This window comes from Amblyraja radiata, chromosome 23 (assembly GCF_010909765.2).
Source record: "Amblyraja radiata isolate CabotCenter1 chromosome 23, sAmbRad1.1.pri, whole genome shotgun sequence".
Taxonomy (NCBI): domain Eukaryota; kingdom Metazoa; phylum Chordata; class Chondrichthyes; order Rajiformes; family Rajidae; genus Amblyraja; species Amblyraja radiata.
The window spans coordinates 11,935,238-12,079,416 of NC_045978.1; the positions used below are offsets into that span (position 1 = coordinate 11,935,238).

The window sequence follows — 144,179 nt, forward strand, 5'->3', positions numbered from 1 at the left end:
AAATCCAAGAGAGTAACGCCACAGAGAGCCTTACAGAGTGCAGGAATGTTAAGGGTGGAATTAAAAAGGACTCAAAAAGTAGGCAAAAAATATTGGCAAGTAATATTAAAGAAAAGTATTTAACATCGACAATAGATAATTAAGAGGAGTGTCAGTTCGAGACAAAAAGGTTAAAGTGTGTGTGGAAATGCAAAATGTGGATAAAGTTCCTCATGAATATGTAGGTAGTGTTTTATTATCACATGCACAAAATAGAACAATGAAATTCTTACTTGCAGCAGTACAACAGATAATCATAGTGATCTGTAAACATCATAATAAACAATAAAAATGTTTAATATTGTATGTAAAAAACAGTCAATAATACCATAGATTAAAACAATACAAACAATGTATTACAATGTATAAAACAATACAAGTCTATGTATTTGGAGCTTAGTTGCCTGTAGTGTTTAATAGCTTGATGGATGTTGGGCAGAAACTGCCCCTGAACCTGGACATTATAGTTTTCAGGCTCCTCTACCTTCTTCCCCATGGTAGGAGTGAATCTCCTCAATCTTATACGGAAGTAGAGGTGTTGATGGGCTTACTGTACTGTATGGCTGCACCAATGTGCTGTGACTGGGGCGGATCTTCAGAGATATGCAATCAGTAAGCACAGGCAGCAAAACATTGTCCAAGGCCCCACATGGCTGCATTCCCAGCCCCTCTCTATAATCTCTGTAGACTCACACCTGCGCATCAAAATTCTGGTCTGCTGCATGGCATCTGTCCATTTAGGATTTTATTCTGAATTTGCAACCATCAAAAATTAACATTCTCAGCCTAATCTGACACCAAATCTCCAACTCCCAAGTCCACGTGACCCTGCCCCGAGTATTTTGTACACTTGAGCCTAATTCCCAATTCCTTGATACTTGTGTATCCATTCCTGGCTTGATCCCCTATCTAAATAACCCCACCTACAACTAATACCTCTCTGGCACTACGATCCCATCCACCCCACAAATCTTGTCTCAATTCCCTCAGTCATCTTTCCATCACCTCCATTCTTCCGAGCAGCAAAAAGATGATTGTGTGTACAAGATCAGCAAAGCCTCTGCTGTTGTTCACAACATCTTGGTCCTTCTGCACTTTTGAATATCACTGCCTGTGTCCTTGCACAAAACTAGCAAAGGATCCCAAGCTATGCTGCTTTAACTTCCCTCTTCAGACATGTTTAGTTTAGTTTAGAGATAGAGCGCGGAAACAAACTCTTCGGTCCACCGAGTCCACACCTACCAGCGATCCCCGCACACCAGAACTATCTCTCACACACTAGGGACAATTTATATTTAAGCCAATTAACCTTCAATCTTGGACGTCTTTGGAGTGCGGGAGGAAACCGAAGGTCTTGGAGAAAATTCACGCGGGTTACAGGGAGAACGTACAAACTCCGCATAGACAAGTACATGTAGTCAGGATCAAAACTGGGTCTCTGGTGCTGTAAGGCAGAAACTCCATTGCTATGCCAGCGTGCCACCCCTGAGCATGTACAATTAATTTGTAGACCCTAAAGTCTGATCAGAACTGTTGCTTTCTATGTTGACTTGCTATGAAACGGTTTAATGATACATATTTTGGTCACAACTTACCAAGAAATGTAACAGGAAAACTCAGAAGAAACCAGTTTACCAAAGAGTTGTGACCATGGGAAATTCCCTCCCACAGGTCTTGATTGCAACATGTACTGTGCATGCATTTAAACTTTGGGTGGGTGGACGAGCAAATGGGGAAAACGGAAAAGAGTTTACACTGATTGAGCTGAGAGTACAGAGAGGAAGCCATGGTGAAGCATGGACTAGTTGGGTCAAATGGCCTGAATCTATATAAATCAATGCCACAATCTATCTTTAATATAAATAGCAAGACTTCCAAAAAATACAAATGTTAAGCTCACATCAAAGGATAATATCAGGATTACATATCTCAGTCTTGCTAGAGTGTTGTTAGATTCAATACAATATTGTCTGACCTTGAAAAAAATGCGGCTTTTAGAAGCAACAAGCATTTGTGTGCACTAGGAAATTGTAAAAACAAGCCGCAAAAGGGCTACAATATTCCTGGAAAAACCTAACCAATTAACTACAAAAAGTCTTTACATACAGAATACTGAATTATTGAAAAGGACCTTCTTATGTAAACCATCTAATCTGCACCATTCTATTCATTTGTTTGTTTAATGTCAGGGCAATGATACATGTTAAATTCTAGGAATTTCTTCCTAGATTCCAAATAACTCTGAAAAGGTTGAGCCTATAGGCACACATTTCATAAGTTAGTTGTTTAAAGTCACTTGTTTTTCAAAGATTCAAAAATGAAAATAATACAGCTAACTCAGGGCAAACTTGAAGACCCAGCACTGTTTAGAATTCTTGTTAGTGATTTTAGCTAAAGAGTTGGCATTGAGCCCAGTAAGAGATCTCCTCATTTTGTACTTGGCAACAATTCACTCAAGTGTCCAATTTTAATGTTTTCACCTTCAGGCTCCCGAGCTGATGAGTTCTCAGTCTTGACTGTGTCACTGAGTTCATTAACAAGATTGGGCAAGGCAGTTTGTTGACATGTGAAACAAGCAAACATTCTTTCCTTCAGCCCCATTTATTCCCTTTTCACACATCAGCATTTGCACTTCATGCAAATAGAAACATATAAACATAGAAAATATGTGCAGGAGTAGGCCATTCGGCCCTTCGAGCCTGCACCGTCATTCAATATGATCATGGCTGATCATCCAACTCAGTATCCTGTACCTGCCTTCTCTCCATACCCCCTGATCCCTTTAGCCACAAGGGCCACATCTAACTCCCTCTTAAATATAGCCAATGAACTGGCCTCAACTACATTCTGTGGCAGAGAATTCCACAGATTCACCACTCTCTGTGTAAAAAATATTTTTCTCATCTCAGTCCTAAAAGATTTCCCCTTTATCCTTAAACTGTAACCCCTTCTTCTGGACTTCCCCAACATCGGGAACAATCTTCCTGCATCTAGCCTGTACAAACCCTTATGAATTTTGTAAGTTTCTATAAGATCCCCCCTCAATCTTCTAAATTCTAGTGTCTGTTAACTTTCTGCTCTGATAGCTGTTTATGGAGATTTCAGAAGGGACCAACGTCGATTATGCACAAGAGTCATTTATTTTACTCTCAGTTAAATTGTTTTTTTCTAGTCAGAAATTCTCAATGCTTGGCTTCAGACCAGGACAGGAGTATGTTTTGCAAGATACTTCCGACTGTAATTATTCTCTGGAATTTAGAAAGATGAGAGGGGATCTTATAGAAACATATAAAATTCTTAAGCGATTGGACAGGCTGGATGCAGGAAAAATGTTCCCGATGTTGGGGGAGTCCAGAACCAGGGGTCACAGTTTAAGAATAACCAGTAGAACATTTAGGACTGAGATGAGGAAAAACGTTTTCAGCCAGAGAGTTGTGAATCTGTGGAATTCTCTGCCACAGAAGGCAATGGAGGCCAATTAACTGGATGTATTCAAGAGAGAGTTAATTTAGGCTCTTAGGGCTAATGGAATCAAGGGATATGGGGAGAAAGTAGGAATAGGGTACTGATTCTGGATGATTAGCCATGATCATATTGAATGGTGGTGCTGGCTCGAAGGGCCGAATGGCCTACTCCTGCACCTATTTTCTATGTTTCTAAGATTGGACTATCTAGTTGTAGTGGCAGCTTGCCAGCGATTATTTTGCTTGTAGACTCAGTGTCACAAGCTTTCATTACTTCCAAGAGAATAGTGTCGACTGGGAACAAATCCATGATGGATAGATGGGGATGGTCATTGTAATACTGTTTGATCCAAGGGACCAGTTAGGACAAGGGTTGATGGTGGGTGGTGATGAGATAACTGGTTAAATGAATTGTATTTAGTATGTTCCTTAACCATCTTTCAGATTGCATTTCATTCCTAGATGTTCAATTAAGTAGTGGCCCATGTTTGGTCATGGCTCACATCATCAGTTGCTAAAATATCTCTCTGCCTCTATTTTTCCAAAATATTTACTTTCTGAAAAGGTCACTACACCAGCTTTCTGAATGAATGAATGATTGAATGAATGAATAAGTTTATTGGCCAAGTATTCACATACAAGGAATTTGCCTTGGTGCTCTGCCCGCAAGTAACAACATGACATACAGTGACAGTTAGGAATGAAACATAAAACATTAAACATTAAAAATAAAACATTATTGATTAAACATATAAATTAAATAAAATACCGGAGCAAAAGGAGGCTACAGATTTTTGGTTATTGAGTAGAGCTACTACTCGTGGAAAAAAAGCTGTTTTTGTGTCTGACTGTGGCAGCTTTGACAGTCCAGAGTCGCCTTCCATAGGGAAGTGATTCAAAGAGTTTGTGGCCAGAGTGAGAGGGGTCAGAGATGATCTTACCTGCTCGCTCTTCCTGGCCCTGGCAGTGTACAGTTCGTCAATGGAGGGAAGGTTGCAGCCAATAACCTTCTCATCTGATCGGACGATTCGCTGCAGCCTCCGGATGTTGTGCTTGGTGGCTAAGCCAAACCAGACCATGATGGAGAAGGTGAGGACAGACTCTATGATGGCCGTATAGAATTGGACCATCATTGCCTGTGGCAGATTGTGCTTCCTTAGCTGCCGCAGGAAGTACATCCTATGTTGTGCATTTTTGACTGTGGAGTCGATGGTAGCCCCCCACTTAAGGTCCTTGGAGATGATGGTTCCCAGGAACTTAAAAGACTCCACAGATGTGACTGTGGTGTTGTTGATGGTGAGCTCTTCTAAAGTCTACTATCAATTCCACTGTCTTAAGAGCATTGAGCTCCAGGTTGTTGCGATGGCACCAAGACGCCAGCTGTGTCACTTCCTGTCTGTAGGCAGATTCCTCCCCATCCTGGATCAGTCCAATCAGGGTGGGGTTGTGCGCAAACTTGAGAAGCTTGACAGAGGTGTCAGTGGAGGTGCAGTCATTGGTGTAGAGAGAGTAGAGGCGAGGGGAGAGTTCACAGCCATGCGGTGCTCCTATGCTGAGTGTTTGCGGGTCCGAGATGTGCTTTCCCAACCTAACATGCTGCTTCCTTTCTGTCAGGAAGCTGGTGATCCTCCAGGGGGGTTCAGGCACAGTCAACTCGGAAAGTTTGGAGTGTAGTAGCTCTGGCACAATGTTGTTGAATGCAGAGCTAAAATCAACAAACAAAATCCTCGCATAGGTCCCCTGGTGCTGGAGGATGAAGTGCTGGCCCAGGTTGACTGCATCATCCACAGATCTATTGGCCCAATATGCAAACTGCAGAGGATCCTTCAGGGGGTTCGTGATATTCTTCAGCTTGGCCAGCACAAGCCTTTCAAGGGTCTTCATGACTACAGAGGTCAGTGTGACAGGCCTGTAGTCATTAAGACCAGTAATCCTTGCCTTTTTGGGTAAAGGGACAATAGTGGAGGCTTTGAAGCAGGCAGGGACAGTACAGGTTGGCAGGGACTGGTTGAAAATGTCTGTGTAGACCGGTGCCAGTTGTTCGTCCCAGCACTTGAGAGTAGAGGGGGAAACATTGTCCGGTACTGGAGATTTCCAGCTTTTCTGTCTTCTGAACAGCCTCTCCACCTCCTGTATTTTTATTGTTGATGATGGAGAAGTGATGTTGTGCAGCACGGAGGGGGTGGGTAATTGTGTGTAAAGTGACGATTGGAGAGGGGTGGATGGGAAAGGGTCCAGTCTTTTCAGAGTGGAGTCTTTCTTTAAGTAGGTGTGAAGTGGTGATTAGGGAGGAGTGGGTGTAGAAGGGTACAGTCTTTGCTGACTGGGGTCTGGCTGTATTTGTTGGGGAGGGGGGAGGGGGTACCAGGGTTACGTTTCTGCTTGTCAAACCTGCAGTAGAACTCATTCAGGTCGTTGGTCAGCTGACGATTGTCCAAAGAGTGGGGGGCTTCTATCTTGCGTGGGGCTTATGATTCTAACTTGAATCATAAGACTATAAGACAGAGGAGTGGAATTAGAGCATCCGGTTCATCAAGTCTACTCCATAATCATTCCTGATCTATTTAATCCATCTCAACCCCATTATCCTGCCTTGCCCCTGTAACCTTTGACACCCTTACCAATCAAGAATCTATCAATCTCTGCTTTAAAAATACACAGACTCAGCCAACTGTGGTAATGAATCCCACAGATTCACCACCCTTCATAAGCATGAGCTCATTTAACATTCTGTGACATTTCCAGTGGGGCAAATCCTGGCGAAGAAAAGGAAATTCCGTTGAAGTACGGTCTGAATGAGAGGAGTTTCAAGTGATGTGATGTATGCTAATAAGCAATTCGCTACTAATGTGCTAACTTATGTGGTTCAATGAGTCTCCCATTTTAAGTTGATGGTGTCATTTTTTTAATGTCAAAATACACTTTGTTCAGAATTTAAAAAAATATACAAAACAAGAACTGTGCAAATATTCTTCCGACATTCTCATCGACTATACATAGATTAATTAGCATTGTATTTGGTCGTATTCACAGAAATATCATTATACCCCTCACCCTTGCCATTCATGTAACCCCCTGGGGTGCTTTCCCTTTCATCGTTTGAGGGACGCCTCCGTCACCCCTGCCCTCCTATGTCCAGCAGCGTAAGGATCCTAAACTGTGGTCCTCCCCCGCAGGGCCTTGGCATTGGCCGCACCAAGCGTCGGTGCGTCCCTCAGTTTAGTTTTAGTTCTCGTTTTGAGATACAACGCGGATACAGGCCCTTCGGCTCACCGAGTCCGCGCCGACCAGCAATCCCCGCAAATGAACACAATTCCAACACACCAGGGACAAGTTGCATTTATACCAAGCCAATTCACCTGCAAACCTGTACGTCTTTGCAGCGTGGGAGGAAACCAAAGATCTCGGAGATAACCCACGCGGGTCACGGGGAGAACGTACAAACTCCGTACAGACAGCACCCGTAGTCGGGATCGATCCCGGTTCTCTGGCGCTGTAAGCGCTTTAAGGCAACAACTCTGCTGCTGCGCCACCGTGCCGCTCCTTTGGTGTAATTTACCACGAAGGATCATGGTGAAAGCCTTTAATTCTTTCTTCAATTACTTAAAAACTGTTCCCCAACATAACCACCCTCTTACATGCAGATCTATCATTGCATTCACATTCTGCCTACCACATTACCCCTTTTTGTGTCTCCCCTGTCCTTGTTTATAAATCTGTTTTTTGTTTGTCCCATTCTACCTTGTCCCAGCCTACGTCCCACTGTCCTCATGGGGTTTGTATCAAGATAACAGTTTACACAGCAGCCAAGCGCAGTAGGTAAACGAGTTAACCTTGCTTCAGCCAAACATTTGGTTAGGTGTATAGCCCACGAGCTCTCTGCTACTGATAATTCAGGATAATAATCAACCACATCTAATATTCCAAGCCAATTCAAGAGGTGAAATACTTTAACTAGATGTTTTCCCAGGTACTTAACTGATGAGTTCACAAACAGCAAGCAAATAACTGCAAAGTCATCCTATTTACTTTGAGATAAATATCTCTAATATGCTAGATGCAATCGTACCCTACTGAAGGTTAATGGGTGCATTTGTTAATTTAGTTAAACCCAGTTCAGGAAACAGTTCAACTCAGAAATCCTCTTTTCACTGTATGTTTTGGCTATTAGCTTTCATGGAAAAAACTATAAAATCAACAAGAGTAACTAAATGTACTGAGCGCTCATGATTATTGTTTTATAAAGTGATCGATCTCTTCTTACTCTATATGTGACTAAAGTAAGTGGTACATGCTAAAGTAAGGTACATTTTACGAGCTAGAGTGAGGGAGGGTGAACCATTGGGTTTTTCCTACCTAGAATCATATTTCGCTTGGGTAGTTTACATCCCAGCGTTATGAACATTGACTTCATAATTTTAGATAGCCTTTGCTGTCTCCCTCCTGCCCTCCCCTTCGCAGTTCTCCCACAAGCCCTATTGTCTCCGCCTACTTCCTTTCTTCCCCCCATCCGACATCACTCTGAAGTCTCATCAGTCGCGACCTGAAACGTCGCCTATTCCTATTCTCCATAGATGCTGCTTCCACCAGCTGAGTTTCTCCAGCATTTTCTGTCTAACTTCGATTGCATCTGCAGTTCTTTTTTAAACAGCAGAACAAAACATTTTTTTACGAAGAAAAAAGCAGTCTAACTAAAAATATATTTTCCGCATTTGCACTGTGGACATACTCAATTCTCACAGATTGAATTTTGGAAGATACTACAGCAATTTTTAAAGTTTTCAGCTGTTTTCGAAATCGAGTTACAACATCTATATAGCAGTTAAAATCACATTCATTGAATTGCATGTAACAATAGTACAGAGAAGGAATTAAAATGAGCTACTAATCCTTTGCATCAATGGAAATTCAGAGAAAGATAGTTTGCACTGTCAGTTTACTCTCTCACATCAACCATAAAGTTAAAACCTGCGTGTTTCGGCACTTGTGCCTATTTGGCAGTGATGAGATCATTATACAGTATCATTGCTCCATCGTACCCAGCCTCTAATATTCATATGAAGATAGACACAAAATGCTGGAGTAACTCAGCAGTATCTCCAGATAGAAGGAATGGGCGACGTTTTGGATCGAGACCCTGCTTCAGACTTAGTCAGGATACTTCTTCTGTCGTATGTCTTTTAGACCTGCAGCTCCGTTGAGGCGAGCCAGGCCAACGTGTCATCGGCAAGGTCAATCAGACCTCGTTCACTATTCGGTGGCCGGTGTTTGGGCCAACTGGTGACTACTGTCTGTGTTGGGTCCCCACACTCGCAGGAGGCGCTGTCCACGAGGCCCCACCTCTTTAGCGCTACTCCATAGCGTCCGATGCCTGTCCTCAAGAGGTTGAGGGTTGTCCACTGCTTTCGGGGAAGGTTCTGGCCAGGGACGTCCATGGGGTCATCGATGTAATGGTGTAGCCTAGATGGTGCCACTGACTTCCACTGGTCTCTCCATCTCGTCTTGACCCAGGCGGCCTTAGAAGCGTCACCCGGTGTTGTGCAGAGCAGCTCTTGGGCTTGCGTGGCAAAGGGTTGCCGTGACTTGAGGCGCACTCGTCGTGGTGTCTCTGTGACGGTCTGATGGAGGAGGTGGGATTCATTGGTCTGCGCCTTTCGAGAGAGGGCCAGCGTGGCTGCTTCTCGTCTGATGTTGGCTGGGGCGATGCCAGCGAGAACAGGGTAGACACAGAGATACAGAGATAAGGAAGTGTCATGTGTGAAAACAAGACAAAGCAGATCAAGGAAAATGTAAAATAGATCATTGTTAGATAGGAGAAGGTAACAACTAAGCAAACAGAGATAAAATGTAAACGAGAAATGTCAGACTGATCAGAGAACTGGGGGAAGTGGGGTGGGATGGAGAGAGGGCGAAGGCAAAGGTTGCTTGAAGTTGGAGATGTCAATATTCATATTGCTGGTGTGTAAGCTGCCCAAGCGTAATATGAGGTGTTGTTCCACCAATTTGCACTGGGCCTCACTCGGACAATGGAGGAGGCCCAGGACAGAAAGGTTAGTTTGGGAATGGGCGGGGTAGTTAAAGTGTTTAGCAACCGGGAGATCAGGTAGGTTTAGGCAGACTGAGTGGAGGTGTTCAGCAAAACAATCGGCGAGCCTGCGCTTGGTCTCACTTAATCTCAATATTCATACCATTAATGGAATTAGAGGCATGTTACAATGTACTGATGCTCCTAAGTGGCACTCTTAGCACTTAACAAGAGAAAATGATTAGGAAAATTGAAGCAAAAAGTAACAAAAATAACCGTTCAAATAATCTTCAAAACCACATGATTAATATTATTATATTATATTATAATAACATAAAATATATCTATACATCATTTCAAAACATTACCAAATTATCATTTTAATTGACACTGGGTAAGCAAGGAATGTGACAGCACATGACTGTGTATTGAGTTGAATTGATTGAATTGAATACTTTATTGTCACTGTAGTTTAAGTCACAGTGAAATTCTTTGCTTGCACAGTCAAGGTATGCAAATAGTCACCACATAAAGGGTGCTGACAAAGTTATGAAGTATCCCGTGCCAAAACCTCCTTTGTTCTCCCCCCCACAGCAGATCCCCCACGCTCCAGGTCCTTTGTTAACCCCCCTCCCCCCACGGTGGACCCCCGCACCGGGTCCTCCTTTGTTCCCGGTGGCACAACCGCTGACTCTGTTCAACGCGGGCCCCTGCCTCCCGTGCGCGTTTGGTCGCGTCTACTCTGTTGCAGCCTCCTCCGTTCTGTACTTTCCGACAGAGCCGATCGTGCTCTGGGCGAGTCCGACCGTCTGCCGCACCTTCAGGGCCTTCCGGGTGACATCGAGATCGCGGCGCCTCGATGAAGACCAATGGCCGCATTCTCAGTCCACAGCCGCCGACCAGCGGGAAGCCTTCATTTCAATTTAATTCAATTCAATTCAATTCATAATTATGTAGGTATGTTGCAAAGCCTACCTGAAGCGTCGTTGAAAATCTGCCGCTGCCCGTGTGCGCGATTTTGGCGCCGTTTAGAGGGGGCGGGTTTAAAACGCGATTTTCTCTAGGCTGTTCAAATCGAAGATGTTCAGCCTAGTTAATTATTAACGAAAAATCGCTGGAAGACCCCGTCGCAAAAGCTATTATTAGTTTTAAAGGCCTTGTAAAATAGTTATAGTAGTTTAAAAATCAATCTCCAAACCCGCGACCGCCAGCGACCGCAGGGTCTCATAAAGCAAATAGCAGAAGGTATGCTGTATATTTTTACATTAAAAAGGGCTTCTAAAGATCCCTTTATACAAAGTTTAATATTGCGAGTAGCTCAATTTTGGCCCATTATATCCCGCAGTATTTTTCTGGGCATTTGAGGCACAAATCTACTGCAATGTGAACGTTCTAAACCAGCGCGTTCCACAGGGACCCACTGGAAAGCTGATTTAAATGGGCATTTATTTACAGCAATTGAACACTAAATTCCTTCCATTTGGTCTATAAATTAATGTAAATGAGATTTAAAAATCATGTTTTATTGTGAATTATTTGTGAATATTATTTGGACATTTAGGCTATTTAAAAATGTTAATCATTTATTAAGAAATGGATAGATGTTTAGATCTAGTAATTGAAGTCTGAAATTAGCTACAATTAGGTAACTAACTAATTATATGCTTTAATTTCAGGTTATCCAAGTAAGATTATTTTATATTTGTTTCAGAATGCTTCAATCTATGATAACTGAAAATTTCATTCAGTTCTCTTAATTTTTAAGAAAGTTATGGGCTTTTGACTGTTCACGATCACAGCTTTTTTGTTATGTCCATAGAAAATCAATAGGGAACAAGATGCTCATTTCCGAGTATGAAAATGGCCATAACATTTTAAAAACTTGAGATATGAAAGTGAATTAGGTGTCAAATTAAACTTATTTTTATGCTTTATCTGATAGGATAAATTACAGACTTGATTTTTAAAATCTCAAAATTTTGTAACATTGCTAAATTATGGTATTAAGGAACGTTATGATACTGCAGTTCCTTCCTACAGCAATTCTCTTGCTTGTTTGTGCCTTCATCCACCATCCACTTCCTTCTGCCTCCATCTCTCACTGCTCCTTGGTCCACTAATAATCTCTCACGTCTGTCTCACCGCTCCTCTTTACACGATTCACGACTCCCCTCTCCACTCTCAGGGTATCGACCTGCAATGCCAACCCTTCCGTTCCACCCACAGATGCCGCTGGACCCACTGAGTTCCTCCAGGACATTGTTTGTTGCTAATGATCCACTAATTTGTTCTCTCTCTAGTCCAGCCTGCAAAATGTTCCTTGCTAACTGATTCATTCTGTTCAAGAAGGAACTGCAGATGCTGGAAAATCGAAGGTACACAAAAATGCTGGAGAAACTCAGCGGGTGCAGCAGCATCTATGGAGCGAAGGAAATAGGTGGCGTTTCGGGCCGAACCCCTTCTTCAGACTGATAGGGGGTGGGGGAGGAGAAGGAAGGAAAAAGGGAGGAGGAGGAGCCCGAGGGCGGGGGGATGGGAGGAGACAGCTCGAGGGTTAAGGAAGGGGAGGAGACAGCAAGGGCAGTAGAACTCATTCAGGTCGTTGGTCAGCTGACAATTGTCCAAAGAGTGGGGGGCTTCTATCTTGCGTGGGGCTTATGATTCTAACTTGAATCATAAGACTATAAGACATAGGAGCGGAATTAAAGCATCCGGTTCATCAAGTCTACTCCATAATCATTCCTGATCTATTTAATCCATCTCAACCCCATTATCCTGCCTTGCCCCTGTAACCTTTGACACCCTTACCAATCAAGAATCTATCAATCTCTGCTTTAAAAATACACAGACTCAGCCAACTGTGGTAATGAATCCCACAGATTCACCACCCTTCATAAGCATGAGCTCATTTAACATTCTGTGACATTTCCAGTGGGGCAAATCCTGGCGAAGAAAAGGAAATTCCGTTGAAGTACGGTCTGGATGAGAGGAGTTTCAAGTGATGTGATGTATGCTAATAAGCAATTCGCTACTAATGTGCTAACTTATGTGGTTCAATGAGTCTCCCATTTTAAGTTGATGTCCCTTTCTGTCTCCTCCCCTTCCTTAACCCTCGAGATGTCTCCTCCCATCCCCCTGCCCTCGGGCTCCTCCTCCTCCCTTTTTCCTTCCTTCTCCCCCCCCCCCCCCACCCCCTATCAGTCTGAAGAAGGGTTTCGGCCCGAAACGTCACCTATTTCCTTCGCTCCATAGATGCTGCTGCACCCGCTGAGTTTCTCCAGCATTTTTGTGTACCAACTGATTCATTCTGTTTGGATCTTAAATTGGGTGATATTGCAAGGCATGGCATGGCAACGTCCAATGTCATTCTTTGTTAGACAGAAGGAACTGCAGATGCTGGTTCACGAAAGAAAAAAACACAAAGTGATGGAGTAACTCAGTGGGGTCAAGCAGCATCTCTGGAGAACATGGCTCGATGATGTTTAGAGTCACAAAACCTCTTCAGAATGATTGTGGTGGGGGGAGAAAGCTGGAAGAGACGAGGGGAACTTAATGACATTTTGATTTACCTTGTCTCTTTTAATCTTTTTAACCTCATGTGGCCCTCTGCCATGAGCCTTGGCCCTTCACCTTGGTTTCTCAATAAAAGATAGCCAAAACAAAGGTTCTGCAGTTCTTTGGCAATCACTTCACTTTGTATTTTTTCTGTAGGCATTCTAATCCAAAAAAAAACTGGCTAACTAGTACCACCATGTGGTCACATTGTTGTGAGTGTGGTGTTTGTAATACTTCAGCAAAGATTTATTCCTGTCGGTGGACATTCTGCCGGGAGTCAACTTTCCACAAATTATTACCGCAATCCAGCAAAGAACTATTTGATGTAATTGCAGAATTTTCACTTTGTGCCTCCTTGAAGGATACAGCAGGAAGTTAAGTTGCAAAATCATGAGGAGAATAGATGAGTGAATGCACAGAGTTTTTTTGCCTAGTGTAGGGGAATCAAAATCAAATTATAAACAAGAGGGCATGTGTTAAGGTGAGAAGGACAAAATTTAATGCAAACCTGAGGGGCAACTTTTTTACTCATACAGTGGTGGGTGAATGGAACGAGCGAAGAGCAGAGGTAGTTAAGCCAGATACTATAACAGCAACTAAAAGAGCGGCACAGTAGCGCAGCAGTAGAATTGCTGCCTTACAGTATCAGAGACCCGGGTTCGATCCTGACTGTTTGTATGGAGTTTGTGCGTTCTTCCTGTCACCTTGTGGGTTTTATTCGAGCGCTCCGGTTTCCTCCCACAGTCTAATGATGTACAGGATTACAGGTTAATTGGATTTGGTAAAATTGTAAATTGCCTCTAGTGTGTAGGATCATGCTAGTGTATGGGGTGATCGCTCATCGGCATAGACTCAATGGGCCGAAGGGCCTGTTTCCGTGCTGTCTCTCTAAAACTAAAACCAAAAAATACTAAAAAAGCTTTTGTGGTTTTAGAGATCCAGGAAAGGTACAGGGATAGAAAGGTTTAGAGGGATATGGGCCAAACATTGGGAAATGCAACTGGCCTAGATGGGGCACATTGATCGATGAGTTGGGCCGAAGGGCCTGTTTCCATCCTGTATAACTCTATGACTTTAAGCGTCAGTAAGGTACAATTCTGGAACAGGTTAAACACCATGAAATATAAACATGGTCAAAACAGAATAAGTGAACAAATATCTCTAAAGTTATCGTCATCCAACTGTCCACAATCACGGTGTAAATCATTTCAGAGGATTTAAAAAAAAAGCATTTAGTTCTTCCAGACAATGTACATGGTGTGCTTAAAGAAAGCTGGCATACTTTACAATTCAATTCCTTTTCCTTCACCAGGATATGGTTTTCTGGGAATAATAAAATAGAAAATGCTGGAAATACTCAACAAGTGAGGCAGTGTTGAGGAGAAGAGACAGGCTGTATGTTATAGGTCAATGAGCTTACTGATACACCCTTGCCTTTTAAAACCTGTACATCACTAACTTTTATTTGTTCTGATGAACGGTTATTTATCTGAAATTTAGTTTATTTTAGTTTCGAGAAACAGGCCCTTCGGCCCATCGAATCCGCAGCGACCAGCGATCCCCAAACATTAACACTATCCTACACACACTGGGGACAATTTTCATTTATACCAAGCCAATTAACCTACAAACCTGTACGTCTTTGGAGTGTGGGAGGAAATCAAAGATCACAGAGAAATCTCACTCGGTCAAGGGGAGAGCGTAAAAACTCCGTACAGACAGCACCCAAAGTTTGGATCAAACCCGGGTCTCTGGCACGGCAAGCGCTGTAAGGCAGCAACTCTACAGCTGCGCCTCTGTGCCGCCCTAAATGTTAATTCTGTTTCTTTCTCAACAGTTGCTGAATTCTTGCAACGTTTTCTGCTTTGATTTTGTATTCATCAATATTCCACTTGCCTTCACGGTGTGGTTTCCTTTGACATTAAATGCCCAATGGTAGCCATAATGGACTTAATCCAAATGGACATAATGAATGAATCTTAACAGCAGAAGTTGGTTGCAATGTTTATTGTCCAAAGGCAAGTACGAAGGCTTCTTTGTCCATGTCCCAGATCTCTGCCCTCTGGACTTTAGAATTTAGAGATACAGTTTGGAAACAGGCCCTTCGGCCCGGCGAGTCCTATGGTTCAATCCTGACCATAGGTGCTGTCTGCACGGACTTTGTATATTCTCCCTGTGACTACGTGGGTTTTCTCTTGGTGCTCCAGTTTCCTCCAACATTCCAAAAACGTACAGATTTGGAGGTATGAACAGGAAAGGACTGCAGATGCTGGTTTAAATCGAAGGTAGACACAAAATGCTGGAGTAACTCAACGGGTCAGACAGCATCTCTGGAGAGAAGGAATGGGTCTCTCTCCTTCTTTCCAGAGATGCTGCCTGACCCGCTGAGTTACTCCAGCATTTTGTGTCTACCTCAGATTTGTAGGTTAATTGGCTTCGGTAAAATTGTAAATTGTCCGCAGTGTGTAGGATATTGCTGTTGTATGATAATCACTGGTCGACACGGACTTGGTAGGCTGAAGGGCCTGTTTCCGCACCGTAGTCGTGGCTCATTGTGCTGTTGTTCAGCCATGTGTGGTTAAGAAGGTGGGATGTTGAGAGTCAGTACAATTCAGTCCTGCTCTCAAATCAGTATCATACTTTGAGTGGCTTTGTGAACTGTTAACTCTGCATACCTTCACTGGCATGAACAGGAGAAGAACTAAAGCTCTTAAGAATATCATTGAATGGGAATGGTTGAAGGTAATATTCATGAGGATGTTACTGGGTCTGCAGGGTTTGACTGTTACGGAAAGACCTGATGGACTTGGTCATTTTTCTTTGGAGCATTAGAGGTTGAGGAGTGACTTGATAGAAATATATCAAAGCATGAGGGGCATCAATAATGTGAACAGCCTCTTCTCCAGTCTTTAGGAATCAAAAACCAGAGGGCATAGATTTAAGGTGAGAGGGGAGAGATTTATAAGGGACCTGAGGGACAACCTTTTCATTCAGTGGGTGATACGCACATAGAACGAGCTGCCAGAGGAAGTGGTGGAGACGAGTACAATTATGACATTTAAAGGACTCTTGGACAGGTACATGGATAGGAAAGGCTTGGAGCGATATGGACTAGGCTTGAGCTAGTTGGGGGAGACTAGTTCAGTTAAGCAACTTAGTGGCATGGATGAGTTGGGCTACAGGGCATCCTTCCATGCTGTATAGCTCTATGACCCACTGACTGGAGAGTTGATTTGACTCTGACACATACTGGCTGCCATGTTGAAATTGATTTGGTACAGATAAGAAAATAGAAAGAACAGGGGCTTTAGCGTTAAAATTTGTAGCCAAGTGTTCTGAATTTACAGTATTATTGACAAAAAGGTAAGTAAATATGATCAGCTTAGTTCAACGATGCATTTAAATAGTACAATTTGACCTGGCCATCATGCTGCCATATAAAAATAATAAACAAAGTACTAAGTATACAATTCTGTTTTTGCCAATGGGGAGCCAAAGTAATGTCAAAGATATAAAAGAATAAGAAAGTTGGAGTCACTAATCTTTCTTATTACTGAGCTGTTACTCTCCCAAAGAGTAAATCGCTGCACTGCTTTGTTCTGTTTCAGTTGTATCTTCCATGTGTACTGTATCAGAGAACGCACTTGTGGCTAGAAATTGGATCAATTGATGCACGTTTTATGTACAGATTATGTATAAAAGTAATATTGCGCATGTTAGATCATATTCATGATCATTTCTATAAGCAAGTACCGTGAATTGGTCCAGGCACTTACAGGAGAAATGTTCTTATTGTACGATTGACATGCGTTTGATGTCAATGGCATTGTAGGGTCACAGAGCCATAGCGTCGTACAGCACAGAAACAGGCCCTTCAGCCCAACTCGTCCATGCCGACCAAGATGTCCAATCTAAAGTAGTCATTTGGCCCATGTCCCTCTAAATCTTTCCTATCCGTGTACCCGTGCAAGTGTCTATTATTGTACCTGTCTCAACCTCGTCCTTTCACAGTTCGTTCCATAAACCCACTGCCCTCTGCTTTCAAAAGTTGCCCCTCAGGCAAACATGAACTACAGCAATTGAGAGAACGTGATAAGATGACCATGTCTAAATGGATGGTTAGGCATCCAAAGTATCTGTGGATTTCTGGAGATATTGTCAAACATAAGGGACTATTGATCTTCAAGTGGAAAATAGACAAAATCACATTCACATGGGCACCCTTTGCCTTCCTAAAACACAAAATAATCAACAAACATTCTCTCAGATCAAGACCAAGGCACGGAGAGTGTCCATCTGCTCATGAAACTGCAGAGTCTGTTTCTAAGATAAGGCTAATGTTTATCCAGTCGCACCAGCGTCAATTATTCCTGAACGAAGATAAATTCTCTGGCAATATGGGACACTGGAGAGACCTGACCTTTACATTGGACATAACTAACTGTGTTTTATTTTAGTTGGCTCCAAATTCTATAATACTTTGGAAGTGCTGTGGCGTTGAACATTGAACTTCAGCCCAGGAAATGATATTGACCATATTATGTTGATGGGTAGTTATAACCTGTTTGCTCTTGTTGAAGGAAATTTGATTTAATGGAACAAAAATGAACTCTGAAAATAGTGTGTGAGTCAATCAGCATCTGTGGAGGCAAAAGGTATAAGTTGATGTTTCAGGTCGAGGCCCTGTACCAGGACGGTTGCAAAATCCTTATTGCTACCTAGAATTACTTCATTCAGCAGTAATACATACTAGTGAGAGTGGGCAATCATTAGCATCAACTTGAAACTTAATTTATATTTGTCTCCACAGAAGCTGATTGACTCACTGAGTTCTTCCAGTGTTCTGTATGTTTCTCCAGCTTCCAGCATCTGCAGTCTCTTTAGTCTTCATTTGATCTGATGCAGAAACAAGAAATTGCAGATGCTGGTTTACTAAAGGTAGACACAAAATGCAGGAGTAACACAGATGGGTCAGGCAGCATCCCTGGAGAACATGGATAGATAATGTTTCCCCACCCGAAGCGTCACCTATCTATGTTCTCCAGGGATGCTGCTGAACTGCTGAGTTACACCAGCATTTTGCATCTTTCCTTTCTTCTTTTGTGTCCATCGTCCATGTTTCAAATGTTGACATCACTGTCATCGTCCGTCCTGATAAGGATGCAAGCTTCTGCGACAATCAGTGGGAGCCATCACTTGTTGTAATAAATGATGGTGGTTGTAGAATTAGCTCGGGATACTTCCAGTTTCCAGCCCCGCGACGTGTACGCTCCTGCTATGGGGCCGTCTTTCCTTTAATCTGATGGATTTGTCTGATTTACTCTGCCCTGCTGCTGAATTACCAGCAGAGGGAGCTGAGAGGCGATGAGTAGCTACACCAAGATAAATAGCTCCAGTCTCATTCTCATTATTATTGAAATACAGTAATAACAAGTTGGTTAACTGTATGAAATTCATATATCCACAACAGTGATCCTGTAACAATACCTAGAGTTAAATAAGACCAAGAACCGAGTCATGCCTTCTGCTTTACATTTCAGTGGAATTTTGTTGTGAGGATACTTATGATATCTCTACAGATTGTTTTTGTAATACTGAAGGGAAAATAATAATGCTATAACTTTGGGTTGAAATAATTAATGTAATTTATCTGTGGCAATACCATAAAGTTTAAATGTGGATAATGTGGAAAGCTAAACTTATAAAAACTCTAATATAAATTTCACCGTGATGTAGTTTGGAGATACAACGCGCAAATAGGACCTTCAGCCTACTAAGTCCGCGCCCACCAGCGATCCCCGTACACTAGCACTATCCTACACACTAGGGGTAATTTACAGAAGCCAATTAACCTACAAACATACACCTTTTTGAAGTGTGGGAGGAAACCGGAGCACCTGGAGGAAACCCACAAGGTCGCAGGGAGAACGTACAAACTCCATACAGTCAGCACCCATAGTCAGGATTGAACGCAGATCTTTGATGATGTAAGGCAGCAACTCTACCACTGTGACACAGTGCTGCCCCAATTGCAATTCCTTCTTTCTTTTTCTTACCGAAGTCTTCAAAATTATTAGAAGCTGTAATAGCATCGTCTTGTAATTGTTTGTTCTACTTGTGGGGAGTCCGAGCCAAGGATCAGAAGTATTGGACTGTCACCAATATATCCAGAAGGGAATGATTTTATGTAAAAGGTGGTTAGAATCTGGTTATATTTATTTAGGAATAATCTGGTTAAATAAATGAAAGAGAAAAGACAAAATTGCAGACCAATGACTGTGCTTTCTTAATCTGTCAGATCAAAGGATTTTGAAATAAATAACATTAAGACGGAGAAGATGGCTAAATTAAAGCTGGTCGATTTAATGTCAACTCAGGCGTAGGAGAAATGAAAGAAATTGATCAAAAGTTGGAGAAGGAAAAGGAACTGGTAGGAAAAGTAAAACTAAAGTTTAAACATTTAAAACATTATCTTTTTACATTCTTCAGCAACAATTAAACTTCAAGGAATGAGCCTACACTTATAATTCTCATTCCTAGTGGTGGTTTAGTTCCATGTTTCTCATGCTTATTGCATTATTATAATGTCATTTGAAATGACAGAATTTCTTTAGACAGCATCTTCCAAACCCACAACTCTACCAGCCAGAAGGTCAAGGGCAATAAATGCATGAGAACACCACAACCTAAACGTTAACCTTCAAGCCATGCACCATCCTGACTTGGTGGGTGGGAGATTGCAACCTTCACGTGGTCCACCCTGTTCCGACTAATGCAATCAACCTGCAATCAACAGAAGATCAAACAGAACAAGTTGTCTTACAACTTTAGGCTGTGCACGCCATACGGAAGAAGAAGATCCTGACTTGGTAATATATCGCCATTCCTTCACCAACACTGGGTCAAAATCCTGGCTGCCAAACATTGGGGGGCACGGTGTGGTCGAGACACCCCTCAAACAAGGGAAGGGATATCATCCCAGGTGAGTGGCAAAGGTGCCTGGTATAATGATAGTTTCGTGAACATTATCAAATATAACGTTAATGAATGCATGTACAGCCGCTGAGAACGTCGGAAGAGTTTTTGCACTGTTCTTGTTTTGTATTTATTTATTATTCTGAACAAGTTAATAATAATATAGTGGTTATTAAATAATAAAGTTCCCTAACAGTAATGTGGTTGTAGACTAGGGTTGCCAACTTTATCACTCCCATATAAAGGCCGAAAGGTCAAAATAAGGGACAAATTCCCGACGGCAATTCGTTGACCGACTCGGCCGTGGCTTGGTGAATGATGAGTTGGCCCCGGTGCTGGGTGAATGATGAGTTGGCCCCGGTGCTGGGTGAATGATGAGTTGGCCCCGATGTCTTGAAGAGATGCTGCCTGAACTGCTGAGTTAAACGCCAGCACTCGGTGTCTCTTGTATTGTGGCGATACCCACACAAGAACTACAGCATTTCAAGAGGACAACTCACCATTGCTTTCTCAAGGGCAATTAGGAAGGGATCATTGAAAGCTGGCTCAGCTTGTGAAGCCCACATCTTTAAATTAACAAATAACAAGTTTTGTGCATATCTATTGTGCAAAAATGCAACTTCAGTCCTTTCAGCATATTTCAAGGATGAGCCTGTTTAGTCATGACCGGGGTAGTAGAATGTAGACTTGTAGATAATTGATTTTAACGGCCTGCTGGGCCAGCCTGGAGATACTGCATCATTTGCATTTAAGTTCTGTAAATGGAAGTAGTTGGCGTTGCGACAATTATACCCTTTTACGGCACCAGAAACTTGGTGACCCTTGTGTACTGCCTAGGTGCGGTCTTCTGTATGCAAAACAAAGCTTTTCAGCATCCTAGTTACATGTGACAATAAAGTATCATTGAATCATTGAATTGAATCATTAGTTCGGGTCAACATAATTTCACATAATTGTTTCTTTGAGTAACTAAGTTACAGATGGCACAATGGGCTAAGTGTTCGGCTGGTGACCGGAAGGTAGCCGGTTCGAATACCGCTTGGAGTGCATACTGTCGTTGTGTCCTTGGGCAAGACACTTCACCCACCTTTGCCTGTGTGTGAGTGTGTGTGAGTGATTGGTGGTGGTCGGAGGGGCCGTAGGCGCAGATTAGCAGCCACGCTTCCATCAGTCTGCCCCAGGGCAGCTGTGGCTACAGAAGTAGCTTACCACCACCGAGTGTGACTGAGGAGTGAATGAATAATGCGATGTAAAGCGCCTTGAGTATTCTAGAAAGGCGCTATATAAATCCCATCCATTATTATTATTATAAGTTTATAGTTGATAATAGTTTTTCGTTAATGCCCCATGTCCTCTGCTGAGGACTACATTTCTAATTACAAAATGTGACTTAATTTCTCCCGCAAAAATGCAACTTTAGGAACCCCTCTAGTCCTGTTTAGCCACTCTAATGAGAGGCATTGCTCCTCTACATATTTGGAATCAAAACAGTATTTAAAAGTTCATGAAGATTTAAAAAAAAAACAGACCTGATTGAACCAGTTTTGGATAATCAGAAGCCAAACAATTAAAAACCAAATAAAGCCACAAGTTGCTGGAGTAACTCAGTAGCTCAGGCAGCATCTCTGGAGAAAAAGCATGGGTGACATTTCAGATCGGGACCCTTCTTCACCCCCGAAATGTCACCCATCCTTTTCCTTCGGAGCACTTTGTGTCTATCTTTGGTCTAAACTTTGATCCTTGTTTCTAAATTTCACACCAAATGATATTTACAGAATAATGTTTTTATTCACGTGTCTACACCGCTTTCAATTGTTCACTTACTTAAACTGGAAAAATAGTATTTTAACATCATAAACTTGACTGCTCTAACTTGTTTGCTGTAGGTATGCCACCTAGTGGTTGTAAACTGTTGCCTCTGCAAGCTGGTGGTATGTAAGCACATTATAGTCATAGAGTATAGTCTTCTTCTTATCGAGTCCACAAACAAGATTAGAAGTTGTTCAGCCAGAGCTTATTATAAATTATTATAAATGCTTGTTCCATTGAATACACCCGGTAATAATATGAACAACATTTTTGAGACCCGGTACAAGTAAATAAAGAAACGAAGAACAATGTTATACCTTGCCGCACAATTACAGAATCCAATCAATAACCCTCCAGCATCTTACTGAAGTACATTATACATGATGGAGAACACAGTCTGGAACCTGAGCTAATTCTCCCATTGTGTCAAGTCCTGAAGTCCAAGAATAAAGAAAGCAATTTTGAGGTAATTTATTGATGCAATGCAGTGTAACCCCATACCATGCGGCTATGAGCTTCTCCGTGAAGTACACTTCCAATATTAGACCTCTATAAAGTAAAATACTAATAAAGACCAAGTAGAATGTCCAAGCTGACAGGCTTTGAAAAATTAAATAATTCCCATCTCCAGATCTTTTTGCAGGTGCATCACATGACTTAGCTTGTGCAGGAAGGAACTGCAGATGCAGGTTGACACCGAAGATGGACACAAAATACTGGAGTAACTCAGCGGGGTAGGAAGCATCTCTAGAGAGAAAGAGTGGGTGACGTTTTGAGTCGAGACCCTTATTTATACCTTAGCTTTGTGGATATCAAAAACTATAGCCTGCTGCCAGTACAGACTATTGATCTGAATGATCCAACTTGGGTAAGGGGAGAACAGACGCCAGCTCCCAACTCCATCAAAAGAAAGTCGCAATGTGAAAGGGTGCTTTTACTCATCTTGGGCCAATGTTTTTTTACGCAGCTTCAGGCCACTATTTGGGGGGTTTTACATTCCTGGGAAAATGGGGAATGTTTAGGTTTTTTTTTGCCAAGTGCGCTGAAGTACGGTGAAATGCTTTGTTTTGCATGCTAACCAAACAGATCAGCTAATGCTACACAAAAATGCAATCAAATCAAACTCAAGTAGAATAGGCAGAGCAAAAAGGAAGCTACAGAGTGCAGTATATGGTTCTCAACATCACAGCACATCAGTCTGCAATGGGATAGAGGTGAATCGGACAGTACTCTAGCTTTCAGAAGCCTGATAATGGAGGGGAAGAAGCTGTTCCTGAGTCTGGTGGTGCGTGCTTTCAAGTTTCCCTACCTTCTGCCGGACGGGAGCAGGGAGAAGAAGGAATGACCGGGTTGGGACAAGATGAAAGAAAGTATTGTGTACATTGAAAGGAAAGTGCTTCTACATTAGCTACCTACTCAAATGTGACAGATTGGACACGGAGATTTCCTGTCAGCTGTTCCCGAATCAGTGCAACATAATATACTGAACTTTTATAGAAGGATGTTAGTTCAAAGCACTTATCTTGCAATTCATCTGCAGAACTGCAATCAAAGGATCTATAAGTCTCAACATAGTTTTGTATCTCCTGTCCATAATTCTTCTCAGAGCATCGAATCATTGCTTTTTCTACACTGTTTGAAACACAAAGTGGCTCTCAAAACACAATTTTTTTCCTGGCAACACATTTTGTTGCAAGGATAGACACAAAATGCTGGAGTAACTCAGCATATCAGGCAGCATCTCTGGAGAAAATGGACAGATGACGTTTTGGGCCAGGACTCTTCAACAGTCTGAAGAAGTGTCCTGACCTGAAACCTTACCTATCCATCTTAGAAATTGTAACTAAAGATATATTTCTTCTAAAAATGTAGTTTAGTTTTAGTTTTGGTTTAGGGAAACAGTGAAACAGGCCCTTCGAAGGGCACAGCAAGACCGCACCAACCAGCGATCACCCCGTAAACTACCACTATTCTACGCACTAGGGACAATTTAGAATTTTACCAAAGCCAATTAACCTATAAATCTGTAGGTCTTTGGAGTGTGGGAGGAAACGGGAGCACCCAGAGAAAACTGACGTGGTCACAAGGAGAACGTACAAACTCCGTACAGACAGCACTGTACAGGATCGAACCCGGGTCTCTGCGCAGTAAGGTAGCAACTCTACCGCTGTGCCACTATATCGCTCTCAAGATATCTATCAATGTTTGCATTGAAGAATATTTAGTTAAAACTTACCCAAAACCAACCAACCTCTCCTGTTAAATTCTTCCAAATTCTTCTCTGAATAATTCCCCTTTCTTCGGCTGTTCTGTGCAATGACATATCCCTCAATATCTCTGTATCCCTTGGCCTCTTTCAATTGGACCATTTCCAGAACATTTCCAAAATGATGGCTCTTTGTCCCTTGTGTCCATTCCCCTGTATTTATTACATGGTCTAATCATTTTGGTTATTCTTAATGCAGTATTTATCTTTAAGATACGTCCTTTCCATAATGAAGGTAGTAAAATTGCACAAAATATTTCACAGTTTTCACGGTTTGATCTTGTGACTCTGCATTGCTTCGTTTGGCCTCTGAATTATGGGACATGGTCTTAAATCTCTGTTAAAATGCTACCCCAGCCATCTGAGCAGGACAGTAATGGGTATGCAGTAATCTAAATAAAACTTGTACAGTATGACGGGCAAATAAGCAAGCCACGCGTGGTGAATCAAAGAGATCTTTATTGTCAAAGCAAAGAGAACAACACACATGTGAATGGGGGAAGGTTGACCCGGGGTTCATTATATATACTAGGGCACACCCCTATACCTCGTGACAACTCCTTCCCGCCATTACCCAGTCACATGACCCGACCCCCCCGACTGCTGAAGGTTCGCATAGTAAATGGTCTAACCACCAGGTGGCGCCACAACAGACTGATAGAGTGACCTCTCTTGGTTCTTGGTTCTTGGTTTCTTGGTCCTCCAAAATATTCCAAATGGAATTTAAACTGGAGGTGGTGGAGGGAGGGCTTAAGCCAGAAAGGGTTATTGGGAAGAAAGAGCTACTTTAAATTTAGTTGCATCTGGTTGGGTAACTATAGTTGGGTGGAAATTATTCCATGCTTTAATTGTGCGGGGGAAGAACGAATTGCTGTACACATCTGTCATTTGCTGTATACATCTCTTGATTGTTTGCGTTTTCCATTTCACATATTTGATGGGGGTCTACAAGATATTGTGATATCATAAGACATTAATCTCCTATAACTCTCAGATCCTATTTCTGATTCATATCTATTGCCGTTTTTCCAATGAATATGCTTATTTTGTTACTTTGCTATGAACATATGTACTCATTGTCTATTTATGTACTCAGCCTGGTCCCTTTAGAAGTTTCCCCCCAGCTGTCAAATATCTGCAAACCTTCGGATAAAATATTGCAGGATTACTGATCAATCTGAAAAATACCAAGTCTTCCCCAATGAGAAAAAAAAGACGGGATATTCCAATTGGCCAGCCATCATCTGTGGAGAGAAATAAACAGAGTTAACATATCAGGTTGTGTAGGAAGGAACTGCAGATATTTGTTTACACTGAAGATAGACACAAAATGTTGGAGAAATTCAGAGGGTCAGGGAGCGTCTCTGGAGGAAAGGAATGGGTGACGTTTCAGGTCGAGACTCTCTTTCAGACTGAGAGTCAGGTGAGAGGGAAACTTTCTGTCCTGTCAGAGTGAGGCCAAGTTCAAATTGGAAGAACAGCACCTCAAATTTTGTTTGGGCAGAGTTGATAACTGGAGCACTAGAATGGAGACAGCAACTGGAACTGTGAGTTATCTGGTTTACTGCCACATCATAACTTGTACTTATCCATGTGGTTTAGCGTCATGCTTGTTTAGGGTGAGGCATTCAGTTTCAATAAATCTCACTGTGTTGTAATTAATCCACCAGTTATACGAGTTTATATCTGAACTGACTAAGTATCATACTGATAGTCAAATGTGTTAATTTACACTGGCTTTTGCTGTAGTTATGGAGGATTGTACGAAACTCTGGTACAAGTTGTTTGACTGAAATGCCAAGATTTATAATGTGAATTAGGATCATGCACGTACATTTGAGATCTTTTCCACACTTATCTAGCTTTTACTATTTTCTATATTCCATTGACATAAGACAGAACTATTCCTTCATTCTGTCATTTCAAGTATCCTTCAGAGTGGAAAAACCTGTAAGACTTTAATAGGTGCGCCTATTTTGTTTGAATTCTTCGCATTACAATGTATTGTGTTTCTTACAGTTTCAAGCACTCTTGCAGTTTCAAGAACACATTGACCCTATTTGCTCATTGCACAATGGCATTTACTGATAGCTAGCTGTGGTACTTTAATGATTCATCCAATCATTTGTGATGTACAATGACTAGAAGGAGCAAAGGTGTCTATCAAAACCAGCAATGGGTGGAACAGATTTTTATCAACAGTGTGAAAATATTTGTAAGGGCTGAGCATTATGGAAGCAAATAACTAATCAAATCAAGAAATGTTGATTACAACGCATACCTATCTTAAAGTTAAAGATTTTATGTAAACATTCATCAGCTTTTACATTAATGGGGAATTTGTGTCACCATTTCCAGAAATGTGAAAACTGTAAAATATGTAATGTGCTTTAATGTTTTTTTTCTGATCAGCTTAATCACTTTAACATAATATGAATTTCAGTATTTTATTTTCAAGACTGCCACTCATCAGATACAAATGCATCCTACTATACATGCTACAAGGCAAAGATTTGTTTTCTCTGCATTACCAACAATAATATTTAAATGCGTGGCCCTGTGTCGTGGGAGAGTAAAAACAAAGTGTACTCATTGAAAAAAATCTCAGAACTCCAAGCCATGGTACCAGTGAAATACAATATAAAATGCTTGCTTGTGGGTGGAGAAGAAACTGTTCAAATAAAACAGCACACCATGAACAGATGTGACATGTACTTTCTAGCTTGAAGAATGTGGGAACAACAGGAGGAAAATAATGGCATCCATAGTCCTGTACAGTACAGTACAACACTTGTTCCACCCACTGCGTTCATTTATATTCATTTTGTATGGTTTATTATTCCCCAATACTTAGCTATTCCCTATTCCATCTAACAGGAAAAAAAACGATCTGACACATATAGGATTTTGTCACCAAGAAGTTTGCACTCAATTTAACAAGAGAGGGAAGATTCTATTCAGACCAGATTTGCCATATTTCACCTCTCCTAAGTCTTGCATCATAGACACAAAAAGCTGGAGTAACTCAGCAGGACAGACAGCATCTCTGGAGAGAAGGAATAGGTGACGTTTTGGGTCGAGACCCTTCTTCACACTGAAAGTCACGGGAAAGGGAAACGAGAGATATAGACGATGATGTAGAGAGATATAGAACAATTAATGCAAGATATGCAAAAACATTACAATTGCATCATTCTTAGTCAGACCTCTGTTGTTTCAAGTAAGATTGAAGCTATAAGTCTGGCTTGGAGTGGCGAGGAAATAAAAGTGTTTCTGTTCATTTCATGTACTGATTGTTGCACAGGGCTTGTATCCTGATTGAAGAAACACAATGAAAATTAGAAATTGACTTTCTGGTCTGCTCCTTCATTCAATAAAATCGTGCCTGACCTTCAACATCAGTTTCACTTTGTACAATATCCCTTTATCCTATGTTAACCCTGGCCATGAAGAGTCTCATTCTTGAATATGGAGAAACAAAGAACTGCAGATGCTGGCTTACAAAAAAAATACCATAAAGGGCTGGAGTAACACAGCGAGTCAGGCAGCATCTCTGGAGTCTCAAGAAGGGCCCCTCCCAACCCAAAACACCACCCATCCTTTGTCTCCAGAGATGCTGCCTGACCCACTGAGTTACTCCAGCACTTTGTGCCTATCTCTAGATGACGTCTTTAAGTTTAGCGATACTACATGGAAACTGACCCTTCTGCCCACCGAGTCCTCACTGACCACTTTTTCACACATGGTTAAGTGATATTTTGGTTTGGAACCCTTCTTCAGAGTCCTAAGATTGAAACTCCAGGTTTGTAGGTTAATTGACTGTGTGTAAATGTAAATTGTCCCTAGTGTGTACAAGATAGTGTTAATGTGTGTGGATTGCTGGTCGGTGCGGACTCGGTGGGCTGAAGGGCCTGTTTCCACGCTGTAATCTCTAAACTAAACTAAACAGAACTAAAAAATATTATATACTTCAACTAAATTAGGAAGGTATGAATTGCTTCACAATTCATGGTAGAACACTTATCCTCTGCTAATCACTCCCAAACTTCTACATTTCTCTCCTCGTTCACGTTTATTTTTTAAACTTATCTCTTTGACTAAGTCGGGGCCACCGGTTGAATTGTTTTTGTTTTGGTGTAATATTACTTGAGATGTGCTTTGGAATAATTTTGATGCATTAAAAATTGTATAAAGTGAGCGATTTAAATGGACAGGACTACATTGAGGCCAAAGAAGAAAGCACCACTCAAATTCACCTGTTCCAAAAAGTTCCTGCTCAAAATCACCTGTTCCACTAAAATGTATAGAACACAATTTATGCACCAAGATTTCAGGCTGGAATCAGAGGGGAAGATCATCAATGTACACCGGTCTAGCTCACATTGCAACATGAAGATCCTAGCGCCAACCTTGCCTTAACCTGTTTTACTGGAAACATTTTCCCAACCAGCTACAAGCCAAGGGATGGGCATTCTGCAGGAATCTATTCCCCATGTCAGAGCTAAATAAATCTGGTGAACATAGTTTCAGACCAATGGGGTGAGAGATTTATAGAAGGTATGTGGGGAACATTCTTCACTTAGGGACAGGTAAGTACCTGGAAGGCACTGCCTGAGGGAATGGCGAAGCGGAGTTGCTGACAGCATTGAAAAAGTGTCAAGATGAGCACTTGAAGGTAGATAAAAATGATGGAGAAACTCAGCAGGTGAGGCAGCATCTATGGAGCGAAGGAATAGGTGACGCTTTGGATCTTTTAAGTACTTAGAGTCGCTGTGCAATGTTCTGAACTCATAAAGGGCTCCTGGAAACAGATACATTTCTTTGGAGAGGTCCTTCTGACATATTGTCTCTGGATATCAGCTCTGGAGCTGGTGGAACAAGATGACCATCAACAGTATGAAAGAGTAAACGGAGGTAATCTGAAGAAGAGTCCCGACACGAAATGTCACCTATTTCTCTGCAAATGCTGCATGACCCAACTGTTCCTCCAGCAACTTGTGACTTGCTACAACTGTATAGAAAAGTCTGAAGGCAAGCTGTACCTCTGAGGGTCATAGATAGTCTAATTTATTGATGGAAATGGTTTATGAAGCCTAGGATGCGGCAAGCGATGGTTGGCTAATTGTTTGATAAGTGACAATTGTAGGAATAGACAACTAGGGTGGAAGTGCCTGGCTGTGAAATATGACAGGGAGAGCTTCAGGAAGATTCAGCTCAAAAAAACAGTTTGAAGTTCAATGGGGTTATGTGGCTTCGGCAGCAAATTTTGGAAATAATTAGAGTTTAAATTACACTTATGTTCCCTATGACTCTAATGTTACTGTTACCTGAACAAGGTGTGTGGAAGCTTTTCATATCAGATGAAATATTATTCTTGCTTTATATAAGCAATTGCATAACACATTTCCTACTAATTCAGTGACTAAATGGCAATTTAATATTGCAACATTATTAATTAGGGTATAAATCTTTATGAACAATGTATCAGTCACTGCTTGAAACACAAAGTGTTACTCAGCAGATCAGGCATCTCTGGAGGGAATGGACAGGCGATGTTTTGGGTCTGGACCCATTTTCATTACTGATTATAGTGGTACATTATTATTGTAATTACATTATTATTGTCCAGATTTCAATTATGTCAGATCACCTCCATTATGTTTAGTGTGGCTAATGGATGATGGTTTAAAATAAATAACCATGGCAGAAAATGCCTGATGGTGAATTAATGATTGTTAATTACAAAGTAATTCAGGCTAATGTTCACAAATCTGCTTAAGTATCATATTCACACCTCATTCTACACAATGTCACTGATTTTATATAAGCAAACTGCCTCATTTGATTTGGAAATATTGTGAAGCATGGGTGGGTTGGTGTGTGACGCTGGAGCATGTAATGTCATGGAAATGTTGGATATCAGATTAGGAATGTTTAAATATTAAAGCAGTAAATAAGCTGGGAAATTTTGAAGAGCGCGGGGCGAGAATACATTTAAATATATTTAAAGGAATGAGAATCTACATTTTGTCCCTTGTATGGACCTCTGCGAAATGAAAGAAACACATTGTTAAATTTAATCATGGTATTTCAAGTATGCTGGTTGAATTAATTAAAAGAAAATAAGTATGATTGCATCATTGTGGCATTCGTGCTATGCAATTATATTATCAATATCATTCAATTCATGCTAAAATATTTGAAATAATTCCCCCCCCAACTCTGTCCATAGTATTTTGTGAGACTTTAAAAAACAAATGTTACAATCGGGCGGCCACGGTGGTGCAGAGGTATAGTTGCTGCCTTACAGAGCTTGCAGCGCCGGAGACTCAGGTTCGATCCCGACTGCGGGTGCTGTCTGTACGGAGTTTGTATGTTCTCCCCGTGACTGCCTGGTTTTTCTCCAAGATCTTCAGTTTCCTCCCACATTCCAAAGACGTACAGGTATGTAGGTTAATTGGCTTGGTGAATGTGTAAAATTGTCCCTGGTGTGTGTAGGATAGTGTTAATGTGCGGAGACCGCTGGTTGGTGCGGACTCGGTGGGCCGAAGGGCTTGTTTCCGTGCTGTATCTCTAAACTAAACTACAATATTGTAACATTTTATTTATTGGGCATAAAATGAGCATTTTATTACCGGAGTGACTGTACATCACAGTGCTGGCAGCAAAGACCATTCAGCGCAAACCATGTAACATTATATCAGGAAATTATGAAATAGAATTGCTTGAACTTAAATATAAAATACTGGTTGAGAATGGGTGTGAGGTACAGCCTGGAAGTTTAGGTGTGGTTGAAAGCTATGCCATTAGCTGTTTTTCTCTTGCAGTTTATTGAGCAATATTTTCAATTTGTCATCACTGAAACTTAAAAAATTAAAAAATCATCTTAAATTATATGCATTTGCCACATAAAATAATTAACATTATCTTAAATTATATGCGAAGAAAGGAACTGCAGATGCTGGTTTATACCGAAGATAGACACAAAGTGTTGGGGTAACTCAGCGGGTTGGGCAGCATCTCTGGAGAAAAAGGATGGGTGATGTTTCGGGTCAGAACCCTTCTTCAGCCTGAAAGTAAAGGGGAGGTAACAGATGACCAAGGAAGGGTGTAGCTCATAATTTTAAATTATATGCATAGGCTAAGTTTAATAGGCAAGAGCGATGGATGGATTGTTTGAAGGTTTATTTTGTCAAGATGAAGGTTATATTTGAAATGTAACAGTTTATTATGGTTCTCTAGCTTATGTTCATTTTCTGTTTCCTTACACCTAATGGGTAGCAAGAAAATTAGTTGTAAATTGGCACCTAAAAACCTCATAGCGGAGTGTAAACTTCACAATAATTTACAAAACATATTAATTTATTCTCAATTTGATTTTACAGTTTCAGTCTTAACTGGTTTAGTACCAGTGAGATTAGATGAAGCTTCTCAGCCAAGGGGCTGTGGAGACCTGTTTTTTTTCCAAAGCAGGAATCAATAGATTCTTCGGTAATAAGGGAATCTAGTGATATAGATTTAGTGCAGAGAAGTGGTACTGTGGTGAAAAATGAAAAAGTGAAAATAGCTGTAATATTTTCAGTCCATATGCCTATCACAAATGTAGCGAATAAAAATATGCCTATGTAGGGAACAAAGTTCATGATAGTTATTGAAATATTATTGAAAATATTTTAAAACACCAGCCCAGACCATCACATAAATCAACCTCCCTTCCAATGACTCCATTTACACCTCACACTGCCTCGGCAAGGTCACCACCATAATCAAGGACAAGTAGCACCCTAGTCACTCCCTCTTCTCCCCTTTCTCATCAGGGAAAAGGTGCATAAATGCACATTAAGGGACAGTTTCTTCCCGGCTGTTATCAAGCAACTGAACCATCCTATCAACAACTTGAGAGCAGTCCTGAACTATCGATCTCATTGGAAACCCTCAGATTATCTTTGGTCAGACTTTACTGGACTTTATCTTGCACTAAACATTATTCATTTCATCATGTATCTGTACACTGTGGATGGCTCAATTGTAATCATGTATTGTCTTTCTACTGACTAGTGAACACGCAACAAAAGCTTTTCACTGTACCTTGGTACAGGTGACAATAAACTAAACTAAGGTTAGTGCTAAACTAAGGCTTGCACCCTTCTTCATAACGAGATCTAATAACTGGTTACTGGTCTGTCAGTTGATTTCTTCACGAATAGGATATGTTTAGAGGAATATGGGCCAAACACAGGCAGGTGGGACCAGTGTAGATGGGAGAAGTCAGTGTGGACAAGTTGGGCCAATCGGCCTGTTTCCCCGCTGTATGACTCTATGACCCTAAACAACTCATTCATATTTTCCAATCACATCCATTCTGAAAGAAAGGGTAACTTTAATGGTACCGTCAACAATGGAGGAATTTGGCAATGTAACCATTGTTGGAAGCAGGCAGACTAAAAGCTCCCACCAAATAAGTTCATACATTTATAAGTGATAGCAGCAGAATTAGGCCATTCAGCCCATCAAGTCTACTTCGCCAAGTCAATCATGGCTGATCTATCTCTCCCTCCTAACCCCATTTTCCTGCTTTCTCCCCATAACCCCTGACACCCATACTAATCAAGAATATATCTATCTCTGCCTTAAAAATGTCCATTGACTTGGCTTCCACCGCCGAGTCAATGGAAACATATGTTTCTATGTTTCTGTGGCAATGAATTCCACAGACTCACCATCCTCTGACTAAAGAAATTCCTCCTCATCCCCTTCCTAAAGGAATTTCCTTTAATTCTGAGGCTATGACCTCTGGTCCTGGACTCTCCCACCAGTGGAAACATCCTCTCCACATCCATGGTAGACACAAAATGCTGGAGTAACTCAGCGGGCGAGACAGCATCTATGGAGAGAAGGAATGTGCGACGTTTCGGGTCGAGACCCTTCTTCAGACTGATGTCAGGGGAGGGGGTGGGACAATGATAGAATGTAGGCCGAGACAGTAAGACTAGTGGGAGAATTGGAAAGGGGAAGGAGAGAGAAAGCAAGGGCTATCTGAAGTTAGAGGAGTCAATGTTCATACCACTGGGGTGTAAACTACCCAGGCAAAATCATCTTCACTATCCAGGCCTTTCATTAATTAGTAAGTTTCAATGAGGTCCCCCCTCATTGTGAGATAGGATAAGATTGTCGGCTTGTGGATGTTTATAGTGCAAATACACACTTGCTGGGATATGACTCGGTAACCCTACTCATCTTTGAGACAGAGCAATAGGATATTTTATGCCCTGCTGAGAGAGGAGACAGATTATAGTTTGATATCCTAAAGAAAACATCCCTGCCAAAGAACAGCTGCTTAAATGTACATACAAAAATGAATCAATAAAATCCAGATGTGCATGGTCCCTCCTTGCAGCTGTGACAATGCACTTCAGTTCATGAGAAAGTGTATAAAAAGTGAACATGGGTAAACAGTCTAGAAACTAAGTGTTTTCATTTTTCATTACTTCTGAACACAGTTTTCAAGCTATTCCCATGGCAAACGTCCATTAGTTGCGAAACGTAGCAAGACAATGTGTTCAGTTGAAGGTTATTCAACAGAAATAGTTTTTCGTTCACTGTTCTATTCACATGAACAGAATCAGTGGCTACATTGCAATTCTTCAAGCTTTTTGTCTGGATTGTTATCTCACTCCCACAAAAAAACATTATAATGCCAGCTCTTGTTTTATATTTTCATGGTACAACACAACACTGTATCATTTCAGTTCATTACTAACAATAAAATATTATATCAGTATTTGAAAGATGTATGTGATGTTTCTTTCAGAATTTTGTAACTGTTGCACTGTTAATTTTTAACCCCTTTCTGACATTCCTTTGGAATGGTCTTTTAGCTTAACAGGCTTGTTTATTTTAAATATTGATATGGAAATAATGATTTAAAAAATCAATTCAATGACAAGTGACATAATGTATAGAAAGAAAAATGTTTGCACTTAATAACAGTAGCAAATATAAGTCCAACATGACAATTATTTTAGTTTGCTTCGATATTTAATGCTGCAGTATTTATTTAACTGAAAAATAAAAGTTGCTTCAGCAGCAGAGGCCGTCGAGTTGACCCTAATTTTTTTTGTGGGTTGGCTAAATGATTTCAGTCGTTGCCAAAATTCTCCAGTGAATTAACTTCAGGATGTACTTGTGTGCAGGTTTGTTTTCACCCAATTCTGGACACATATCAGTCCAGGGCAGCGGCTGGCAGTGACAGCTCCACCCTAGCGAATCCACCAGGCACAGAAGTAGCTGTTGGCCGCGATTGAAAGTGGCCGCTTGTGGCGAGGAAGCCAATGCGGTGAAGGGAACGGTAACAGTCAGCGCTTGAGTTGCCTCCTCCTCCTCCCACTTTCTGTATCAATCGCTTCTGCGCCGAGGACATCGCGAGGAAGAGCGGCGAGGTGCTCATTTTACAGGCAAGTCTCACCTCTGTCCCTTATAATAGACTATACCACATTCTTCTGCTTAAAGATAACCCGCCTGCCGAACGCCAATGACTTATTTTGCGGGACCTTGAAGCAGTCTTTCGCCAAATGTGACTGATATTGTGACAACGAATTGAGGTATATTTAAAGAGCCACGCTTTGGTGAAACATGCCAACATTGAGGCAGGTTTTATCTTTAGTTTCAAAATGATCACGAGTCTATCAATACTTCCCTGTAGCAGTTTTCTCGGGGTACAGTTGCACAATGTTATTTTTCTTGACGTTCGACGAGTGTTTGTGCAGTATTTAGATGTGGTTCAAGTGCAGCCCAACCACTTGTGAATTATCTCATGGGAACTGCTGGCCATCTGCAAGAATAAGCGTTGCAAAAGTTGCCGGAATATCACACAGATTACTGGTATTAAGGCACAAAAGGCAACAAATGCTGGAAACGTGAACACAAAAATCTTGCACCCTTTCCAGCTTGGGTTCTGAGTGTTTCTCCCTGGGCCCATTGCTCTTCATTTGTCTTCCATCCATCACATGTCTTCAGGTACAATCTATGTTCTCCATTAAACCCCCCTGTCTCTTCTGCTGTCTTTGTCGCTCCACCAGATCATTTCAAATTCTGTCCCTCTCAGAAACAAAGTGATTTAAAACCAATCTCTTTAACCAAGGTTTCTGTCAATGTTCTGTCAATGTTCCTAATGCCATCATCATTACTTCAACAGAAGATAGATATGCATTCATTTTTGAATAAAGTACTAAAGTTCATTCATGTGTTTTTTAATGATTAGTAATATTTTATAAATGTATTTTATTGTTGCTTTGGTTTAATTACCTGATTGTTTATGCTCTTGAGATGTTTGTCAAACTATAGATGTTCTTATGTGTACGAAGGATCTGCAGATGCTGGTTAGACAGATAGACACAAAATGCTGGAGGAACTCGGAACAGGCAGCATCTCTGGATAGAAGGAATGGGTCATCACTCCAGCATTTTGTGTCTATCTAAAGATGTTCTTATTCATTCTCAATATAAGAAGTGCAGTACATGTGAAACAGTAAGTGTACATCCAGAACAATTACACTAGCTGCTACAACAGCACTACTGGGATTTAAATGTTTGCAAGGGCTACGTTTGATTGCCCCAAAAGCCTGCAGTAGAGATTGCAATAAGCAATTCATTGCACTTGCCGATTTCAGTGCCAAATAGCATGTTAACTTTGATCTCTTTGTGCATTCACACTGATATTGATGTCCATCAGACCATAAGACATAGAAGCAGATTTAGGCCATTCAGCCCACCGAGTCTACTCCGCCATTCAATCGTGGCTGATCAATTTCTAAATCCAATAGGAGGTGCAAAGGCAATTGGAAGTGCTGGTTTAGGATTCCCATCAGGTTAATTTGCAGGTTGAGTCAGGGGTAAGGAGGGCCAATGTCCACTAGCTGTGATTTCGCTATTCATTGGCTGGATCCATCAGCAGGCTGCTGATACCATGAATAGCTAGCATCACGTATAGGGAGCTTGAAGTTTAAAAAAAAAGAAGGTGCTTTGAAGCTGGAACAGAAACTCTGCAGACCCATTTAATCTGAAAAAAAATGGTGAGTGTAATCCAAGAGTTTTGGACGCTGTTCTCTCAAGGATCCTGTGAGCCTCTCGACATCTGAGCAGAATGCAATAGTAGCAGATCGGTCTGAAGGCCAACGCCATGAATCAAGTCCCAAGACCTGAATGAAATGTGACACAAAGTTCCCTGATATCCCTCAGTTAAAGCTTTCCTCAGATTTACAGTAAACCGATGGTGTGGATACAACTTTTACTTTTCGGAGAACCACATTGTGCAACGTTACCCTTGTTCCTTATCCCAGTCAGGTACCCAATTATGATAGCAGGGCTGAGGTATGAAGGGCCTGTCGAACAGTGATGACCAAGACAAACTCAGATACTATCGCTACATTTAAGTTAGAGTAAAAAGAGAGACAGTGTATACATATGGTGAGTGTGGCCAGGGGTATATGGTACATGGTATGTGATATATCTACATATATCAGATGTATATGGTCTATGTGGCATTTATGTAGTATATGCTACATATACCATATAAGCAAGTAAGCAGGTAACGTGCTGGAGGAATAGGTTGCCCATGATTTTTGCTAATGCAAGTTAAACAGAAGACTTTGATGGGTAAGATTGTAAGGTAATGTTTATTGATAAACGTAAGGAACTTGAAGCCCTTGGATGCTTGTCAGAATATTATGTAGTTACATGAACGAATTTGCCACAAACATGATAGGTCGTTGTGCAGAGCTTGGAGTTGGTCGTTCCAGTGTGAAATGGGTGGTCGATTCCATTCACATGTCCATGGACCATTATTGATGCCCTGTCCAAAGCCTTCTGTTCTATAGTCTGTTGCAACACAAGCAAGAGCCATGTAAAGTTTGAATGGTGGAATAAGGCAAAACAAGCCAAACTGTGAAGCAAGATCAAAGTGTTGCATGCAATCTGGAACCGCTGTTAATTTGGGTGTGGAATACAGTATGCAAAGCTGTGACAATTACTGTCATCTAACAAGAATGCTGGAGTGAGGAGTGGCGCTGGGTTTGTGAAGCTCAAACCTGAAGTTGATTCAAATCTTGCCACTCCTGTCAGTGTTCGAAGCATTCATGAATCAGCTCAAACCGCTGCTACCCTTGCCAAGGTACCTGAGCAAGTATTGGTAAATGTGATCAGTATAGATAGGTAATTGATGGTTGACATGGCCCGGGTGGGCTGAAAGGCCTGTTTGGTGCTGAAGGGTTCTATGATTCTTACATGATGTACCCCACAGCTCCACCTTAACTCCTGGACCTGCTCAAGTTCCCATTGGGAACCCGCACGTCGCACCCTCAGCTTGGATTTTGGCTGCTTATGAGAATGAGGACAATAGGATCCAGTGGGAAATTAAGGACACATAACTTGACAGATTGTGTAGGAAGGAACTGCAGATGTTGGTTTAAACCGAAGATAGACACAGAAAGCTGGTGTAACTCAGTGGGACAGGCGGCATCTCGGGAGAGAGGAATGAGTGACTTTTCGGGTCGAGACACTTCTTCAATATAGGTTGTCATCATTAATTAACTCAAATAATGACATTATGAAACCAGTCTTGCAATGTTTAGCCATGAGCACATTGAATGGCGGTGCTGGCTCGAAGGGCCGAATGGCCTACTCCTGCACCTATTGTCTATTGTCTGTTGTTTCCTCAACCTTAGTGTTCTTTTATTGCTATATCAGCAGTTTTGGCCGAAGATGGTGGAATAAATGCTTTAGCCTTGCCTTTGACACAGGTGGTGGGTTCCCAACATTATTGAGGATGCGCACATTCCTCAACATGAATTGTTGGAGACTTCTCCTTCCAGTCGCAGTTTAATTGTTCACTGCTGTTTATAACGGGAGTACATTTACTCTGACTTGGTGGTTGTGGGATCACTTAGCTACTGCATTCTGCTTTTAGCATGCATGGCTTCTCATTTTTTGGTTTAGTTTAGTTTAGTTTAGAAATGCAGTGTGGAAATAGGCACTTAAACCCATCGTGCCAGCGCCGAGCAGCGATTCCACGTGCACTAGCACTATCCTACACATTAGGGACAATTTACAATCTTTACCAAAACCAATTAACCTACAAGCCTGTACGTCTTTGGAGTGTTGGGGGAAACCGGAGCACCCGGAGAAAACCCACATGGAAACAGGTAGAAGGTACAAACTCCGTACAGACAGCACCTGTAGTCAGAATCAAAGCCGGGTCTCTGGCGCAGTGAGGCAGGAACTCTATCACTGCGCCACCGTGCTGCCCTGACCTGCCATAGTGTTTAATTTTTTTTTCCCCGGCATGACATTCCTCATCTCTCTGTACCATGTTTGTTTCGAATTGATAGAATTGATAGGTAGACTGAATAGCATGGAGGGCTATGATTCTGAAGACTGTGGTGGAATGTATTCCTGTCATGGCTGCCAATGATCCACAGCATCTTATGGATGCTTAATGTTGAGTTATCCGACCTATTCTGAATGCAAAACACAGAATGCAACACTTCAATCCTCCTTGCCTCATACCTTCTGTATTTAATATTTGGCCTTTGTCTAATCATCTGCCTATCAAATAATCCCTCGCCTGTATCCACCTATTACCTGCCCCTCCTGTCTTCCAGCTTTCTTCCCCCACCCCCACCTCAATCAGTCTGAAGAAGGGTCCCGACCCAAAACGTCACCAATCTATATTCTCCAGAGATGCCTGACCCACTGAGTTACTCCATCACTTTGTGTCTTTTATTGCATCTTTCTGTTGTGCTGGTGACCTGAGTATTTATGAAGGCATTTCAAATACTAGATCAAGATTCAAGATTCAATTTAATTGTCACATGCACCAATTAAGGTACAGTGAAATTTGAGTTCTATAGTTCATTACTATAACTGCAACAAGTGCAGTTCCACCATCGATTTCCCGGCACTCTTGCTTCCAGAGCCTTGCCGGATTATCCATTTTGCCAGACAAACAGAGGTCACATAATAATAATTCAACCAGTCACCTCTGGTCCTCTAATTTCTCCCCTCCCGTATCTCTAAAGCTCCACGGATTGCTAGAAACTGAAATAAAGAATTAACAATCGACAAAGAAGTAAACATTTCACTCCTTCACGATGGAGGCACACGTCCTGACGGAGCACGCGCCACATGCAATGCTCTCATAAATTTGTCCGGATTAAAGGAGTTGCCGAATCATCAGTTGCCGGAAAATCGGTGGTGAACCTGTACTGCATTGGAATACGGTGAAACCAGCGCAACATTAAGAACAGAACAAATATAAAAGCCGATGAAACTGAGGATATAAAGTACAAAGTGCACCGTTGGTCAAATATCTGGTTAAATATACAATGCTATGAGTGGTGCTGAGATCATTTGAACCTGATTGATTCTGGCTTATGAACAATATAGTCGGTTTGTTTTATTCTCTGGAGCATTGCCAGGTCTCGTGTGTGGGAGAAATCGATGTGTATTGTTTTATAAGCATTCCTTGAGTCACCGTCACCCCACCCCCCTCCCCCCCCCACCCCGCCACCCACAGAGACTATACTTGGAGACATGGAGAGTCCCAAGAGAAATGCTGCACATACAGAAAATCTGAAATAAAAACAGAAAATTCTGGAAATGTTCAGAAGGTCAGATGGCATCTACAGAAATTTATAGTTAATAACTGTTCATCTGATGATCAATGGGTGCTGACCAATTTAACGTTCTAAGGATTTATTGATCTTTCATTAACTTCCTGTACTGTTCCAAACAAGTTAGAAGGACAGACACAAAATGCTGGAGTAACTCAGCGGGACAGGCAGCATCTCTGGAGAGAAGGAAAGGGTGACTTTTCGGGTTGAGACCCTAAACGGTCTGAAGAAGGGTCTCGACCCGAAATGTCACCGATTGGTTCTCTCCAGAGATGCTGCCTGCCCCGCTGAGTTACTTCAGTGTTTTGTGTCCATCTTTGGTTTAAACCAGCATCTGCAGTTCCTTCCTACACAGGTTAGAAGGACATGTGTTTATTCTGTTATTGGATACACAGAAACCTTCAGTCCTCAGCATAGCATTTCACAATATTAGAACACAAACTCTTTCTCTCACACTGCTTGTGCCTGCAATTATTCTATTGGAAATCTTCCCATTGAATCTGTGTCAGGTTTGACATAGAGTGATAGAGTGATACAGAATGGAAATAGGTCCTTCAGCCCAACTTGCCTACACCGGCCAGCATGTTCCAGCTACACTGGTCTCACCTTGATCCATGTCCCTCCAAACCTGTCCTATTCATATATCTGTCTAACTGTTTCTTAAACGTTGGGATAGTCCCAGCCTCAACTACGTCCTCTGGCAGCTTGTTTCATTCACCCATTGTGTGAAAAAGTTACCCCTCAGATTCTTAAAACTTTTCCCCTTCACCTTAAATCTATGTCATCTGGTCCCCGATTCAACTACTCTGAGCAAGAGACTCTGTGCATCTACCCGATCTATACCTCATAATTTTATACACCTCTACTGTATATGTTATCATATAGAGTACCAAGCAAGTAATTATATTGTTAGTTTCTAAAGCTTCTAAAGCCCTAGACCTCATGGGTTTGATAGGTGTTGTCAGAAAATAATTGTGGTGTATTTTCTGGATGATAAGATCACCCCTCATCCTCCTGCGCTCCAAGGAATAGAGTCCCAAAACTTCTCTGTACACATTCCAGCTTGACAACATCTTTCCTTTTACATGGTGCCCAGAACTGAACACGACTCTAACTGTGGTCACACCAACTGCATATGGTCTTATGCAACTACAACATAATCTGCCAACTTCTATACTCAATACTCTCAGGCCAATATGCCAATATTACAGGCCAATATGAAGGCCAATATGCCAATGTGACCATGCAGGTTCATTGACACCATTGACATCAAAGGAGAGGAATGGTTGCAAATGAGAAAGTCAAGTTTGAAGTAATTTACAGTAAATACTGAATTTAAGTGTAACTTGTTTCATGTGTTTTAAATTATACTTTTAATTGTTTTTGAATAATATCTTTAATATTTTTTAAATATTCCCAAACATTCAAGCCTTTCAAAGAGTCTGACAGTTGGTTCCATGCAAAGGCATTTAGAGATACAGCGCGTATACAGGCCCTTCAGCCCACTGAGTCTGTGCCGACCATCAATCATTATCCTACACACTAGGGACAATTCAATAACTTATTTGAAAGCCAATTAACCTGCAAACTTGTACGTCTTTGGAGTGTGGGAGGAATTCAGAGCACCCAGAGAAAACCCTTGTGGGTCACAGGGAGAAAGTACGAACTTCGTACAGACAGCATCCGTAGTCAGGATTGAACCCGGGTCTCTGACGCAGTAAGGCAGCAACTCTACCGCTATGCCGTGTGATTGGGGCTAATTCAAGTGCCGCCACTTTTGGGATTTCCAACTGAAAGAGTCTCATTGATTGATTTAGAGAGTTTTGTGGGCCCTCCTGCTGTAAAGTCCACACCAGGTAGTTGTGGATCCAATGGGCAGGAGGCAGGGAGCTTGTATAAAGCGTAGGAAATGGATTATGAATGAAGAGATAATTTGGTTTAGATTTCCCAGCTGTTGCCTGAGCGTCATTGCTGGATTGTTACCATTTTACAGTCTATGTGAATAGATCAAATGGAAAGGCTGAGTGCAACCTATCCACATTTTCAAATTAGGTGGGATAGTGAGCCATAAGGAACCTGCAAAGAGACTACAAAGTGGAATGTTTAAGTGGGAAAAAAAGGTGAGAATAAAGCATAATATAGAAAATGTATTATTTGTTCAGATGAACAGCAAAACATTTTTTTTAAATATAGGAATATGGTAAATATGGTTTGCATTGACCCCTGAGAGCTGGTACATGAAATGCAGAAAATCACCATGTACTTAGGAAGGCAAATGTTATGTTGGGACCTTATTACGATGGAGTTGGAGCACTCAAGTAAGGAACTCTTGTGGTTAGACAGGGCTTGTTTGAGACCAAAACTTGAATGCTGGTGCAGTCTTGGGCTCGGAGCTTTTAATAAAATTGTGCTGCAGAGATGAAACGTAAGATTGAAATGCAGGAGAAGGGGCTATTTTTAAAGGAATAATTAGTAGTCAAGCAAGCTTGGCCAATGTTCGCTGGAGTTTAGAAGAACAAAAGGTGATCATAAGTACCAGTAGTAGAATTAGGCCATTCTACTACTAATCAGGTCCACTATGCCATTCTCCCCATTACCTCTGACACCCGCACTAATCAAGAATCTATCTATCTCTGCCTTAAATATATCCACTGACTTTGCCTCCACAGCCTCCGAATTCCACAGATTCACCACTCTCTGACTAAAGAAATTCCTCCTCATCTAAAAGAACGTCTTTTAATTCTGAGGCTATGACCCTCTAGTCCTAGACTCTCCCACTAGTGGAAACATCCTCTCCACATCCACTTTATCCAAGCCTTTCATTATTCTGTACGTTTCAATGAGACCCCCCCCCTCATTCTTCTAAACTCCAGCAAATATAGGCCCAGTGCCGTCAAACGCTCATCATATGTTAACCGACTCATTCCTGGGCCTGAGATCTTATTGAGAATGGAAGATCCAAAGAGGGGTTGTTGAGGAAGAGGCTTGAAGGCTGTTTCCTTTACCTGGAGACTCTCAGGGTATACGATTCCATAGATGTAGGCAAATGGGACTAGCTTAGACGGACATCTTAGTCGGCATGGACGAGTTGGGCCAGAGGACCTATTTCCATGTTGTCAGAGTCTATGACCATAAGGTAGTAGTCATTTTAAGCACATTAAGAGGGTGATTACATAGTCTCTACCCTGGAGGAATTCAACATCAACAACGCTCAAGAATTGGATACCTTCCAAAGCAACCCACTTGATTGGCATACAATCCTCCATTTTAAGCTTGAGCTTCACTGCCACACCATGGCTGTGTTGTGCATCATCCACAAAGTACGCAGCAGTCGGTAACTCTTCAAGACATCCCTAATTTATGGCCTCCATTACCTATCACAAAGGCAGAAGGTGCATGGGAATGCCAGTGCCCGTGGAATCACTTTCAAGTGACACACTTGCCTCATTTTGTGATGTTCCCACTTGTGGGAGTCTAGGACCAGAGGCCACAGGCTCATAATGAAATGATATACCTATAAGAAAGGAGATGAGGAATTACTTTAGTCAGAGGATAATGAATCTGGGGAATCTATTGGCACAGACGGCTGTGAAGGCTAATAGATATTTTTAAGGCAGAGATTGACAGATTCTTGATTAGTACAGGTGTCAGGGGTTATAGGGAGGGGACAGGAGCATGGGGTTGAGAGGGAAAGATAGATCAGATTCGTGTTAAATATTGCTCCTCTAACCTTAAACATATGTTCTCTTGTTTTTAATTCCCCTATCATGGGTAAAAGACTCTGTGTGTTCACCCTATCTATTCCCCTTATGATTATATACAACTCTATACGATCACCCCCCCCCCAGCCCCCTGCGCTCAAAGAAAGAATTAAGTGGTTGGCTTTCCAACCTCTTCACTGGGACCATAATTAAAAATGATGACCTTGTTACACTACAAATTGTACCAAACAGCTTTAACAGAAATGCCAGATAGGAAAGGGGAAGAGAGCTGATCAGAGGGTGGGATTTGGAGAGTGAGCCCAAGTGTAAATTTGCACTAACCATTTACACTAATCCTGCATTAATCCCTCATTCACCCCGCATTCCCATCAACTCACCCAGATTCTTGCATGCACCTATGGCCTTGTTTACAGTGGTTACATAACCTTCCACCCTCATGTCTTTCAGACAAGGGAGGTTAACTGGAACACCTGGACCCATAAGATCATAAAAAAAACAAAAGACATAGGAGCAGAATTAGGCCATTCGGCCCATCGAGTCTACCACACCATTCAATCATGGCTGATCTATTTCTCCCTCTCTACTCCATTCTCCTGCCTTCTCCCCATAACTTTTGATGCTTTTACTAATCAAAAACCTATAAATCTCTGCTTTAAAAATTCCCAATATCTTGGCTTCCACAGCCATCTGAGGCAATGAATTCCACAGATTCATCACATTATCAAGGAGTTAAATCAACCGATTTCGCCAGAGGTGGTTGTAGGTTTGTCCAAGAAAGAATACGTTTTAACTCTTTCTGTGCCTCTCCCGGTAGACATTTGTGTCTTTAAAGAAAAGTAGAAGGTGCCAAATTCATGAAGAACGAGAACAGCAGCCTATTTAGAAAAAATATGACAAATCTGAGGCAATTTGATCATAGCTATAACCAAAGCTGTTTCAAATCCATTTTGCTATTAATTAGTGTTCAGTTTAGGTTGATTAAGAGAGGGCATTACTGGTGCATAACAGTGCATCTCATACATGGCACACTTTTAAGAACAGATTTGATCTACTGTATTTTTCATACCTGAGGTAATATTCCTGATGTTTCATCTCTCTATGTAACGCATGAGTGTATTCTAATTTAGTTTGTATTATTATAATTTCCTCTATTTTTTCATAGCAGGCTGAAATTAATTAATTTCCAATTCTGGTTATGTTTGCAAACAGTATACTCACAATGGGCAATGCAGAATCACAAGAACCTTTGAATGACTCGGAGACTGAACCGGCAACACTGAAACAAGACAAGGTAAACTGGTCTTTGATTATCTTCAATTAATTTTCAATGGGTTCCTAATTTAATCTTAATGAAGTTAGACACAAATGCTGGAGTAACTCAGGCGGGTCAGGTAGCATCACTGAAGAAAAGGAACGGGTGACATTTCAGGTCGAGACCCTTCTTCAGACAGAAGTTTTAATGAAGTTTTACATTGAAAGAACAACATGGATAAAGCATGTCACATCCTACAGTAAGTTCCTTGAATCATTATTGTGAACTTCAAATGGCAGTCTAAAAAAAAGAGGACCACAGACCTTCCAAAGTTTTTATAGCCAAAATACTAATCCAATGGAGTCACTATTGTGATGTAAGGAACAAAGCAAGGAACACAACTTAATACAGTTCCCTTCGAGAGCAGTGTGATAATTACCTGTTGACAATTGTTTTCATTGGTTGAGAGGGAAATATGGTTTGGACTAAGTCCAACACTGTGAAATAATGCTATATGATCTTTTATCTCCTTTTGATGGACCAGATGAAGTCCTGGTTTAAAAATGACACCTCTATCTGTGTCTGGAACTTATTAGAGTATCAGTTTAACATTTGCTCTTGAGTATCTGTGGGGCAACTAGAATCCATAACCCAATGGCAGATGCTCTCAGCCACCAATTATGATATGGGAGACATGCTTGGTCAATGGGATTCAGGTAGACTTGAACATGTACTCGTCCAATTAATGCCGAACAATACAACACAGCCGAATTGTATAGTTATAGCAGCAGTCAGGAAAGTGTCAAAACTACATCCTTGGTTCACCAAATCAATTCCAACTGGAAATTTACTGTGGATCGCAAACCCAGTGAATTTTCTTTTGAAGATAGACACAAATTGCTGGAGTAACTCAGCGGGTCAGACAGCATCTCAGGAGAAAAAGGATGGGTCAGGTTTCGGATTGGGACCCTTCTTCAGAGTTACTCCAGCACTTTGTGTCTACCTTCGGTATAAACCATCGTCTGGAGTTCCTTTCCACACAATTTGTTTTTGTTGATTTTTCTGCAAACTGGGAATCTAAAATGTGAACTCTTATACATCAGCTGGGTGATCATTTTCCTGAACATCTTTGCTCAGGCTGCCTGGACCTACCTGATATCGCGGTTGCTAAACACTTTAATTCCCCTTCCCATTCCCACACTGACTTTTCCGTCCTAGGCCTCCTCCATTGTCAGCGTGAGGCTAAATGCAAATTGGAGGAACAGCATCTCATATTTCACTTGAGTAGCTTACAACCCAGGGGTATGAATATTAACTTCAAGTAACCCCATGCTTTCCCTCTCACTCCATCCCTCCCCCACCCAAGTTACACCAGCTTTTTGTTCTCACCTAGCAAACAACCAACCTGTTTCCTTTATCATTGTTACTATTTTGCATTTTATCTTTCATTTGTTCTATATCTCTCTACATAATCGTCCATATCTCTCGTTTCCCTTTCCCGTGACTTTAAGTCTGAAGAAGGGTCTCGACCCGAAGCGTCACCCATTCCTTCTCTCCAGAGATGCTGCCGGTCCCGCTGAGTTACTCCAGCATTTTGTACCTAGAATAGGTGCCAGGTTAATGGTGAATCAGTACTTGAATCTAATTACTTGCAGCAGAATATCCAACCACTCACCTGCTTTTGTAGACTGAATATTTATGCAGCAGATCTAGTTAAATCTCTTGGAGTGGATAATCCCCAGCATGTTGATGATGGTGAATTTGGCAATGGTGATGCCTATAGACAGAGTCATAGTCATACAGCATGAAAGCAGGCCCTTCATCACAACTTTCCCATGCTGACCAACATGCCCCGTCCATACTAGTTCCTTCTGCCAGTGTTTGGCCCACATCCCGCTAAACCTTTCTTCAAGTTCAAGTGTTCAAGTGAGTTTATTGTCTTATCCTTGTATCTGTTTATTAACTTCTTATCCTTGTATCTGGTGAATATTAATTGTTCCTTATCGACTGAAGTCTATTGAATAATGGGGAAGAGAGTGGGGAAGAGAGTGGGAGAGAGTGCGAGTGTGGGATGAACGAATGATGGAAGGTTTAAATAGAGTGGATGTTTCCAGCATTGGGAGAGTCTAGAACCAGAGGGCACAGCCACAGAATAAAAGGATGTACCTTTATATTGGAAATGTGGAGGAAAGATATGAATCCCAACCAAACTCACGTTTCAGGTCGAGACCCTTCTTCCGACAGGTCTCAACCCGAAACGTCACCCATTCCTTCTCTCCAGAAATGTTGCCTGTCCCGCTGAGTTATTCCAGCTTTTGGTGTCTATCTTTGGTTTAAACCAGCAGCTGCAGTTCCTTCCTACACAGGTAGGATTGACCGTGTGGCCCTCTTTATTTATCCTGAATTATAACAAGCAGGTAAGATGAGTGTGAAACGGCAGGCAGCTGATTTATGGTCAGCATTCCCTCACTCTGATGGCATTTCCTTCTGACACAAGCTTGTAATCAATGGTGGTTGAATAATAGTTTAGATACTGAGGAAATGTTCACTTCCCTGTTATCTCTTTGCATGTTGTTCATTTATCTAAAACAGGAGCTGCATTTTGAAATACTTCAGTGCATTTAAAATGTAATCTGTCCAACATGATTATTGCAGTCATTAAGTTTGAATATTTTTGTCCCTAGTGTTAGTGAACGGGGTGATTGCTGGTGGGCACAGACTCGGTGGGCTGAAGGGCCTGTTTTCCCGCTGTATCTCTCAGGTCTAACGTTTAAAGTCATAGAAAAGCCTTTGCATTGAACCAACTGCCAGTGTCCTTGAAAGGCTTGAATGTTTGTGAACATTTAAGAATTATTAAAAGGATATTATTCAAAAACAATTAAAAGAATAATTTAAAGCACAATTTATACATTTTCTTATACATTGCAAAGGATAAGATATACTGTAGTGAAATGTCCAGCTAGGACAGAGCAGTGAATCTGCAGCTACTCATTCAAAGTAGTTTTATGACTTGATATTAAACATAGATCACAATGTAACCATTTGTCCTTTGGCCTTCCTCATAGAGATGAACTATGTTCCAAAAAGCCAAAGAAATAGAGATAAATTGAGCTCTTGTTTTCACACAGTAAGGACCTTAGTTTTGATCTTGGTATATTGACATTAACACTAAGTCCTTTATATTCATAAAACTGTAGTGTATGTGACTGAGATCTGCAACCACATAATATATTATTTTGAATCAAGGAGGGTAAGAGTTTTTCAGAATGGTTCCATAGACTTCTAGAGAGGTATAAATATTATATTGTATAATTCCCAATATACTTGTGTTTTATTCTTTAAACCAAATAATGATCAGTGTATGTGAATGTTGTATTCATGATAGAGAACTGGTCTGTAGGGATTTTCTTTGTTGGTGAAGAAAATCGAATAATTTACATGCAATTTTGTCAGACATTAGTAAAGACTTTTGTGTCACTGATGTAGTGAAGTATGTACCATACATTTCTGTACAATGTGCAAATTGTCTTGGTTTTGCTACTGTTAAACAGTCCAGTTATTTATTTCATAATACAAAAATGTTACTGGTGCCTCAGTTAGTCACGCACCAATTATGAATTAAGTCGCTGTATTATCGTTTGGTAATTATACACATTTTCCTTCCTCAGACTGGATCTAGTCATGAGATTATTCAGAATGGACCGACTCAGCAAAATACCTTGCAAAGTTCAGTTCAGGGTAAGAGTGAAACTGGTATGACAGAGTTATATCTATAAGTTAAGATGAACAATGCTTTTTGTAGCACTCTTCTGTTTGGTCCATGTTTTGGGCTTTTGGATTTTGTAGCTGATTGCTTGGAACAAAGCTAGCCATCAGTAATTTAACATTTAACAAATGTCATCTTGCACTTCAGATGATTTAAAACCTGTAGTCAGTTTAAAGTACCTGCAGCACCAAAGTATATGTATGATCCTGCAAATACATTCAGGTGCCAAACCAAAGGAATTATTCATCTATTTGTACACATGGATTAACTGAGAAGGAGATCCAAAGCATCTATCTAGCATTGAGCAGGTGCACGTTGGTGTAAATTGGAAATTGCTTGCTGCTGGCAGAGAAGAGATCTCAGGGATTATAACTCAGACCTCATCTAAATCCCACGAACCATTCCACGAAGATGGGAGAGTCACTGACACATCCGTGCCTAAATGGCACCAGTCAACAGATGGCATTTCAATCTTAACAGCCGGAATTACCATGAAGGACCTCATTAAAAAAACTAAAATGAACCTGAGTTACAAGGGAGAGTTTAGCATTAATGCTGGGTCTGTCTGGTGGAGAAATCAATGTTTTTTATTAAGGATTTTCATTCTCATTGTATTCACCTGATGGAAGACCCACTGTAGCTTGCCACTTAACTGGTCAAGTGGGATGTGGATTATACCAAGTAGTTGTATAAAACCTAGGCACGGTGGCGCAGCGGTAGTGTTGCTGCCTTACAGCACCAGATACCCGGGTTCAATCCTGACTACGGGTGCTTTCTGTACAGAATTTGTACGTTTTGCCCGTGACATTTGTGGGGTTTTTCTGGGTGCTCTGGTTTCCTCTCACACCCCAAAGATGTACAGGTTTGTAGGTTAATTGGCTTGGTAAAATTATAAATTGTCCCTGGTATGTGTAGGATAGAGTGTGGGGATCGCTGGTCGGCATGGACTCAGTGGGCCGAAGGACTTGCTTCCACGCTGTATGTCTAAACTAAACTAAACAAATCTGGTTTAAATGCTGCAACCCTTTTCTGTTTGGCTACAACTGAGTGGAAGTGGTGGTCCAGGTTGGGTAACCTTGACCAGTAATGGCTGGATGGTAAAGCCACTCCATCGAGACATCACACACACTGACCCAGTTTGTTCAAGGCAGAGTGAAACATATAGTCTTTCAAATGAAATATCTCCCGAGTAATAGTCAAAATACAGGATGTGTTTTGCACTATTTTGGCTCAGTGCTTCCCACCTGACTGTTAAAGCTGATATCTTATATCAGTTAAAGCTGATATTTCATATTATAATGACACAGAAGGAAGCCAACCAACCCACCAAATCCATAATAGCTCCTAGGATAGTAATTTGTGTAGACCATTTTATTTCTCTCCATTTTATTTCTCTCTATTTAAACTACAGCAGATATACGACTCTTTCAGTCCTTTTTGCCGTTAATCTACAGAAAAGAGTAATTTCCAATAGTTAGTAAACCAATCTTATTGGAATTTAGGATAGAATATAGACCATAGAACTGGAGCAGGCTCTTCAAGCCCACAATGTCCATGATCAACATGGTGACAACTAGCCTCATCTGCTGCACATGATCCACATCTCTCCATTCCCTGCATATCCAACGCCTGTCTAAAAGCTTTTTTAATGCCGCTATCATATCGACCTCCACCACAATGCCTGGCAGTGAGTTCAAGGCAGCCACCACTCTCTGTCTAAAATAACTTGCCCGGCACAGTCCTTTAAACTTTGCCTGAAGCTATGCCCTCTGGTCTATGACATTTCCACACTGGGAAAAATGTTCTGAATGCCTACCCTGTCTATGCCTCTCATAGTTTTAGAAACTTCTGTCAGGTTTCCCCGCAACTTCCGGTGCTCCTGAGAAAACCATCCAAGTTTGTCCAATCTCTCCTTGTAGCCAACACCTTCTAATGCAGGCAGCATTCTGGTCAATCCCAGGGATGTGGGAAGAAACCCGGCATGTGGAGCAAACCCACACAATCAAGCATCCCCACCTGGATTTAATTACATCTCCAAACCCCGCCCCTCCCACCATGGAGGTGGCCTCGCTGTTATTTTCAACCAGAATTTTCGGATCACTGAACTCATCTTCCCCCCAGTAGCATCATTTGAATTCCTCGCCTTCAAAACCCTTTCGTCCATGACAGTCATCCTCATTTACCGGCCACCTAAACCAAACCCCTCCTTCCTATCTGACTTCACTGAACTCCTCACACTTGCCTCATCCCTCTCCCCACGTCTGCTGCTACTTGGTGACTTAAATATTCACATGGACTCCTCCACCTGCAAGCTCGCATCTGAATTCGCCTTTTTACTTGACAACTTCTCTCTCACTCAGCACGTCACCTTTCCCACCCATGACAAAGGTCACATCCTTGACCTGGTCTGCTCCACAAATCAACCGGTACTCGACCTCCATCCATGCCTCTTCCCCCTCTCTGATCATAAGCTTATACGGTTCACCATCCCTTCTCCGACACCTCGCCCCCGCTTCCTCCGAGAAATCACCTTCCGTAATCTAAAATCCATTGATCCCCTCCATCTCTCTGACCTCCTCTCCACCACTCTCCCCCTAGACTCAGCCCCCATCTCACCTGATGATCTCACAAACCATCTCAACTCCACTTTGTCTACCTCCCTTAACACTATGGCCCCCCTCAAAACAAGAACCGTAACTTTCAACACATCTTCACCCTGGTACACACCTGCACTTCGTAAACTGAAACTGGTCGCCGACTTGAACGACTCACAAATAAATCATCTCTCACAGTCCACCTTGAAGCTTACAAACTCCACCTCACTGATTACAAAGATGCCCTCATTGCTGCAAAATCTGCCTACCTCTCCTCCATATTCACTGATCCCTGCCTAAACCACAGAACCCTCTTCTCCACAGTGGGCAACCTCCTCAAGCCTCGAGCAAACACTCTCCCTACCTCTACTCCGGTTCTCTGCAACTCATTCCTCCACTTTTTCGCTGATAAAATCAGCACCATCTATCAATCTTTATCCCATGTACCCAAATCCCCAGCATCTACTCCAACACCTACCAAGGCCCCTCCTTTCAACATCTCCACTGACCTCCTTACCCCTCCTCCACACTGCTTCCTCTCCCAGTTTGACCTGGTCACCCCTATTGAAATCTCCAAACTCATCAGCTCTTCCAAACCCACTACCTGCTCCCTCGACCCTCTCCCCACTCTCCTGCTGAAGTCCTGCCTCCCCGCTCTCTGCCGCTACCTCACTTCAACTCTCTTCAACTCCTCATTGTCCCAAGGAATTGTCCCCTCCGCTTTCAAAACTGCTGCTGTCACACCAATCTTAAAGAAACCTGGTCTTGATCCCTCCTCTCTCATTAACTATCGCCCAATCTCAAACCTCCCCTTTCTTTCAAAAACCCTGGAGCATATCGTTGTGTCGCAACTTCATTCCCACCTCCTTGCATATAACCTACTTGAACCCCTCCAATCTGGCTTTCGCCCCCTCCATAGCACAGAAACTGCTCTCCTCAAAGTCCTCAACAACCTCCTCACCTCTGCTGACACTGGTTCTCTCAACATCCTCATCCTCCTCGACCTGAGCGCAGCCTTCGATACAGTGAATCACAACATCCTGCTCACCAGACTCAAAGACCTCGGCATTGAAGGCTCTGCACTCAGCTGGCTCCGTTCCTACCTTTCCAACAGATCCCACTTCATCTCTCTCCACAACCACACCTCTGCTACAGCCACAGTCACTCAAGGTGTTCCCCAAGGCTCCGTACTCGGCCCCCTCCTCTTCATCATCTACATCCTCCCCCTTGGTCAGATACTCCGCCACTTCAACCTGGACTTCCACTGTTACGCCGATGACACCCAGATCTACCTCGGCACCAAATCCCCCCACAACCCCCCCCCCCCCCTCTCCCATATCAACTCCTGTTTGTCAGCTATAAAAACCTGGATGCAACATAACTTCCTCAAACTCAACAGCGATAAGACAGAATTCCTCCTCATAGGCTCCAAAGCCACACTCAGCAAAATCAATAACCCCACTCTCACCATCGACGGCACCACTGTCTCCCCATCTCCCAAGGCCCGCAACCTTGGCGTGATCTTTAATTCCACCCTCTCCCTTGAGCCTCACATCCGCCATGTCATTAAAACCTCCTTCTTTCATCTCCGCAACATTGCCAAACTCAGACCCTCTCTCACACCTCCCGCTGCTGAAAGACTCATCCATGCCTTCATCTCCTCCCGACTGGACTATTGCAACTCACTTCTCCTTGGCATCAGCTCCACCTACATCAACCGACTCCAACTGGTCCAGAAAGCAGCCGCCCGACTCATCACCCACACCAAATCCTGGCATCACATCACTCCAGTCCTCAAACAACTTCACTGGCTTCCCATCTCCCACCGGATCACCTACAAAATCCTGATCCTCACCTACAAAGCCCTCCACCATCTGGCCCCCCCCATATCTCACTGACCTCCTCTCCCCCTACCAACCATCACGGTCCCTCAGATCCACATCAGCCGGTCTCCTCCCCATCCACAAGTCCAACCTCCGCAGCTTTGGGGACAGAGCCTTCTCCAGGGCAGCTCCCAGGCTCTGGAACTCCCTCCCCCAACTGATCCGCAATTCCGTGTCCCTCGCCATCTTCCAGTCCTGCCTCAAGACCCATCTCTTCACCTCTGCCTATCCTTAGCCCCACGTCCCCCTCCCTTTTCATCTGTGCATTAATTGCCTCATATTGTGTTTTGAATTGTATTCTGTCTTTACTTTGTGTACTAGTCATGTCTCTACTATTTATTTCATTCCCCTTACATGTTTTTCCTCTACCTGCTAAATTTTTGTAAGGTGTCCTTGAGACTCTTGAAAGGCGCCCATAAATAAAATGTATTATTATTATTATTATTACAATCATGGAGAAAACCTACAAACTCTATACAGACAGCACTGCAGGGCAGGATTGACTGAGGTCCCTGTAGCTGTGGGAGCCACTGCTAATTGCTGGGTCAACATACTATCGTATTTGCAGAGCATTTGGGGGAAGAAGTAGCTTTAAGATTCAGATTCAGATTCAGATTCAAACTTTATTGTCATTGTGCAGTGTACAGTACAGAGACAACGAAATGCAGTTAGCATCTCCCTAGAAGAGCGGCATAGAATATGAGCAATAAATAAATATATTTAATTGCATACAGTCATAGTAGTGCAATTATTTTTTCCTGGTGGAAGGAGTGTCCGGGGGGGGGGGGGGGGGTGCTTTGGCAATCATCGAGGTACAGTGTTGAGTAATATAACAGCCGCAGGGAAGAAGTTATTCCTGGACCTGCTGGTCCGGCAACGGAGAGACCTATAGCGCCTCCCGGATGGTAGGAGGGTAAGCAGACTGTGGTTGGGGTGAGAGCAGTCCTTGACGATGCTGAGCGCCCTTCGCAGACAACGCTTGCTTTAAGTGTAAAGATGCATGAGATACCAGCCTGTTGCATTTACAGATCCATGGTGCGGTGGCGCAGTGGTAGAGTTGCAGCCTTACAGCGCTTGAGACCCAGGTTCGATCCTAGCTACGGGAGCTTGTCTGTACAGAGTTCATACGTTCTCCCCGTGACCTGCGTGGGTTTTCTCCAAGAACTTCGGTTTCCTCCCACACTCCAAAGACCTACATGTTTTTAGCTAAATTGGCTTGGTATAAATGTAAAAGCTGCCCCTGGTGTGTGTAGGATAGTGTTGTGCGTGGGGATCGCTGGTTGGTGCAGACTAAACTAAAACTAAACCACGTAATGCTTACATCAGTTGCTCTTAGTGGTGTGTTTCATGCACAAGCAACGGTACTACATTTCATGTTGATATATAACATACATGTAATGATAGTATGTTTATATGTGAACAACTAAAATAACAATTTTATAAAACTTACATTTACCAGCTCCCCCAGATCCCATCATTTCACTGTCAAAAAGTAGCAAGTTGGATGTTGAAAATAGCCATTCACTGCAAATAACTTGCACGATTATGCCACCAAACAATAATGACTGTCAAACTCACTGCACTATTCTTCATTTCTACTCCTTGGTTCACAGCCATTTTTCAGATGTTAGATGGTTTTAGAAGTAACTGAAAGGAAACAATAAAAATAATTTATTACCGTCATTTTTGAAAAAAATATATAGACCTTGTGTAAGAACAATGCTGCATTGGTGCTGATTTATAAAGGCCGACTGAAATCCACAAGCATGTATATGTTTATTCTAAGAAAGCCAATATGGAGCAACTTAATCTATCTCTGACATGCAGTACTCGTTCCTCACCAATAAATGGCTCCAGTGTACCTCTGTAAAACAGGTCCGTGCTTGTTTCATAGAGAATCTAAACACTTTAACTAATGAATCCTACGTTGCCAAAGGCCTTTTAAGACTCATGTTGGAGATGTGGTTGAATAGTTAGTATTACTGCTAACTGTACATCTCAATGGACAAAATTAATTCTGCTATATTACTTGAACTTTGGGCGTCAACCTATTAGCACACAGTACAGTCTTTAAACACCAGCATCCTGGTAATCCACTCTTGTAAACCCTTTATGTACCCTTCACTGTTTGCACTACTGATCTATAAGCAAACATAGCTAATCAGTATCTGGAGATGCATATTTGCACTAGAGCTATTGCCAGTCAGCATAGTCACTAGTTATTTCTTAGGATTTACCCTGCCTGACTTCACTGAGTGAAACATCGACTTTCTTGGAGCAATAACTTGAAAGGGAGAGTAGATTTACCTACAAACACTTAATGTGTCTTTGGCAATAACTGAATGATCTAATGCAAGGGTCCCCAACCTGGGGTAAATTTATCCCCAGGGGGGGAAATTTCACCAACCCAGGGGGTAAATTTGTTGATTCTGGATTTGTACATATTTTTTTCTCATTGCCTGACTGTGTTTGGTTCTGGTAAACCGGTATCTGCTCATCATTAGTTGTTCATAAATAAGTGAAATAACATTGTTATGTGCTATTACAGTTGCCAGGGATAAACGGGACGAAAAAGGTTGGGAACCCCTGTTCTAATGTTCATCTTATGGTGTCAGAAACTAAAACAAATGTACTTGGTGCCTTTACCTTGGATATGAATCTTTAAATATCATATAGATATATGTTTCTGAATGCAAGCATTGGAAATACCAAGGGTTAAGAGAGTGTGTTTTGTAGATTAGCTGTTTTGCTCTTCAAAGAATCTACTGGGGATTCATCAACAGGCATTAATTTGAGATGGCACCAGGAGTTCCACCATGTACAGTGGAAACGCGTAATTATCAAACTAGTTATTAGTTTAAACTATGCAGCACGCACATAGGCCCTTCAGCCCACAATGTCCTTGCCAACCATCAAACATCATTTTATATTAATGTTATACCAATGCCATTTTATTCCCTCCCACCTTCCCATTTACGACCCTCTCCCCCCCATATTACACCAATCACCTACACATCAAGGTCAATCCACAGTGACAGATTAACCTACCAACCAACATGTTTTTGAGATGTGGGAGGACACCAGAGCATCTGGAGAAAAAAAGTACTGGAGTAACTTCTGAAGACCGTGTATAGGCGACATTTCGGGTAGGGACCCTTCTTCGACCCGTCCCGAAACGTCACCTATCCATGGTCTCCAGAGGTGCTGGCTGAGCTACTCCAGTACTTTATGTCCTTTTTTGTAAGCCACCAGCTGCAGTTCCTTGGACTTCTACTGGTGCATAGTAGAGAGCATACTGACTGGTTGCATCGTGGCCTGGTTCGGCAACTTGAACATCCAAGAGCGGAGAAGACTGCAAAAAGTTGTAAACACAGCGCAGGCCATCACCGGCTCTGACCTCCGCACAATCGAAGGGATCTTTCACAGTTGCTGCCTCAAAAAGGCAGCCAACATCATCAAAGACCCACACCATCCTGGCCACACACTCATCTCACCACTGCCATCGGGAAGAAGGTACAAGAACCTGAGAACTGTAACATCCAGGTTCAGGAACAGCTTCTTCCCTACAGCCATCAGGCTTTTAAACATTACAACGTCATAAGCTATGAACTACAATAGATTATTAATAATATTATTATTATTATTATTATTATTATTATTATTATTATTATTATTATTATTATTATTATTATTATTATTATTATTATTATTATTATTGCACTGTTATTGGGGTTTTTTTCTCTGAGTTGTTATATTATTTATTATGATGACATATTCTGTTGTGATGCTGCCAGTAAGAATTTCATTGTTCTATCTGGGACATATGAGAATAAAATACACTTGACTATGTTGTCACAAAAAAACATGCAAACTCCACATAGATGTGACTGGAGATCAGGATCAAACGTGAGTCATTGGAGCAGTGAGGCAGCTGCTCAATGAGCTGCACCAACCTAGTAGGGGTTATATTTAATGTGCACTGTAAATGTTATTTTAAATAATTTTAAACAATAAATCATAATCAATAAAACCAATCTCCAGTTTCTAAGGCATTATTTGGCTTCACCTCTGAATTGCTTGTCTAGCTGCCTGGATCTCACTTAAGTCCCTGACAGTGGTACAGCTAATAGAGACCAAGGTATCGTCCTGACCACGTGCCGCATATATGGATCTTGCATGTTCTCGCTGTGCACAAGTGCTCCACGGTGGTGCGGCGGTATTGTTGCTGCCTTATAGCTTCAGAGACCCGGGTTCGATCCTGACCACGGGTACTGTCTGTACAGAGTTTCTATGTTCTCCCTGTGATATGAGTGCGTTTTCTCCAGGAGCTCCGGTTTCCTCCCACCCTCCAAGTAATGTACAAGTTTGTTGGCAAATTTTCCCTAGTGTGTATAAGATGCTGTTAATGTTCAGGGATCGCTGGTCGTCGTGGACTCGGTGGGCCAAAGGTCCTATTTCCGTGCTGTATCTTTAAACTAAACTAAACTAAAATGAATGTCCCCGGGTGCTCCAGTTTTCTTCTACATCCCAACCACGTGTAGATCGGTAACGTGAATACCCGCTGCCAAGTCAAGCGGAGTTGAGTTTATTGCCATAAGCACGGTGAGGTCATTGTACAGGGAAAATCATGCTTGGAGCAGCATCACAGGCACATAGACTCAGGTAAACACACAGCAACGTAAATTACACATACAATTTCTGAAATAAAGAAGACGCCAAAAAAACATGGTGTAAATTGTTCGTTGTGTAAAGGTGACTAGAATCAGGGCCCGATGAGCCTGTTTCTGTGCTCCCTTTCTCTCCGTGACTATGCTGCAGCAGCAGATGCTGGTAATTAATATAATTCTCTAACTTAACAGGAACTAGAAATTCCATCCACCCAGGTCCATTATATCAATATCTAATATTTCAAACTGTCTGAAGGATCATGATTGTTACTTGAAGTAAGATATATGTGTGTTGTCAGTGAAGGCCAAATACACTTTTACATATTTGACATAGATGTTACCAAAAAATGATAGCAGCATCAATTAACCGAGTGAGAAATAGAACAGCAAGTACATAATTGGGATGTACCTGTTCAACTTTACACACAGCCCAAAAGAGGAATCAATTATTAAACATTACAATTTTTTATATTTTATTGGAATATAATATTCTAGTCATAAAATTTCAATGGGCTGATATAATGGTTTAGAAATTTGGATGTGTCACGCTGATTCCTTTTCAACTCTGTGTTTAAGAAAACATTTATTTCCAATGTAGAATGTGATCGTAAATATTTCTGGGTTAAATTACAAGTTGCATTGTTAAGGAAAAGCCAGCTGGCACTGTCAGTAATGGCTTCCTCATGTGCTTAGTGTTGACAATGCAATTGCCACTTCAATCACACATGTTGAGTTGGTGCACAGTGCAGGCCGGTAGTTCTCCAAAGATAGACACGAAATGCTGGAGTAACTCAGCGGGACAGACAGCATCTCTGGAGAGAAGGAATGGGTGACGTTTCGGATCGAGACCCTTCTTCAGACTGAAGAGTCTGGACCTGAAACGTCACCCATTCCTCCTCTCCAGAGATGCTGCCCGTCCTGCTGAGTTAATCCAGCATTTTGTGTCTATCTTCGGTTTTAAACAGCATCTGCAGTTCCTTCCCACACAGCGAGGTCTCCAAGTTACACAATGTAGCCCTGGTCATCTTTAAAAAGAGCGTCTGGTACATTTTCCTGAAGAAGTGAGGTTGTAAGGGAGAGTAGTGACCCATTGCATATTGCACATTACTATACTGAGAACTCATTACTTCCTGTTTCTTCTTATCTTTTGGTACTTTTTATTCTTTTTTTTAAATCATTTTTGCCAATTTCTAATCCTTTCTTCCATCTGAAGATATCTGGAGATTTGATTACCTGATGAGGAAATTGCATTTAAAATCCAGAAATGGCAAAGGTATGTATTTAAAATGTGAAAACTCCCACTTCCTAACAGCACTGTCCCACCCGTATTGTCTTAAACCAAGTTTAAATTCTGTTTCCTTTGTCTAATCCATTACTATTTTACCTGCTTTGTATCCCAAATTGTTTTTTTAATATTTCTGTGTCTCTGGATGTCTATTTTTACCTGTTGTGTTTCATCCCTGTGAAAATTCTGAGCTTGCCTACTATTCCTCCATAATCAGTTTATTAAACCAATGTTTTTACTAACTCCAAGATCCAGAATATGCTGTCCTTTGATTCACTGTTGGGGAAAAAACAGGAAATGGGTTTGGTGCCGCAAAGTGATAAGCACTAGAAATAAAGCAAAATGAACAGGAGCTTCTGAAGAGCAAGTAGATGGAAATATAATATTTGAAAGAAAAAAATCTCTGCATTAACAAGCCTAACGTGTTCAAAATAAGCATTGTTTCCTTTACACCTCATACTCTGCTGAGTTCCACTGAAATTAAACAAGAAGATCCAGTTCTAAAAATGATTTTCAACATGAGCAAGTGCTACTGTATTGCTAGCAGTGAAGACTAGCATATCAATTAACGTACTGTACAAACAGCTGATATAGGAGCACATTCCACACTAACATGCTGGGCAAATATTTTCTCTTCAGCTTTATATTGTTTCCAGCTATGATAGAACAGAACAGCCTTAAATTTAAATATTCTTCAGTTATGATTCATTGGAACTCACCTATAGCTTATTATCAAGGTGTATCTTATATAACATTGTGTTTATTATTTTAAATACCTGTACAATGTTATTAATTACCCGGTGACTATCTATGCAAATTACTTTTCTTTCACTTAAATGCATGCTCCAAAATATGTGGAGGCTTGGCAAGATAAGTCTTTTAAATAATTTCATGACCTATTGATTTTTCCACAGAATGTCTAGGGTGGAACAAAATATTAAGTTCAGTAAATATACTGTATTAACACAAGAAAGCAGAGGATGGCTTATTGAACCTGTGGGTGTGGCAAGCTGGTTTATGCAATTGTTAGGATTTGCTACGTGTTCAGTCACGTAAACGCCTGATCATTAAGCATTGCAAATTAGCAATTTGATGATTTTTGATTTTTAAAACATACATATTTTGGATTTTTCAATGCATTATGAAATAGGATATTATAATCTACTCAGCAATAATAATTTGTGCATTATTTCCATCAGCAAGTTTTACATTTTCATGATAATGTATTTCACACTCAATATTGTTTTTTTTAAATCTTTGCAGACTTTCTATAATCAATCCCAATATGACGACTGTATAAAATTATGCCCAACTCCTTTATGTAGCTTTGTAATTAAAGTATACTGTTTCTTTTCTTAGAACTAATTGCTTAGTTCACTGTACAAAACTTTCAAACTAATTATGTTCACATCTATTGTTATACACAAGCATTACAATTCAAGCAGCGCTCTTCTTGGTAAAAGTATGCATTTTAAATCATGTATTCAGCATCTATTTTACAAGAGGTTTATTGTAGTTGGGAAATGCTGGGAAGTCACAAGTTCTGCAGGCCTGAGTCATAGAGCTTGCATTGTGCATTGTACATTGCTTGACGCATTCTGCAGAGCCGCATGGTGTCAGCTGCAGTTGCTTATCATTTGCACTTCAGTTAATTGACACATTTACATGCCACTAATGCTTGACTAATATTTCAAGATACACGGTTCTACATAGCTTTAGCAGAGAAATTGGTATTAGTTCTATGAGAAATCATGAACAATGTTCAGTTTAGTTTAGATTAGAGATACAGCCTTTGGCCCACAAGTCCATGCTGACCATCTATCACCCATGCAGAAGTTCTATGTACCACACTTTAGGGCCAATATACAACAGCCAATTAAGCTACAAACCTGCACATCTTTGAAACGTGGTAGGAAACCGGAGCACCCAGAGAAAACCCACACGGTCACAGGGAGAGCGTATAAACTCCGCACAAACAGTACCTAAACTCAGGATTGGACCCGGGTCTCAGGCACTGTAAGGCAGCAGTTCTACCGCAGCGCCACCGTGCCACCCTCAGCTGCGCACTGTGCCACAGATGTCCTCATTCTTTAGGGAACGGGGGTTCCCCTCTCCCATCATAGATGAGTCCCTCACTCGTGTCTCCTCGGTACCCCGCAGCTCCACCCTTACTCCTCCTTCCCACTGGTCGTAACAGAGATAGAGCGCCCCTAGTCCTTACCTTTCACCTCATCAGACATTACATACAACACATAATCCTCCGAAATTTCCACCACCTCCAAAACATCTTTCCATCTCCTCCCCATTCCACCTTCCGAAGAGACCATTCCCTCCACATCTCCCTGGTTAACATCCCTTCCCACCCAAACCACCCCCTCCCCAGGTACCCTCCCCTGCAACCGCAGAAGTTGCAACACCTATCGCTATACCTCCTCCCTCGACTCTGTCCAGGGACCCCGACAGTCCTTTCAGGTTAGGCAGAGGTTCACTGGCACCTCCTCCAACCTCATCTACTGTATCCGTTTTTCAAGATGTGGACTCTTATACATCGGCGAAACTAAACGTATACTGGCCGATCATTTCGCTGAACACCTTCATTCAGCCCGCATGAATCAACCTGATCTCCCGGTTGCTGGACACTTTACTTCTCCTTCCCATTTCCACATAGACGTTTCTGTCCTAGGTCTCCTCCATTGTCACAGTGAGACTAAACGCAAATTGGAGGAACAGCATTTCATATTTCACTTGGGCAGCTTACGAATATTGGTATGAATATTGATTTCTCTAACTTCTCTCAGTAGCCCCGGCATTCCCTCTCCCTCTACCCCTCCCCCACCAAAGTCGCACCAGCTTCTATTTTTCACCCAACAAACAGTTAACAATGGCCTGTTTCCTTTATCATCATCACCTTTCTGCATATCTTTCATTCATTGTTCTTTATCTCTCTACATCATCGTCTATATCTCTCTCGTTTCCCTTATCCCTAACTAGTCTGAAGAAGGGTCTCGACGCAAAACGTCGCCCATTCCTGTTCTCCAGAGATGCTGCTTGTCCCACTGAGTTACTCCAGCCTTTTGTGTCTATCGCTGAATTGAATGAAGTTACAGTTTAAAATTAGACTTTCCGAATAAATTGAGGGCATTATTCCAAACAAAATATCAAGGCTCATATCTGTAGTGAAGCGATGAAATATGGGTTTGGAGTTCAATTTATAATAGGAAGCAAGATAGCTCCAGTGGAAAATATGAGTGTATGAAGACTTTACTAGCAATAAAACAGAAAAGGGAGTTTAAACTGTAGTGATGAACCGATAATTCAGTTTAAATATGCCCGCACCATCAATACAGAGAAGATGCCTTCTGATCACACTCCATGCAACGACAATGAATGTAACATTCAAAGTGTGTTTGCAAACAGCGGTAGTGTTACTTAGAAATATGAGAATAAATCAGATGAGAGACTTTTTACCATTAATGTCTTGGTTTACAAATCCATTATGAGTTAAATACCAAAGATCCCTAGAAGTTACTTGTGTATGCAAAGCAAAGAATCTCACTGTGACTTGTCACATATGATAATGAAGTATCATTCAACTTTCCTTACAATTACGACAGAGGCGTTTCCAACCTGATCTTCTAACTTTGGCCAAGCTCTGGAGAAAAATAGTAAGATTAAACGAGAACTTACCAGTTTGAAGTTTGATCGTTATATTATGAGGAGTAACGTTGAGGGAATACGTGAAGAACCCCGCCAGGACGCATGCGTGTCATTCTTCAAAGCAGCGGTGTGAAATCACAGATAACTGTAATGACTAAATATAGTAAGATTAGAGAAGAGATACCAGTTGAGTATATGATCAAGGGTGGGAGCGGAGGGCACGTATTCCCTCAACGTTACTCCTCATAAAATAACGATCAAACTTCAAACTGGTGAGTTCTCGTTTAATCTTACTATTTTACTTCGGAGTCACGTGAGTGACTACGTGAAGATTTTAAAGCTCTTTGATTTCATGCTGTGGAAACGAGTCCATGCATCACATCTGCCTTGATTATGGGGAGAATAGTGTTAACATCATTAGACATCAATACGATATTGAAAAACCAACGATAAATTTATTAACACCAAATTATAGCCCCTATTTATGGGGTAAATTATATTACAGAACTTAAAATTGTTTCTGCAAATGTTCCAGGTTCAATGACTGGTTTGTTATAAAATTGTTGGAAAGTTTTCTCCGTTGACCATCCTGCTGTCTTGAGGATTTGGTCCATAGGAACATCCAACTTCATAGCTGCCGATGTAGCTGCAGCCCTGGTGGAGTGAGATTTAAAAATGCTAGTGTCTACTCCAGCCTTTATTAGGACCTGTTTTAGCCATCTAGAGATGGTCTGGACTGTCAATTTTTTGTGTGGCTGTTTGTAGCTGATTAAAAGTGCCATTTCTTTGCCTCTGATGATCTTAGTATACTCCATATATAATAGTAAGTGTGTTACAATACAGAGACGATCATCTGTCGGGTAGGCCCTGAATTCTGTTTTTAGGCCTGCTGACCCCAGTCTGTTCTGTTTGACCAATTCATTGATGTGAAAAGTTAAATTTCCAGATGAAATAGTCATGTTGTCCAGCCTTAGATTCTGTAGCGACTGGACCTTTTGTGCCGTGACCAAGGCCATCAGCATGACTGTTTTCATAGTCAGTTTCTGTAGGGACAGAGCTGTAGCTGGAGACCAGTTTCTTAACATGGTCAGTACAATGCTCACATCCCATATTTGGGAGTACCTGGTTCTTGGGGGATTAACATTAAAAATGCCCCTCATGAGTTTGGTTACCAGGGGGTGTGTCCCAACAGAATGCCGCTCTGTTCCTTGCCACAGGTATTTTGACAGAGCACTTCTGGCGCAGTTGATGGCACTATAACTGAGCCCCTCATCGTAATGGAGGCTTGCCAGGAATTCCAGAACAGACGGGATGTTCATAGATCTGTGGGTGATGTTATTGTTGTGACAGTACATTTCCCATTTCTTGATGTACACCAAGTATTGTTTTTTGGTGGACTGTCTGTGGGCCGCTGAAATAATATCCACTGTTCGGTCCATCAGTCCCAGGTGTAGTAGAGGTGCTTTCAAACTCTACAAATTAATAGGTTTATATAATTATGACATGGGTGACTTTCCCTTGTTACGGGATGAACCAGTAAATTAGGTCTATGATGGATGGTGATGCATGGTTCTAATACCATGTCGAGTATCACCGGGAACCATGGTTGAGTAGGCCAATCGGGTACTATCAAAATACCAGAAGCAGAGTCTTGCTGTATTTTCCTTAATACCCGACTGATGAGGCAGAAAGGAGGGAATGCATAAATAAACAATTTCCCCCAATGCAGCGAAAATGCATCTGTTGCCGCTGCCCCATGGTCTGGTTCCCATGAAACATAATTCGATAACTGGTGATTGAGCCTGGATGCGAATAGATCGATATCTGGTGTTCCATACCGTGCTGTAATTTCAGCAAATACATTTTTATCTAACATCCATTCAGTGTTTTCATTGAATTTGCGTGACCTGGTGTCTGCCATTAAATTTAGTTTACCTGGTAAGTAGGTAGCTGATATCCAAATATCTCTCTGGATACACCATTGCCAAATTGTGTTGGCCAGATTGTCACATGATGTCGATTTGTTTCCACCCATATGGTTGATATATGCTACCACGGTGGTGTTGTCAATTTGTAGTCTAACATGCTGGTGATATAACCCAGAACAATATGACTTAAGGCCATGGAATGCACTTAACATTTCCAGGTAGTTTATGCCCAGTGTTTGTAATAATGATGCCTCCTGTGCATTCCATCTCCCTCCACAGCTGGAGATGGAATTGGTAGCACCCCAACCAAGTGCACTGGCATCAGTTTGTAGTATCATAGACGGATTGCTGATAATGATTGGATTGGAACAATGCCTAATGTTATCTTTCCACCATTTTAGTTCCATTATGGCCTCTGTTGGTAGCTTCATTGGTCTGTCAAAATGACCACCATTAATTTTGAGTGCTCATATTTTAGCCCTCTGTAAATTTCGATAATGTAAAGGTCCGATTTGTGTGGCTGGAAACGCAGCCACTATTATGCCAATTATTCTTGCTACCAGTCTGATGGATGGTTTAGTGATGTCAATGATTTTGCTGCAAGCCTCTATTAAGGCTATAACCTTTTCTTTCGGCTAAGTCACTGACATGCGAACTGAGTTAATGGTGAACCCCAGATAATCCATTGTGTTAAGTAACATCTGTGGTCACCTATTATGGGTACTGTATAGTAAGCATCTTTTAAATCGATGCTTGCCATGTAGTAACCTTTGGAAATCAATTGCTTAGCAGTAGCAAAGGTTTCCATCTTGAAATGAATATATTGTACGAAAGTATTCAAATTAGTCAAATCTTTGATGATGCGGCAACCACCATCTTTCTTGTTTATGATAAAGATTTTGGACACGAATTCCTGTGATTCGTGTTGGGTTTTCTCAATTACTCCTTTTTTATAAAGCCGCTGTAGTTCAGCATGTGCTTTTGATTTTTCTTTGCCTGTAAGCACGAACATTCAGTTCGGTACATGCTGAACTGGAGGGTTATGTTTTTGTATAAATTCTATGGTATAACCCTATACTGCTTAAAATATGTGTCGGTAGTTAACTTATTCCATGCATCCAGATAGAATTGTAATCTCCCACCAACCTCCATGCTCCCTTCAATTCGTAAGGAACCAGACCCACCTACCTCCATGGTTACTAGTGGTAGGTTTGTTACTTATTCGGCATCCTCCGTGGACGTTGAGGCGCCGGTGTTTGGATCTGTAGTTGGGTCGGTGTTGAGGGTTTGCGCATTTTCCAGGAAGGCCGGTCTGGGCCATGGCCTAAAAAAGACCGATGTTGAGTGTTTGTCTTGGCCGACTGGTGGGTGCGTAGGGGTGCTGTTTCTGGCCGAAGTAGTTTTTGGACGTTGCTTTAATGAGCCCCAGGGTTTTAGCCTCTTCGTCAAGTTCTTTTACCTGTTTGGATAAGTCACCTCCAAATAGTAATATTGGTGGTTTGGAGGTTCCAGGTTTGCACAGGCCTGCAAATTTGGGGTCTAAAGCCGGTTAGATGGCACTCTTCCTAATACTATTTAACTCGTATTGGGAGTTGCAAAATAAAGCCAGTGCATCCTGGTGATCTTGTGTCATGTCTTGTTCGTTTAATGTGCGGGCGAAAGCCGTAATTCCCGCTGTTAGGACTTTCAGAACGTTCTGTAGTTTCAAGTCCCTGGCTCTGATTGATGCTCCAATCCAACATGTTTCCAAATACACTGGTTGACACTGGGAACATTCAGTGATTTGCAGTTCCCTGGTGGTAAGTGTCTTGCTGTGGTGTCCAATAATGCCTGTCCTTGTAGCTGGTTGTATGACATGTAGTCGATACTTGCTGCTATTTTAGGCTCCAGGTTTTGGCCAGTTTTGTGGGGTTGAATGAACTGGGACACCATATCCAATAGGTTTTCTTGCACCCCATGCACACTAGGGGTATGTTCTGCACACCCCTCTTCAGGGTCAGCCCAGAATTGACCCCCCGTACTCCTCTCTGATGAGGGAGATATACTGTGCAGCCCTACAAGAGGTACTGCTGTAGGACTTACTAGCTGCCCACTGTGACTAGTCTCCATCTCCCGGAGCCTGCCACTTTGGAGTATTTGCTCCAACAGCCGCTCCAACTGGCTCCAATGCTCTCGGGCACTGGCCACTCGCGGCTGCTCCTGTTCATCAAGCCGCTCCAACCGGTTCCAATGCTCACGGGCACTGGCCGCTCGCGGCTGCTCCTGAAGCCGCTCCAACCGGCCCCAATGCTCACGGGCACTGGCCGCTCGCGGCTGCTCCTGAAGCCACTCCAACCGGCCCCAATGCTCACGGGCACTGGCCGCTCGCGGCTGTTCAAAGTCGGACTCATCGGAGTCAACGACTCTGTTAGTTTTTTGCTTCGCTTTACCGCCCGGCCGTGGCCGGTGCAGGAGCGAAGTCGGGCACAGCTGTTCCCATTACGGAAGATTGCTGTGCCGTTGTCCGCTGCTGGCTGCCCGCAACTCCGCGGTTCTCCCCCGCCAGCTTTTTCGCAGCCTTCTTGTTTCTCGTGGATGTGCCCATGCCTCCACCTGTGAAGTAAGTGGAAAGAACGCAGAGTCTCCTTACCTGCTGTTCCCGGCTTTCAAATTCCGCCGTTAAAGACGTTCCCCCCTGCTGTGACTAGTTGCAATGCGTGTAGCGATATGACATGCATGCGTCCTGGTGGGGTTCTTCACGTAGTCACTCACGTGACTCCGAAGTAAAATTACACTATAAATGGCTGAAATGGACATCAATGCTACTTGGGATTCCCACTGAAGATGTGGTGGTAAATTGGGAGAACTTCCTGGATCAGCTGCACCCACCTCTAAACAAATTATTGGCACTTTATCATCCAGTACCAGTGACCTTGTCTACCCTTTATCTACACCAAAGCTACGTATCAAAACATCTCACACTGCGTCTTTCTTCCCAAGAAATAGTCCCATCTATGTCAATTTTCCTGTCATAAAATTGTAAGGATTTATTAATAGGATTATGATTTCACAATGGAATGTAAACGACACCATTCCTAAAATATTTATTCTCACGAAGTGACACCTCCAAGTGTAATCTCTCTGCTGAGAATTATTAAATTAGAAAAATGACTTTTGCCAAAAGTGACGGTTTACGAAAAAAAAAAACCTTTGGCAGTCCCAGCTGGATGAGGATGACTTTCTTCCCTACCAGTTCTGTGACTTCTGAGGTCAATGTGCGACCCACACACAATTACCTCCACATGTGGGTGGAGGTGCATGCAGGGTGGGTGAGTTTCATGGTGGCATGTTCCATTGTTTTCACTGGGCTTCTGTGTACTCCCACAGTTTCAGAATAAGAATCAGATGGATGGCCGCAGTGATAGACTGGTTCGACCATGCTAGCGATGTCCATATCTCATGAATAGATACATAATAATATAGGAAGTCTTTACTCCAGCATCTTTCTATATACTGCAGGTAATATTAGCTACCAGACATAATGCATTTTTATTTCATATTGGTATTAAGATACACACTGCTGTTGTCCTTCTCATTCCTAATTATTTAATAATTGAAAGCTAGATGGACATTTTTAATCTGTGCATTTATCCTGCAGTTATAAGTCTGTATCTGTTCTATCCATTTCTACCAGGACTGTGCAACAGTCGATCTGCTCAAAGAATAGTTCCACTTGTGCAAGTTTAGATTAGTTTAGTTTAGTTTGTTGTCACGAGGTACAGTGAAAAGCCTTTGTTACATGCTAACCTGTCAGCGGAAAGACAATACATGATTACAATCGAGCCGTCCACAGTGTGCAGATAAATGTGAAGGGAATAACGTGAATAACATTGAGTGCAAGATGAAGTTAATAAAGTCTGATCAAAGAGAAATGAGGGTCCACAATGAGGTAGATAGTAGCTCTCTAGTTGTTGATAGGATGGTTCATACCTTTCAGAAAAGTATATACCTTTTTCTGGAGTTCCTTTGTCCGAAGTTGGAAGTGAATTTATTTGCTAGTACGGATACGAATTGGCTGCACCATCCAAATCAATTCCAGCCATCTGTGCAAGGATCTCCATTGTTATCCCTGGCATCAGGCTGGGACCAAACTTGAGTTTCTCATGCACCATCAACATTTGGTTAATATACAAGTAGCTGATTCATGCAACTTATTCAGAAGTGGATGGATTTCGTTTTGCTTTCCAGGAGGAAGCTGATGACCTCACTTGGGTTGTAACATTATTCTGCCAGATGACCTTTCAATCATTTCTCTCACCTCTGTAAGACTCGCAACTGTGAAAGGCAGTTTTGACATTGTACCTGCTTTGAATGTGAGTTCTTGGAATTGTAGTGAAGCTCTTTGGGGGAATGCTTAGTGGCGTCCCTGGAGAAATAGCACAAACAGCTAAGAGCAGTTGCTGGCTGCTGTTGGTTGATGTCAAATGCATGGCAAACATTTGGGAGAATAACACAAATGTTGTCCCCTGTAAACCTTAAATTAAATGTCAAGGCTGAAGCTGACAACAAGAGTGAAATCAGAGGGTGGTGAGTCCGCGGAATTCTTTGCCACGGAAGCATGTTGAGGCCAAGTCAATGGACATTTTTAAAGCAGAGATAGATAGATTCTTGATTTGTAGCTGTGTCAGAGGTCATGGGGAGAAGGCAGGAGAATGGGGTTAGGAGGGAGTGATAGATCAGCCATGATTGAAAGGGTGAATAGCCTAATTCTGCTCCTATCACTTATGGCCGTATGAAATGCGATGTCAGGTTATTCCTACAACTTGGTTGTAGCTTTGTGCTAAATTTCAATTTGTGCTGGTTAATGCAGAACAGCAAAATTATGAAAAGGTATGGTGTTTAAAGATGACGTTAGGTTTGACACACCAAAACTTTTACATGCCAAAGTGCATGAGTAGGTGGATTTTAAGGACATGAGAATGAACACTCTTGATATCCAAGGGATGGCATTCACATAAGTCAAGTCATCTGTCATAGTCATCGAATCTTACTGCGTGGAAACAGGCCCTTTGGCCCAACTTGCCCACACCAAACAACATGTCCCAACTACACTAGTCCCAACTGCCTGCGTTTGCCCCATATCCCTCTAAACCTGTCCTATCCATGTACCTGTTTAAATGTTTCTTAAACGTTGCAATAGTACCTGCCTCAATTCCTTCTCCATACACCCACAAAAGTGACCCCTCTGGTTTCTATTGAATCTTTTTCGCCCCTCACCTTAAACCCATGTCCTCCTTTCCTGAGTCCACTACTCTGGGCTCTATAGATTAAGGCTGCCAGTGATCCCAATATAATATTGAGATTGCCACAATCTTTCACATACTATCTGCAAGGTATTTTATTTTAAAAGGGGTGGTCAGCTGGCTTAATTAATCTGCGATGATCAAAAATGTAAAAAATTATTTGTAGCTTCACAATCGTGAAAATTAAGTAACCACAGTGACCAATTCGACAGTTTTCTTGACCCATCTGTCATAACTAGATGTTGACAATTGAAACATAATTCTCTGTTATCTCTCATTTAAGCTGCTTAAACCTTTCTGCAGTTCAACTGCTTTTCCAACAGAATTAATTAATTTCCATGTAACTGTGGTCACTTTGAAGTTCTGTTCACCTAGTGCCTCGCCCACATCTTACACTGGATGTAAGCCGTTTAAATTGTTTATAATGTTACTCAAGTCTTAACTGATTTATAGCAGGAAGCTACAAGAAAGGCACAGATCTTGTTTCAACTATGTGGCATAAGTTATTCCTCATGTAGTTTCTTTCAAACCACATCCCCCCACCCCCCCACCCCACCACCACCGCCATCAAAAACATCTTATAATCTCTCTCCATGATCTTTAGCTCCCAATACAAAGGAATGCCCTGACTAATTAACACATCTAATGCAGAGATCGGAAATGTTTGGTCTTTACAATTAATCAAAGAGGGGTGAACTTTTTATTTACATTGGTCTCACTAAAACCAACAACGTAGTATGGATGTGTAGGAAGGAACTGCAGATGCTGATTTAAACCAAAGATAGACACAAAAAGCTGGAGTAACTCAGCGGGTCAGACAGCATTTGTCTGTGTACCTGTAATACACATCTGGATCTTTAACCTGGTACTTCCAAGTGCATGATACATAAGCATACAGTATCATCAATTAACATGAAACAGTCATTTTTATATCAACTGCCACAATGAATGGTATTGCTTTGTCCTCGAAAAGTATGTTTACTTGACCTGTTGTTTTAGGAAGGAACTGCGGATGCTGGTTTAAACCAAAGATAGATATAAAATGCTGGAGTAAATCAGCAGAACAGGCAGCATCTCTGGACAGAAGGATTGGGTGACGTTTTGGGTCGAGACCCTTCTTCAGACTTGGCCTGTTTCGTTGTTAACTCAAGGGTGTGGGTGTCTTTGTTTTTTTAGAATGGTGCATCTTCATGCTTTTAGTATACATCCCAACTCCCTACCTACCCAGCCACCCACACATCCAAATCTGTTCAAATGTCATCCAGTCCCAAATGTCATCGCCCAAGTATATCACCCTATCCCCCCCATCCCCATTCCCCCCCACTGCCCTCAATCTGCTCCCTAGCTGGCGTTCCTGATCATTTGACTGAGAATCCTGCCACCACCACAACTAATCGGCTACAAAGCTGACACGACCCCTCGCCTTAATTGACTTGCCTTCCCCTATCACTAGTCCTCTGCCCAACGCCCTCTTCAAAAGAGTCATACACACTGGACTATTTATGGTTTAAGGTGGAAAGTGGATTATCTGGAGCAATGCCATCTTTCTGAACATGGAGGAAAGTCCTTCTCCGTTAAACTGACCTGACAGCGTTTGTTGGCTGACATGGTGGTGTTGCAGATAGTGCAACTGCCTCACAGCTCCAACCACCTGGCTTTGATTCTAAACTCCAGCGTCGTCTGTGTGCAATTTGGACAGTTCGCTGTGACCAGTTTCCTGCCATATACCAGTTGGTAGTTTAGTTGGTTGTTGTAAATTGTACTGTAAGAATTAATGGTGGTCAGGGGTTTTCTGGTGGTAAATGGGCATAATCAAGGATGAGTCGCAGCCTGACCATTCCCTCCTCCCCTCTCCAATCAGGCAAAACGTATGAAAACACACACCTCCAGATTCAGGGAAAGTTTCTTCCCAGCTGTTATCAGGCAACTGAATCATCCTACCACAACTAGAGAACAGTCCTGAACTACTATCTACCTACTATCTACCACATTGGTGACCCTCAGACTATTTTTGGTGCGTCTTTACTGACTTTACCTTGCACTAAACGTTATCCCCTTATCATGTATCTGCACACTGAAAAATGCTCGATTGGAATCATGTGTAACTTTCCGCTGACTGGTTAGCACACAACAAAAGCTTTTCACTGTACCTTGGTACACGTGACAATAAACTACACTGAAACGTGTGATAGGGTTAGAGGGAAATAAGTGAGGGAATGTTATTAATTAGCAGGCAAGCTTTCTGAACATTCAGAATTAAAAAAATGCAGGTAATTTTGTTTATGTCATGCAAGGTAGGTAAATGTAGTTAGATCTTTCATGCAGAAAGACAGGTCCATTTACACATTTTGAATCCATTGTTGACAATTTAAAATGTTAATTTGTTGATTGATATAAAGTAGTTTTTTGATGTTAGCAAGTAATTTCTTGGAAGGATGGCCTAATTCTAGCCAAATGGCTTAATTCTACTCTTATCTCTTATGACCTTAAGACATTATGACAGTTACAGGAAATAAAGTTGATCTGGAGGGAGGAGCAGAGAGCCTTGAGTCAACCTTTTCCATGACCTCACCAGAGTTCTGTAATTGACTGGCAGAGAGCCACTTGCTATCAGATGAGCTAACCACAAACACAACAAGTGTTTCAGACACTGAGCCATTTTTGTTTCGAGCCAGCTGATCAAAATCCTTGCACATCTGTAATATGTAAACTTTGTCATTTTCTATACAGTGTACCCATACGACCCCTGTTTCCCGACACCTAGCCAGGGTAACACCAAGTGTGTAGGAAGGAACTGCAGATGCTGGTTTAAACCGAAGATAGACACAAAAAGCTGGAGTAACTCAGCGGGTCAGGCAGCATCTCTGGAGGAGAGGAATAGGTGACGTTCCAGGTGGAGACCCTTCTTCAGTCTAAGAGTCGGGGAAAAGGGAAATGAGAGATATAGACGGTGATATAGAGAGATATAGAACAAATGAATGAAAGCTATGCAAAAAAGTACCGATGATCAAGGAAAAGCAGAGCCCACAATAGCCCATTGTTAGCTGTGGCCTAGGTAATAATGAGTTATACAGACAATGAAACTCAACAGGATGGCAGTGAAAGTAGTATCTACCTTTTATAGCATTTTGTACACTTCAGAGAGATCATTGCTCATTCTTTTAAACTCTACACAGTCTAGGTCATGTTTTCATAGGACAAGATAATAGCAAGTCTCTGCAATCTCTCCCCATAATTATAGTCCTCTAATCCAGGCAACATCCTGGTAAATCTCCTGCTGTGGGACTGTATTTAATAGAACTTCCCTTTCATCCTATGAGCCCCCATACAATGCACTTTAATGGTATTTTACTTCGATAAGTGAAGTGAAGTGGATATCAAATTAACCAACGCACATTTGCCTTGTTTTCTCTGTAATGAAGAAGGCTGAAGGCTGACCTAATATGAGTGTATTAAATCATTAGAGATAGGATTGTCAAAATCTTTTTTTCAGTGGTAGAGGTATCAAAAATCCTGCAAATGCCTGACAGGTAGGTGAGCGCCTGTAAGTGAAAGATGGATTTATGTTGGTTCTTTATCAGATTTCAGGAGGAGACACCTGCACCTTTAGCACTAACTACCCTCTCCGAATTAGAAACTGCAGCGTAATCAAGTTCTGTATCAGGTGACTGAAGAGGAGAGAAAACCTGAGGCTAAGAGCAGTTAATTGAAATGAAGAATTTTCTGGCAGATAGAGAATGTGCTTTGGATTAAATGGAGGGAAAATAATTGATCTACAGGACTTTAGGCTGGCAATGAATGACGAACAGATACCGGTATACCAGAACCAAACACAGTCAGTCAATGAGAAAAAAATAGGCAATTCGACAAAGGCAAAAAATATATATTCCAGGAAAGTGTATGAGGTTTCTGGTTGAATAAATGAACTGGATCAACTTTGCAGCTGGTAAAGACATTAGCACAGATAATAGGCCTAGAAACCCAAGTCAAATAGAAAATTAGGAATTCAGGTAACTAAGAGGGATCAGGAAAGTTATTGAAAGTTTGAAAGCCATTCCTTCTCTCCAGAGATGCTGCCTGTCCCGCCGAGTTACTCCAGCATTATTTGTCTAACTTCGATTTAAACCAGCATCTTCAGTTCTTTCCTAACATAAAATAATAGTTCTACAGACAGTTTAATAGTAAAAAGGTGTTTATGACAGCTGTTAAACATCATAACAATGAGCACAGGAAGGCTTGGCAGAGACACTAAATGGAATGGCTCCGAAACTCAGGTGCAAAAATCACTATAAGCAGGTAACATGCACTCGTTGGTTCAAACGTGGATAGTGTTACGGAATATAGTGTCACTAAAATAGTGATAACTTCTCACCTCAGCAGTGGGCACGATTTCACGACGGGCTTGAATTAGTTACAGGTAATCTTTTTAAAGTCAGGCTGCACTTTGTGAACGGGAGGTGTGTGTGCAAAAGGTGTGTGTGCAAAAAAGGTGTGTGTGACAATGGGAACATAATCCAAACGATCAAAAATATGAGAGAGCTAAAAGCTTGGCAGGTGTCCTGTGCTACCTAAGCAGCTAGACTGGGAAAGAGGCCTAAAGGAGAGATCACATGAGACTTCAGAATTGAAAGACATTCTTTCAGGAAGGAGATGAGGAGAAATTTCTTTAGTCAGAGGCTGGTGAATCTGTGGAATTCTTTGCCACAGAAGGCCGTGGAGGCTAAGTCAGTGGCTATATTTAAGATAGATTATTGATTAGTACGAGTGTCAGAGGTTATGGGGAGAAGGCTATGGAGGAGAATGGGGTTAGGAGGGAGAGATAGATCAGCCATGATTGAATGGCGGAGTAGATTTGATGGGCTGAATGGCCTAATTCTAATCCTATCCCTTAGGACCTTATGAGACCATTCAGTTGCACAGTAAAAGGAGAGAGTCAAGAAAGCAAGGCCATAGAACATGGGTTCCCAACCTGGAGTATATTTACCCCCAGGGGATAGATACATTTTGCCTACCCAGACGGTAGATTTGTTGATTCTGGATTTGTATGTATTTTTTCTCATTGACTGACTGTGTTTGGTTCAGGTATACTGGTATCTGTTCATCATTAGTTCTTCATAAAAAAGTGAAATTACATTGTTATGTGCTATTAAAGTTGCCAGGGGTAAACGGGATGAAAAAGGTTGTGAGCACCTGCCCTAGAACCTAGATGGAGCGCGTCAAGATGTTTAGTGACCTACAGAAACAATCAAAATCAGTCAGCACTTCATCAAGTGCCAGATCCTACCAACTGCATCAACAAGAATAAATAACTATTCAAACCACATCCTATCATTCACCTGTCAACAACCTGTTATCACTCGGAGATCTAACCTAACATATCGATGCTTCTCATACCCTTGCACATTTTGCACTGCAGCAAAACTCACGTCGACAACTTGCAGCTTACAGGCACTGCGTGATAGTCAACCACAGCGGCCGCATCACCTGGCACTCGCTCTTCTAGATGGTGGTACAGGAAGATTACCAACGCAAGAGACTGCTGATGCTGGAAATCCTGAGCTAAAAACAAAGAACTCACCAGATCAGGCAGCGTCTGTGGAGAGAATGGGCATCATCTGTCCATTCCCTCCACCAGCGCTGCCTGACTCACTGAATTCCTCCAGCATACAATGGCTCAGGGGTAGAGCTGCTGCTTTACAGCTTTGATGGGTTCGATCTTGACCTTGAGTGCTGTCTGTATGGAGTTTGTACATTCCCTCTGACCGCGTGGGTTTTCCCCGGGTGCTCCGGTTTCCTCCAACACTATATAGATGTACAGGTTTGTGGGTTAACTTGACTTCTGTTAAAAACAAATGTAACGTGTCCCTAGGGTGTAGAATAGTGTGAGACAATGGACAATAGTTTCAGGAGTAGGGCATTCGGCCCTTCGAGCCAGCACCGCCATTCAATGTGATCATGGCTGATCATCCCCAATCAGTACCCCGTTCCTGTCTTCTCCCCATACCCCCTGAGTCCGCTATCTTGAAGAGCCCTATCTAGCTCGCTCTTGAAAGTATCCAGAGAACCAGCCTCCACTGCCCTCTGAGGCAGAGAATTCCACAGACTCACGAATCTGTGTGAAAAAGTGTTTCCTCATCTCCGTTCTAAATGGCTTGCCACTTATTCTTAAACTGTGGTCCCTGGTTCTGGACTGCCCCAACATCGGGAACATGTTTCCTGCCTCTAGCGTGTCCAAACCCTTAATAATCTTATATGTTTCAATACGATTCCCTCTCATCCTTCTAAATTCCAGAATATACAAGCCCAGCTGCTCCATTCTCTCAGCATATGACAGTCTAATTCACCTAATTCACAGGATGCTACACTTGTCGCCATCCTGGGAATTAGCGTATGAGGATCGATGGTCGGCGCGGACTCGGTGAGCTGAAGAGCCTGTTTCCATGCTGTATCTCTTAACTAAACTAAACTAAAACTAAACACATTGTTATTTTTGCTCAAGAAGCTTGTCACAGTTGAATCTCTGATTGCACATAGAGATGATGTACACCGTCTGACAATACTCAGGCAATTAGGGGGAGAGTTGTATGCTCAAAGTCTGTACATCATCCAGCCACAGAAAGCTGTGGAGGCCAAGTCACTGGGTATTTTTAAAGTGGAGATTGACAGATTCTTGATTAGTAAGGGTAACAAAGCTTACAGGGAGAAGGCAGGAGAATGGGGTTGAGAGGGGAAAATACATCAGTATAATTGAATGGTGGAGTAGTCTCGATGCGCCAAATGGCCTAATTCTGCTCCTATGAGTTCATAAATTCATGTTATAGGAGCTGAATTGGGCCATTCGGCCCATCAAGTCTACTCCGCCATGCAATCATTGCTGATCTATCCTTCCCTCTCAAACCCATTTTCCTGCCTTTTGCCAAGAGCACCTGACACCCATACAAAACAACTTATCAAATTATGAACTAGTGAACTTTTCAGCAATCAGTTTACCGGCGGTGCTAACAAGTACCTATCGTTTCACTCCCTTTGCTTCACCACAGCCCTCGCCTTCTAACTTTCCCCAAAGCAGATATACGCTGAAGATCAAGAGAATATCATTTGATTCAACACTTGCAGGTGTTGTGCATAATGTCAAGGCTGGCTTAGAGATAGCTTTGCACGTGGTGGGCATGAAGGTCTAGCGACCACGGCAGAGAGAGATCATTCTGAGTGTGCCTTAGTGAAACACTCAGAGCAGTCCTTTCTGCTCTGCATTTCACAACTCCTAACTTCCTTTGTCTATCTCACTCTAACTGCTCCTATTCATTCATGGAAGAGATAACATCCCTGATGTCCCGGTGGCTCAGCACTTCAACTCCCCTCTCATTCCCAATCTGAGTCCACCTTAACCTTCCTGATCTCCCGATAGCTCAGCGCTTCAAATTCCCCTCCCATTCCCAATCTGACCTTTCTGTCCTGGGTCTCCTCCATTGTCAGATTGAGGCCCAGCATAAATTGGAGGAACACCACCTTATATTTCGCTTGGGTAGTTTACATTGACCTCTCTAACTTCAGAAAGCCCTTTCTTTCTCTCTCCATCCCCTTCCCAGTTCTCCCACTAGGCTTACTGTCACCGACTACATTCTATCTTTGTCCCGCCCCCTCCTCTGACATCAGTCTGAAGAAGGGTCTTGACCCGAAACATCGCCCATTCCTTCTCTCCAGAGATGCTGCCTCACCCGCTGAGTTGCTCCAGCAATTTGTGTCTCCCTGTGATCATCCTGGTTTTACCCATTGCAAGACATCCCCCTCCCACACCCTCCCTGCAGATTTAGAAACTCCTTTCCTAGTTCTGATAGAGGGCCTTTTTGAAATGTTAACTCTGTTTATCTTCCCATAGTTGCGGCCTGACAAAGAATCATAGTTATAGAGTGTGAAGTTTGGGCCTTCAGCCAACTTGCCCACACTGACCCCAATGCCCCATCTACTACACTAGTCCCACCTGCCTGTTTGGCCCAGGTCTAAGGCGCCAGACTCAATTTCTGGTCTCCAACTGGAGGCGTGGGTTCGGATCCCACTTCTGACACCATGTCGATTGTGGTTCTTATAATAAAAGCGACCTTACACCAAGATAAGGATTCATAGCCTTTAATGACTACATAGCAAATACAACTTCTCTCTTAAAGAGTTCCACTTAAACTAAAGGAAAGCAGCAGACCGCGATACTGAAAAGCTAGTGGGCGTAACTACAAATATATGACATAACATGAGTCACTAATCTACACCCTCTAAACCTATCCTACCCACATACCTGTCCCAATCTGCCTCAACTATTTCCTCTGGCAGCTTGTTCCCTACACCTAACACCCTTTGTGTAAAAATGTTGCCCCTCAGGTTTCTATTCAATCTTTCCTCTGTCGCCTTGCTGTATACTCCCAGCATTTGCTGTTTTTATTCTAGCAAATCAATATTCAGTTTATGATTTGGACACCTGTCAGTCTACCCCACACAGTCTACCCCTGAGGAGAGTCAGTTTACCACACGACTGAAGGGGGAGGAGTTGTACAGTTTGATAGCCACAGGGAAGAAGGATCTCCTGTGGCGTTCTGTCCTGCATCTTAGTGGAACCAGTCTGTTACTGAAGGTACTCTTCAGGTTGACCAGTGCATCATGGAGGGGGTGAGCTGTATTGTCCAGGATACTCCGCAGTTTGAGGAGCATCCTCCCCTCCAAGACCACGTCACAAGAATCCAACTTTGCTGCCAGGACGGAGCCAGACTTCCTGATGAGTTTGTTGATCCTATCGGCGTCTGCAGCCTTCGCCCTGCTGCCCCAGCACATGGCAGCGAAGAAGATGGCACTGGCTACCACCGATTGGTAGAACATCTGCAGCATCTCACTGCAGATGTTGAAGGAGCAGAGCCTTCTCAAAAAGTACAGCCGGCTCTGTCCCTTCTTGTACAGGGTGTCAGCGTTCCTGGACCAGTCCAGTTTACCGCCACCGTCAGTGTCGCCACCCCCAACGTGACCCCACCACTCACCACATCTTCCCATCTCCCTTCCCATCTCCCCCCTTCCGCAAAGCCGCTCCCTCCGTAACTCCCTTGTCAATTCTTCCCTTCCCTCCCGTACCACCCCCTCCCCGGGCACTTTCCCTTGCAACCGCAAGAGATGCTACACTTGTCGCTTTACCTCCCTCCTCGACTCCATTCAAGGACCCAAGCAGTCGTTCCAGGTGCGACAGAGGTTCACCTGCATCTCCTCCAACCTCATCTATTGCATCCGCTGCTCTAGATGTCAGCTGATCTACATCGGTGAGACCAAGCGTTGGCTTGCCGATTGTTTTGCCGAACACCTCCGCTCGGTTCGCATGAACCAACCCGACCTCCCGGTGGCTCAGCACTTCAACTCCCCCTCCCGTTCAGAATCCGACCTTTCTGTCCTGGGCCTCCTCCATGGCCAGAGTGAGCACCACCGGAAATTGGAGGAGCAGCACCTCATATTCCGCTTTGGCAGTCTGCACCCTAGCGGCATAAACATTGAATTCTCCCAATTCTGTTAGCCCTTGTTGAATCCTCCCCTTCTCAGCTTTCCCTCAGCCCTCAGGCTCCTAACCTTCCTTTTTCCTTTCTTCTCCCTCCCCCAACCTACATCAGTCTGAAGAAGGGTTTTGGCCCGAAATGTTGCCTATTTCCTTAGTTCCATAGATGCTGCTGCACCCGCTGAGTTTCTCCAGCACTTTTGTCTACACTGGAGAGAACTTTCAATGGCCTTGTTAATTCACATCTTCCGAACAAATTCAGGAACCTCACGTCAGCTGCCTCACTTCAGTGATAAAGCAAACGACAGGATGCAAATACTGCAAAGCTAACGGCCGAGTGACACTTTTCAATACCCAGGTTCAAGTAAACATTTGTTTGTAGCTGCTGCAGTGTTTGCACATAAATAAAAGTGAATGCTGTTTGCCCCACGTCTATCTCAAGGGCAAAGCCAACCCGATGTAATTCGTTGTTAGGATAGTGGAGTTTGTAGCTGAAAATTGTGAAGTTAAGAATTGTACAACACTTTCAATGGAAATCAGAAAGTTGTTATTCTCAGTATTATTTTGACAGTAAATTCTTACCCATTGACTACCTGTTTTCTTTGCATTTCAAGACACAGTACGGGGAAAAGAAAATTGGATTAAGTTGGATTCAGTTTCAGTTCAGTTTGATTTTTTGTTTATTGTCACATGTACCGAGGTACAATGAGATGCTTTTGCTGCGTGCTAACCTGTCAGCGGAAAGACAATACAGGATCGAGCCATCCACAGTGTGCAGATACATGATAAGAGAATAACGTTTAGTGCAAGATAAAGCCAGTAAATTCTGTTCAAAGATAGTCTGAGAGTCATCAATAATGGTAGGTAGTACTTCAGGACTGCTCTCTAGTTGTGGTAAGATGGTTCAGTTGCCTGATAACTGTCTTTTCTTTTTAATTTGAAACATTCAAGCAAAGAAATGTATATCCTAGAGGAATACGATTGCACACTTGCAATTTTTTTTTTGCCAGGAACATTGTCTGCTCGGTCACAATCTTTAGTGGGAGTTTTGTGGCTGTTCCTGAAATGGTCTATTCTGTCTACATAGTCATACAGCAAATTCTAAACAATTACTTTTAGAATTATGCCTATAAGGTAACAAATAAATCCACTTATCTCCTTTTACCTCCAGATAGAACTGACATACCTTTGTTGATTGAACAATGCTTTTTTTAAAAACGATTTTTAGAACTATGTTAATTTATCTTTAGTACAAGAAAATCCCAGAGATCGAAACAAAGTGCTGGAGTAACTCAGTGGGTCAGGCAGCATCTCTGGAGAAAAAGAATAGGCGATGTTTCGGGTTGGAACCCCGCTTCATCCCAGACAAAAAAACCTGGTAAATAATCCCAGACCCTAGTGTGTTACGTGGAACATGGGCAAAATGCTCGCATTGAATCTCTGATAAAGCTCTTTAGCTCAACAGCAACAGACAGAGCAGCAGATGTTCAACAGGAGTCTGAGACACTCAATACACATAAGAGAATGGTGAGGAGCTCCACCACTAACGCAGAGGATGAAGAACTGGATGAATCTACCAAGGATGGTTTGAAATCGAGATTTTCCTTTTCTTTTGTTCCATCTCTACCAGGGCCTGTTCATGACTCTTCTAATTCTTTTAGCTCGACAACCGTTTCATATTGTGTGGGAAGGAACTACAGATGCTGGTTTAAACCAGTCTGAAGAAGGGTTTCGGCCCGAAACGTTGCCTATTTCCTTCGCTCCATAGATGCTGCTGCACCCGCTGAGTTTCTCCAGCATTTTTATGTACCTCTGGTTTAAACCAAAGTTAGACACAAAATACTGGAGTAACCCAGCGGGACACGCAGCATCTCTGGAGAGAAGAAATGTGTGTCGTTTCGGGTCGAGACCCTTCTTCGGACTGGAGAGGGTTCTCGACCCGAAACGTCACCCATTCCTTCTCTCCAGAGATGCTGCCTGTCCCGCTGAGTTACTCCAACATTTTGTGTCCATTAACCGTTTAATATTGTCAGCCTACAGTTAAACTAATACACTAACTGCCTGCTTCCATGTTCAGATTATTATTTGGTGTGTTGTTTCCTGCTACTGATCACTCAAAATTATTTAACGTCCTGGACAACAGCATTTCAGCGGTTTTCTTTGTTTATGACTGCAGAGGAATAATTAACTTTGAAAGAAACTCATGTGTACACTAGGTGTACGTGGACATATTCAAATGAAGAATGCATGAGACATGAACAATGGGAACATATCTGTAAAACATTTTATTTGCAAGACCTTTGATCATGTTTTTTTGCTGTCAATAGATAGAGGAGCAGAAGGTGAACAGGATTCAGAGGCGTCCACTACACGCAAGACGATGGTGAGAAGTGCCTCCACGAATGCAGAGGAAATAGAACTGGATAAACCTACCAAGCCCATTTCGAAATCTATATTTTCCTTCTCGTTTGCTCGCTCTGTACCAGGGCGTACTGATGACTCTTCCACGGAGCCAAAATCAGAAACAGCTCAGCTCCAGGCCAATCAAAAGACCTCTGGGAACACAGCGCCCATTGATAAAATGAATCTTCGACAATCCTCCCCACAAAAGGGAGATTCCGCTCAAAAGCAACGGCTACCCTCCACCGAGTCATTCAATGCTGCTGAGTCCACGGAGAAAGAAACAGGGCAACCAAAGCAAAAAGAAGTAAGCTTTTTTGACAAACTTTTCAAACAGGGTGATAAAAGCAAACAACAGAATGGGCACCGGGGAGATCTGAAGACTGCTGGAAGTCAGGACCTAACTGCAGCTGACAGGGAAGCTGGTGAACTCATACACAGGCTGGATAACGTGCATCAGTACTTGGTGAGTAACTGCGTACTCTCATTCAATTAACAGCCTCTTCAACTGCACAGGGGGCAGAATACGAAAGTGTATTTTGTTTCCGGACACATTTAAAAAAGTAGAAATAATGAACTGCAGATGCTGGTTTACACCAAAGATAGATACAAAGTGCTGGAGTAGATCAGCGAGCCAGGCAGCATCTCAGGAGAAAAGGAATAGGTGACGTTTCAGGTCGAGACCCTTCATCAGACCGAGAGTCAGGGGAGAGGGAAACTTGAGGCATGAAAAGATACAGACGAAACCGGAGCCGGCACCGATGACCCAGGAAAGGTGGAGCCCACAATGGTCCATTGTCTGCTGTGGAAGAGGTGATCACGAAGGTTTCAACAGTGAAACCACTAGGGTGGGGGAGGAACAGAGAGAGAGGGAATGCAAGGGTTACTTGAAATTGGAGAAATCAATATTCTAGCAATACTCTAGCACAAGTCGACCCTTGGTTCAATTTCTGACACCACTGCTTACCATAGTGCGCTGCTGCCTGTTATCACAGTTTACATGAGAAACTAATTCCTAATGCAATTATGCAACACCTAATATTAGCCTCCTTAGATAATAATATTAAACAAAATTTACAGGACAAATCTTTGACATAAAGTGTGGTGGGTGGCTGGATCGTGCTGCAAGGGGTGGTGATGGAGGCAGACACGGTAATGGTGTTTAAGAGTCTTTTGGCCGGGCACATGGAAGTGCAAGGAATGGAGGGATGGTAGCAGACACTTGGCGTTATGTTTGGCACAGTTGTTATTGGCCGAAAGGCCTCTTCCTGTTTAGTTTAGTTTAGAGAAACAACGCGAAAACAGTCCCTTCGATCCACTGAGTTCGCACCGACCAACATTCCTTGTACACCAGCACTATTACACTAGGGACAATATACAATATTGACCAAAGCCAGTTAACCTACAAACCTGCAGGTCGTTGGAGTGTGGGAGGAAACTGGAGCACTCCAGGAGAAGGAGTCACAGTCATACATGACGGAAGCAGGCCCATCGGCCCACATGTCTATGCTGACCATCATGTACCCATTTTTATTAATGCCATTTACCAACACTTGATGCATAGACTTTAATGCCTTGGCAATTCAAATTTAATCCAGATACTTCTTAAATGTTGTGAGGGCACCAGCATCTGCCATCTTCTCAGACAGCTGGTTCCAGATTTAATTTACCTTCTGGAGAATAAATTCTTTTTTAGATTACCATTTTCTAGATAGAGAAAGATAGACAATAAGGTAGACAGATTCTCCTTTCACAAAACCACGCTGACCTTGGATATTTTATCATGTGGTGTCATGGGGTTACGGGGAGAAGGCAGGGGAATGGGGTTGAGAGGGAAAGATAGATCAGCCATGATTGAATTTGGTGTCCATTATACAGATCTATTTACGTTTTGTCTCTGAATAAACACAAGAAAGTGAGATCAAGAATTGGCTACTCTCTTCCTCAACCTGCTCTGACATACAATATGTTTATGCCTCATCTACCCTGGGCCTCAATTCTTCAACTCATCCCAGTTCACCACAGCCCTCAGTTGCTGCCTTACAGTGCCAGGGACCTGGATTCGATCCAGCCTACGAGTGCTGTCTATGACTGCGTGGGTTTTCTCAGCATGCTCCGGTTTCCCCCCATGCTCCAAAGACATGCAGGCTTGTAAGTTAATTGGCTTCTGTAAATTGCCCCTGCTATGTATGAAGAACAAACTGGGATAACATGGAACTAGTGTACGGGTGATCGCTGGTCGGCGTGGACTCGGTGGGCCGAAGGACTTGTTTCCACGCTATATCTCTAAACTATACTAAACTATATAAATGTCCACTTTAAATACCTCTAGTGAGTTAGCCTCCAAAACTCTTTGAGGCAGAAAATTCCAAAGTCTCTCCAGTCTCTATCAGAGTATGAGCATTTGCCATGACAGCATATTAAAGTAATAACTTAAATTTCAAATGATCGACCATTGTCTGTAATGTTAGGAAATACAATTTAACGGTAGATTGTATTTCAGTTACACATACTGTATTACTGTCAGAATTTATCACCATTGTTGGCCAACTAAATCCAACATTTCTTGCTTGACAATATCTATTCAATGTATTACTGAGGATAGAAAAGAAGCAGATGAATAATGTTTGTACCCACATCCCCACCTCATTGTTTGTCAAATAATATTGACGGGGTACTGAGTTGGATGATCAGCCATGATCATATTGAATGGCGGTGCAGGCTCGAAGGGCCGAATGGCCTACTCCTGCACCCAATTTCTATGTTTCTATGTTTCTAATATACATTATCAAATAATATATGGTTTAACTTACAATATTGACTAGTAATTGAAATCATGCTTCACTTTTTTACCCATCAGTAACAGATAAGGTGATGTGAAATGGAAGATTTAAACTCAGTTTTACAAATGCATAAATGTACAAGTGATCTAGTGATTTTATTTAATTGGGTAAACTAACAATTAGAAATATCTCTTCAAATATTAACTATAGGGGGGTTGCACGTAAGGTCACTGGGTCATAGGGCTTGACGCACGGAGCCACTCAATCCATCTGGAGGACATCCGTCACTTCCGGTATATGTTATTAATACAAGAGACGCGTACTTTCCTACCTGTTAAAAACCGCCAATATGTTGAATTTTTGCGCTGAAAAAAAGGTGGAAGTCGGGGTAAGTGTGAGAGACATGTACCCAACTTCAGAATTCCAAAAGTGAAGCTAAATGAAGGTAAAGAGAAGCAAGAGTTGAAGGGACAACAGCAGCTAAAATGCTTGGTAAACATTGGCTGTGCAGATATCGGAATTGATAATATTGGGAATTATGGCGTTTGCTCACTGCATTTCATCAACAGTAAGGCATTATTTGTGTTTTTTCTTGATTCCTTTGGTATCTAAAAAGTCTCAGAAGTGATAAATCTGGCTGTAAATTTTTCTTCAGATGCGTTTTCATTTTCTATGTAAAAACCCACTTGAGAACCATGGGCGATTTAAAAAAATTACAGCCAGATTTATCACTTCTGAAACTTTTTAGATGCCAAAGGAATCAAGAAAAATTCCTTAGTTGATGAAATGCAGTGAGCAAACGGCCAATGTTTGCCAAGCACTCTGGCTGTTGTTGTCCCTTCAGCTCTCGCTTCAAATTACCGTAATTTCTCCTCACATTTGGAATTGTGAAGTAGGCTAAATGTCTCACACACTTATCCCAATTTCCATAATTATTTACAGCGCAGAAATTGACAATTTCAGCGGGTTTTAACGGGCCCGCTACGCTGGAAACAATGGTAAGTGCCTACCTGCAGTTCATCGCGTGTACTCCACTTGGAGTAGCGTAGCAACAGTACGGGTCATGGGTCGTGACCCGACTGCCGTGAAACCTGCCTATAGTTCGCTTTCAGAGGAATCAGTGGATGTGATAGTGTAGCAAGGATTCAAGGACTGCTTCCAGAATGGCAACTCTGCCGAAGGAGAGGAGAGTGGGCATTGAAGGATTCCAGACTTAGCGGCCCAGTGAGTGGATGACAGAAATAAATAAATCTTGCAGTAAGGCCACAAAATTAACTGCAGGCGTGCGGTCCTGTATTCTGCGCTAAAGGCAATTTACTAATCTCATCAGTTCAGACATGATGATTGCAGTGATGAATGATGATCCAGATACAATCTGCAGTGCGTTATTGTGTAGGAAGGAACTGCAGATGCTGGTATAATGCTGGGATAGACACAAAATGCAGGAATAACTCGGTGTTTAAGAAAGAACTGCAGATGCTGGAAAAATCGAAGGTAGACAAAAATGCTGGAGAAACTCAGTAGGTGAGGCAGCATCTATGGAGCGAAGGAATAGGTGACGTTTCGGGTCGAGACCCTTCTTCAGACTGATCTTTGCTGATGTGGGGGTGGGGGGGGGGTGCAGAAAGAAGTAAGGCGGAGACAGTAGACTGTGGGAGAGCTGGGAAGGGGAGGAGAAGGAGGGAGAAAGCAAGGACTACCTCAAATTGGAGATCATTGTTAATACTGCTGGGGTGTGAACAACCCAAGCAAAACTTGAGATGTTGTTTCTCCAATTTGCGGTGGGGCTTACTCTGGCCATAGAGGAGGCCCAGGACAGAAAGGTCGGATTCGGAACGGGAGGGGGGGTTGAAGTGCTGAGCCACTGGGAGATCGGGTTGGTTAATGCGAACTGAGTGGATGTGTTGGGAATAACTCAGTGGGTCAGGCAGCATCTCTGGAGGGAAAGGATGGGTGACGTTTCAGGTCGGGACCCTTCTGTATTGGCTAGAATGTATTGGCAGAGCTCCTAGGGCACCATGGGCATTTATAGAGAAGAATAGCCCATGACTATGACTTATATTTGCTGTCAAATTTAAATACTGTCATCCTTGGAAAGAGTGGGTTCCTGCACAGAGCATTAACCAAGTCAAGAAAATGCGCATATTCAGAGATTTAAAAAAAACCAGAAAGTACTGGACACAGTCAGCACACCAGGCAGTATTTTTGAAGAGAGTAGACGTTTCTTGGCAGATGAACGGTCGTTAATCTAAAGTGTCAACTCCTGTTTTTCTCTCCCTATGAAACTCCCTTTCGATAAACAACTGTAGATGCTGAAAACCCACAGCAAAAACAGAATGCTGGAGGTGGGTCTAGCATTATCTGTACACATCTCGGTTCAATGACCTTTCACCAGAGCTTTAATGAGGAATAGTCTATCTCTTTGACGAGATCTTTATCCCAAGTAATGATGACACCTAGAGCTGTTGTTGATGTCTCACACGTGGAAACTAACTTTTCCAAGTTAGTGATAAAATAGTGGTGGATTTTGTAGTCAAATCAAGTCCCTCTGGTAATTTGATCGGACATTTCCCGTTACAAAGCAGAGAGGCGTGGAATGGTATAATTTACATGCAAGGCTCCTCTGGAACATCTCCAAGGAAATAGCATCATGCTGCATCTGTCCTGCTGCCACAAAACAATCAGCTAGCTGGCAAGTCCAAGCCCTGTACTGGGAGCTCTCTGAGAAAGGTTGCCTGACTGATCTCGTTGTTAGAAACATTACCCACTCAACCACAAACCCCTTCCCCGATCATAGCAGCTATTTTCCTGCAGGGTATCCAGCACCCACCTCCCCTAACTCACCAATACCGCCAAAACCTTCCATAATCCTTCCCCCCTGATCTGACCGTGGATTTCTTTGCCACATAAGGCAGTGGATATTTTTAAGGCAGAGATAGATAGATTCTTGATTAGTACAGGTGTCAGAGGTTATAGGAAGAAGGCGGTTATGGGGTTAGGAGGTAGAGATAGATCAGCCATGATTGAATGGTGGAGTAGACTTGATGGGCCGAATGGCCTAATTCTACTCCTATCACTCATGACCTTATGATCCCAACCAAGGCTCCAATCCAACTCTCTGAATGACCCCACAACACAATAAGACTATGAGACATAGAAGCAGAGTTAGGCCATTCATCCCATTGAGTCTACTCTATTATTCAATCATGGCTGATCTATTATTCACTCTCAACTCCAATCTCCTGCCTTCTCCCCTTAGCCTTTGACACCCTTATACTAATCAAGAACCTATCAATCTCTGCTTTTAAAATGCCCAATGCCTTGGCCTCAACAGCCATCTGCAGCAATGAATTCCACAGTTCACCACCCTCGGGATAGAGAAACTCCTCCTCATTTCCATTCTAAAATTAATTCCTCCTCATCCCCATTTAGTGGGCAAACCTCATGACCAATTCCAGGCCAAGACGCCAACCTCTCACACACTGGAGCTGGGTCCATTTCCAGAGTTGCCTTGCTCTTTACTTCACTAGCACAGCAGTGGAATGCTATGTGAAGAAAATAATATGACGTCCATGTAGCTGTGCCTCTGGTGCTCAGCCCCACGGCTACAACAGTCATTGGCATCGTGTCTCACAATACCTCAGCCAGCTTTCCTGGTGCTAATGGATTTTCACTGATCTACACTAAAGAGAAGCTTATTATCGACAAGGAAGTTTGGGATAATGGTGAGAGGAGGTGTGTGGAAGTGGAAGATGTGAGGCAGCAGTTCTAGTTTAATTTAGTTTAGTAGAGTTTGTTGTCATGTGTACAAGCTTTTATTGTGTGCTAGCCAGTCAGTGGACAGACTATACAAGATTACAATCGAATCATCCGCACTGTACAGATACATGATAAAGGGAATAACGTTTTGTGCAAGATAAAGTCCAGTAAAGTCTGATTAAAGATAGTCCAAGTGTCTCCAGTGAGGTAGTTTGTAGCTCAGGACCGCTCTCCAGCTGTTGATAGAATGGTTCAGTTGCCTGATAACAGCTGGGAAGAAACTGTCCCTGCATCTGGAGGTATCTAGAGGACATGACTTCAGAATTAAGGGACAGAAGTTTAGGGGTAACATGAGGGGGACCTTCTTTACTCAGAGAGTAGTAGCGGTGTGGAATGAGCTTCCAGTGGAAGTGGTGGCGGCAGGTTCGTTGGTATCATTTAAAAATAAATTGGATAGGCATATGGATGAGAAGGGAATGGAGGGTTATGGTATGAGTGCAGGCAGGTGGGACTAAGGGAAAAAAGTTGTTCGGCACGGACTTGTAGGGCCGAGATGGCCTGTTTCCATGCTGTAATTGTTATATGGTTATATGGTTATATGGTATTCATTTCCACACTTCTATACATCATGCCTGATGGGAGAGGGGAGAAGAGGGATTGACCAGGGTGAGACTGGTCCTTGATGATGCTGGTGGACTTTCTGAGACAGCGTGACGTGTAAATTGAGTAAATGGAAGGGAGGTTGGCTTGTGTGATGGTCTGGGCTGCTTCAGCAAGTCTCTGCAATTTATTGCGGCCTTATTGCGGCCTATTAGTTGCATCGCTGTGCATTTGTATACTTGTGTTCTGCAAAAGCTACAAACCCAATCTAACTCAAGATGGAGACTTGAGGCCGCAATAAGACCGCAAGAAATTGCAGAGAATTGTGGACGTAGCCCGGATCATCCCACCAATTAAGCTACAATGGTTTATCATAGTTATCATAGTTCACAGGATAGATGGGCAGCATTTTGCTGGTTTTTATTAATTATCCAGAGCAGTGCAAAGCTATTCTGTTCTAGCCTGCAGAGAGACCTTCTCTCATATCCTTCACTGCCATTTCATATAGCCTTAGCATTGACAGCTATTTTTTGTTTTTGACATATCTCTTTTGAGCTCTTTTAGTAATTTTTTTATATGCAGTGAGTAATTTTCATCAATGAGCCAAGTTGCTTCATGGTTGAATGTGAACTGTGGAATGTGGAATGTAAAGTGTGCTCCATAACTTGAACACAAAAGGTGAAGAAGGGCTTCAATATTTTAAAATTAGCATCAAGTCTGCCATGCCATTGTTTGAGATTCTACACCATTGGCTTTCAAGTGGAATAAATAATCCATCCAAAATCTTAATATTAAAAATAATAAAAATGCAGCAGGTCCCCAGTGTAATTCCTTCTCGGTATTGATTTCCATAAAATTATTTCCTGCAATAGTCAAGAATGTATTCTTGTTAGAATGAGTAAGGAGGGCGGTGGGTCGAGGTTTAGTTTAGTTTAGCGATAAATAGGCCCTTCCGCACCGACCAGCGATCCCTGCACATTAACACTATCCTACACACACATTAGGGACAATTTTTACACAAACCAAACCAATTAACCTACAAACCTGTAGGTCTTTGGAGTGTGGAGGGAAACCGAAGATCTCGGAGATAACCCACGCAGTCACGGGGAGAATGTACAAACTCCGTACAAACTCCGTACAGACAGCACCTGTAGTCGGGACCGAACCCGTGTCTCTGGCGCTGCAAGCGCTGTAAGGAAGCAACTCTACCGCTGCACCACCATGGAAATAAAAACTCGGTTTCATCTGTATTTCAATTGTTATCCACATGACTGTAAGAAATGAAGCTTGCCGACCTACATTGTTCGCTAACTTGCCCAACAATTAATAATTTTCCAGCAATTAATATTTTTGCATCAGTATTTCCGTCCACCTGCAATTCGAATGCTTGCCAATGCTCGTAAATAAATCTCAATAAGATAAAAACAAAGCAAAAGCATTTATTTCATTTCACATCTCAAATTAGGTATCAAATTCCTATCCTGGCTATGGGCGAACTGGAAAGTCCAAAAGTTGTTTCTTTTGCAGTGCAAAAAAAGAAGCCCTGTTTATTATTACAAATATTCCTTTTGTAACCACACTTGGCCATTGTAATCAAGAGGCTTACCTCTGTCTCTATATCAGACTGTATCATGTTGATAGCAGCTCCCAGAAGGTTTATAGCTTGGGTCAGACCATGCTGTCAAATAAAGGCAAAATATGTTAATGCTGAGAACCAAAAGCAAGACTGTAAACTGGAGCTTGGGCCATTAAAGCTAGTTGCATCATATTCTTAGATGAAGGGCAGTAAGATGTGGTCCAGCTCGCCCTGATTCTCTTTGATAACAACCTATGTACACTGATTTGGAAATTCTAATAGGAACTCAAAAGGTGTAAAGGATTAAACATAATCAGGTCCTTTGTGCTTTTTCTCTATTTTCCTTCGTCTTTTAACAAAGGGAGGAGAATAGACATGTGTAGTGACATTGGATGACACACTTTGACGTTGCTTGCACTGAAACTTATGCAATAAGACCTGTGAACAACACAGGCTACCTCCATGAAAGGAGCGCATGGCTGCAGAATTCAGGTCTGTCCAGATACTTTGTGGAGTCTCCAGCAGTCTTCAGACATCATTGAATGGCGGAGTAGACTTGATGGGTCAAATGGCCTAATTCTTGTGAACTTCAGAACTTATTAAATATATGTTTGTGAAATAAATGAATCAATTTGATGGTGTTCTACAATTTCTCCAGGTAGGTATCGTGAGTTATAATTAAAAATGGCAACTTATGCATTCATATATCAATCAAACTAAGAGAGTGATTTGATTGATTGAGTAAAAAACACAGCATGGAAATAATTGCCCCAGTAAGTCCACATCGAACATCGATCACCCATTCATACTGGTTCTATGTTATCCGACTTTCACATCCACTCCCCACGCATTAAGGGCAATTTACAAAGACTACCTAACCTACAATCCCGCACATCTATGGATGTGGAAAGAAACCAGAGCACCCAAAGGAAACCCACACGATCACAGGGAGAACGTGCAAACTACACAGACAGCGTCCAAGGTCAGGATTGAACCCAGAATCCAGAAGCTCTACCAGCAGTGCCACCATGCAGTCTTCTGCAGATGACATTCTTTGCTTTGGGATATTGTAAATTAATGGTGCCACTGGCAACTGGACCAAGAGTCATTCACCTGCATTTACACAGGTCAGGCTCACTATGGATATCTGCTGTTCAGCAGATCTGTGCTTTTGTTCTCTTTTAACTACCTGCAATACTTATTGGACAGATTTAGCCAAGTTCTGGATATAGACATGAACAGATCTGTAGCTAAAAAGAAAAGCAGCAAGTGTACTGCGATCAAAACCAATAAATGGCAATGATCACTGAGACTTGCCATTCTTTGTCCATCAATGTGTTTCAATGAAATTTTACTGTCATAAAAGGTAAGGACAAATTGCAAGCAAGAATGAGTAGGAATTCCAGTAGAGTTTAAGTTTGCTAAACGTTTGTGCCAAAACTGTCCTACTATTCACTACATATCAATAAATGGCTACCATTATCAGCAGACAATTGTTTAATTGTTTAATTTGCACAATGGCATTACTATCTTTGCAAATTCCATGCAAGAGGCAACGTGAAGAGAATTCTTTGCCGATTACAACTCAAGCAATTTTAACCATCATGGAGAGAGGATATAAAAATTGCAATCATTTGCAACAAAATAATTATTTAAAATCTTTAAGAAATTGTAGAAAACATCAGTAAATAAATGTAGGGAAGGAAGGTGAGAAATGGCACGATCGTTTTTAGAATGCGTTGGCAGATGGAACATCGATCGTTTCGGTCAGAAAAGCTGTGTGTTCATCCTAGCACTGGCATTCTCCATTATACTGCAAGTTCTTTTCAAAACATCTGCTGGTGTGGACACAAGCACCTCATTATCCTGTGCCAGCAGCTAGTATTTCAGTAACAATAAATGAGTCATTTTAATAAGACTTTGCTGTTCGCTCAAAGTTCAACACTGCATCAATTTACAGTTTATTTTCCAAAGGACATAAAACAAGAATAGTATTTTTCAGCTTTCTCCTTCGTAATTTGTTTTCCTTCTTTGGGTAGAACTGAAAGTATTCTGTTTCGAATTCCTCATGGCTCACGAACACTTAGATCATTGATCTTAAAACGATGCTGCTTTATAACCACGTGCAAAATATGATTGTTTATATAATTTATAACAGGAGGGAACCAAAATACTCTGTGTAGACTCCTGTATTGCAAAATATTTGACAGTGTTGATGTGCATACTTTTTACTTCCCAGAATCATTTTATTTTACCAATTCATTTCTAAGTTATATTTTATTAGTGTTTATTATTTTCATCTTTATTCTTCCAAGCCATTTTAAAATATATTCTATGGAGCTCACAAGGGGCTACTCTCACAGATTTGTGAGAATTTAGTTTAGCTTAGTCTAGAGATACAGCATGGAAACTGGCCCTTCGGCCCACAGAGTTCGTGCCAACCAGCGATCACCCCGCACATTAACACTATCCTACACACACTAGGGACAATTTTACCCATACATCAAGCCAATTAACCTACACACCTGTACGTCTTTGGAGTGTGGGAGGAAACCGAAGATCTCAGAGAAAATGCTCGCAGTCACGGGGAGAACGTACAACCTCCGTACAAACAGCACTCGTAGTCGGGATCGAACCCGGGTTTCCAGCCCTACAAGCGCTGTAAGGCAGCAACTCTACCGCTGTGCCATCGTGCCGCCCTTATTCAAAACAGTTACAATTACAATTTAGTTTATTGTCATTTGAACCTCAAATGAAGTTCAAACAAAATTTGGTTTCTGCAGTCATACAACAAAAAGAAACAATTAACAAGACACACAACCAACACAGTGAATCTCCTCCTTACTGTGATGGAAGGCAAAGTCTTGTCTCTCCCCTGCTCTCCATTCTTCTCCCGATGTCAAAGCCCCCGGCGGGCGATGGCAAGTCCCGTGGCCGTTAAGGCCGTTCCGGGCGATGTATGGCCCCGCTCCGGGTCTTAATGTTGGAGCCACCTGTGGGCGCTGGCAAGTCCCACGGCTGTTAAAGCCGTGCCGGGCAATGTAAGGCCCCGCTCTGGGTCATTTTCAACCCCGCAATTCGGGCAGGAGAAGTTGCCATTGCGGGAACTCCGAAAAGCGGTCTCCAACCAGGGACCCGCGAGCTCCTGATGTTACCGTCCACCAGGCCTGCGGCTGGAGCCTCCGAAGCTCCGGAGACGGGTCGCAGCTGCGCGCCACCACAGCTCTCCATGCTCCGAAGCTGGCCAGCTCCACGATGGTGAGTCCGCAGGCTCCGCGACTGGAGCCCCCAGGTTGTTCCGGTTGGAGGCTGCTCCACGGTGCTAGGCCCCAACGACAACAGAGACCTGACAGAGAAAAGGTTGGGTCCCCCGTACAGGGAAGAGAGTTTAAAAGTTTCACCCACCGCCCCCCACATATACACAGTTAAAAACAATATATAAACCACTACAAACTATACACTCAACGGGACAAAAATTAAAAAAAAGACAGACAGACTGCAGAGGCCGCTGCAAACGTTGGTCGTGCCACCTCAAGTCAAGGGTTGGAACAAATCAAACTATCAAATGAGTGAGCTTACTGTTATTTTTCACTTTAAATTCACAAAATAGTTATCAAAGATTGAATAAAATATTAATGTATATAGTTTTGTAGCCTGGAAATTTTTCATTTAAGTGTAAAAGCATAAAAGTACAATTCAGTTTGGTTCATTGTCACGTGTACCGAGGTACAGTGAAGAGCTCTTGAGTTCTAACCTGTCAGTGGAAAGACAATACATGATTACAATCGAGCCATCCGCAGTGTACAGAAACATGAGAAGAGAATAACGTTTAGTGCAAGATAAAGCCAATAAAGTCCAATCATAGATAGTCCGAGGGTCACCAATGAGGTAGATAGTAGTTCAGAACTTCTCTCTAGTTGTGTTAGGATGGTTCAGTTGCCTGATAACAGCAGAGAAGTAGAGAATTCAAGTTCAAATCTGATCGATATTAATTCATTTCCTACTTGCTGGGATTAAACTAGCAAATGAAGACATCTGATATTTTTACAATTGGAGTAAATATTACTTCTCCAAATCGTGTATTGATTTATTTCTTTCACTGAAGTTCCCATTCTGTCTACCCCTTTGCCAATCACTTCAAGCTTGAGAAAATGTAAATGTTTCAATTCTAGTAACTGCTTGAAGCAGCAATAAAAATCTAACACTTCTTCTCCCTCTGTGTCTAACTGCACTGCCTGATGTGGCATAAATATAACAGCTTGCATTTATATCATGACTTTGATGTGGAAATGTTTCCAGAGGCAATTCACAGAATTCTAGGCAGACAAATCTGAATGCCAAGCTAATAGCCTGATGTTGAGAAATGTGGTGTTTGTTCAGGGATGAATTTTAAGGCGAGGATTTGGAGAAAAGAGGTTTGGAAAGGAATTCCAGGGGTAGCCATGTGGGTGGTTGATGGGATAAGCATGACTGGGGAAATGAAAAAGAGGGAGGGATGCAGAACAGAAGAACAGTGGCATGGCAGTAGTGCTACTGCTTTACAGACCCGGGATCGATCCTGACTTCGGGTGCTTGTCTGTACGGAGTTTGTACGTTCTCCCCGTGACCTGTGGGGTTTTCTCCGAGATCTTCGGTTTCCTCCCACTCTCCACAGACGTACAGGTTTGTAGGCTAATTGATTTGGTATAAATGTAAATTGTCCCTAGTGTGTGTAAGATAGTGTTAAGGGCCTGTCCCACTGTACGAGCTAATTCTCCCGAATTTCCCCTGATTCGAACTCGGAGAATTACGGTAATAGCCGCTCGGGGCAATCGTGGACATTTTTCAACATGTTGAAAAATCTTCACGAGTCTTCACGAGCTTACCCCATTTCCCGAGAACCTGCCGTTAGCGTTACGAGCCACTAAGAGACGTCCCGATCTCCGACGTACCCGCTACGTACATTCTGTGTGCTTACCACAAGTTTGATTTTTTTTTAAACTTGGGAGAGCTCTTGAATTACCTTGTATAGTGGGACAGGCCCTTTAGTGTGTGGGGATCGCTGGTTGGTGCGGACTCAGTGGGCCGTAGGGCCTGTTTCTGCACTGTATCTCTAAACTCTCTAAGCTGAAGAAGCAAGAATGAGGGGAAGGGGTTGCTGGGCAGGGGCAGTGGAGAGTGGGTGAGCATTCAGGTCCTGCCACTGCAAACTGGCATCCTGATTGAACTGAACCTCCAGCTCAAAAGTTCACAAGTGATAGGAGTAGAATTAGGCCAGTCGGCCCATCAAGTCTACTCCACCATTCAATCATGGCTGATCTATCTCTCCCTCCTAACCCCATTCTCCTGCCTTCTCCCCATAACCCCTGACACCCAGCATGTTTTGAAATTCCATGTAGGGATCCCTGGTATCCTTACAGTAATCACACTTGGCTTCCTCATACAGTGTAAGGTCATCCTTCATGAAAGCCTCAGACTGGACTTTAGCAGAGAGTGAATCTCTCCAAGGTTGGTGAGTTCATCCAAGGTTTCTGGTTAGGATGGACCTGAACTCTCCTTGTCGGAACGCAGTCATCAACGCATTCTTGATGAAACTGGTGACGTCTGAAGACTTAAGGCTGAATTAAGTGATTTTAAACATGTCCCAATCCGCCAACTCAAAGTAGTCCCAGAGTAGACCCTCTGCCTCTTTAGACCGCTGCTCTACTAATCTGGGTTTTTTTCCTTGGAAAATCCCAATCCATTGTTTAGTCACATACAGTTTCTCCTAACAGTGTAATCAGACCATGTCTTCCCTCCCTTCAATGGTGATACCGAGAGTCCACCAGTGAACCAAACTGGAGTTTACACCCCAAGTTTGATCAAACCTGTCCGTAGTGTTGCTGAAATTACACTGCCAAATCTTTACTATCCCTTCAAATCAGGTCAAGCTCCAAGACCATTATAGACTCTGTTGATGCCCAGTTTGTTTTCCCCTAGCTAAAGGCAACACAGCTGCCTGTATTGCTATCAAAATGCAGGAAACCCAAAATGAAGCCGTAAATCCCAAATCAATCAGGTCTCACGCCGGTCACTCCCTCTTCTTCCCATCAGGTAAGAAGAAGGGTCTTGAAGAAGGGTCTCCACCCGAAACGTCGCCAATTCCTTCTCTCCATAGATGCTGCCTCACCCACTGAGTTTCTCCAGCATTTTTCGTCTACCTTCGATTTTTCCAGCACCTGCAGTTCTTTTTTTAAACAAGAGGTACAGATGTTTGAAAGTGCACACCTTCACATTCAGGAACAGTTCCTTCCCAGCTCCTGTGAGGCAACTGAACGATTCTCTCTTCAGCTAGAGTCTGGTTTTGATCTCCCATCTACCTCGTTGGATAGCTTTGAACTATCTTTAATTGGACTAAATGCCATACACTTTATCCTTTATCTGTGCACTGTGGACTAGATTGTATTCTTGCATAGTCTTTTCTTTGACAAGATACCACGCAAACAAAAGCTTTACATTGAACCTTGGTACACGTGACAATAATAAACTAAACTAAACTAAACTAAACGGATCAGGCAGCAGCTCTGGAGACCATGGATGGGTAATGTTTCGGGTCGAGACCCTTCTTCACTGAAGGTGGCATCAGGTGGCATTTCCAAAGATGCTGCCTGACCCACTGAGTAACTCCAGCACTTTGTGACATTTTTTGTAAACCAGCACCTGCAATTCCGTGTTTATTCATACATTTACTCGAGTTGCTTTCCGCCTCATCGCACCTATTTGCCCGACTGCGCACAATGCATTATTCCAGGAACTGTTCTGCTAAAAAGTGCAGGCAGCCTCATCCCTTCTTTCTAAATGATGAAGCTATATTTTTGTTGTTGCCTATTAATCCCCAGGTGGAACGTGAATCCTCTTTGTTATACAACAGCGGATTGTCTGACTCATTGTGAGCAATCACACGGGATTTCTGCTCGTCTCTGATACGTACTGTATATCAAGAAACCGTGTAACACATGATCTGGAAATTATTTTCTAGGAAACTGGTAATGGTAACAAGGATCATAAGGCATCACCCAATGCTGACAACTTATCTCAAAATCCAGCATCTGCCAGATCATCGGAGAAGGATTCTGAGAAGGAAAATAAAGCAGAGACCCCTGCAGACGATAATTCTGTCATGAATTTCTTCAAAACACTTGTAAGCATTGATAGCTTGCTGTTTTAAGTCATCGTGTGATTTTCGGCATGTTAGCAGGGATGTAAAATTACTTAGCGGGTTTGAAGAATCCAGGGCCCAAATTTATACAAATTGCATAACAAAAAGACTCATTAATTGCCATTTCTTAAAAGTTGTCAGTTTTCATTCGGAATCAATGAATTGTACTTTAAAAAAATCAAGATGATAAATTAAAACGTTAAGTTCCCATTTAAATCTTCAAGTGACGAATAGAAGGAAAACAAAATCGATTGACAGGCAGGAAACTTTTTTAAAGTGTAGACGCATTTTACTTGGCTACTTGATAAACTTATTGTATACAGTACAGAAACTGGCCCTTTGGCTCACCATATTCATGCTGTCCATTTGCCAGCAATTGGTCCATTGTATTCCATCCCTTGGCAATTCCAACGCTCTTCTTTGTGCTTACTGAATTCTGTCAAAGCGCCTGCATTCATCACTCACTCAACTAGCGCTTGCTGTCTCCTCCCATCCCCCCGCTCTCGGGCTCCTCCTCCTCCCTTTTTGCTTCCTTCTCCCCCCCCCCACCCCCTATCAGTCTGAAGAAGGGCTTCGGCCCGAAACGTCACCTATTTCCTTCGCTCCATAGATGCTGCTGCACCCGCTGAGTTTCTCCAGCATTTTTGTGTACCCTTATGTATTCAACACATTCTCTGGGTGAAAAAGATTTCCTCAGATCCCTTTTAAACTCTCCCCCTTTAAACTAAACCTACGTGGTCTCATTTGTGACACTCATTATGGCGAAATATTTTCTACTGTCTACCCTGTATGTCCTCCTCATTACTCTGAATAACTATAAGGACCCCCTTCAACCTCCTCCGTTGCAAGGAAAATGGACCCAGCTTATCCAGTCTCTCCTCAGATCTGGAAAATCCATCCATCAGAGAACGTGGAACAGTACAGAGCAGGAACAGGCTGTTCAGCCTTCAATATCCGTGCTCAACATAATGGCATGACAAACTATTTTCCTTTTAAACATAATCCATTTCCCTCCATTCCCTGCCTATCTAAAATCCTCTTAAAGGTTACTGTCCTATTAGTCACCACCACCAAATCTGGCAGCGCATTCCAAGCATTCACCACCCTCTGTTTAAAAAAATTGCTCACACTTAAACTTTGCCCTCTTACCTTAAATCTGCTCCGTCAAGTCTCTGACATTTCCACCCTGGGAAAAAACTTCTGACTGTTTACCCTATCTCTGCCTCTCATAATTTTATATACTTCTACTAGGTCTCCCCTCAACCTCTGGAATTGTCTGTCTAATCTATCCTTGTAGCTAATAACATCCAAACCAGATATCATTCGGGCATACCTCCTCTGCACCTTTTCGAAAGCCTCCACATGCATCCTGTATTGAGACGACCAGAAGTGCACACAATACCTCAAATATAGCCAAAACAAAGATTTTTAAAACTGCAACATGAATTCCTGACTCTTATACTCAATGCCTCAACCAATGAAGGGAGAATCTAATTCTCAGCAATGTAGCACAGTCCAATGTCTTCAATAGGATAGAAATGAATTGAACAGTACTCTAGCTTATCATGAGACCATTTATACGCCTAATAACAGAGGGGAAGAGGCTGTCCCTCAGTCTGGTGGTGCATACTTTCAAGCTTTTGTAACTTCTTCCGGACAGGAGCAGGGGGGGAAAGGAGTGGACAAGACTTTGATTTTGTTGGCTGCTTTTCTGAGGCGTAGATGGAGTCAATGGTGGGAATTCTGGTGTGTGTGAAGGACTGGGCTACATCTACAACTCTCTGCAATTTCCTGCAGCCTTGGGCAGAGCTGCTCCAAAACAAAACAGTGATGCAACCCGGCAATATATTTTCTATGGTGCACCTGTAAAGAGTTTGTAAGAGTCACTTGAGACATGCCAAATTTCCTCAGGAAGTCGAGGCATTGGTGTGCATTTTTGGCTGTCGCATCAATGTAGTTGGGCCAGGACAGATCATTGCTAATAGCAACTCCAAGGAACTTGAAGCTCTCTTGAACCTATATAGAGTCCATTAGGAAAACCCAAAATGGTAAATATAAATCAAACAGAGAAGCAGAACTTCAAACTCACAGCAAATAACTAAACATCTGGAAAGTGAATTAGTCGCAGTAAATTGCTAATCCTCTTTTTAATTAAAAGGAAATTGATATAGTGGCACATAAATGCTTTTAAAGACTTTAAAGCTTACATCAATTAGAATTAACTTTATAGTTCTTTTAAAAAATCTACTGTATGTTGGATCTGCCAGTGTGCAAGTGAAAACAACTGTGTGTTTATTATTGTAGGTCACCCCAACAAAGTCCTCTTCCAAGACAGAACTTGATTCGCATCAAGCTCCAGATGACAAGGTGAACCTCTTATTATTGTTTCATCCATTTATTTGTTGTCTGTTAATGTAGTTGACAGTCTTCAGCCAACAGAGCAAACTTACAACTTTCTTCCTGGAAAAGCTGTTCCTTTTAAGCAGTGAGACAGTATTATAGTCAATTACTTTCCAATATTATTTTCCTACTTGTAGGAAAATATGTGGGATAGCATACTTGGAAATCAATGACTTAAGGGCCTGTCTCACTTAGGCTATTTTTAGGCGACTGCTGGCGACTGTCATAGTCGTAGCAGGTCGCCGAAAAACTGGCGACTAGACTCCCCTTCGACATAAAATTTGAAATTAAATCATTACTTTAATAACGAAAAAAAACGAAGTCAGCACCGGCGATAACCTACGTCACCTGGTGCCAACCTACGTTAACCCGGCGACATCTATGACAGCACCTACGTCAGGAGAAGTCAAGCTGCGCTCATTGGCGTCAAACCCATTGTCGCCGACTATCTCCGAAAAATTTTCAACATATTGAAAATCCAGCGGCGACCAGAAAGATGCTACGACTCTTTGGGCGACTGAGGAGACTATTCATGACCATACAGGCGACACCCCGGTGACCATGTGGTGACAGCCTAGTCACCTGAAGTCGCCTTAAAAATAGCCTAAGTGCGACAGGCCCTTTAATGTTCTAGAGTTTCACTGAACTGGGTTATGGTGTAATTTAGGAAATTTATACTGTCGGAAAGTAAATCGTTGTCAATTTCTTTATATCTCATTGACATTTTAAATGCATATTTTTCCTGTTTTTGATGGGAAGGGCTAGAATTTAATAAAGAATGTGCCAATTTTTGCAGAAATTATCCAAAATCAATATAGATAAATATTATATGGTGAGCATCACCAGCACACGTGCAATATATTTAGGTTACAGTAACAAATATATATTTTAAACCTATTATTATGGACACAGAGCATAGGGGTTAGTTTAACTAAGCTAACCAGTCAGCGGAAACACAATACATGATTACAATCAAGTCATTCACAGTGTACAGATACATGATAAAGAGAATAACGTGAATACCATTTAGTGCAAGAAGAAATTTATGTTCAGTTCCACTCTTACTATTTTAAAGTATTAATACAATGTAAAATGTAAGTCTATTTTTGCTGATGTTAACTTAACATAAGAGCTAAAAAAATGACAGGGTGAATGTTTGACCTAATAACTAGTTGGTCAATGTACAACAAAAACTGGTCACATTTCCTGACTGTTCACGTTTGTTCATTTGTACAACTAAATGTGCAGAATATGTAAGTTTAAGGAGTGTTTCAACATTGCAATTGCATATTTGTATATGCATTTTCCAGCTTTCCATTCATCACAAACAGCAATAGCTAAGATTTACACGAGTGGAAACTTGGAAGGAAGATGTTAAACATAACCATGAAAAAAAAACATTTCACGTGTGACAGCTATATGGTTTATTCTAAGAGTAGTTTATTATTATAGTGTTATTCCTTTTACATGATAAGAGCGCAGAGATTAGCAATAAGATTGTGGTTTAAAACCAGCCTAAAAAAAGGCATATAAATCCAGATCCTATCACACCCTAAATACAGGGTCTCACCAAGTTATGAACGAACGACTTATGAACACCTCATACTTATGAATGAGCTGCCATAAATGTAGTTAAATGTAATCAAGACTAGTCTATATAGGCTATATTACCTCCAGTCTGCAATCAGACACCATCGCGACTTAAGAAAACGTACTGCAGGTTTCACGCTAGGAGGCAACTTAAGAGAGTTACTTTGGAAATTGATAAGCAATCGCTTCCATTGATACTTGTTTTTGGAAAGTAATGTAATGTGCATTGATACTTCGCCTATCAATACCAGCCATTGAGTATGAGACTTTATGATTTTCTACCATTGTAACTAGTTAGGAGTAGCCATTTAATAAACATTGACGTTAAATAGACCTCAATCACACAATTCATTGCAATACCATGGAGGTATGGTTACTGTATCAAATGACTGTGTATTTTCTCTAACGTGGGAATGTCTGAATGAGGTGCTGTAATGACAAGGGAAGGGGAATCTGATTTTTCCTTTACTTAGCTGAGGTGAATAGCGACGATGCAAGTGCAGATGTGACAATGAAATTAAATGGCCTTTTTTTCCCGAATGGTCTGAAGAAGAAGGTAAACGGTGAACACAAAGAACCAACAGGCAAGGCCCACAAATCAGAACAAGAGGCACTGAAGGCAAAAGATACAGATTTGTCTGAAAGACAAAAATCAGAAAAGACACCAACACAAAGTCCATTCGGAAAACTGTTTAAACAAAAGGTAAGCAAGCCCGTCTCATTTAAAGTGATAATATTCTTACTGGGTTAACCTCTTCATATGTGCAGGAAGGAACTGCAGATGCTGGTTTACACTGAATATAGAGTAAAAAGTGCCGGAATAACTGGGTGGGTCAGGCAACATCTCTGGAGAAAAGAAATACGTGACATTTCGGGTTGAGGCCCTTCTTCAGTCTGAATTTTGTTTATAACCTCTTCAAATGATTTTAAAATATATTCTACTTGAGCAAGGGTTTGGGATATTTATTGAAGAATAGTCTTTGTTGAATCGTATATATATTCAGCAACCCATTTACAGAAATCATGAAAGACACTACTATAAAAAGACAAGCTAACAGCCATTCTTGTTTACTAATGGCAATGCAATTAAGATAATTTGAGAAAAAGCTGCCAGTCAGAAATCTGCCAGCCATGAACATTATCATTTAATGCTTAAGAAGACAAGGTAATTATAGCAATAATCTTACACTGTCATTTTTAAATATAATATCACTGAGTCTGGCTTCCCACTGGGACAAAAGGAAAACAAAAGTATAACAATAGTTAGAAATCTAAATTAGGTTAAAAAGTTGCATTTGTATTTAAAAATGTACTTTTCTGTGCATTCATTGAAAGCAAGTCTCACTGACAAGACCAGTATTGAGTGCACATCCCTAATTACCCTTGGGAAGTTGGGCATGGCCACTATCTTGATTCAGGGCAAACTTTCTGGTGAAAGTATCTCCACAGTGCTCCTACTGGGGTTTTCTCCAGAGATGTTCTGGGGTCCAGACCCAGCAACAAGGGTATAGTATTTCTTATTTAGTGAATGCCTCATAGAGTGGAATATTTTGGCAATGAACTCCTGTGCACTTTCCAAACTCTCCTCCACTGTGCTGCCCCCATAAATGATAATGAGGGTGGCACAGTAGCGCAGCGGTAGAGTTGCTGCCTTACAGCACCAGAGACCCAGGTTCGATCCTGACTACGTTCTTGCCTGTATGTCGTTTGTACGTTCTCCCTGTGACCACGTTCTTTCTCCGGGTGCTCTGGTTTCCTCCCACACTCCAAAGACGTGCAGCGATGTAGGTTAATTGGCTTCTGTAAATAGTCCCCAGTGTGTAGGATAGAACTAGCGTAGGGGTGATCATTGGTCGGTGCAGACTCGGTGGGCCAAAGGGCCTGTTTCCACGCTGTATCTCTAAAGTAAACTAAATGAACCAATTGGGAAAGATCACACGTTTAGGAGGTGCTGTCAGAATGCACGAATTATTTCACCAGTGAAAATCATAAACATGATGTTGCGTCGTGCATCGTGACATGTAGATGATGTCGCGTAAATAAAGCGTAAATAACGCCCAAGTGGGACAGACCCTTAAACTGTTATGCGACGCTGTGAATGGCATGGCATACTAGTGCTCAGAACCATTCCATCTGACTTTTTTTTTAAAATAGACACAAAATGCTGGATTAACTCAGTGCGAGAGGCAGCATCTCTGGAGAGAAGGAATGGGTGAAGTTTAGAGTCTGGATCCTTCTTCAGACCCGCTGGAGAGAGGAGGAGAACTTCTTCGGAGTCGGCATACTTTGAGGAGATTTTGCAGTGGAGCAGACAAAATGTGTACACAATTTTTGATAATATTAATAATGTACGACTGATATACATGAAATGTTTATGATACGTGTTTGCTTCTAATAAAAATCAGCTCCACTGCAAAATCTTCTCGAGTATGCCGACTTTTGAAGAAGTTCTCCTCCTCCCACTGTTACAGTTCAATAGTTATATAATTGACAATGAAAGCCTTGTTTAATAACTAATTGAGTTTGTTACTTATTTTTAAACAGGCTGTCAAGGAACCACAGGTCAGTGCAATTCAGAATGTAAGGTAATTCATATATTGCAAATTATATAATGACAATTTCCTGATTTGTATTCATATAATCTCCATTCAAAATGACCTCTTGAGAATGTTACATTGAATGTTTCATACACAAATTTAATTTAAGTGTCATTATGCACATGAGAAATATATAACGGTCAAAGTCGTATCAATTTTTCTTCATATTATTGTCTTTCGAAGGCTGTCTAAAATAACTGCCCGATTGCTACTGTCTTTACTGTGCATGTCGATAATAATGCACACCTTTGAAAATATGATCAAATGTTACATTCCATTTATTATCCAGTTTGAACAAGAAAACGTGGCTTGTTCCCCTGAAGTGAAAACAGAAAAAGGCATGTCCCAGCCACAAAAACAGATTTCAAAACAGGGAAGTAAAGATTCTGAAGCAGTGCAGGAAGTAAGGTCTGAAGAAGAAGCTAAACCAGCCAAGAAGGGTTTTCTCAACTTCTTCAAACAGACGGTAAAAGCAGTCTTTGTGCACAATTACTAACTCATTCCATGCGGTATAGAGTTAAAATGTATGATTTCATGATTTCTGGGCAGCACGGTGGAGCAGCGGTAAAGTTGCTGTCTGACAATGCTTACAGTGCCGGAGACCCACGTTTGATCCTGACTATGGGTGCTGTCTGTACGGAGTTTATACATTCTCCCCGTGACCGCGTGGGTTTTCTCCGAGATCTTCAGTTTCCTCCCACACTCCAAAAACGTACATGTTTGTAGGTTAATTGGCTTAGTATAAGTGTAAATTGTCCCTTGTGTGTGTAGGATAGTGTTAATGTGCGGGGAATCGCTGGTCGGTGCATGGTGGGCTGAAGGGCCTGTTTCTGTGCTGTATCTCTAAGAAAAAAGTTTTTTAAATTACACATATGCTTTTTTTATTACATTTATTGGCATTTTATATTCTTGGAATTATTCATTGGATTGTGCATGGAGAAGTTAATCCAATTCGGCAATAAAGTAGACACTTCAAGTTGAGACCATTCTTCAGTCTGAGCTGACTCAGTCTGAAGAAAAGTCTCGACCCGAAATGTCACCCATTCCTTCTCTCCAGAGATGCTGCCTGTCCCGCTGAGTTACTCCAGCATTTTGTGTCTATCTTCAATGTGAACCAGCATCAGCCGTTCCTTCCCACACATAAGGCTTAAGAGGGATATGGGCCAAACATGGTTCAAACAGTTCCTTCCTACACATAAAGTAGACACTATTGGCCTGGAAATAGGTAGAGAGTTTATGAAGTACATAACAATAGAAGAATGTTGCCAGCTGGGATGAGATTTAAAATAGAATAAAAAGTCTTATTCAGTTATTTCTGTGTTGCAGAGAGCTGAAATTTAATGGTTAAAGCATTTAATCCTCATTCCTTAAAGAATGAAATTTAAAAATCTCCACAGGTTCTCCATGGCTACAGAATCTTCCTGCAGATATCATTTGTTAAATATTGTGAAATAGAATAGGAAAGGCACAAGGAGCTGGAAACCATTTTTCATCTGTGGAGTGGAAATTCTGATTCATTTGGATGAGAAAAAGCCAATTCAATTTTCACATTACTGCGTTTAGATCCTGCTCCATGTTTCAGCACAGCACACACAATAGGGAATGAGTGCAGAGCCTGAGCCTTAAACCTTTTTGCTAAATAGATGTGTAGGAAGGAACTGCAGGTGTTGATTTAAACCGAAGATAGACAGAAAATGCTGTAGTAACTCAGCGGGACAGGCAGCATTGCTGGAGAGAAGGATTGGGTGATGTTTCGGGTCGAGATCCTTCTTCAGACTGATGTCAGGGGAAGAGAGATACATAGATAAGGAAGTGTTAGGTGTGAAAGTAGGACAAAGGGAATGGAGATCAAGGAAAATATAGCCGGAGAGCAAGAGAAATCACAGAGGGGGATCAGCGAGAGAGGATGTTGCTGAACTCTCGTCGGAGAGAGGAGGAGAACTTCTTCAAAGTAGACATACCTTGAGGAGATTTCGTTGCGAAGCGGAAATGTGTAGGAAGGAACTGCAGATGCTGGTTTAAACCGAAGGTAGACACAAAATGCTGCAGTAAATCAGTCTGACAGGCAAAATGGTTTCCTACATCTATTGGCGCATGTGTTACAACAGCTTGTATTTGTAGCACCTTTAAAGTAGTAACACTTTCTAAGGAATTTCGAAAGAATATTATCAAGCAAAATCTGATACCTATTTCACATGTGGGAGTTCTGGGGCATGTGATACAAGGTTACAGGGATAGATCTTAAGATGTATCCTGCACAATGGAAATACATTTGAGAGATTTAGGGGAGAATTAAGGTAGGGAAGTTTAGTTTAGTCTAGAGATACAGCGTGGGAACAGGCCCTTCGAACCACAGTGACCGCACCGTATAGATCACCCATTCACTAGGTCAAAATGCTGGAGTAACTCAGCGGGACAGGCAGCATCTATGGATGGAAGGAATGGGTGAAATATTGGATCGAGAACCTTCTTTAGACTCTGAAGTCTGAAGATGGGTCTCAACCTTCTTCTTCTTCTTGCATATGACGTGCACAGCCTAAAGTTGTAAGACAACTTGTTCTAATTGATCTTACTTGATTGTGCACACGGGGTTGATTGCATTTGTCGAAATAGGGCGGACCACGTGAAGGTTGCAATCTCCCACCCCGGTCTCAACCTGAAACGTTACCCATTCCTTCTCTCCAAAGATGCTGCCTGTCCCGTTGAGTTACTCCGGCATTTTGTGTCTCTCTTCGGTGTAACCCAACATCTGCAGTTCCTTCCTGCACACCAGTTCTATCTTAAACTCTAGGGACAAGTTTTACAGAAGCCAATTATTCTACAAACCTGCACGTCTTTGGAATGTGGGAGGAAAGCAAAGCACCCAGATAAAAAACCCATGTGGCCACGGGGACAAGTTACAAACTCAGTAGAGACAGCACCCGTAGTCAGGATCAATCCCGGGGCTCTGGCACGGTAAGGCAGCAACTCTACTGCTGCACCATTGTGCCGCCACTTTAGAGGCAACGTTACGAAGCCCTGACAAAAACATACCTGGAGTACAATTTTGGTCTTCATGGATCGGCTTGCAATTCAGAGAAAGTTCATGAGGTTGATTCCTGAGATTAAAGGGTTGATGTATGACGAGAGATTGAACAGGCAATGCTTGTGCTCAATAGTGTAGAGGAGATCTGATTCAAACATGCAAGGTTCTGGTGGGGATTGACAAAGTTAATGCTGTGAGGTGTGGCCCTTTGTTAAGGTAGCTACATCTTGGAGGCAGAATCTTCGGCAGAGATTTGGACTTTATTCTCTCAGAGAGTCATAACTCTTTGAATGTCACTTAACCAGACAGCTGTGAAGCTGGAGCCATTGAATATACAGTATTGAACATGAGGCAGCACAGTGGCATAGCAGCAGACGTGCTGCCTTACGGAGCCAGAGACCAGGGTTTGATGCTGGCTATGGGTGCTGTCTGTACGGAGTTTGTACGTTCTCGCCGTGACCATGTGGGTTTTCGCTGGTTGCTCCAGTTTCCTCCCACACTACAAAGACGTACAGATTTGTAGTTTAATTGGCTACAGTAGAATTGTAAATTGACCCTAGTGTGTAGGACAGTGCTAGTGTACGGGCTGATCGCTGGTCCGCGCAGACTTGGTGGGCTGAAGGGCCTGTTTCTGCGCCATACCTCTAAAATCTAAATGAGACTGAAAGAAATTCAAACTTCAAGAGAGTGAAGGGATTCGAAGAGTGAAATGGAAAGGGGGTGGTGAGGTAGAGATTGGACCTGCCATGATCTTATTGAATGTAAGTATAGGCTTGAGTGATTGATAGGCATATTCCTGTTTCTGGTTGTTATCTTCTCAATACACTACTAGCACCACAGCAGCACCAGAGTAGCACCAAAATAAGCATCGGCATAAACTGGGTGGCACAGTTGCACAGTAGTAGAGTTGCTGCCTAACAGTGCTTACAGCGCCAGAGACCCAGATTTGATCCTGGCTGTGGGTGCTGTCTGTACGGAGTTTGTACGTTCTCCCCGTGACCTGCATGGGTTTTCTCAGAGAACTTCAGTTTCCTCCCACGCTCCAAAGACATACAGGTTTGTAGGTTAATTGGCTTCGGTAAAAATGTAAAAATTGTCCATCGCGTCGGATAGTGTTAGTGTGCGGTGCTCGCTGTTCGATGCAGACACGGTGGGCCGAAGGGCCTGTTTCCGCACTGTATCTCTAAACTAAATTAAACTAAACTTTAAATGGGTACCTATCAGAGATCAGAGGAATTTCTTTTCCTTTTGTAGTTTATTTACCAATTTGATTGGAGGTGAAATTTTGAGCCCACAATGTGGAATTCAACATTGCTGCATGATGCACCTTTTAAAGAGAGCCCCGTTTCCTGGGGTGAGTTACATTAACTGTGGATGCCAGAATACATTAGCAATGCTGACTGGACTCCTTTTCAAATGCAGAAACAGGACGCTTTGGAAGCACATATTCATTGACAAAGCTGACAGGGAAATTTAACAGTAATAAAAAAACTGGCATTTTTCAGAACATAAGGAGGCCATTTAATGCATTGTGCTTTATTTTTTCTGGAGCATTCCCAAATTAATGTCACTGCCTTATTATCTCCTTGTTGCTATATTTCTCTCAAGTTTTAAATGATCATTCATTCTATCCTTGAAAGATGCAGCAGTCCCTTAACCAACTATTTATCTGAATCATTGGGTCTCTTTGTTCTTATTCTACATCTGCATTTGGTCATGAGATTTATAAATATGGCTCTAGTTTTCCGTCAAAAGTGCTTTAAATCACACTTTTATATTTTACATTACACCTGGCATCTATCTTTGTAAACTGTGAACTTGTCGGGATGGTTCCTGTAGCCATTTCCAGGGTGCCTGGTTATATCATGTAATCAGTACACTTACAAATTGTGCTGTCTATCGGAGATCTGTTATGACCAAATACAAAGAACTGGCCCCTGGACTGGCCCATTTTTATTTACGCACATAAATGAAATATTTGTATGCTGAAAACCACTTTTTAAAGGTTTTGATTCTAGTCGGTAAACCGTAGGTGGAATTGTTAAAAAAATCTAAAAATTACCAATTGTAGAAAAAATGCATATTTGAAAATTCATTCAAAATTAGTTAATATGAGTCTTTAATAGGAGCAATGTGATTAAAAAAATATTTAATTCCACTAGTCAGCAGAGAATTGTCTCACTCTCACAAATGCTGAATGTTAAACAAATATTGACTGAAAACTGGTTGGAACCAGGAATGAGTTACAGATAGCCATAATTATTTCATTAGAAACACTTATGAGTCATGGGCTCAGTAAAACATTGTAAACGTTGTTTGGGACTACATCAAATGCAACATTAAAGCGTATCATAGCAATGATCAGAAATTTGTGTCACTAATGTAGACAAGCTTGTTAACTGCAAAATTTTAATTATGCAGTTAATTTATGCAGTTAATTGCCAATAAACACTTGTTATCACTTTTTCCACAGCCAATCTTTGAAACTTCTTCGCCTCTGTTTTGAGGTTTCCAAATGGGCTTTGCACTAGCTAGGGATGTCCGATTCACCTCTACGCCATTCTGGACATTGAACTTTGTCTATGAAACTGATGTGCTACAGTGAGCTACAGTGCTGAGAAATATATTTTGCACCCTGTACCTTCCCCTTTTCACACTTGAGCTAAATTGGATTATATTGATGTATCATATATCTGATCAGTTTGGATAACATGCAAAACAATGTACCTCAGTATTTCAGAAAATAATGAACCTGAACAATAGCAGACAGGCAATGGCTAACATTCAGCGAACAAATGCAGAATCTGCAGAAGGTTACATCATTTCTGGCACAAAAACATTAACGAATAAAGGGGCAGCCATGGTGCCGCAGTGGTAGAGTTGCTGCCATTGCATGCATATTATGGCTTTTTAATGGTATGACTGTATGGCAAATCAAATTCCTCGTATGTTGCAAAACATACTTGGCTAATAAAATATGATTATGATTACGAGGATTATGATGATTTTACAGCACCAGGGACTCGGGTGCGATCCTGACTATGGGTGCTGTCTATATGGAGTTGGAACGTTCTTCCTATGACCTGCATGGGTTCTTACTGGGAGCTCCGGTTTCCTTCCACACTGCAAAGACATACATGTTTGTTGGTTAATTGGCTTGGTAACATTGTAAATTGTCCCTAGTGTGTGTAGGATAGTGTTAGTGTGTGGGGATCGCTGGTCGGCGCGGACTCGGTGGGCTGAAGGACTTGTTTCTGCGCTGTATCTCTGAACTAAACTGAACTAAAACAAACTAAAGAACACTAAAAACATACGTTTAACACATAATAATTGAACAACAGGAAGGGACAGACAGACTGTTGGCGAGGCAGCCAATTGCTGGCGCCACCCGGTGGTGTGATGTAATGTTTTCAGATTAAGGTGGTACCTTACAGCACACAACCAAATGTAGAGTCATAGAGTCATAGAAAGGTACAGCATGTAATCAGGCCCTTCGGCCCACTCACTCCCTCCGTGCTGACATCCAACCGCATTTACCGTAACCCTAGATTAACCCTAAGTTTTATTCTCCCCACTTTTGCAATGTAATTAAACAGTCTACAGAAAGTTAAAAACAAAGCAATGATTTTTCTATAAATACTTAAGAAAACCAAAGCAGAACGTTATCCTATAGTTTTCCTTAAAAGCTGGCTAATATAGATCCAGAATCTTTTCCGTCAGAGTACCTAAATTATATAATCTTGCAGTCTATTAGACGGGAATGTTATTATGCATCTTGATAATGTTTTCCAAGTGCCATGTGAAACAGGGTCTGAAAATAGGTATCTTCAGCTGCTGGATTGTAAGTATTATTAAATACTTACTGATGAGAACTCATGAGGGGAGTGCTTGGAATGATTGTGCTGCAAATAGTAATTTCAAAGATCAAATGTTTCCTGGTCATTTGCAAGATTTCTACTGTTCATCGTAGAGGATTTGTATTTTTTGGAATTTGCATTCAAGGGTTTCAAGAGAATTCTCGAAACGGCAAACACTGAACAATTTTGTTCATTTCTTGTGGTAGAAACTCCTGGCTCATGTGAACATATATTCTTGCTACTCGGTGCTAAATAGTTAGGCTGTTGTAATGCGTTTCCTTTGTTGATCCTACTTCACGGTTACCAAGGCCATTTCTTTTCAGCCCTGCCTTCCACTTCACACTGGCACTCTTTTCTGAGTTGACCTTTACACGTTTATCCTTCCAGTCACTTCACATTTGAGCTTCCTTCCATTCCAGGCTGACACTGTCCTCGAGTTCACAGTGGCATTCATCACCTTCCTGGCTTTCTTGATGCTGACCACATTACAAAGCTGCTCCCCACCACTTCAGCCTCCTCATCAATGGCCCGGCTAGAAAAACACACAAAAAACTCAGGTCCCACAATGCTTTCATAAGATCAGGACTTCCCACCCACAGTGATTAACAAGAGCAGGTTTAGCTTCTAGAGAAGCAGCTGAACCATTTAAGAATTAGGAGGAGCTGAGCAAGATGATACTTAAGGGTCTAATTTTCACATTATAGCGCAATTCTCCTCGTAAAAATAAACAATTGATTTTGTATTTAAAAAAGCAGGCCTAATAATTGGCATTAACATGCAGTAATGTCCAGAGCTGGCATCCGTCCATATGATCAGTCTGCATGTGTGTTCTTAACATTCAAAATAAACTATGCATTTCTCTTTAAATTATGCAAAATATGGTTGCTATTTCCATTTTGAAATGTTTTATTTGAGCTTGTTTATACAGATTGTTTAGCAGTCTCCAAAAAAGAAACTCCCCACAGAATAACCGTTCCCTTTTTATTCCTAAATTCTAGCCAAATGAATTCTGATTGGCAATAGATTATGTTTTTCAATCTCTGTTCTATTCTCTTCTATTCAGCCTTCCTGGAAATTTGGTGACAACATTGTTCACCTCCCACTCAGATGTCAGCCTAAGGCATTGTTAAGTCTGTTAATGCTCTCGTCTCCTATGCCGATCACACAATTTATTCTCTACCACACTAATTTTATTCAGATTACTTTCCACACTTATACATAAATGCAAACGCCATGCTCCCTGTTGCCAATCTTACATTCTAAATACTATACTTTGGTTATATCACCCTTTTTCTGTGTCTGGCTAACCACGGAAAACAAATGAAACTGCAGATGCTGGAATCTCAAACAGAAACAGAAATGCTGGAAAGATCATCAGTGGAAAGAGAAACCATTTAACATTTCAGGTCAAGAGACCCAGAGTTCTGATGAAGGATCTTTGACCTGACACATGAACTATTTCCACATGCTGTATGATTGGCAGATTTCTTCCAGCATTTCTGTCTTTGCTTCCTACAAACCTGACCTGTTCCACTTGTTTTCTGCTTCCTTGTCTTTCCACCAATTCCACCAATTCAAATCCCATTTTCTAGTTAGTATTCCACCAGCATGATCAATAGTTTCAAACTTGCTCAGATGTTGCCTAACCTTGTAATACATACTAGAGTAAATATCTGATAATCCAATGTTCTACTTCTGATAATTCCAAAGACTCTGCATTTTGCTCGCCAGTGGATATTTCCTGCATCCTCTTGAAGCTCGCTGGAGCCTCCTTGGCTGCATTGTCTTAACTCACCAGGATCCCATTTCCCTCACTCTCTTGAAGCTATCTAGGACCCTCTTGGCTGCATGCCTTTAAAACCTATGTCCTCTGTAGGGGCAAATGAAAAGACCATGCGGAGTTGGTGTTTGAAGTAAGATCTCCTGAGCGCAGTTTTGGTACAGCTTTTATATTCTCAGCTGAAGGTGGCACGGTGGCACAGCGGTAGAGTTGTTGCCTTGCAGCGCCAGAGACCCAGATTCGATCCTGACTTGTCTGTACGGAGATTGTACATTGTCCACGTGACCTGCGTGGGTTTTTCCCGGGAACTCCGAGTTCCTCCCACACTCCAAAGACGTACAGGTTCGTCGGTTAATTGGCTTGGTGAAATAGTAAATTGTCCTTAGTGTGTGTAGGATAGAGTTAATTTGCAGGGATCGTTGGTCGGCACGGACTTGGTGGGCCAAAGGGCCTGTTTCTGCGCTGTATCTCTAAACTAAACTGACAAGATGATATAGAATCTAGACTAACAGTAAAACTAGGTGTTGATTACAGAATGGAAGTTACAGTAAGACTTAATTAGCTAACAAACTAGGTCTTGATTACAGAATAAAATGATTATCCACAAGTCCAATTTAGCTGAGAGTAGAACCAATTTTCTGTTACAACAATGGGTATCACATAATAGCATACCATAATCAATGAAGTTCCTGAAACTTGGGTGTCATCACTGTTGCATTCCATGCCTCTACTTTTAGGTTTTGTCTGCTGTTCCCTATCATCAATTGAAAAAACTAGGCTTGTATTCACTGGAGTTTAGAAAGATGAGGGGGGGATCTTATAGAAACATATAAAATTATAAAAGGACTGGACAAGTTAGATGCAGGAAAAATGTTCCCAATGTTGGGCGAGTCCAGAACCAGGGGCCACAGTCTTAGAATAAAGTGGAGGCCATTTAAGACTGAGGTGAGAAAAAACTTTTTCACCCAGAGAGTTGTGAATTTATGGAATTCCCTTCCACAGAGGGCAGTGGAGGCCAAGTCACTGGATGGATTTAAGAGAGAGTTAGATGGAGCTCTAGGGGCTAGTGGAGTCAAGGGATATGGGGAGAAGGCAGGCACGGGTTATTGATAGGGGACGATCAGCCATGATCACAATGAAGGGCGGTGCTGGCTCGAAGGGTCGAATGGCCTCCTCCTGCTCCTATTTTCTATGTTTCTATGTTTCTATCACAATAGCACAATCCACATCCCTCTTTACTAGTTAATGGCCCTCCCTATTCTTTCCCCTACAACTGCCCCATTTCCCTTGAGACGGAATGGGACTTTGTTTGCCATGTGTTTGCAAAACATACCACATTTACTGGAAACCATATTTTTAATACCATGTAGTTCCTTTAAAAAGGTGAACTAAAAGTGTAATCACAAGAAACTGCAGATGCTGAAATCTTGTGTCGAACACAATTGCTGGAGGAACTCAGCAGGACTGGCAGAATCTCTGGAGGACTTGGAAAGGCAACGTTTCGAGTTGGGACCCTCTGTATTAAAAGTGTTTTGATGTATCTTCTTATCGAGACCACACACAAGATTAGAAGTTGTTCAGCCAGTGATGAACACACTTCTTGGCATCTCATACAATGGCGTTGCTTCTTGTACGTGGTGGTGGAAAGAATGGTGGAAACAGGGTCGCGACGTGAACGCTCTTTCCTTGACCCTGTTTGATGTATTAAAAGGAATAACATGGTGCAGAAAATCTGCCAGTCTGGTTCCACCAAAGTTGGATTAACAGTACTACTCTATTTCTGGGCCAGAATTGCAGAAACCCTTTTGACTTCTAAACCACATCTCCAGCCACATTCATTTCTTGCAATTACTTCTTATTTTCAAGCAGTCCCTCACGATCCAGAATAACGTGTTTTATTGGTTTTAAGGTGATGTATCCATGTGCCATTTCTGCTAAGCTACTGTATGGACCATGGGATACTATTCCAATTGCTCTTTCTCCAGTTTATGTGGTCATAGGTTGAAGAATTTCAAGGGGCATGTTGCATTTTTTACTAAGGAGGCTTTGAGCACATCCTTGAATATATTTTTTCACTTGCCACATAGTCTCTTTATGTGACAGAGCCCGGAATACAGGCTCCATTTTTGGGAGCCTGGGGTCGGTCATGCAGATGGCTGTGGGGCTATCTAAGTGTAACTGGACACAAAATACTGGAGTGACTCAGTGGGAGAAGCATCATCTCTGGGGAGAAGGAATGGGTGACGTATTGGGTCGAGACCCTTCTTCAGTCTCGAACCGAAACGTCACCCATTCCTTCTCTCCAGAGATGCTGCCTGTCCCGCTGAGTTACTCCAGCATTTTGCGTCCATCTTCACTTTAAACCAGTATCTGCAGTTCTTTCTTACACATTGACATTAGTTCATCTTTTCCTCCAGTCAGTTTGGATATAACATCAGCAACCTGACAGCATGGTGCAGTTTACAGACACCGAAATAAAGTAATATTGATCCATCGATAGCAAGAGGGTTTCAAGTGACAGCTTCAGGTTCTGATAAAATGACTACATCCTTTTCAGGAATCAGGCTCGACAGATGACTCCGTAAAGAAGGGACCTGAAACAGAAGAAAATTCAGTGCAGCAACCGGAAAAGGTCAATGGCAATTCAAAGCAGAAAAAGTCCGTTCCAGAAGGGGAAAATCGGAGAACAAAATCTTTGGAAGCTCTTCCTCCCACACAGCAGCCAAACACCACTTCAGAACCGATACCAAATGGCAGCAATAACCAAACCAAAGAAACTCCTGAGAAGAGACTGGAAAAGAGACAGTCATTTGGGATGTTCCTAAAGCAGTTGGTACGTTAAAAGAAGCTCAGATCTAACAAGTACCTGAAGTGTTTCCAACTTGAACATTGAGAAAAAAATTCTCATTTGTTATTGGTTGTGAACCTTGTGTTTTGTAGAACTTTAAAGATAGGTTTGCTTCTGATTTGAATGATCCTTCCAAAGTCTCTAATCATTTTGTATTTCTATAATATATCCAGCTGGGCTAATGAAAGAATTTTAGGGCTAGCCATATTTTACTAAATTATAGGGCCTTCCAAAATTAATTGTAGAAAAATTCATGAATTCGTAAATGAAAAAATTAAACTTTAATAAATGGTCAGAGCTCAGACTTGCAAACAATGGAACCTGTTGCAATTTGAAAAAAAAGATACTTTTATGTTTGAACTGCCCATGCATTCAGTTTTTCTTTGTCTTAACTCCAGTATTGTGGTACCAGACTAAAGATTGGAGATTAGCACACAAATTACCTACGAATTGTAACTCACATTAAACTAGCACTATGTGGGAAATATACCACCTCTATGTGAGGCACCCAGGCAAAAATACCTATCACACACAAGACTTACGATGTAGCATGTAATAAAACAGGTCTTGTACAGGAAATTTTTCACGGACTTTTGTCATGGCAGAGTGTGGAACTCCAGAGGAAGTCAGCACTGCCATGCCAACATGGACTATAGACCCCATGACTATGGGATAGACGAATTCAGGACTAGCAAGAAGTAAAAGGTGGACATGAAGGAGTATTGGGCAGAAAGAAAATCATGGAGAGAGGATTGCAGAGGGCAGAGCAAGTAGATGCAAGATGGGGAGGTTTGCTCAGGGGAATGCATGCGGTGCTGGTGGAGAAGAGAGTCAGTGTGGCGGATATGGTCCGGGAGGAAACAAGGCCTAGAGGCCATTGGTGTCAAGGGGAAAGGTCATTGGGAGTAATCAATAAGAAGGAATACTTAAGTGAGAAGCTGCCTGGAAAAGGAGAGATCCATCAGCTGCTCACCTAAGGTCAGGACCTCCGTAAGCAGTGAAGGCCAGTCTTAGTATACAGTGTCGACACAGTGGGCTGCTCTGAGTAGCATAGATTATCATAGGCAGTGGCAACGCAATGCATGTCTAGTGCTTCAGTGAGTTGAGCACCATCGCGACAGAGAACCCACATCTGCTGAACTTTAGGATGTTCATAACAGCATTTTTTAATAAGATTCCATCACGGACCATATGAAAAAAGCATGGTAAAATGTCATGAATTGCTTTCAATTCTATTCCAAAGCCACCCATATCAGTACAGATGAATATGTTGGATTAATGTACAAGGCTACCTTTCATTGCAAGTAACTTCTTATCAATGAATTTGAACTAAATTTAGATCTACTCATCCAAGAGTCGGCGGCAAACATTGTAAATCTATATTTAACCAATACTGATTACGTATGTACATAATTGGTAGTCACTAGTTCAGATAGAAATAATATAATGCATTATAATCTATGATCATAACACCACAGTACCCCAATTCCCATTATAAACCAAGTGCTGTTTAACTCACATTCTGGATCAATGAGCACAGATGGCTCTGTGTTTAGATTTTCCTTTTACATTTTGTAGTAATCCCCTGGGTATATGTGTCTAAAGTCTGGAAAAATACACCAGATATAACGAGAGATGAAGGCTTAATGAAAGAAGAACTGAAATATCATCGAGAACTAAGGCAATGTTCTTCCGCAAACATCTTTGGCCTTTGTCAAGAAGAAGCTTCTAATGACTATTTACAGCTTTTGATTAGTAGCCAAAGAAACTCAAGTTAGACAGTTTTATCATAAGATTTTTTTATTTGAGAAAATAGCCAGATTACATTAAAAAAAAAATGCATGCTGCTAACATCATTTGTTTACCCTTCATACAAGTTAAACATGTTTTGATGTTTAACAAAAAGCAGTGGTGTAACCTTAAATGATAGCAGAGTTATCATTCATTACCACACTGGCAATGAGCATATTAAAGAATGTGATGATTATGATGTCTTAATTGAACAATTAGATCTTATCCCGATCTTATCTTATTGCTCTGCTGCATTTTGAGTTTATTTTATTGTCACGTGTGCCGAAGTACAATGAAAAGCTTTTGTTGCGTGCTAACCCGTCAGCAGAAAGACACTATATGATAACAATCGAGCCATCCATAGTGTACAGTGTACAGATACATTATAAAGGGAATAACATGGATAACGTTTAATGCAAGATAAAGCTAGTAAAGTCCGATCAAAGATATTGTCCATTGTTTCGCTGTACTATTTCCCTTTGTTCTCCTCAATACAATAGCGAAGGTTTAATTCCCAGATTTTGTAGCATTGTTAATCTCATTTATGGATCAGTAAGGGGTGCCACAATTGGCCTCAGCAACCCGAATTAGGGGCAATCCCACTGGATATTTGCTTCTGATTGTTGTCGAACAACTGGCTGCTTTAAGGATCCAAGTGTACTGTAGATGTCAGCATGGCAGGTCTGTGATGACCTTGATGGTTGATCAGTCTGCTATGATTCATTGTAGTGTTCGCATTAAAAAAATAATGTCAGTTTGTGTGAGGTTCAAGGATAATTGTGAGTTTGGCATACAAGTAAAATATTCATAATAGATGTTCTCCTGGAACAATGTTGTTTTTCTTTGAAAAGAACCAACTGTTCTACATTTTCCACAGTCCAGTAACCTTGGGTGAATGCTGTGGGTAATTTCTGTTTTAATCTGCATTTTTTTTTAATTCAATGTATCACTAATATAGCTGCACTATGGAGAGTAAAGTAAATTAAAAGCAAGTCTTTGCTGTGTTTGCTGATGTAAAACAGCAACTGGTAAAACTACCATGGTAGATTCCAGCACCTCTACATTAGGCAAAGGAAAATCACTCAAGGTTCCCATCCACAATTGCCAAACTAGTTGCTACAAATGAAGGCATGAAAGACTCCACAGTTAAATAGGTCATCTGTGTACACTCATCCATGAATAAACTCGAGTGGTAAATATACTGACCACAGTATACTTGCCACAGAAAGCAGTGGAGGCCAAGTCAATGGATATTTTTATGGCAGAGATTGATAGATTCTTGATTAGTACGTGTGTCAGGGGTTATGGGGCGAAGGCTGGAGAATAGGGTTCAGAGAGAAAGATAGGTCAGCCATATTTGAATGGCAGAGTACACTTAATGGGCCGAATGGCCTAATTCTGCTCCTCCAAAGCTTACTGGATAGCAACCTATTTGGCCCTTTCAGCGGGTAGGGGAGAAAATTAAGAAATGTATAATGGTAAATTTCTGATATTTGAGGCTGAGACAGACCAGGTTGAAAAAGTGGTTAAAAAAGCCTACCAGATCCCTGCTTTTATTTATGTAACATATTTATGCTAAATCTTCCCCCATTACTAATTGCATGCCTGAATTTAACTAATTTTCTGTGCAATAAATATTTCACACCAGACCACTAAAAATAAACAACAGAGGAATAACATGAGTAAAAAATATAACAGAAAGGAAGTCATGATGAAACTTTATATAACACTGATTTAGACAAAGGGAGGACAGATGCCTGTTTTGGGTGGCAGATTCCAATTTAGTTTGTTTATCATCATATATGCCAGAGTGCAATGAAATTCCTTGTTCACAAGATGCTCATAGAGTACATGGCAATGATAGATACAAGAATAAATATAATGATGAATGCAAAACAACAGAAAGTGCAGTGTAATCTGAAGTAGTGAAAAAAAAACTAAAGAGCAATAACAGAATAACCAACTGAGATAGAGTTAACATTTGGATGGCACAGTGGTAGAGTTGCTGCCTTACAGCGCCAGAAACCTGGGTTCGATCCTGACTGCAGGTGCTGTTTGCACGTTCTCCCTGTGACCGCGTGGGTTTTCTCCGGGTGCTCCGGGATCCTCCCACATTCCAAAGACGTGCGGGTTTGTAGGTTTTACGGATTCTGTAAATTGTCCCTAGTGTGTAGGATAGAGCTGGTGTACGGGCTGATCGCTGGTTGGTGTGGACTTGGCAGACTGAAGAGCTCATTTTCACACTGTATCTCTAAAGTCTAAAGTCTAAAATCTACTCAAATATAGAATGAAGGTGAATGGCAAGATAACCAAAAGTTATTGAGGAATGGTTAACTGCCAGGAATAGACATGTAGGCAGACTGGGAAAGCTAGTGGCAGCATTTCAAAAGGGACTTGCCTAAGTATCTGAAAGGAAAGAATGTGCTGGGATATGGGGATAAGGTGGGGAAGAATAGGGGGCTGCAAAGTGTGGAAGCAGGTTGTGTTGCTGCCTCACAACTCCAGTGTCCAAGGTACAATCTTGACTTCTGCCCTATAGACTACATGTCCTCTCTGTGTCTGTGGCATTATCCCATGTTCTCTTGTTCCTTCTACAGATCAACAATTGATGGTCAGTAGCTTAATTGGCTGCTGTAAATTAACGCTGGTATAGCAGCGGGGTTTGTTGATGTCCATGAGAGAGAGAATAAATTACAGGGAATCAGATCAGTCTGAAGAATGGTCTTGACCCGAAACGTCACCTACCCATGTTCTCCAGAGATGCTGCCTGATCTCCAGCACTTTATGTCTATTCAAGTTACTGGGAAATGCTGGAATGGATTGATAGGATTGTTCCAGGAATCAACATGGACTCCATGGATCAAATAACCTCTTTCTATATGGACGGGAAAGGAATGGAGGGTTATGGTCTGAGTGCAGGTAGATAGGACTAGGGGAAAATAAGTGTTCGGCACGGACTTGAAGGGCCGAGATGGCCTGTTTTCCGTGCTGTAATTGTTATATGGTTATATGGTTATATATTGGAAGGAACTGCAGCTGCTGGCTTACACAAAAGGTATGTACAAAATGCTGCAGTAACTCAGCAGGACAGGCAGGAGGTAGACTCACAAAGCTACAGTAACACAGCGGGACCGGCAGCATCTCTGGAGAGAAGCAATGGGTGACGTTTCGGGTTGAGATCCTTCTTCAGAATTCTTCAGGTCAGACAGCATCTCTGGCGAAAAGCAATAGGTGACGTATAGCATAGAACCTCTTTCTATGTTGTAAGGAGATACAAGACTGGAAGCAGATGTATTGCTCTTGCACAGAGCTAGTGGAGTCCCAACAGGCCAAATGGCCTCTTTCTGTTTAATGTCTATCTTGTGATTTCCAGATCAACTATTGAATTATATAAAGATTGCTGAAACTGACATTGTAATTATTAAAGTCTCCATTTTAATTTTTCTGCTTTGCAGGGAGGGAGAAAGACAGCAGATGCCGCTGTTCAGACAGATCCTGTTGTTATCCATCCTGCAGGGAAGACAAAGTGATACCAGTCTGCACCACCAGCACCCCAGCCCCAGAAAGCTGGGCAACAGGCTTTAATACTCGGTGAAAACACATACCATTCACTGAAGATGGACACAAAATGCTGGAGTAATTCAGTGGGGCTAGCAGCATCTCTGGAGAGAAGGGATGGGTGACGTTTCGAGACGAGACCTTTCCTCAGCCTGAGGAAGGGTCTTGACCCGAAACATCACCCATCCCTTCTCTCCAGAGATGCTGCCTGTCCCGCTGAGTTACTCCAGCATTTTGTGTCTATCTTCGGTGTAAACCAGCATCTGCAGTTCCTTCCTACGCATGCCATTCACAGGTCTGATTATCCCTTTTGTTTCTGTATGCAGTCAGGCCATGCCTGACAATATCATCCCAATTTAATTTCCAGTTCAAGGATGCTGTAGCAAACATCTGAACTTTTTACATTACGTTGATAGATTTAAATGACATTATTTTCTAAGTATTACATAACTGGAAATTCATACGGTGCACTAATCGTATTGGTAATTACTTTTTAATTATTTTTATAATAACATCAGATACTTATTGCAGGAAAGCATGCTGTTTTTTTAAAAAGTGCTTTTCAAGATAGTTGCACTTCGTAGGGTTGGAATGCCATCACAAATCGGCAGTGTTGAGCAAGAGCAATTCATCATTATTGCCATCAATCTGATATCTTGGAACACCCAATGAAGTAAAAAATGTAACTGCTGGAAGAACACACTGGTTCAAGCTGCATCTGTGGAGGCAAAGAAATTATCAATATTTTAGGTCAAGACCCTGTATCAGGACAAGGGAGTAAAGGGAAGATAACAAGTAAACAGAAGTGAGGGGGAGGAGTGGGACAGAAACCAGGAGGTGATAAGTGAAGACAGGCACAAAATGCTGGAGTAACTCAGCGGGACAGGCAGCATCTCTGGAAAGAAGGAATGGGTGACGTTTCGGATTGAGACCCTTCTTCAGACTCCACAGATAAGTGGAACCAGGTGAAGGTAGGCATGAGGGGCAGATGGAGAAGGGGAAGGGAGAGGAAGAGAAGAGAAGTAGGCTAATGATAGATGGAAACACCTACCCTACCCTTCTGCCAACTTTATCTGTTACCACTGTCTCCACACTACCCCTCCCCTCCCCTCCCCACCTGGATCAATTTGATGAGTGGGTCGGTGACAGTCAAATGGATCCAGGTTTCCACCTTTCAAATGGATCCACCTTTCAGCTGCCAGCACAGTCTCATTCCCCTCTCTCACTTCTGTCTATTCTCTGTCTTCATTCATGGTTCTGATGCCAGGTGTCACAGAACAAAGAACATAGAACAGTGCAGCACAAGAACAGTGGGTGTCACGGTGGCGCAGCGGCAGAGCAACTGCCTTACTGTGCCAGACACCCGGGTTCGATCCTGACTACGGGCGCTTGTCTGTATGTTCTCCCCGTGACCTGTGTGGGTTTTCTCCAAGATCTTCGGTTTCTTTCCACACTCTAAAGACGTACAGGTTTGTAGGCTAATTGGATTGGTATAAATGTATAATTGTCCCTAGTGTAGAGTAGGGCAGTGTTAATGTGCGGGGATCACTGGTCGGCGTAGGCTCGGTGGGCTGAAGGGCCTGTTTCCGCGCTGTTTCTCCAAACTAAACTAAACAGGCCCTTCGGCCCACATTGTGCTGAATACGATGCCAAGACTATCTCTTATCTGCCTGCACATAATCCATATTCCCTGCATATCCATGTGCCTATCCAAACGTCTCTTAAATGCCACTATTGTATCTGTCTCGACCCCAAATACCAACCATCTCCTTTGCCTCCACAGTGGCTGCCTAATCCATCAAGATCTTCCAGCAGTTTATATTATCCTCCAGATTCCAACATCTGCAGTCACCTCTGGTTCTACAAGTGTTTGGCTCATGTGCTCTGTAGTCAGTGGTCTGTAAAATGCCTCCAACATTCAATACACTGACATTTATTTTATATTCTGCGCCACCAATTTGGGATGAATTTCTTTGCAATTCTTGTTATATGTTATATGTTAAGGAATGAATTGAGTGTATTAACATTAAATCCATGTACCAGGATGGGGATTAGAGTTGGGATTACATTGAGTTCTAACATTGTTATTAATTGTTATAAACCTTAAATTTAATTGAATTGACGCTCTTAAAAATGTTTAACCAATGAATCCAGATTGAAGAAAGATAATTTAGGCTGTTTCTGTACACCAGGGGGCAACAAAACCTTGATTTGGAGGGAAGAGCCCATTTTTGATTAGTTTTTCAAACTTTTCATTTTGGGGGGATTTTATTTCAAATGGTCTGAAAACAGTTCCACATTGGCATGTTAAAAATCCATTTAATTATGCCTGACACTTTAAATGCCAGTTGAAATTATCTGCAAATATCTTGCTAATTCAGTGCTCTGTACATTTGGAATTAAATATATAATTTGACCAATTAAATTTGATGGCACATTAGCAGTAACAAAACATGAAATTACATTAAACAGATCTCATTTTTTTGTATTGCATTATTATTCATAGCTAACAAAACTGTCTTCTGTTAGTTTCTGACAAAAAGGGTTCAACATTTTTGAAAGTTAAAACCAGAAAAATGTTATTTTACCATAAAATAATTAAGGTATAAAGCTTTCATCGTGTGTTAATTACGCTATTAAAACATGCAGAGAACTAGGAATTGTCAGCAACTCATAATGAATTGTTTTTCCTTTGGGCACTTCCTTTCAGGCTGTGTGCTTGCATTCTTTCTGATTCATTTGTACACAATTCATTACTTGGAGCAATTAAACTTATTTTTACCGTTCAAAATCTTTTCGGTGTTCCTTTGTTTATTGAAATGCCCCCTTTTTAAAAAATCAATCTTACATTTCACCTAACATCTGTGAAGTGTTCTCTTTTGTCGGCTTGCTGTTGAAATTGATCAGTACTTGCGGTGTAGCCTCAGACATTTGGTAAATCAACTACCAATTAACCAGTTAAATATCAATCAAAATATTATCAACAGTGCAATGGTTTATAGTGTAACGTACATTTAAGAATGCATCCCTTTCTCGTCGAAGACAGGCTAGTATTTTACTCCACTGGAATCTAGTATGTTATCTAAACAGCATATCCCCATTTAAGCCCTTCGGCAATGAATGTGGGCGACCTACTTAAATAGGAGATTCACAACTCATCAATTCTCCCAACAGATTTACAATTGATTATCAGGAATTTTGTTCGATATATAAACCTTCCCCGAGGCAAAAAGCAATACCAAGAGTGGCACTTTGGTTGATGTCAGCTAATTCAGCACAGCCCAGAAAAGAAATCCAGGAATTCCTTAGTGACTGTTTGTAAACCCTATTGTCTCCGATCTATTTAAGGAATAGAATGTATGATTCATCACCATCCTTCTATAATACTTTTTATATGAAGAATATTATGTAGAGTTATTTTGGATTGGAAAACACTCCAGCCAAAAGGAACGTTTCCAGAATTTAGCTTTAGAGCAAGTAGTTTGGATTTACGCCCAATGTTTTCTTAGCAATTTGAGAGGGAAAAAATGAGAGTTGATTACAACACACACGAGGTGATAAAAGCTAGAAACTAAATGTACTAACCTGGAACACTATGAAATGATTTGTTTCGAATAAAATGTATCTCTGTTATTAGCCACTTTCAATGACATTTTGTAATATGAAACATCACACATTAAAAAAAAAAGGAATTCCTCAAAGGATTGATTTTGGCGGTTTTCCTGGACTGAATTTAAACTCCCAGAAGCAGCTGTTTTGAAGTTGTTGCACATATTAAAATGCAAATATGTCTGGTTCAGGAATTGAACCTAATCTGGTTTTCAAGTAGAGTTGCCCATCCCATTCAAAGTAAGTGGGTTGTTCGTATGAAAGGGCGTTTGCAGTTTAACTTCTTCTTTCAGTTTAATTTAATAAACCTTTAATCACAAGTGTCTTAACATTCCAATTCTCGGGCCATCCAGCAGAGGGATATAATGCATAACACACATACCTTTATAGCATTGCTCCTGATCCAGGAGAATCACAGGATGTATCCTGGACAAGTTTACAAGAATCTTCATAAGTGATAGGAGAAAAATTAGTCCATTCGGCCCATCATGTCTACTCTGCCATTCAATCATTGCTAGTCTATCTTTTGCTCTTAACCTCATTCTCCAGCCTTTACCCCATAACCCTTGACACACATACTAATCAAGAATTTATCTGTCTCTGCCTTAAAAAATATAAATTGACGGCCTCCAGAGCCTTGAATTCCGCAGATTCACCACGCTCGGACTAAAGATATTCCTCATCTCCTTCCTAAAGGAATATCCTTTAAATCTGAGGCTATGACCTCTGGTCCTAGACTCTTCCACTATTGGAAACATCCTCCCCACATCCACTCTATCCAGGCCTTTCACTATTCGGTAAGTTTCAATGAGGTGTCCCCCTCATCCTTCTAAACTCCAGCGAGTAGAGGCCCAGTGCCGTCAAACGCTCATCATATGTTACCCCACTCATTCCTGGGATCATTCTCGGAATCTGCTTCTCTCCACGCCACATTATGTGATCCGTATTCTTATTTTCTTCCTACACATCCTCACCAACATCCAGGACCACAAACAAGCATTGGGTACAGCCATGCTGTCCACATCTTCCCAAGATCTCTCATTGACTAGGTGCACCTTCACAGTCCCATAGATGTCGGACGTGACTTTGGCTTCTTGCTCAACAGCCCTCCAGCCGGTTAATCAGCCTGCCTTTGAGATTGGGCCCTGCCCAATGGAAACTAACTTTAATTTCTCCATGACATTCAGCAACCATCCTTCTACATTTTCAAGCCACAACAGCCCTTTCCTGTCTTTCTGTTGAAGCTGCCATTGTTTACCAGGCAGTCGTGCTTCTATGAAATCTCTCTCCATGGAATCAGTGGATAAGACTTCAACATTATTTCACATCCAATTCAAAATACAAATTCTTCCAATGCATACTGTCACACATCTTGGCAAGTGGGAAACAATGTATAACACCTTTTAAATGAAGTGAAAGATGAAAAACAGTTTCAACGTTTGATCCAATGTAGATGTTGTTTTTGATGTGTTTTGCTTGGAAAACAGCAAAATCCTCCTCTTTGACCTTGTTCAGCTGAAGATGCCCTCAGTTGCTCACTGAGGAGGCAATTCTTTATGTGACCTAGGAAGTTTAAACTGTTTGACTGTGTGGTGCATCAACAATCATGCCTGATCCTATTCTTGGGTGATATCTGGCAGAGATCAGTGAATAGCGCTCAGAAATAAATGTAAGGGTGGCAAGGTGGCGCTGCGGTAGAGTTGCTGCCTTACAGCACCAGAGACTTGGGTTCGATCCTGACTGCAGGTGCTCTCTGTACGGAGTTTGTAATTTTCTCCCCGTGACCTGCGAGGGTTTTCTCTGAGATCTTAGGTTTCCTCCCACACTCCAATGACGTACAGGTTTGTAGGTTCATTGGCTTGATATAAATGTAAATTGTCCCTAGTGTATGTGGGATAGCGCTATTGTGAAGAGATCGCTGGTCGGCACGGACACAGTGGGCCAAAGGGCCTGTATCCACTCTGTATCGCTACCCTAAACTAATCCATTCTCCAAATCCATTTACATTAGTTGAGGTACAGAATCAAATTTCAGGGAAAAAAGCAGGATCTTTAACCACAGGACCATCAAATGTATTTAAATTATAACCCATCCCTTTCCTTCTGATACAAATGTCAAAGACTAAAGGGCATAGTTTTAAGGTGAGAGAGGAAAGTTTTTTAACACAGAGGTCGGTAGATGCCTGGACACAGTGCCAGGGATTGTGGTGGAGGCAAATATGAGAGTGGCATTTAAACAACGGTTAGATAAGCACATGTATGTGTAGTAAAAGGAGGGATGTGGATCATATGTCGGCCAAAGGTTCAAAGGTTATTTATTAGTCACATACACCAATTGGTGTCGTGAAATGCGTATTGCCATCGCAGCACATACAAAAAGAATACAACATAACAATAATAAAGACATTTAAACATAAAAAACATCCCCCCACAATGGTTCCCATTATGAGGGAAGGCACAAAGTCCAGTCCCCATCCCCATGTCCACCCATAGTCAGGCCTATTTTGGCCTCCGCAGTCACCTTTACGGAGGCCTGATGTTCCAGACCCTTCTCGCCGGGTGATGGTGCTCCGGCATCGGGAGAACCCTCACAGCTGCTTGGGAAACCTGGAACGGCCGCTTCCTTACCGGAGACCGCAGCTTCCGAAGCCAACAGGCCGCGCTGGACGGAGCTCCACCACTGGCGATCTCGGGAAGAGATCCCAGGCTCTCGATGTTAAAGTCAGCGCCGCCGCCCGCGGCTGGCCGCTCCACAGACCCGCAGCTCCGCGATGTTTCATCGGCGGTCCCAGCATACCGGCGGTCCCAGCATACCGGCGAGTCCCAGCGCGGCGACCTGGGCAAGGCATCGCCCGCTTCGCGATAGCGCTCCAGCGCTGTGCCGCCGCCGAAGCCGAGGTTCTGGCCGGTCCCCTCCAGGCCCGCTGGTAGGCCGCGAGGACAGGTCGAAGGTGCTGCTCGGAGAAAAGCCGCCTCTCCGACCAGGTAGGGACCCTGAAAACCAGTTTCCCCCTTCCCCCCATCCCCCACATAATAAAGACTAGAGCTCAATAAACAAAACATTTTAACTCACTAAAAATAAAAAAAAGAGGTGAAAAAACGGACATCTGCAGGCTGGGCAGCCATGCCCATACAGGACGGCGCCCCCTTAAAGGAGATTCATTTAACTTTGCATCATGTTCGGCATGGACATTGTGAGCTGAAAGGCCTGTTCTGTGATCTATGTACCAACAATGTTACAATTGTTGCAATTATAGTTATTTTTTATAAAGCACCACAATAACCAACCAGATGACAAACAGTGCATATTTATTGACACAATAAGAAAGTATTAATATACTCTAGTCATGCCATCATATACCTTAATAGCTTAATTAGGAGTTATTACTGCCAAAGGATTGGGTTAACAATAATGGCTCTACATCCAAGAGGCATAAGTATCTTCTGCATTGGGCAATCTTTTCATAATTATTAGATATCAGTAACAATTTTTAACTTTTTCACTCACAAATTTAAATGGTCCTAAATTATAGAACAAGATATGTTTCTTTTTTCATTAATTTCTTTCCTTACCTAATGTTCATAAAGAAATTATGTAAAGGGGTAGAGTCCCATTATAGCCATTTGATAGCTAGTTATGTCAAGGTCTACAATCATTTTTAAGTTCATGTTGTTTGGTAAAATTGACATTAAATATGATTGCAGACCTCAGCAATTTGCTAACTGCAGCATTATATGTATACTCCATCCTAATTAAGTTAATCCTTAAATGCAACTTATTTTTAAAACTCCTACGCGTCTATCATTTCAACACCACAGATTTTCAATTCTAATGTGCAGCAGAAACCTCAATATACTCAGAAAACAGTCTATTTGCGTAACAGATCTTCCAGCAATAGATCCAAACGAAAGCACATTGATTTCTTCGGGGAAAATAATTGCAGTGAATGGTGCATCCTTACAGAAAACGTATGTGCAGTGAATCATTCTCAGTTAATTACTGCAATATGATCACCAGGCAAAACTGCAAAGTAAGTTAGCCGATCAGCTGTGAGTAAGCTTGCCACCATGCATAGGCCAAAAGGACAGATGGAGGTCACCTATGAGAACATTAACGGGGATGGGTGTGGAGAGAATGAGATCTCTTGGATTTCTCGATAGCTGCCCAAGTAAGTTTGGATCATCTGTTGTAAAACCCTGTGGTTTAGCAATTAGACAGGTACATGGATAGGACAGGTTTAGAGGGATATGGGCCACACACAGGCAAGTGGGACTAGTGTAGATGGGGCGTACTGGCCGGTGTGGGCAAGTTGGGCCGAAATGCTTTTTTCCACACTGTATGAGTCTCTGACTATGTTATAGATCACATGAGAGCTACTGACTTCTACAAAGGACATAATTGTATGAAACAGTACATACCTTGTGCATTGTATCTGGTGAAATATCTACTCTTGCCCTTTGTGTCCTCAGAATAGCAAATTTTGATCAAATACATTCACATTAAACGGTCATGTCACCTGGAAGATTTTCCAGGCTATCATGCCTGATGAAAGTAACATGCTTACGTGTATATGTACTTACATGTTCATATTGATCACAAAGCATTTCACAGTCAGGGATCACTTTGGATGTGTATTCCTGTGGGAAGAGGTTGGTGTTGTAGGAAAGAAATAGATCTGTAAACCAAAAACAAATGATGTCTTCATGACGACATGAGTCAGATGTTGTATTGGGGATAGACACAAAATGCTAGAGTGAGGCAGCATCTATGGAGAGAAGGAATGGGCGACGTTTCGGGTCGAGGCCCTTCTTCAGACGTATTAGTGACTTGAAAGCAAATGGACTAGGTGGAAGGGTGAATGCAATAGTGGAGACAATGTCATTAAAGAGGCAAAGTATATTTTAGGTTATTGGGGGACTGAACTCAGCAGAGTTCAGGATGGAAACATTTTTCACTGAAGAGCAGAACCCTGACAATATGGTATTGGATGAGCAGATGAGTGTGTGGATGACAGGAAGCTGACAAGAAGGGAATGGGCTGTGGAGTCCTCATTCTTAAGCCCACAGCTCGCCTGGCTTTTTCCTGTCCTTCGAGCTGCCTTTGAACTCACCACCCAAACTTCTTTCCGTCTTCAGCAATTTGCTCACTAAAATACACATTCAGTCGCATACATCATCTAGTCCATCATTTACCCCTTTCTTCTATCCAGAAATCTTCCAAATTCTCTCAACGAGGTTCAATCTGCTCGACATTCCATTCCATCAGCTGGCTAAATATCAGTCATGAATCTACTTATTTTGTTAAACAACATGCATTCAGTATTGCGTAGGAGAGAAATGCAGATGCTGGTTTTCACCAAAGATAGAGACAACAATGCTGGAGTAACACAGCGGTTCAGGCAACATAAAAAAAATAGAAACATTGAAGATAGGTGCAGGAGTAGGCCATTAGGCTCTTTGAGCCAGCACCACCATTCAATATGATCATGATTGATCATCCAAAATCAGTACCCCGTTCCTGCTTTTCCCCCACATCCCTTGATTCCTTTAGCCCTCAGAGATAAATCTAACATCTCTGGAGAAAAGGAATAGGTCAGGGGAGAGGGAAAATAGTGGTATGAAAAGGTTCAGAACAAATCAGAGCTGGCACCCATGACTAAGGAAAGATGGAGCCCACAATGGTTCATTGTTGGCCGGAGAAGAGGTCATAATGAAGTGATATAGGTATGCAAATAGTGGAACTGGCAGGATAACTAGGGTGGGGGAGGGGTGGAGAGAGAGGGAATGCCCATTTTTGTTCATTTCTCCAAGCCCATGGAATGTTTGAATTTCCATGACAAAAGTATCTGTGTAACTTCTTGCAATTTTTTGACAGTATTGATTTCTCTAAATTTAAAGAACAACTTGCTTCATGTCCAAGAAGCTTCTTTCGAACTTACAGACAAATTGGACATCGCACAATGGTACTTCGGGTTAAATGGCTATCAAACCGGCTGTGTGCAGTGTGCAAGTTTGAGTACAATAGTCACAGACAAGACCAGTTGAACAGGTGAAACAGGTAGCAATTCAATACTGACGTTAATAGAATTCTTGCTGCGCCTAGGCAGATTAATATTTTCCAGGAACCACAATACACAGGTTACATAAAACTCTCAGCCTATTCATAAATTATAACAGAGAAAAAAACGATTTAACAGAAGTGTTCAAGGAACATTGCAGCATGGTTGCAAGTTCTCTGTCACATCATGCTTTCATGAATTTACTCTTGGGAAACACAACCCAGGTACCATTTTTATTAACAGTAATTAAGAAAAGAAAATAATCAGCTCGGCTTAAAGTCTTCATTTACTGTGCAGCATTTTCGCTGTTCCTCTTATTTTAAAACCTTCCAGGAGAGTTGTACTTATTTCAAGGGAATTCCTGTAAGCCAAGGTCAATAGAACTGCGATTTTGAAAGAGCATTCTATTTCTTTGCTATTTTCCATCCACTCCACCCCTACCCAAGTCACTTGAATTACAGCTAATGCACTGTAAGCATTCCAAAACATAGAGGTTTCAGAGCATCTCATACATTATTTAGTAATACCTATGCATTTAAAAAAAAATAAACTAGCATTATCCATTTAAAATACATTCGGCTGAAGAATAGAGTGTGCTTGACTTAAAGTATGAAATAAACATACAAATAAAAAAGAAATAGGACTTCCTGGTAACTTAAAGCATCTGAATGCAGAATTTATTCTCCATTGGAAAATTACTAATAAATGCCAAATGTGTGGTGCGTGTATTTATGTGTTCTGTGACATGTAGAACTACTGATGAATCAGTGTGTTCACAGGGGCAAGGAAGAACACCAAAGAGTTTCTATTTTTGTAAAGTATTCATATTTAGGATTTGACGGAAAATGCCACAGGAATATTTGACTGCATTAGGCAGCACAGCTGAACCCCTAAACCCCTATCTCAGACACAATCCACTTCCTGCAGATAACTGCAGTCAGGAGCAAGGTCCTAACCTAATCTGGTCAGTTTACATGCAAACGGAAAGATGAAACCTGGGGTCACAGTTCTCTTGGCCTTCACCGCATAAGCTAATTCAGACATCAAACGAGGTTCTCTTCAATATACATGATACAAAAAGCATCCCAAAAGAGAAATTGTTATTTGGGAAATCATACCTTCTTTAAGCTGTGTAGGAAGGAACTGGGCGGCTCAATATCGCAGCGGTGGAGTTGCTGCCTTACAGCGCCAGAGACCCAGGTTCGATCCTGACTACGGGTGCTGTCTGTCCAGAGTTTGTGCGTTCACCCCGTGACTGCGTGGGTTTTACCCTTGATGCTCCGGTTTCCTCCCACACTCCAAAGACGTACAGATTTGTAGGTTAATTGGCTTTGGTTAAGATTGTAAAATTGTTCCTAGTGTGTAGGATAGTGTTGGTGTACAGGGATTGCTGGTCGGCACAGACTTGGTTGGCCGAAGGGCCTGTTTTTGTGCTGTATCTATAAACTAAACATCCAGTATAAATTGTTAACATTGGGAAGGGGAAAATGAGTGGTAAATAAATTACTTTAATTAAATTAAATAAGTTATTTTAATTTATTTGCTTTCAATGATTGCTCCCCACTTAGTTTCTCTGCACCAGGTGAAATTGTTTTTTCTTTGGATATGTAGATGGATAGGAAAGGTTTAGAAGGATATGGGCCAAACATATCTTCGGTGTGTACCAGCATCTGCAGTTCCTTCCTGCACATTTTGTCTCAATGGAAACATTATGTCATCCAAAATGCAAGAATGTCTCTTTTAAGACTTATAAATATACAAAACAAAATTATACGCATCATTTATTTGTCTGTTGGCATTTAATCAATAAAATTAAACAAATAAAAGCTTAATTATCTGATTAATCCACTTGTTAAAAATGTTCACAGAATTTCTTTTAAAAAAACCCATTACACAGTGATAACTAATAAGATTCAATTCACATCCTGGGACAGGAAACGCTTTAGACGCACAAGGTTGTAAGAACCTTCCTCTGTGACTGTCAGCAAAGGTAGAAAACTAGATGACGGGAAGATAGCATCAACCCACTTCCACATCGTTTAGTACTGAGAAAGAGACTGCAGTACCTGTCGCTGTACAAACCTGTCACTACAACTGATTTACCAAACACAATATGGGGGACACCGGGATCATGCAACCATGATGCCTCGTGAACAAACTTCCTTTCTGCACAGCTATAAAATACTCAAATGCTGGGAATCTGAAATAGAAACCAGAGGAAAATACATTATACCAATGACAACATTTTAAGAAGAAAGAGAGGTTGGTTTTCAAGGTGGTATCAGGAATGCTATTTTTCTGACACAAGAAACTGTAGAGGCTGGTTGATAAAAATAGACACAAAGTGCTGGAGTAGCTCAGCGGGTCACACAGCATCTCTCGAGGACATGGATAGGTGACATTTTGTACCAGGGCTGAAAAAGGGTTCCAAACCTAAAGGAATATCCTTGCCCGCTAGAGATGCTGCCTAACACACTGAGTTACTCCAGCACTTTGTGTCTTATGTCGAAGATGGACACAAAATGTTGGAGAAACTCAGTGGGTGAGGCAGCATCTATGGAGAGAAGGAAGGGTGACGTTTCGGGTCGATAGCTATTTTTGGAGAGTTGGGCAAGAGAACCCTAATAGGAAACTGAATCTGACTTTAAAAAAAAAATGAAGGTAGACAAAAATGCTGGAGAAACTCAGCGGGTGAGGCAGCATCTATGGAGCGAAGGAAAAAGTGACGTTTCGGATATCGACCCGAAACGTCACCTTCGCGCCATAGAAGCTGCCCCATCCGCTGAGTTTCTCCAGCATTTTTGTCTACCTTCGATTTTTCCAACATCTGCTGTTCTTTATTTTTTTTAAACTGAAATAGTCAGTTCTACATTAATGAATTATCTCCTCTAACCTTCTTACTAGTTCAATTTTTGTATTCCTTTAAAAGGTGCTGTGTGCAGAGATTTTCTATCTCCCTCAACTCACTTCCTCATATCCATTGCTTAATCCATGAAATTGTATAAATGATCATATGATCAAGATGGAAAGGGCTGACCAAATGGATTCAGATCGCAGTAGTTAGGATTATTTCCTTGAGTTCTCTAAAATGTGGCAGATTTTCCATTCTACACTATATAACATGGACAGAAATGATTTTCCACCTGAGCAGTGTCAACCTTTCTTTCCACGTACTATGTTCATTTTTTGTTTTGAGCAACGATCTGTCATATTTGGTGAAATTCTGTTGATTAGAAAGCAGGATATAGATGCTGTCATGATAACATTAATTACTATTGTTTATGTAAGAATTGAATTTGATGTTTTTTGAAAATAAATAATATTGTGATTCACAAAAGGATACGTGTTATCATGACCAACATTGCAACCTAACGCGTGTGTACATCGGGAAGGTGTTAGCAAGGGGCTACACAGTTATGATAGAACTTGTGTTTCTCCTGGAATGTAGTTGGGCAGTTTTATTCTCCAATTTTAGGTAAACAACCATCCTCTATTTCCCCCTCCCCCCTTTACAGCCTCTCCTTCCGGTGCCCCACCTGGATGTGTACCCGATCCTCCCATCCCCCTTCCTCCGGTCCCTTCCCACTGATGTTTACATTTTGGTTTTACATTTTACACCTCTTCTATCCTTATCTCCTTATCTTTTTGTCTTTTCATCTCTGCCCTTCGTCAACAGACTGGACGAAAGGGTCCCGACCCGAAACGTCATCCATCCTTTTTCTCCAGAGATGTGGCCTGACCTGCTGAGTTGCCATAGCACTTTGTGTCAATCTAAGGTGTGTGGCTGGCACTGTTGCATGCAATAGCCAGCTTAATGTTGTGCTGAAAACAAATGGCAATCTGCATCTATCAATGGTTTGTCAAGAAAACTATTAATGAAGTCCAAACCAAGCAGTGATTTTGGCTTCCTGAATGTGCAGTAGGAATATACTACTGACACAAAGCGATATTATACTCAGTTGGCACTTCAGCACCCAAAAGCCGCACCCTCACCCAGTGTTTACCAGCACCTTTGACCAGAGGAGGGAGCACCATCAACACATGGGTAGCCAATGGAAAATCCTGAGTTCTTTCCTCCTTCCTAATTCACACCAGGCCTCCATTGTATTTTCCAAGTTCCAACTCTGTACACACCATGAATTAACTTGCCAACTGCTTTGCATTTTCATTTTGCCACCAGTCAAGTATATTTCTAAGCCATCTGGAAAAGCTTGAGAACAATCTTATCTGATTAGGAAGTGTACACTTGAGAATTGCTAATGTATATGTAGGAGACGTCAGAAGTATAAAACAAGCTGAGAACAATATTACATTTTTCCTTCCTCTCGTCCCTGGATTTCTCCTTTTTTGAGTGACTGAGAGGTAGGAAGTATCTGATATCAAGATCAATGCAATGTGTGTGGGAGGGGGAGATCTGTTCTGCTATTTATTTTTGCATGCAGGAGGAAATTGCATTAGTATAGCATGCTTAATATAAGACATATATTAAATAAACATACTCTATAACACTTCACAGGGAATTCTTCAGAAAATAACAGAAACACAGTGTTAAAGACTTTGTGATGATATGAAAAACTTGGTCAAAAAGACAATCATGAAAGATAAAATGTGTAGGTAGGAACTGCAGATGCTTGTTTATACCGAAGATAGACACAAAGTGCTGGTGTAACTCAGCGGGCCAGGCAGCATTTCCGGAGCAAAAGGATGGGTGACATTTCTGGTCGGAACCCTTCTTCAGTCTGATGAAGGGTTCTGATCCGAAACATCGCCCATCCTTTTTCTACGAGATGCTGCCTGACCTGCTGAATTATACCAGCACTTTGTGTCTAAGCCTCAAGGATCGTTGTTATATATTTTTTATTTTAGAGGTGCAGCATGGAAACATGCCCTTCATCCCACCGAGTTCACCATAGCCATCGATCACTCATTCACACTAGTACTAGTTGATCCCACTTTCTCATCCACTCCCTACACTTCAGGGGCAATAAATCTACAAGCCCCCACATCTTTGGGATGTGGGAGGAAATCGGGAGCACCCGGAGGAAACCCACGCACTCACAGGGCGAACTTGCAAACTCCACAAAGAAAAGCACCCGGGACAGGATCGAACCACTGTGCTGCCCAAAAGAGGACAGGGAGGTGAAAATACTCAGGTGGTTTCAAAATAGAACAAGATAAGTTAAGAACTTTGAAAAGTATGAAATTGACTTGAGTGGCAAATGTAACTTTTGCATTGTGCTCCATGTCTGAATGATGCTCATGGTGAAGATAACCATGTCGTTGACTAGTACGTTAGTATGCATCTTCTGCAAGCATCAATGGACAGATAGCTTTTGACTTTGATGAATCCCCTATAACATCAAAGACAATTTATTGAATGGATTTTACTTTCATTCTGAGCAGAAAGATAATCATATATGATAGGGTAGCTTTATGACTGCTTTATATTTGTTGCTAAATTTGGTGTAAAGATGAGAAAGTAGACATAAAGGCATTGAGCAAAACCTCTTCTGCGGCTACTTAATATGTGAAGCAGAATTTCTCTCAATGGGCGACTTCACCACAAACAGCAGACAGAGGAAATGCTCCTCCTGTTTCAAGTATAAATCAGTCAGGGTATTTTGGCACGTAGGCACTGACCATGGAAAAGCAATTGTCCGGTCAGCGACAACTGGTTGAAAACTTAGAGGGAGCAGGAAAGGTTTACTGTAATGGTTCCAGGAAAACATGGATTCGGTTACAACGATGGATGTAGAATCTGGATCTGTTCTTCTTGAAGCAGAAAAGGCTCAATGGAGATTTGATAGAGACTTATGATATGAGACGTAGGAATTGAATAAGTGTTTTGGGGAAAAAAATCTTTGTCAGTTTGCAGGGAAGGTGTGTGGGTATGGAACTGGCTGCATCATCCCTTATCACCTCATAGAAGCATTATGAAATAAAAGCTGACTAAGCCACATGAGTATATTAGAGCAGATGACCACAAGCTATGACAGATTTAGTTTTGACGGGTTGCTTTAAAAGAGAGAAGGGTAGAGAGATTGAGTTTTAGGAAGAGAATGTTGGGATTTAGGAACCAGACAGAACGAAGATCTGTGCCGCAGGCCAAAGTGAGAAGAAACAAAGGTTTAATTCAGTTCAGAGGTACGGCATGGAAACAGGCCCTTTGGCCCATCGAGTCTATGGATGTGGAGAGGATGTTTCCACTAGAGGGAGAGTCTAGGACCATGGGCTTCAGAATAAAAGGACATACCTTTAGAAAGGAGATGAGGAATTTCTTTAATCAAATGGTGGTGCTTCTGTGGAATTCATTGAAACAGAAGGCAGTGGAGGCCGTCAATGGATATTGATAAGGGGGAGATTGACAGATTATTGATTAGTATGGGTGTCAGGGGTTATGGGGAGAAGGCAGGAGAATGGCGTTGAGAGGGAAAGATAGATCAGCCATGATTGAATGGCGGAGTAGACTTGATGGTCTACTCTGAAGACTCCAGTCTGAAGAAGGGCACCGATCCAAAAGGTGAGCAGATGCAGTGTTTATTGGGAGTTAGAATATGGACAGCATAGCTTTGGACGAACACACACATAAGCAGGATAGTAAATAGGAGCCCAAGCAGCCAGGAATTATAAGTGTCAACTCTCAGAATATGGTTGAGGTTTCAGCAGAGGAGCTGAGGCACTTTGGAGTCAAATTATGTTATGGAGATGACGTAAGTGATCTTCATGATGGAATGGATATGCAGTCAGAAGGTAATCTCAAAATTAAATATAGCACCAAGGTTTCAAATTATCTCATTCAGCTTCAGAAAATTGCCAGATAGAAAAATGAATGTGATGGCTGGGGGCTGAAGTCTGTGCATTAGACTGAAAACAATGGAGTTAGATGGCTCAGTAAAATATTGAAGAAGTCCGATGTTCAACGTGCATTGGATCTTGGACAAGTTAATATTGTTGGGAATAAACAGTTCAAGAAATAGTCTTGTGGTGCAGCAGTATGTCATCAGCATATGTGTGGACCTTACTGGGTTTAATTTTGTTTAGAGATATAGCATGGAAACAGGCCCTTCGGCCCACAGTGTCCATGCTGACCATCGATCACTCGTTTATTCGAGTGCACTATTATCCCACTTTCCCACTCACTACTAAGTGTGACGCTCAGGGTGAAGTTAACCAGGTTGTCGACTAGTACATTATTATGTACTCCCACACTCCAAAGACGTACAGGTTTGTGGGTTTGTAGGGACAAACTTACCATCACCCGGCGGGGTCACAACATCGGAGAATTGGATTGCCTCAGCGCAGAGGGAGAGCAAGGAGGGAAGAGACAATGACTTTGGGACTTTAAACTGTGTTGAGTGTTTGTTATTTATTCTATGTTATGACTGCAGGCTAAACCATTTCGTTGCACTGAAAAGTGCAATGACAATAAATTGAATCAAATCAAATCAAAAATCAAATATATAGAGGCCAATTAACCTACGAACCTGTATGTGTTTGGGATGCAGGAGGAAACCGGAGCACCCGCAGGAAATCCACGCAATCACGGGGAGAATATGCAAACTCCACTGAGACAGCACCCAAGGTCAGGATCGAACCCAGATCCCTGGTGATATGAGGCAGTGACTCCACCGTTACCACCCTTGGACAATGTTATCAGAACTTGTAGTTGAGAAATGTATGGACTATGAAGGCACCAACACAAAACAATCATTGAAAAATGTACCAATTTGTATTTTGTGCTTATTTTTCCCAATAAGTTCCAGGAAACGTGGTGTGATGAGAAGTACGACGTAGCAAAATAGTGAAGAACAGCAGGAGAGGTATGTGGATGTTGTGGCAGCTGAATTACTGAACCAATAACCACGAGGTTATGATGAAAAACCTGAAGACTTAACTTGAAATGCTACCATGCCAGCTGTGGAATTTAAATTCAATTGGCTTGTCGGAAAAACCCATTTGATTTGTTACTGTGTTTCAGAGGAGGAAATCAACAATATTTGGTTCACTTCAGAGATTGATTTTTAAATAGTGCAGTTTCAGGAAGGCAAAGATGTGAGCCATGTCAACGATACTGAAAAATACTTTTTCTTTAAAAGTTAATTTATACCAGCCTGGATTCAATGATATGATAATGACAACAATATATATCTTAACAATTAAGGAATTAATATCAAATAAAAATCAGTATTCATAATTAAATCAATTAAAGCATATCATTGATAATATATATATTTTTTGCATCTTGAGAAAACAGGTATTTATGTGAGTTTATCCTCATCATAGGTCATCATATCTAACTATGGCATTCCTTTGGTACTTTGCTAAGGTATTGTCAATTGCAAAGATACAAAAAAGGCCCTCAATTTGTTTAGTTTAATTTAGTTTAATTTAGTTTAGTGTAGTTTAGTCTATAGATACAGGGAGGAAACAGGCCCTTCGGTCCACCGAGTCCACACCGACCTGCGATCCCCGTACACTAACACTATCCTACACACACTAGGGACAATTTTACATTTATACCAAGCCAATTAACCTACAAACCTGTGTGGCTTTGGACTGTGGGAGGAAACCAAAGATCTTGGAGAAAACCTGATCACGGGGAGAACGTACAAATCCCATACAGACAGCACCCATAGTCGGGGTCGAACCCGGTTCTCTGGCTCTGTAAGTGCTGTAAGGCAGCAACTCAACCTCTGCGCCACCGTGCCACTGCGCTGTTGTTGATGAACCACTTGGTTTCCATTGAATCTCATGAACCTCTCAGGTTGACTCCGTTTTGAAAAAAAAAAGTTGTTTTGAGACAGATTTGGAAAATAGAGACTTGTATATTTAACCAATTTAACTGTCAAGGTTGTTGAAAATCAAAATATATACTGTTACCTTTTATATATTTAAAAAAAATAATTTAAGTATTTTTTAGCGTAATTGCTGATATTCATTAAATCACTTTTTATGTTTGCAGAAATAGACTTTTGGGGACAGTTCCCCAGGTACTATTCCAGTGAGTCAATTTGTTAACTGACAACACAAACGAAAAAATAAATCCCTGTCGCTTTATGAGCTTGAGTAGCACTTTACTAATTTGACCGCGTGATCGGTTTTGAAGTGTGGGTGTCGATATTCCATACTAATCTAGGCTCGGAGTATTCAGGAGATGCATGAGGAAAGGACAAATGTAGGTTCAAGATTGGCTTTGTCTTCAAGCTTCAGATAATATATTATCACTTACTTTACACAGCTCACTTAAAGTATACAATTTTTTTAAATTTGGAGATACAGCACAGAAACAAGCCCTTTGGCCCATTGAGTCCAAACCGACCAGCGATCCCCACATATTAACACTATCTTACACACACTAGAAACAATTTTATATTTACGCCAAAGTAATTAACCTACAAATCTGTACATCTTTGGAGTGTGGGAGGAAACTGAAGATCTCGGAGAAAACCCATTTAGTCAGGGGGAGAACGTCCTAACTCTGTACAGACAGCACCCGCAGTCGGGATTGAATCCGGGTCACTGCTGCGGCTGGCGTTGTAAGGCAGACACTCGACCGCTGCGCCACCATGCCGCACTTTACACTTTCTCGCTGAATCACAATTAGCCTGAAAAATATTGTGTGCTGAGAACCAGAAGTTAAAGTTTACTTCACTCACACCTGAATAATAGCAATGTTAATGACTTCAGTGAGTAAAAAGAGAAAGTGCTTGCTCGACGTTTACCAAAAAGTGATGTCAATTCTTCTGAAAAGTTTTGCGCAGTTTGAAGTTCCTTTGAAATCAGTGATCGGTTCACTTTTAGTAATTGTAATGAAAAAGATAACATTCTCTGTAATGTTGGCTGCAAATAAGTCAAAAATGGCTTTTAAGCAATTTACAACTTAAAGCATTCACTAAACTGAATGACTTCAAAGGATGAAAAAAGAATCCTCTGGGTTTCATAAATTCTCAATTTACTGGCTAGTTAATAACTTCAAGGTCTATTGCCCACAGCATTAAAGAACATTTATTTTCTCTAGAAATTGGATTAGACCTATTCCTGGCACATTAAAATATGTCCGTACTTAGTGCAAATACAGAATTCAGCTCCATGCAAGCAATTAGAAAACTAACTAACATTCAGTTTGAAAAGATGCAGCATGCTTAACAGCCAGGAACAAGTGTTAAACCTGGGCTTGCAACGTTCCTAGTGGGACCAGCATCTGTTGCCAATGCTTTACTGTGCAACAATCACAGAAAGGCTTAAAAACATGGGGAGGAGGGAGGGAGGATGAGAGAAAGAGATGAAGGAGTGAAAAATAGAGAAAGGGGAGGGAAGAAGTAAGAGGCAGATAGAAACAGAGATGGAGAGAGATTGAGAGAAAGAAAAAAAAGAGAAAGAGAGAGAGAGAGAGAGAAAGAGAGAGAGAGAGAGAGAGCAAGAGAGAGCAGGAGAGAGACAGGAATAGAGAAAGAAATAAAGATAATAGCAAGGAGAAATCGATGAGGGGATGTGGGAGAGGTTGGGATCAATGTGACCTCAGCACTGGGCTCAGCTAGAGAAGATCATCTCGCTCTATGTGACCATGGTGGCCTGAGCTACCCAAAGAGCAGGAAATCTATCGATTATGGTCCTTCACTGTGATTATTACAGGTCCACCAACGATTTTCCAGCAATTGGTGGTCCGGCATTCCCCCCCGAAGCCCCCCTGAAAATGTGACGCCTGGGCTGGGTGAAGCAGCCAATCTCGACCTTATTGGGACTTCCGTGGACGATTGGCGGAATTTGCCGCCAGCGGCCGGGGCTCTGGAACTCCAGACCAACTGGAGCCGGCAGATCCGTTCCCACAGCCGACTTCCGAGGCTGTGCGGGCCGGTATGTTGGCTGCTGAGCGGCGCAGGCGCATCGGTCTGTTACCGTTTGACTTCTCTCGGAGGCCGTGACCTCTGTTGGTCCAGCAAGACTCTGGAATCAAGGATGCCGGAGAATTGGTGGTGGACCTGTACATCTCTGCTCACTTAATCTAGTGTTGGCATTCTCATTGCCATCTAAGCTGCTTTGTGCAGAGCCTATGAGTAAAGCTATTTGGTGCTTACTCTTTGCAATATCTGACGCGAGATCCTGGGTTTCCCCACTTCCCCGAATAACTGTATTTGAAAGGAACAGTTGAGGAAGGAGGAGCTGTGGGGAAAACTGGTGGGAGCGGAGGGAATGGTGGTAATTTTGAAGTTGACCACTGTGCATCATTTCATACTCCAAGGGGCCGAGAGAAGGGATGGGACACGGCCCGCAGCGGCATGGAGCGGTGGAGCAGCAGTGGAGGACACCGACAACTTCGCTTGGCCAGGCCATCCCTGTAACACGACCGGGACAGCTGGCTTTTGTGGCCAAGTCGAGAGCTCTACATTTGAAACAACTTTCAGACTTGAATCTTGAAAAATGCTGCCAAACATGACGCCTCTTGTATACTGTCTCAGTGTACTATCCGATACACGTGTATTTAATTACACGTTCATGTATAGTAATACATTTGCTGAACTGTATGCAAAAAAACAGTCACGGTGGCGCAGCGGTAGAGTTGCTGCCTTACTGCGAATGCAGCGCCAGAAACCCGGGTTCGATCCCGACTACGGGTGCTATACAGAGTTTGTACGTTCTAACTCGTGACCGCGTGGGTTTTCTCCGAGATCTTCGGTTTCCTCCCACACTCCAAAGACGTACAGGTTTGTAGGTTAATTGGCTTGGTAAAAATTGTCCCAAGTGGGTGTAGTGTTAAAGTGTGGGGATCGCTGGTCGGCGCGGACCCGGTGGGCCGAAGGGCCTGGTTCCGCGCTGTGTCTCTAAACTCAACTAAACGAAACCTGTACCTTGGTACATGTGACAATAAAGTACCATTGACCCACTGAGGAGGATATTGGAGGATAGATTCCAACATCTTTTCTCCAATTGATGTCAGTTTGACATCTTAGTTGCTGCCAGTTTATTTCTCCCTCCTCCAGTAAATAATAGGATTACATTTGAAACCTTCTGATCTGTGCAAACTACTCAAGCATCTCTGAAACTTTAGAAGATGACTGTGGGCGAGCTGTCTCCACAACCCCTTCTTTCCAAACTGCAAGATGCAGGTCACCTGGGTCCGGTATTTATTGCCTTTCCGTCTCATTAATTTCTCTCAAACTAATTTGTTACTAACGGCAATTTCTTTGAACTCCATTTCACCCACATTTCTGGAAGGTTTGCTCCATTTTCCTCCATGAAGATTGAGACAAAATATTTCATTTCTCTACCATTTCCTTATTCTCCTGTATAATTCTGTAAGTGTCAGTCTGTATGGGACCCTTATTAACTTCAACTAATCTTTTCCTTTTTATGCCACCAAAAAAAATGCTTTCACAGATGTTTTATGCTTCTTGCCAGCTTGGTTTTGTACTGTATAATCTCTTTCCTTTTTAAGCCTTGCTCCTTTTTCTGCACTGTTCTGAACTGCTCCTAATCCTCAGGATAATATTATATTTTGTTCTTGCAGTACTGTTAGACTTTATCTTTGATCTAATACTATCTTCACATTCTCTCGATAGCCGCTGCAGACTACTTTTTCCCCAAACCCCTGTGCATTACTTGCACCCTATGAATTAATTTTTGTAAATGTTAGTCATTCCTTGTTTAATGTCCTACTTTTTAATGTACTTTCCCAGTCCACTCCTGCCAACTCATTCCTCATGCCTCTATAGTTTGCTTTATTCAGATTTAAGACCCTGGCTTCAGATTGAACTAAATTGAATGTGTGGGCGTCTGCCAGAAATTGTTCAGAGCCTGTGAATATACATTAAGCAGTTGTTTTGCAGTGGGACTATGAGTATTTTGCTCAGCTACTGGCAAACTCAATGATCCATGAAGCTCAAGGAATTGACTGCCACTGAACAGGGCTTGCACTTTCAAGGCTTTTCCTTAACACTTAAAAAGGACATAAGTGGTACAAGGGGTGCTGGGCTGAGAGGGATGGTCAGGTTCAGGACTGGAGATTGGCAGAGTTAGGGCTGATTAATGTATAAAGGGATTAAGATGATGGTTGGCTCTGCCTGATCTAAATAAAGGTAGGGCCAGTCTTAGTTTAGTTTAATTTAGTTTAGTTTAGTTTTTCTTTAGTTTAGAGATAAAGTGCAGGAGTGGGCCCTTCAGCCCAGCGAGTCCGTACCGACCTGCCAACTCCGCACTCGAACACTATCCTACACACATTAGCGACAATTTACAATTTTACCAAGCCAATTAACCTACAAACCTGAGGTACACAAAAATGCTGGAGAAACTCAGCGGGTGCAGCAGCATCTATGGAGCGAAGGAAATAGGCAACGTTTCGGGCCGAAACCCTTCTTCAGGAATGAGGAATATGCTGCACCCGCTGAGTTTCTCCAGCATTTTTGTGTACCTTCGATTTT

At 41.9% G+C, this 144,179-nt stretch overlaps 1 protein-coding gene across 6 annotated transcripts; it reads left to right on the top strand.

Moving 5' to 3' along the window:
* Nucleotides 1-25,563: 25,563 nt before the first annotated feature.
* Nucleotides 25,564-121,249, top strand: bcas1 (brain enriched myelin associated protein 1). 6 transcript variants are annotated; one of them, XM_033041559.1, is made up of 13 exons: nucleotides 25,564-25,680; nucleotides 34,327-34,587; nucleotides 44,732-44,813; nucleotides 48,443-48,512; nucleotides 58,898-58,957; nucleotides 81,684-82,222; nucleotides 97,472-97,633; nucleotides 99,956-100,018; nucleotides 102,192-102,344; nucleotides 104,186-104,203; nucleotides 104,528-104,704; nucleotides 115,458-115,733; nucleotides 120,995-121,249. In XM_033041559.1, exons 3-13 carry the CDS (start codon nucleotides 44,742-44,744, stop codon nucleotides 121,067-121,069), a joined length of 1,665 nt encoding a protein of 554 aa, XP_032897450.1. In that variant the 5' UTR covers nucleotides 25,564-25,680; nucleotides 34,327-34,587; nucleotides 44,732-44,741; the 3' UTR covers nucleotides 121,070-121,249. The 6 variants fall into 6 exon arrangements, with proteins under 6 accessions (XP_032897450.1, XP_032897451.1, XP_032897454.1 ...); XM_033041560.1 differs by having other exon boundaries at nucleotides 102,195-102,344; XM_033041563.1 differs by having other exon boundaries at nucleotides 81,684-82,063.
* Nucleotides 121,250-144,179: the final 22,930 nt, after the last annotated feature.

Coding starts and splice junctions, on each gene's coding strand:
- bcas1 (XM_033041559.1), top strand. CDS start 44,742: ATGGGCAATGCAGAATCACAAGAACCTTTGAATGACTCGGAGACTGAA. Junction 82,223..97,471: donor ATAACGTGCATCAGTACTTG/GTGAGTAACTGC, acceptor ATTATTTTCTAG/GAAACTGGTAATGGTAACAA. Junction 97,634..99,955: donor TGAATTTCTTCAAAACACTT/GTAAGCATTGAT, acceptor TTATTATTGTAG/GTCACCCCAACAAAGTCCTC.